A 144,179-nucleotide genomic window follows, 5' to 3' on the forward strand; every position below is an offset into this window, starting at 1 on the left:
CAGAGGCGACTGGGATGTCGCTGTAGAGCCGCTGCAGCATCCAAGAACCTTCACTAAAGGCCTTGAACACCAAATGCAACAACACCATTCACACTGAACCATGTCCCTTACTGCTGTCTGGACTCTGCAGGATGAGTTTTTTATTATTATTATTATAATTATTGTACATATAGTGGTTTACTGTGATGCATTTTAACTTGTGTAGCCAAAGACAAATTCTCCACATCTGTGAACAATGAGGATTATCTGAAGACCGGCCATGAGGATCGGGTGTTTCCATTAGATCAGTGAGGGTGGCGTCAGCTGGCATGGGCGACGCGTCTTTTGGCCAAACTGGTTGTTGAAACCCGTCCAAACCCAGTGGAAGAGGCTGCATCAGGATGTGACCTCACAGCCGGGGAAGATCCTGGGGTTGTCATTACAGAAGAATGGGACGCAACCCTTTTTATCTAAAAGAGGGAAGAAGAGAAGCCTGGGAATAAAGGAGCAACCCTGGGAATAACAACACATGGCAAAAACAAAGATACTGCCTCCTGCTCTTTCCTCATGACCTCTCTGGTGCGATCGAATTTTTCACGAGGCAGGGATCTATGGTGATGCCTGGAAATCCTATAGCACTGAGCTGGCGTAGTGTTTTGTGAATGTACATTGGAGAGTAAAGATGCATCGATCTGGTGTTGAATTTGGATCGTCTACTGATAGAAAATTGCAACGCCTGAAGACGAGCCTGAGACTGAGAAATGCACTTTCTCTAACGGCGTCTGTGATGAGCTGCGTGCCCCTATGTGCTTTCTTAATAAACCTGATGGCATCATCAGCAGAAGCATTAAAACAGGGAAGATGCAGCTTAAAGCAATGAGACCACTGAAGCTATGGGCTTCGTCATTAGGAGGAGCGGATAAATCGAACGTTAGGCGCATTTTGATGAAAACGGGCGATTTAGACGAATGGACCAGTCGTGAATCCCTTTATGGCCTCTTTTTCCGGCGGTGTATCGACGATCTCAGGCTCTTTCAAAGCGCATAGTGTGAATTATTGCAAGAGTTTGACACTTTTGGCAGCCGAGTCAAACCAGTGAAGAACCCTTGAACCAATCCTGTAATCAAATAATTCATAAAACAGCGGTTAGGAGCTTCTGGAGAGCCTTCCTCAGACCGGTGGTGGACGCCTCCACAGCAGCTGCAAGCATGAATATATGCACGACTGTAGAAGCTGCATACACTTTAATTCAGATTATAACAGATAAAAGCGATAAACGGTGTCACCTTAGTCTCTCCAGGTTTGGGGATTGAGATTGAGATGCAGCTTCACTCATCTCAGGGATTTTTCTGGACACAAGTACAAATATGTCAAAACCAGGCAGAATAAGGCGGTGAAATATTCAGAGATGCTGTTGTTTTATGGCTGCAGCATCACATCAAATAAAAAAAGATCCGCATGTCTTGGGCATCTTTTTCGACGCATTTCACGTTAATTCAGCAGGACATGTTTGGGATCTTTGGAAACCTCAGAATCTCCACGAGAATTTAAAGTAAAGCTCTGCTGGTTTGAACAAAGCTCGGCCGTGCAGCGTGCATTTGTAACGACGAGCCCACAGTGCTATTCCTAAACCAGAGATGCAATGACTTGAACCTTAAATGAATCCTCATCCATGTTTTAACCCAAAACCACAGCAGAAATCTCCATCTTAGCAAGTCATTTAGAGTCAGCTGCAGTGTTAATATCTTGTTTTTCATGGTAACCAGGTGAAACATCTGCCAGCGATTTCACGATTTTCCTCTGGGAACAAGTATAAATGTGTTGAAACGAGACAGAATGAGGCAGATCAGCCCGACAGGATCAAGAAAGTGACACTTGATTCAAGAAAGTTCTGGAAACAAGTCGATTAATGTTGGAAACAAGTGGGATTATCTCATCCCACTGGCAGATTTTTTTTTTTTTTTTTACCTTGTTTGAAGAAATAACAGGATTTGAGCACTGAAGATGAGACGGAATGACTTATTTGCATGGAGAGTTTTGCAGTGCTGATGCGTAAGAGGAGATCTGACCCTTCCTGACAGCTAATAATACGGGGCGGACATCAGATGAAACATTTATTAGGTTGTTAGTGTAATCTGATTTCCCTTAGCGGCATGAATAAATGATAAAACGCAGAATCAAGGGAGAAAAACTCAGGTGAGGAAACACTAAGTGATTTTTTTTTTTTTAAAATGTTTCACCGCAGAAGATAAAAAAAAAGGGAAAATGACAGCTGAGCTGAACAACAGAAACATTTAGCGCTCCCCACTGAACACATTTTATTCTCATTTATCATTTATTTATGCTACAAGATGGTGATACTTGAGAGGATGCAATCATCTGTGTTTTTCCAAAATACCGAGCAACAAACATAAGGTAAAATTTTATTTCCCCCGCCAAAGTGGATATGTGGCATTTGGGAATGGAACCCCTTGAATTATTCCTCACTGAACGCGGCATTCAAAGCAGATCTGGTAGAAAGTGTGTTATTGATCGAGCGCCTTCAGAAACTGGGCCGACTCAAATCCCCTGTTTTTTCTCAGGAGCTTAACTTGAAGCTCCATCTCATTTCACAGCAGGAACCCGGCCGGCTCGGGGAGCGCGAGTTCGCCTCCTTCATCCAATATGGATGCGTCTTCCCCCTGTACTGTCAGAATGCATTTACGAGTTACACTCCGAAAAGTCAGGAGATTACAATTTCATAAGGTTTGCTCTGAGGAAACGAAAGCAGATGGGACATTGATCCGTATACCGCTGTTATCTGCAGCGACACAAAAGGCATAACATATATCCTCCTGCTCAGTCTGTTTACCGCTGGGTTTTCGCCGGCCGCATAAGCTCTATTTCCCCGGTAATATCCAGAATATTCTGTCGGCTCGTGTCCACAGGGATTTGCTGCGATATGAAACATGCATATGAGGAGCTTATCCTGAATGTGACCTTCAACCAGGCTGTGAACTTTGAGCCCGAATAATGCTCTGCGCAAGGAAGTCAAATGTCAGGCCGCCTCCACGTGGAAACGGAGAGCGTTCGGTCGTCTTCCTCTCGAGGGCAAACACACACTCACGAGTCAACCTCAACCCTTCAGATCCGTCCACACACGCTGCCGTCGGCGTGATGTTCAGAGCAGAGGCCAGACCTTCTCCTGTCGATACACAAACACGGCACACACACACTGCTGTATTAGGTTAGGCTCCCGCTTTTTGCAGCGTGTTTGTCATTTTGAAAAATGCATGGAGTGTTTTTTTTATTGAACATCGGGAACTGTGTCGACTCCCATTAAAGCCGTGTTTTGTTTTTCTCCTTGGGCACCAGACAACAGCCAGGATCTACTTTTTTTCCCGCTCATCTCGTTGCACTACATGAGGATGAATGTGAGGCACGTCGCGGTGAACGTGGTGATACTTGAGTTTGGATGCACTGGTAACACTTCACAATAAGAGTACAACAATTAACGTTAGTTAATGCCGTAATAAACATTAAGTAACAGGTAATAAACATTAAGTAACAGTTAACTAACCGTTAACTAATGTGTCTAAGAATCATTTACTAATGCTGTTCATGCTAAGGTATTAATTTATATGTTATTTAAGGGTTATTGTAGATATTATTAACATTAGTAAATGCCATAATAATCATTAACTAACACTTAATTAACCATTACGGCACTAACTAACGTTAAGTAACGTTAATTGTTGTACTCTTATTTTGAAGTGTTACTGATGCACTTGTTACCAGTAATGCCAACAAACCAACATAACAAATGCAATACCAATTCAATTTCAACGCTAATGCAGCACCATAAAGCAACACTAAGACAATACAAACGCCAAACCAATGCAGCAGTAATGCAACATCAGTCTAATGCCAACGCAACGTCAACAAAATGCAAATGCACCGTCTATACAGTCATGTATATACTTCAATTCCATCTGTATATTTCATTTCATATTCATTACCATCTGTATATTTCACATCCCACATCTCTTTTTCTTAGGTTAGCCCTTATTGTACAGGGTGACCCAAAAAAACGGGAATTTTTGAAGTGCGTATTGGCAGACACTGCAAAAACGCAAAATCTTACCAAGATTATTTGTCTTATTTCAAGTCAAAAATGTCTTATTTTTAGTCAAAATATCTCATTACACTTAAAATAAGACATGATCACCTCAGAAGTAAATTGTTTTTAGACAATTTTCACTTGTTTCAAGTGAAAATTCACTTCAAACAAGTGAAAATTTGCTTGTTTCATTGGCAAAATTTGCCAATGAAACAGCAAATTTTCACTTGAAACAAGAGACAATTGTGTAAAAACAAGTTACTTCTGAGGTGATCATGTCTTATTTTAAGTGTAATGAGATATTTTGAGTAGAAATAAGACATTTTTGACTTGAAATAAGACAATCTTGGTAAGATTTTGAGTTTTTGCAGTGCATGAGCAGGGACAATTTTTAAAAAATGAAAATTCCATCATTGTTTCTTAAATGGCATGTTTTCAGGTTTCAATTACTATGAATGAAATATTTTTCTTCCATCACTCTTGGTTTTACTGGATTGTTAAAAAGTTCCCGTTTTTTTGGGTCACCCTGTATATTTTTAGTTTTTAGTCTTTATAGTCTTTATTGTAAATATTTAGCCTTTATTCTGTTTTATTTAACTTTATTGTGTGTTTCTACTGTTGCTGCTGGAACACCAATATAAAGTCTATCTATCTATCTATCTATCTATCTATCTATCTCAGCGCAACAGTAACACAAAACTAATGCAGCAACAATGCAAATGAAACACCAACAGTATACTCACACAACACTGCTGCAACGCCCATGCAACGTCAAGAGGGTGTTAATGCAACAATGCGACCATGTCAGCTGCACAGTAACGCATCACTAATGCATGAGCAGCGCTGATGCAACACTAATATGATGCCAGTGCAACACCAGTGCAATGTCAACAGAGTGATGTTACACCAACCCTGTGCTAATGCAACAGCAACACAATGTAGTAACACATTACTGTTACTGCACATTGCACGTTACACTTCACACACACACGCAGTGCACATGCAGTGTAACACACACTTCTATGGGCCACCGGTGCAACGTCAGTGCAGATGGTGGAACAGCTTTTAATTATTTTATTTTAAGGGGAGAATTCCCTCCTCGGCTGCCGGCTGCACCGGAGTTTGGGAGCCAGAGCGAACAGCCGAGCGGCGCCAGCTCCTGTGAAACGGAGCTCGGTGCCTGCGATGCTGCAGGTTTGAATCCCGTCTGAGCGTTCACACACCGGCTGAGCAAAGATTAAAGACTCCAAATGTAAGTGAAGCGCCCACTCTCCTTTTGAAAAGGTTCCATTAGAGGGAAAAACGTCTGAGACAAAATGGAAGGACACGCGCACTGATGCATGCTCTTTGTCTCTCTCTCTCTCTCTCTCTCTCTCTCTCTCTCTCTCTCTCTCTCTCTCACACACACACACACACACACACTCAAATGAAAGCACACATACTCACAGACAAGCTTGCAGAAACACAGAAACAGAAATTCATGCACATGCCAAAACAAATTGACAAAGGCACAAACAGGCACACATGGAGTCTCACACAAATGCAGCAACTCACAAGTGCACACACACACACACACACACACACACATACACACAAAAGGATCAGGCCCGCTAACATGAAAGGTAAATATAGCTGATATCTGCGGCTCCTCATCAGGATGCTCCTCTCGTGGTCGGAGTTGTCCTGGCTCTATTCATGGGGAATAAAAGGCCGTTTTTTTTTTTTACAATGGATGAAATGGAGCGAGATCTTTGGGGAGAAGCATTCGCTCGCCCGCCCTCTCTCTCTCTCTCTCTCTCTCTCTCAGCGTTTCTGCGAGGCGGCGCGGTTCAGCCGGAGCGGTTCCAGCAGATCTTCACACCTCTCTGCTGTGGTAAACAGTCGTGAAGCGGGAAATGAGAAGGTGGGTAAACTGTGATGTGCAGGCAGCGATCATCATAAGGAAACAGCAGCCGCCAACGTAAACAGAGCACCTCCTCTTCTTCTTCTTCTGCCTGAGCCTCTTTCTAGGCACTTGTGCACTTTGGCAGCAGGACGGAGCTGCGAGTTTACGGAAAGTTTCAAAGACGTCATTACCCAGAAATCATGTAACGTGCTGCCTCCCTGCTGCGTCTTTCCCCTCCTCCTTCACCACGGATAAATAAAAACAAAAATATTAGATTTTTTTGGGCAAGGTACATCATAGCAATCGTCAATAAACCGGGAACGGGGCGGAAAATGAAGGCGGAAATCTACGGCATCTAAAGTGGAAACAATTGTCGTCAATGGGGAAATGCATGAAGCACAATCTCCAAAAGCTCCTTTTCAAAATAAAAGACCACTGCAGGCAGATAAGCGTGCATCAGATCGGGACTTGACCGAGCAGAACGAACGCCTCGAGATTCATCGCAGCTTTCCCTACAGCGTTCAGAGACGATTTGAAACACCTTCGAAACTGATCAGACGTGCCTTTTTGGTTGATTGTGTTTGGATTAATAAGGATTCATTTCATCTCAAAATATAAGGAAGCCTCTCGGTTGTTGTTTCTTCTCACCACGACAAACTCTCAAAGACCCAAGCGTCAACCTGGCATGCTCGGATGTGATATTTTGTTGGACGTTCGCATTTCACTATTTCCAACTGAGCCTTAATTTGTCGTTTTCTCGCGCGGAGGAAAATTACCATCCCAGCACCGGGCTCTAATTTGGGCAGAGAGATTAAGTCTGCGGTGCCTCAGCAGGTCGAGCTGGGACTCTCTGCTCTCAAACTTGTGCTTTAAAAAATGAAAAGACAGGAATATTTTTGCATAAAAATCCTTCCCGCCTTGCGCCGCTTTAAGACACCTTGCATCAGTTTCAGGCTCCTTAGCATCATGTTGACTCTGAATTTAGGTCATAAAGATTCATGCCTGTCCTTAAGAGGTGGGTTAACTCTGTTCTGCAAAGAAAACAGTGGGTAAAAGGAGTTTAAGTGGATTTAAGCCTCCAATACTGAAGATACACACACACACATAAGCACACACACACTTATATACACACTGGTTTTTCTTTCATTCTCCAACACGCATTCATATGCATACACACATACATGTTTTGCACACACACAGATGCAGGCACACACTGTTTTTTTTTTTTTTTTTTCACACACTATCTCTTGTGCACCCACACATGGTACACACACACACACTCTCTGGTTTTCTTCTCCTTACACACAAGCACACACACACACTCTCCCTCCCCTTACATGCATGCATGCACGCACACACACATACGCACACACACCTCCATCATTACCAAAGTTGTCATGGCAACAACCTAGTTCCGGCTGGCATGGGGCTTGTGTGCTGGCACTTTGAGAGGGATTGAACCAAACAAAGCGTTGGGGCACTGCCCAGGGACTGAGCCACATCAAATAGCCCAGTGTTACCCCGCGGGTCCAACAACAGCTAATTATACAGCCGCTCTGGCCTCCGAGTGCACCGCAAACGCCGGGCAGATCATAAATTAAATTAGCGGCGTTGCGGTGGAAGAGCCGCAACGCGACGCGGGGGCCGGGAGCGTCGACGTTTGGTTCTCTGTCGACGGGGAAAAGTTGTGCTGAAGCGTGGCGGCGCCCGCGGAGACGAGTCTAAAGATGAGCCTGATGTGATGGACAGGCTCAGCTGCGGCTTTGTGTGTGTGTGTGTGTGTGTGTGTGTGTGTGTGTGTGTGTGTGTGTTCGCTCTGTGCTGACGAGGACCAAATCTCCCCCCAAAGTGAGCATGTTTTAACGGTCCTCTCTTCTTCACAGGGCTGCAAAAAATCAAGAAAAAGCTCCATCTCACCAAGTCAGTCTCATCTTCACTGTTCAAATCTTGTTTTCCTTCAAACAAGGTACCAAAAAAAAAAAATCCACCAGAGGGATGAGATAATCCCACTTGTTTCCCGCTCTAATCAACTTGTTTCCAGGATTTTCCTGAATCAAGTGTCATGTTTTTTATCCTCTGCCTTTCCCTGCCGAGTATCAACAGATTTATACTCGTTCCCACAAAAAAAATCCCTGAAACAAGTGAAACTGCACTGGAAACAAGTGGGATTATCTCATCCCACTGGTGGATTTTTACCTTGTTTGCAGAAAAACACGATATTAATATTGAGGATTAGGCTCAATGACTTGTTAAAGATGGAGCTTTTACAGTGGTTTTCACTTAAAAGAAGAATTAGGATTGGTTTTAGCTCCGATAAGCTGCAAAGGTCACTGGTGATTTATCATTAGCGCTTCCTCAACTCTGCCAGTCCCATCGGTGGCTTCGTCATTACACATGCACGCGGCGCGGCCGAGCTTTCGCTCAAACCCACCGGGCTTTATTTAAAATTCCAGAGGAGATCCGGAGGTTTCCAAAGATCCCAAACGTGAGCCGCTCGGTTTCAGGGAAATGTGTCGAAAATGACGCACAAGACATGCAGATCTTTTCTGTTTGATGTGATTCTGCAGCCATAATATTTCCCTCAATGAACCGCTTCTAACTTGAAGCAACTTAAGAGAAAATTTAAGGGGAAACCGGCGTCTAAGGGATGGTTCAGTGTTGTTTACGGCTTGGAATGCATGCAGTCAATGAAGCTCCTCTGAAGTGCAGTAATGCATCCAAATGTATGAAGCATAACACAGGCAATTTGATGCTTTTATGCTTTTATCCACTGAGTGAATTGTATTGTGTGCGAGTGCATATAGGTGCACACTCTCTCTCTCTCTTTCTCTCTCACACACACACACACACACACACACAGAGCCCATCTAATCCACTTCCCATTCCTTCCTGAGGCAACATGACCGAACAGAATCCCGCAGAGGAACAGGAAGGATTTCGGCAGCGGCAGCCGGCCAGCTCAAACTCGTCTGAGCGCCTTTACCTGCCGCCAGTCACAGGCTCCAAACATATTTTCTGCAAACAGAGCCGCCGCTCGGCAGATCTGCTCCTCAGATAAGCAGCACCTGTGACTGTTCGGGGGGGCGTTCAGGCGAAACGTCGCTGGAGCCCCCAAACAGGTTCTGGGAAGCCGTTGGAGCAGCAGCCGCCGCTCTGACGTCAGCAGCCAACCTCTTTCTAGTTTGATTTTTATTTTTGGGTTGATGGAGTTTTGTTTGTCTGTAAAGCTCCAGTGGCTTTCACTACTCCTGCCAACCACCAAGCTCTTCTTCACTGCAAAAACGCAAAAACGTCTTATTTCTAGTCAAAATATCTCATTACACTTAAAATAAGACATGATCACCTCAGAAGTAACTTGTTTTTAGACAATTTTCTCTTGTTTCAAGTGAAAATTCACTTGAAACAAATAAAAATTTGCTTGTTTCATTGGCAAAATTTGCCAGTGGAAAAAGTGAAAATTCACTTGAAACAAGTGAAAATTAGCTAGAAACAAGCAACAAATTTTGCCAATGAAACAAGCAAATTTTCACTTGTTTCAAGCAAATTTTCACTTGAAACAAGAGACAATTGTCTAAAAACAAGTTACTTCTGAGGTGATCATGTTTTATTTTAAGTGTAATGAGATATTTTGACTAGAAATAAGACATTTTTGACTTGAAATAAGACAAATAATCTTGGTAAGATTTTGAGTTTTTGCAGTGTTCTTCTTCTTTTAATTCTGAACATTAAAACATTAAAAATCATTGCTTCAAAAAAAAAAATGCATCTAATATTCTCAGTGATGCAGCCGGACGAGCCCACTTATTCATCATATCTGCATGTGCTGTGCGTTATTTTCGCTCTGTATTATTCCTGTTAGGCGATGTTTCAGCTCACAAGAATCATCATAATTAGCAGGAGGAAAAGCCGCCGTTTGAATCCCAACTCACAAACGCTGGAGGTGTTTGCTGGCGTGTATTTTTGGCACCCTGGGTGACGAGATCGCATTTTGAGGTGCATTGTGGACACATACAGCGAATAAAACTGACCGTTGAGAATTCAGAAAAAAACTTAGGAGAGTGAAGGATTTGAGTCACAGCAAATGGATCAGTGCTGCGTTTGAGCAATCAGAGAGACATTTATCCACCGAAAATGATGCGATTTACCAGATTTATCAAGTAGAATCACTGCTGTAAATAAAAAATCTGTTGAGTTAGTAAAAGGTGGCACATTTAAAGGTGCATTGCACTAAATCACTGACCCCTTTTTTTAGACTAAACTGACAAATGATGATGTCTGTCTGACTTTTTTTGACATTTAGTTGAGTCTGAAAGGTCCAAACTTCAGTCGACCCACCGCAATTTGGCAAGTGGACCTTGAAAACACTCCCATGGAAAATGTTTCTGAGCTGCTTTTCTTGCAAAACCACGTCTTGTGTGCGATGCATAAAAGCACAAAAGGGTTTCAAGTGTTCAGACTGGACGTTTTATTTAATTAAGAAAGAAACTTGAAATGCATTTTGTAAATTAAACAAAGCCAGATTAACGCTCTTTTCGAGGCATTTTACGGCGATCAGTCAGGGGTTAGGATTTGCCTAAAAGTCCACATTTTCGACTGCAGCGAGGCACGATATCTCAGTCCAGACACATTCAAGCCGAAGCAAACCCACCGCTGACTTCAAAGATGATAAATAGTGAATGTGCACAGCATGACGGCTCCTCAGAACGGCGCGGCGAAGATATCGATCCCCATTGAATCATCTGCAGAAAACAAATTAGGATTCCTGCTGACAAATATCACCACGGCTGTGTCTTTTATTGGCATCGACAAGTTTGAATGTGAAATAAAAACGCTGCAAAAACAAGTACGACTACACGGAAAAGCCTCTGAAAGTTTGGAATGCAGGCACACGACCTTAAAGTTCACCTCAACTTCAACCTTCAAGTTCCTCCAGAAGCTGCTGACGGCTGGAGGAGCGGCTGCACTGGTGTTTTCCCAGTTGCATGTGTGTAAGTGAATGTGGAAAAAGAGATTGCACACTCAGCAAACTCTTCCTGGATGCATGATAGGTGAAAAAAACAAACAACAAAAAAAAAAAAATACAAATGGCAGGCATCAGCAGGGCCGGCTCTTAAAGGTTTTTTGGCAGTAATTCCTGCACTCAGCTGGGTGGGGAGGCAGTGGGGGAGGTGGGGGATAAGGAGCGCTGCCGTAACAGGCTTTTCATAATCACAATGACAAATGTGCAAACACGGTTACAGCGGACCATTGACAGAAATACCCCGCGGGCCTGAGGAGAGCATGCAACAACTGTCATTCAAACCCCCGAAAATCAGGGGCAAAGCGAGGAGATTCCTTCCCCAAAAAAAAAAAAAAAAAAATCCCAAGCCCTTTGAGGAACCTGACAACAGTCCTGACAAAACCATGACTGGCATGAAAGCGGTGAATATTACTGGTGCATATCATGAATATTTCACAGGAATTTCTCCTCCTGGACAAGGCCGGCCCATAAACAAAAGGGAAAACTGCAAAAGTCCTTTTATAAATGCATGATGAATTTGATTCTCCATGCAAAAAAAAAAAAAAAAAAAGTGTTTCCAATACAATTCAGAGCAGGTTTAGAGGTAGCCTATGTTTTAAAATGGACAAAATGTATTTGCAAAAGGTATTCATGTAAAATATGTGATAAAATAGATAAACTCTGGTTATACTTGCAGATAAGCAGCAAGAAGAAAATGGATTTTCAGTGTTTGAATGAAAAGCACTGGCATGTTTTTTCTTCTTACATAAATGCTGTTTCTGAAGTATGTGAAGGCTGATATTTTTTTTTCAATCTATTTATTTACAGTTTGGCACTGGAAGTGTTGAATGTCGGTATAAGGCAGGTAGCCAAGGTTATTTCCCTTTTCGTGCGGTTTCCAGGTTCATTCACGGCGACTCCTGTTCTCTCATGCCTCGTCTGGCAGCTTCACCCAAAAAACTTGTAGCTCTCTTCACTCCTGCGTTTTGTAGCCCAAGGCCAGCCAGAGCTCAATTCACACTTGCACTTATTAACCCGGGCCTCGCGCTCGACCCGGGTCGGCGTCGTCAGAGCGCACGCCGCGCAGTTTTGATTGGACAGCAAACACTCTGAAGCTTTGGCTCTGACCTCGATTTACACCGCAGGCTTCAATCCCGACTTCTTAGGGATATTCCTCCAAAAAAATCCAACAAGCCCTCCAACCCACACAACCACAGAGGTCGTTTGTTCTCCGCCTCTGAAATGACATCAATAGACCCTTTTCACAGCAGCCATTTTGACGTGAAATAGCAGGGTAAACACGGGCGTTACTGATTTTAATTAAGGATCCTCTCCATTTAGGTGTAACCATAAATACTGAAAGAAATCGAATATAACCATTGAATTTCTATGGGTATAAAAGAGCCATTCAAGTGAATCAGCATGCACAACACCATGGCTCTAAACAGAACTGATCCTGATTTAATTTCATCAGTAACACCTGTGTTTACCCTGCTATTTCATGTCAAAATGGCCCACAGGACTGTTTCCTGAGCATTAACCGCACAAAAATACTCGGTTAAGGTTAGGAAAAGGTTGTTGTTACGGTTAGGGAAAGGTTTGTCGGAGCGGTTAATGTTAGGAAAAGGTCATGGTTAAGTTTACGAAATTTTGACGTAGCCTCTAATTGCAGTTTGTCACAGTGTTGTTATTTACAGGACCACTAGAGGGCGCTTAACTTTAAAACATAACTATAATTTGTAAGGAGCTGCTGCACAATCGACCAATGGGGTTTCCAGAGGACAGTCAAAGGCATGTAAACCCAGGACTGGTGTAAAAATGGGTTTTAATAAATCATAAGAAGCTCAGAATATTTTTTTGAAAGATTCTGTCACAAAAACACAGTGAATATTTTAACTCCAGCAGCGATCAATAAAAAAAAAAAAACTTCACCACAGAAAATCTTGTATTGGTTAAAAAACAACATTAAAGTATAATGAGATCAATAGAAGTCACTGCAGAGTTTCACTGCAGCATATTAACACCTCCAGTTCTACCTGAGGACGGAAAAAAAAAAAAAACACATAATATGACAAGGCCACTATATAACTGACTATTGAGTCCTATACAGCCGCTCTAGAAACTATAGGGAGACAACGGAGATAATGCAGGGAGGTTAAAGCGCTGTGACATCCTACAATCTGAATGATGAGAGCCAGGGACACATTTTAAATAACCAAGAGAATATTATAGGAATATTTCACAAGTAAAAAAAAAAGAAGAAGAAGAAGATGGAATGCAATAAAGTGCCATAAGGACGTGATAAACTCAATGTTGAGCAAAAGAAACGCACTGTGTGGATATTATAGAATCTGTGCGGATATTATAGAAATATTATAGGGATCAGAAAGCCTAAAAAGTGACAGCACTGAGGCCCATAGGCGCACTGATTTACTATGGAAGTATCACAGGGGTATTTTAGGACTACTATGCGTGATTTGGGGCTACACCCCGCCCACCACCGCACACACACACACACACACACACACACACACACACACACACACACACACACACAATCACACACACATGCTCAGATAATACAGCGTGCTCCGTGCTGCTGAATGGCAGTATGCTCTCAAGTCCCTCCGGTCACCGATGCGCGTACACGGAGGATGTAACCACAGCGTGCCACTTCACCTCGGCCGGTCCGCCGGGGCGTCATGTAGAGCCGAGCGCGGAGAGCAACACGGGAAATCAGGTAAGGCACACCGGATCACCGGGACACGATCCGTGAATGAACGAGGGGGACGGGGACGGACGCACCACGCTGGCGGCGTGCACGCGGCGTGCGCGTAAAAGCCGCTGATTTCGCACCAAACTGCGCCCCTTTTTTTTTTTTGTTTTTTGTTTTTTGGTCGCTCCCATCCGGCTGCCTCGGCTCTCCGCTCGCATCGGGACTTTGGCAGGAATGTTTTGCGGGCTTCTCGCGGCGAAGGCTCGGGGTTTCCGTGCCCTGCGGGGATTTTGAAGTGGATACCGGTGCAGTGCGAAGACGGATGATGATGAGGATCATGATGATGATGAAGATGATATTGGTGCGCGTGCAGGAGACTCCATAGCCATCATCCCAGCCTTGAATTGTGTGTAAAATTCTCATAAGGAACCAAATGGGAGCCACTAGTGAGTTTCTAGTGCCCTTATTGTACTTTATTATAATTTCTGTCACTATAATGTTAGTAGTAGAGCTCGATACTGAGTTTATCTCCTATTTTATTATTTCTACTGGACATTTAAGTGCTTCTTTGGTGCACAACAGTAAGTTTAAGGTGGCTTTATTGTACTTTATGGTGTCTTTTCTCCACAGTAATCCTCCTATAGGGACTCATGCTTTGTCTGTGGTGACTTTGTTGGTGTGTTTTATCCCATCAGGCATCACTGCGGTGCCTCTACAATAACCCAGTTGGGGCTTTTCTGTTTGCCTGCCCAGTTATCTCCAGCAGGACGCCTGCAGCTGTCTCTTGTAAGGGATTGATTGTTGCATTTCGTCTGGCCGCAGCGCGTTCGCCTCAACCTGCGGCCACACAGCGTGCAGATATGACTCAAGCAGCGGCAAGCACAGAGCGTTGCATGCTGACGGCTGTTTGCCCTCTCATCTGGATATGAAAATGCAGACTGACATATTGATATTCTCCTGGAGGGCAAACTGTGGTGCTTATTGTGCATTATGGTGTTTTTTTTTTTTGCTCATATGGTTTCTATAATGTGCCAAAAGTGACTCATAAACTCATAAATTGCACAAACAGTCGCCGTCCTGTAAAACAAGTAGAATGGCATCCTGATAATAATTTTTATTGGCTTGCAGCAGGTTGTGGCTTGTGTCTCACTGTGTGTTCCTGCTGAACATCTACCTGTCTGTGTGTGTGTGTGTGTGTGTGTGTGGGTCTGTTCATCAGCTGAGCCGTGTGTGTATGGCTGGAAACCAGGTTGAAATGTTTGAATATGCCCGTTAACTTGCAGATAAGAACAAATTATGTGCCAATTTAACCGATTTAACTCCCCTGTATGAATGCCGAGCGCAGGTGCTGCTCATTACGGCTCATAAATCTGACATGCAGCCGCCGAGCTTCATGTGTGAAACATAACACGACCTGTGACATTTCAGTTTTAGCCCCGGGAAGGCCGAGCCGTGATCAATAATCGGCTTTTCTTGACTTTCAGAATCAAAACATCTCCCGTCTCGCAGGCCCGGCTCACTTTCTGCACGGAGCCAAGTTGAAATATTTTCAAAAGCATGCAAGGAAATAGCTCCTCCAAGTATATAAACCTCTTTTAACTTGACAGCTTGTTGACCTTCTGTTAGATTCCCAAACCTTGTGGCATTTCAACAAGGATTGATTTTTTTTTTCTCTCTCTTTTTTTTCTTTTATTTTTCCTCCCCGAGCCAGGCAACCCAAACTTCCCACGTTTTTTTTTTTTTTTTTTTAACTTTCAGAACTGCCTGCCGCTTTCTGTTTATCTGAAAAACAACAAAAAGAAGGAGGGGTAAGGGGGGGGGGGGGGTGCAAAAAAAAAAAAAAAAACCAGAAAGGAAAAAAAAATCTGTGAGGAGATGCCATTTAGGCGAGCCAGGCCCTGAGAATCCAGTGTTTTCCTGCCCACAAAGTTAACCAAGAGAGTCGCGCTCGCTGCCAACTTGGAACCGGAGAAAAGAGTTTGTCCCGTTGCTTGAATGTTGCCTGGATACCTGAGAATGACCAGCAGCAGAGAGGTGAACACACACTGCCTACAAATTAGCCGGCGCTCATTAACATTCACATTTCATGTTTGCAGGCCGAACCAGGTGACATGCAGTGTGTCCGCACGGCCGTCCCGCACTTTGCAGCTCACTCTCTCAGCCGGGGCAAAACAGGAGAGAGAAAAGCTTCGGCTCGATCCCTGCAAAAACAAAAAGTCTCATATTTGGTCCTAAAATCTTGTTTTTCTTCATACAAGTGAGAAAACTGAACATGGGATGAGATAATCCCACTTGTTTCCAGTGCAGTTTCACTTGTTTTTGTGTCTGGGAACAAGGAAGGATGAAAAACATGACACTTAATTCAAGAAAATCCTGGAACAAAGTTGATTAGTGTTGGAAACAAGTGGGATTATCTCATCCCACTGGCAGAGTTGTTGGAAGAAAAAAGACTGAAACACCGAAGTTGAGACTGAAAGACTCAAAAAATTGAGATTTGAATTGAGAACCAGTGAGGAAAAATGGTGGAAAATTAAATAAATAAGAGCTGAGGAAAACAATAAATTATATATTTTGGGTTGGTTTATAATCATTATGCATCAAAGGCGCTGAGGAAGAAGAGTCAAAGCTTCAGAAATCCACCAAAGTTTCACATCAGACGTGCCGTGTTCAGAGAGAAACCGTCATAAAATGATATTTATCACCTCATTTCTGTTATCTGGGAACAATGAAGCCTTTTTTTCTTTAATTAAGGTAGAAAAAAATGTTAAGTTGAAGGTCTATTTGCTGATTTCAGTGTAGCTCAGAGTGAGAGGAGCAACTTTTTCAAACACTGAGAATTTATTGTTGTGATAAATCAAATTTGCTGCTGCTGAGATTAAACAAAGTGGGATGAAGCCGTTGTATGAAGTCGGGCTGGGTTGTGATTTTTTGTGAACTTCTGCTACTGACTCCGGTGTAAAACCCGGGTCCCGCCGGACTCAGGGGTCAAAGGTCGCCACAGTTGTTGTTAATGGACTCCTGACACGTGTAACGGAGCTCTCTGATCTGCGGCCCGTCGTCACTCACGGCTTCGTGTGCGGCGACAGGAGAAAACAACAGTCGTCCTCTGAGAGTTCGCCTCAGTCCCACGGATCAGGTTAGCCTCATTACCTGAAGGCCTCGCCACAGAGCCGCGCGCTGCAAAACAAACCTCCCCACTAGCAACCTCAAACCCTGTTGTTTTTTTTTGTTTTTTTTTCTCCAAACCCATTCAAAAATCCACCACTGGGATGAGATAATCCCACTCGTTTCCAGCACTAATCAACTTTTTTCTTGACTCAAGTGTCATTTCCTTGATCCCACTGGCTGATCTGCCTTGTTTCAACACATTTAGACTTAAAAATCCTCAAACTGCACTGGAAACAAGTGGGATTATCTCATCCCAATAGCAGATTTTTTACCTTGTTGGAAGAAAAACAAGATTTTAACGCTTAATAAGAGCTGAAAGTACTGTTTTTTTGGGGGGGGTTTTTTGTAGCGCAGAGCCAAATTTAAAGGAATACTCCAAAATTTTACCCTGAGACAAGCTCTTTGACACCATTCTCACCTCTGTACGTCCAGTGGTTTGCTTCCTGTGGGTAGCATTTCCTGTTAGCTTAGCACAAAGACTTTAAGTCTATGGGAGTCGTTAGCCTGGCTCCAACTCCAAGACATGTATTTCAAATCCTCATGATCCGCTGTGTAAATAAGACAGCTTCAGAGATGCTGTGAGGTTTATTTATTTTATTTTTTTTCACTTTGACAGAGCCAGGCTGATGGGAGGGCGAGACCGGACAGGAGGCAAAGGGGCTGATGGGAAATGTAGTCTTAATACGGAGAAAGACGAGCACTAACAACAGCATCATTTTCATTTCTTCCCTATTTGTTTTTTTTTTTTTATTGACTCTTAACCACCCTTACCCCTCGGTTTGGCGCAGTGCACCTTTAAATCGACAGTCATATCGACGTTTTAAAATGCTACGCAGCGACTTTAGGACTGTAATCTGTGATTGCTCAAACACTCTGGCATTTAACTGCCTTTCTCTGCCAATTGATTTGTTGGAGCGAGGGCATGTTTATTGATCGAGGGCGTAACAGACCGAGCTGTTGATAGAGAGGCCGCAGAGTCAATAAGCGATTGCTAAACATTAGTTTTACGTGCACTTCATCGCTGCAAGAGGCAAAAACAGAGACACTGAGAGGGTGTTGAAACTCAGAGTGCACCAGGTTTCCAAAATGTGGAGTTTCTAGTCAATAAATACTAATCTATTACAGGTTTAGGAACTATAAAATGATATCAGGAAGGCGTTTGGCTCATGATTTCACAATTTGACACAGGTAGAAGCAAGGAAAGCCTGCAAATATCAACTTTATGCTACAATAATCGAAATTATGGCTGGGCGATATAGACAAAAATCAAATTCTGTGATGTTTTTGACCGAATACCTTGAAATTGATATTGCAGGGATGACTGTTTTGATGCTTTTGTAAGATATTTACATACAGGATTTCTGATAAACCTTTCGGAAAACTGCATCTCTTCACTGTAATGGACCTTTAAAATGAGAAAAAGACGACATTTATGCCATATCACCTTATTTTAATATCTAAAATCCCAGACAATTTCTAATCTTAAATCATGATGTTGATGTAATATCAACATATTACCCAGCGCTGATTGGAACTGCGAAAATGCGGATGGTTTACATGGAAAAAATAGGATTATGCACATGATTTATCAGTGAGTTACATCAAATTTTATGCCTATTCCACATGTTTTTGTCAGTTGAGTCTACACAGTCCACATTGCCCTCAACCCGCAGCAGGTTTGGTTATTGCAGCTGTGATTTTGTCTCTGTTTTTGCACGGGTTCGCATCGATTTAAGTGTAAACAGTACCTGGATTTTGAGTCAAGATGTCTCAAATAAAGTCAACTGTTTCACATGCAAGCCGATCTCTTCCGATGTCTGGATTAATAAACAGAAACATAGATTATTATGGACTTTGTTGGTCCTCAGTTCAAGGGAAATTCAGGTCAATGTAGCAGCAAAGGGAAGGATATGGTTTAAAAATACAAGAAAATTAAAAAAGATTGAATAAGATACGATAGCATGTTGCTGAAAATGTCCATGCAAACATGTCCAAAGTGGATAAAACCAGTTAAATTGTGGATTTGGGCGAGCGACAGCAAAACAAACAGGCCTCTCTGTGCACCGCCTGTGAAGCTGTGGACGGCCGCCGCTTCTGTTTCTGTTTCTGTTTCTGTTTCTGGTTCATATCGCGCGTCTGCAGAGGCTCGGCAGCTTTGTGGTGTTGTTTTGATCGGGGTCGGATGTTCTGCTGAGGCGTCAGGTTTAGCGAAATGAGCTGCAGCACTTAAGATGGAAAGGTGTGACACCGAGGGCTTAACGTGACAGACGGCCCCCGGGGCGGCGCCGAGGCTTTGTCACGTCTAATTTGTTGTTGTGGGGAACTCATCGCGAAGAAATGAGCTGCAGACGGCTCGTTTGACCCGACTCGTTGGGATTGCCGCCGCCGCCGCCGCCCACCCGTGGGCGCCGGATTAAACCATCATGCGCAATGAAACGGGGACCAGAGGACGCTGATTTACACACACACACACACACACACACACACACACACACACCAGTCTGCACAGTGGCACATATCCTCCTTCATATCTGTCGTGCATTAGAGCTGCTTTGTTGAATGTTAAAGAACCAAATGAGTGTAAAAATGACGTTCCCATAAAGTTAAACTGCATTTTAAACCATATTTAGGGGAAAATGTTCATCATAAATATGTTTCTAATCAATATCTATCTATCTATCTATCTATCTATCTATCTATCTATCTATCTATATATATATTATCATGTGAGGCGGCGTTTTAGCCAGTTTGGTTACTTTAGCCACCAAAACTACTTGGTTAAGGTTAGGGAAAGGTTAAGGTAAGACATAAAAAACACTTGGTTAAGGTTAGCAAAAGGTTAAGGTTAGACATAAAAACTACTTGGCTAAGGTTAGGGAAAGGTAAGGTTAGACATAAAAACTACTTGGTTAAGGTTAGGGAAAGGTTAAGGTTAGACATAAAAACTACTTAGTTAAGGTTAGACATAAAAACTACTTGGTTAAGGTTAGGGAAAGGTAAGGTTAGACATAAAAAAACACTTGGATAAGGTTAGGGAAAGGTAAGGTTAAACATAAAAAAACCTACGTATTAAGGTTAGGGAAAGGTTAAGGTTAGACATAAAAAAAGCACTTGGTTAAGGTCAGGGAAAGGTTAAGGTTAGACCTTAAAAACACTTGGTTAAGGTTAGACCTAAAAAACACTTGGTTAAGGTCAGGGAAAGGTTAAGGTTAGACCTAAAAAACACTTGGTTAAGTTTAGGGAAAGGTTAAGGTTAGACCTAAAAAAACACTTGGTTAAGGTTAGGGAAAGGTTAAGATTAGACCTAAAAAACACTTGGTTAAGGTTAGGGAAAGGTTAAGATTAGACCTAAAAAACACTTGGTTAAGGTTAGGGAAAGGTTAAGGTTAGACATAAAAAAACACTTGGTTAAGGTTAGGGAAAGGTTAAGGTTAGACATAAAAAAACACTTGGTTAAGGTTAGGGAAAGGTTAAGATTAGACCTAAAAAACACTTGGTTAAGGTTAGGGAAAGGTAAGGTTAGACCTAAAAAACACTTGGTTAAGGTTAGGGAAAGGTTAAGGTTAGACATAAAAAAACACTTGGTTAAGGTTAGGGAAAGGTTAAGGTTAGACATAAAAAAACACTTGGTTAAGGTTAGGGAAAGGTTAAGATTAGACCTAAAAAACACTTGGTTAAGGTTAGGGAAAGGTAAGGTTAGACATAAAAAACACTTGGTTAAGGTTAGGGAAAGGTTAAGATTAGACCTAAAAAACACTTGGTTAAGGTTAGGGAAAGGTTAAGGTTAGACATAAAAAAACACTTGGTTAAGGTTAGGGAAAGGTTAAGATTAGACCTAAAAAACACTTGGTTAAGGTTAGGGAAAGGTTAAGGTTAGACATAAAAAACACTTGGTTAAGGTAAGGGAAAGGTTAAGGTTAGACATAAAAAAACACTTGGTTAGGGTTAGGGAAAGGTTAAGGTTAGACATAAAAAACACTTAATTAAGGTTAGGGAAAGGTTAAGGTTAGACATAAAAAACACTTGGTTAAGGTTACGGAAAGGTTAAGGTTAGACAGAAAAATGACTTGGTTAAGGTTAGGGAAAGGTTAAGGTTAGACATAAAAAAAAACACTTGGTTAAGGTAAGGGAAAGGTTAAGGTTAGACATAAAAAAACACTTGGTTAAGGTTAGGGAAAGGTTAAGGTTAGACATCAAAAACACTTAATTAAGGTTAGGGAAAGGTTAAGGTTAGACATAAAAACTACTTGGTTAAGGTTAGGGAAAAGTTAAGGTTAGACATAAAAACTACTTGGTTAAGGTTAGGGAAAGGTTAAGGTTAGACATAAAAAACACTTGGTTAAGGTGAGGGAAAGGTTAAGGTTAGACATAAAAACACTTGGTTAAGGTTAGGGAAAAGTTAAGGTTATACATAAAAACTACTTGGTTAAGGTTAGGGAAAAGTTAAGGTTAGACATAAAAACACTTGGTTAAGGTGAGGGAAAGGTTAAGGTTAGACATAAAAACACTTGGTTAAGGTTAGGGAAAGGTTAAGGTTAGACATAAAAAACACTTGGTTAAGGTTAGGGAAAGGTTAAGGTTAGACATAAAAAAACACTTGGTTAAGGTGAGGGAAAGGTTAAGGTTAGACATAAAAACACTTGGTTAAGGTTATGGAAAGGTTAAGGTTAGACATAAAAACACTTGGTTAAGGTTAGGGAAAGGTTAAGGTTAGACATAAAAAACACTTGGTTAAGGTTAGGGAAAGGTTAAGGTTAGACATAAAAAAACACTTGGTTAAGGTGAGGGAAAGGTTAAGGTTAGACATAAAAACACTTGGTTAAGGTTAGGGAAAAGTTAAGGTTAGACATAAAAAACTTGGTTAAGGTTAGGGAAAGTTTAAGGTTAGACATAAAAAACACTTGGTTAAGGTTAGGGAAAGTTTAAGGTAAGACAAAAAACACTTGGTTAAGGTTAGGGAAAGGTTAAGGTTAGACATAAAAACACTTGGTTAAGGTAAGGGAAAAGTTTGGTTTAGACTTATAAAGCACTTGGTTACAGTAACGCAACGCAAAGTTTGCAACAAACAAACTGTCGGAGGAGGTGTTTACTGATGTTCTTATGATATTTTACAAACGCGACAAAATGCATTCCCTTCAAACCGTATTTGAGAATGCAGTTTAGTTTTAAAGGAATATTCCGACGTTTTGGGCAAAATCCCCTTTTTCCAACTCACCCAGAGTGAAAACGTTTGATACCATTTTCACCTTGTTTTGTGTTAGCTTAGCATAAAGACTTGAAGTCTATGGGAGTCGTTAGCCTGGCTCTGTCAAAGTGAAAAAATAAACCTCTGGAAGATAGAAAAGGGCTGTTTTCCCCAAAACGTGCACGTTGACGTTAATTAAAAATAGAATGAAACAAATCAATAAGATTACTTTGGAATATGAATAAATACGGATGCATCTGTTTCTAGAATCACCATCAAAACTTTTCCAAGCGAGGAAAAAGACGCCCCCTGCTGTTTGCGTTCAGATCTGACCATTAAAATGAATGGGACCGACGCTTTGCTCCACTTTTCCCCCCGTAGGGTTTCCACCTTGTTTTCCCTGTGGCTGTTGCCGGGCAGAACTGACATGCCCCTGGGAGACGCTGAAATGTGATTGGCTGGTGAAAAATTCAGTCACTGACGGAGTTTCCCAGTTTGCTCGGCTTCACGGGAAACGAACGGCCTTGTGCTGACTTGTTGGTCGGTGTTGCTCACCGAGGGAAGGAGCCCTTGAGCAAGGCATTGCCTGGAAAGAGTGGATGCAGGTTAACACAAGTACACATTTATACCCGTCAGTGAGTCATTTCTCACGTACAAGAGCCAAACTTTATCTGATTCCAGCTTCATTATAATGCAAAGACTGTCCTTTCTGTCTTTGTGTTGTAATAAAATTCATATTTTTTGAGTTTTTTGGCTGTTGGTCAAACTAAGGAAGACATTTGAGGACATTTGTGCTCTAAAGGTTAACACAAGTACACATGTAAACTGTACATGTATGATCAGGGGTGTGTTTTTATTCTGCCCGTCACGTCAGGAAGAGATTGGAGGGAGAAATGAAGGGCACAAGAAGGGAGAAGGGGGGGGTTGGAGGAGGAGGAGGGGGGGGAGGAAGAGGAGCAGGAGGAGGAGGAGAAGGAGGAGGAGGAGGAGGAGAAGGAGGAGAAGGAGGAAGACGGGTGTTTGTCAGCATTAAGAGCAAATTGGGAATATCAGTCTGGCGCTCTGCAGGGAAACTTCACACTCCTCCACATCAGTGTGTGTGTGTGTGTGTGCGTGTGTGTGTGTGTGTGTGTGTGTGTTGGTGAAACCTTCGCTTGTAGTTTTTATAATCATCAGTGAATTTTTAGTCATTTATCAAGTAAGAAAATCCAAACTTTGTCTGATTCCAGCTTCACTAAGATGCACTAAGACGTCTTTTCTGTGTTCGTATCGTAATAAAATTAATACTTTTATTTTTTTTTTGGCTGTTGGTCAAACTAAAGAAGACTTCTGAAGAATCACTTTGGGCTGTGATCACCTCCAATCAGACTGTGGCTTTATCTTTCACACTTTATACACTAAATGATTAATTACTTACTCGAAAAAAAATAATACACAGGTTATCCTTCTTATACCTAAAATGTCTCATAGTGCATAGAAGTCCATTTAATTCTTAAAAAAAAAAAAATAAAATAAAAAATGCTACTTTGGCTAATGGCTTTTTTGAAGTTTAAATGAAATTAGATTAAATTGAATTTTTATTGTAGATATTAAAAGTAATAGATATATTTTAACAGCAAAAAAGTACATTTTTGGACATTTTGCTGTACAAAAGAAAAAAAATAGTAAAATATACAACTGCATACAAAAAATGAAAGTATTTTACAACTATGAAAGAAAATAAAATATGTTTAAAAATGATGAACATATATGAAATTATTAAAACATATTTGGCATTTGTACTCTAAAAAGCTGTTTGTTTTTGAACTTTTTATCGTTTAAAATATTTTTTATATTTGTTATGAATTACTATTTTTCATATTTATTTTGTCGACAAGTCATTTTAAATTATTCTTTTTAAAGAAGAAATGGATTTCCTTTAGCGAGTTATGCTGTTTATTGATTATTTTAATTTGAAGAAGTTTTATGTTGCAGCTTGAGGAATGTGTTTGTGCATCATTCATTCAAAACGTGGACGTGCTCTTTGATGCTGTTTACTGAGTGTGTGTGTGTGTGTGTGTGTGTGTGTGTGTGTGTGTGTGTGTGCCAAGCTGCCAGGCGCTGAGCCATGCTGCGGCCTGCTGTGTGAGCAGCTGGTGTTTGGAGAGAGTGCCAGTGTCCAAAAAAGGCCAGGGACTGAAGATGTGCACTTCACACACACACACACACACACACACACACACACACACACACGCTTAGAAATAGTTTCTAACAGTTTACTTTTAGAGTCAGCCGTGTGTAGTGTCTGTGCTTGGGTAGCCAGCAAGTTAAAACGATCTGTGTGTGTGTGTGTGTGGTGAAAGAGATAAATGCACACAGATACTGAACACATACACACACACACACACACACACACACACACACACACACACAGCCTCTCTCCTCTCTTTCCCTTTGTCTCTCTCACGGTGGAGAAGTTGGCTGATGCAACGCAGATGTTTGACCTTTGACCTCGCTGTCCTACTTATTGGATGCTGTAATGGAGTGAAATAATAATCACCCCCCACCCACACACACACACACACACACACACACACACACACACACACACCGGCTCTACCTATTGGAGGAGATTTCCCTCCGCTCGCAGGTCGGTTCCCACGCAACGGCTTGTAATTTTCTCCGCCTCTGCAGGAGTTTCCCTCCAGCGTCTCCTCACTGTCGGCTTTTTTTTTCCCTCTTTGTCATTGTTTTTTGTTTTTTTTTTTCCTCCTTTAATTCAAGACTCTGGGTTCGTGCGAGCGGGGGCTTCCACTCTGCATCTGCGTTTCTGTGTCAAACTCCCCGGAGAGGACGAGAAGACTCACCTCTCCTAAACCCGCGGCGGCCTCTCTCGCCCCTCTCGCCCTCTCTCGCCCGGCGCCTTGTGCTGTTTTCCGGGTCGGAGGGAAACCTTGCAGAGTCTTGAGTCATGACGGCAAATGAATGAGAAGCAAACCACCTCGGTGTTTCTGTGTTGAGGTTTAGCGCAGCGGCAGATCTATAAAAGGATTCACAGAGCGGGCGGGAGATGATTCAACAGGAGCAAAGTGCAGCGAAACACACACACACACACACACACACACACACACACACACCTCCAGTGATGTGGCTTCACCTCCACCAATGACAATCTCTGTCAAAATGAGGCGAAACATGCAAGTGAATGATGTGTTTACCTGCTGAAACGGGACCAGACTGAGGAAACTTTGACTTTAGCTTCATTTTTCACATTTTATACACAAAATGATCGAATCAAGATGCTCTTTTGTTGAGTCTTAATTTGCAAATCATTCATTTATGTGCTAAATTAGTCCAGTCATTTTATGAAAAAACTTAGGACAAATTGCAAGAGAAGCAAACTCAACTGATTTTGTATCCTCAGTTTGTCCTGAGTGAGGGGAAAAAGTCCCAAGGAATCCCATTGGTGGAAAGTTTTGAAAATCACCTATTTATGACCACATATTACCAAAAAACACTGTTTTTAACACACAGGGGAAAGGGGTTCAACATTTTACTTTCAGATATCACTATAAAAATTCACAAGCTGATTACACACACAAAGACAAGAAAAAAAGTCAATTACAAGTTCTTTGAATTATTCTGTTTATATGTGACCGCAATTTTGGCCTAAAATTACTGGACTAAATAGGAGGAACCACGAGCGACCCAGGCCCTGTCGAACCCGCTGTACGTGGGAAACGCCCCGTAACTGGTGGAGATAATAATAATAATACGTCATTTTCTGAGATGAATTGTGAACCAAAAACTCACCAATCAGTGATTTTTTTTTTTTTTTTTTTTTTTTTTTTTTTGGCTGGGATGAAAACCTGCAGCCTCTCGGCCCTGCGTGGCACATGTTTGGACGCCCCTGCTTTAAAGAGGAACTCATCCTCCAGCCCAAGTCTCTGTGAATCCTGACCCCTAGTGGTGGAAAGTAGGGTGCAAGCTTTTTGGCGGCAGGTGATGTCACCACTTGCCCTCCATCGCCGCCTTTTTATTATCGCACCATTGTCTTTGAGCCAGTTTGATGCCGTTTCTCTAAACACGATTAACCATGTTTGTTTTTGTTTTTTTTTCTGCTTCGTATGAAATGACTTTTCCTCATTTAATGGGGATGAATGGATAAACATAAAATGAATAGCTTCAGGGCTCTCTCCAAACATAACCACATCTGTAAGTGACATAACACACCTGCAGGAACATAACCACACCTGTACCAATATAATCACACCTGTAGCAGTGCCAGAACCACTGAGAGGTAATTAGAGGGAAAAACCATCCCACAGGAATGCCACCGCAGTGAGATATGTTCAGATTTACCAACATCTTTTATGTTTGGAGCTCCACAAAATTTTTATAATTAAAATTGTTACCAAAGTTTATGTGTCAGGTACTTTATGTTTCTTTGTTGACGACCTAAATAGCCCTTTAAATAAAACATAACCCCCCACCCCCACCCCCACTTATACATCCAGTATTCCTATTACGCCACTATGGAAAAATATGCAAATCACCATAAAATGTCACTGATTGACCTAAAATTGGAAAGAAATATTAATTTTTGGTGTGTTAATGGCTTTATATTATTTCTAAGTACAGATTTTTGTTATTTATAACCGATGCGTACAAAGTGAGTACAGGACATTGAAAACATATCATCATGTGAATTTCATGTTTACCCAGTAGTACCCATTAAATTAGGAAAACTCCTTAAATATGAAGCAAAAATTTAGAGATGTTAAACATTGAATGGGGTCAAATTGAGCCCAAACATAAGAGGAGGGTTAAGTGTTTTGTGAATACGGGCCCTGGTCTTTTTACAGCCGATTATCAGGACCTGAATCAGCAGTACAACAATTATCTTGCAGATAAACGAGGGTTTACAAGAGTTTTTCACAGCATGAAACAATCCCAACAACAGTGAACTCACAAATTAAATCTAATCACTTATCTCCGGTTTATATTCCCAAATGTGACAGCAGCATGTTAGGGCCACTGTAGGGAGATTACACAGCTAGGGGGCGTAATATTCAGAGAAAAAAAACGGTGATTTTTTTTTTTTTTTTTAATTAAAGTGGTTAATTTATGAGGAAAAAACTAGCAAATTCTGAGATTATAAAGTCGAGAAAAAAAAACTTGGAAATCTAGTTTGCTCTCCTCCAGTGGGATTCAGTCTGAAGGAAATCCTGCTGGTTTGAGTCCAGAATCCCAATCTCCTCCTGTTGATCATTATTTAGAGACGTTAGACATTGAATGACAATTGAATTGACCCCAAACATGATAGGAGGGTTAACTGCCTCGTAGTGAAACCTCAGTTTTTCCAGTTTGTTTGTGATATATTTCATTACGTCCTCATTTTGGCAAACGCCGTCGATTTATTGTAGGACGTTATCTTCTGCCCTGAGAGTGAGCAGAGCCTGAATGTGGTGCTCGTGGTGCTCACACTAGCATGCTCATGCTTGGCGTGACACATCGGGGGTGACATCCCCTGGCAGCAAAGACCGGGTGCACCCACTTTTCACCTTCACGCTGACGGGACACGGTGCAGCTCCCGTGTAATTTGTCGGATGTTGTAAATTTCATTTTTTATTGTCGCTGTGCAGCCAAACCCATGAGGACGACGCCAACCTGATTCATGATTTCCACTGAAGGGAACTCCAAAACAATTCTCATTTGCACGCAACCAAATGCCTCATGTAACCTCGACTTGATTTAAAAAAAAAAAAAAAAAAAAAAAAGGGAAGGGTTGGATTACCCGGCCCGAACCCCAATCTGAACGCTCAGGAAAAGTCTCTCTTTTTATCAGTTTGAAACACCCATTTTTCAGATTTTTAACACTGCAAAAAGTCCAAATCTTACCAAGATTATTTGTCTTATTTCAAGTAAAAATGTCTTATGGAACAAGCAAATTTTTACTTGTGACACAAGTGAACAAGTAAAAATTTGCTTGTTCCATTGGCAAAATTTGTTTCTTGTTTCAAGCTAATTTTCACTTTTTTAAAGTAAATTTTCACTTGAAACAAGTGAAAATTGTCTAAAGACAAGTAATTTCTGAGCTGATCATGTCTTATTTTAAGTGTAATGAGATATTTTGACTAGAAATAAGACATTTTTACTTGAAATAAGACAAATAATCTTGGTAAGAGTTTGATTTTTTGCAGTGAAGAGCCTGTCAGAGAGGCCAGGCTTCACACAGATTTGAGTTTGGGGTTTAGTTGCTGTTAAAACTGAGGATGTGGATCCAGACAGATTCTTAAAACTGTGGATCTGGATCTGGTCCATCCCTCGTTGCAGACTGGTTGGTCTTGATTTGTTGCCCACTCTGCTCGGTTGTTAAATTCAGCAGAAACGGGGAGTGGCAGACGACAGAAATCAAGCACGAGCTGTCAGGAGGTTTAGAAATCACTCGATTGGGTTCGATGTGAAGCAGCAGAGTTTTTTTATCAACTGACTTTTCCAATGGAAATACAAAGTCTGTAAGGCTCGTTTCGTTTAAGGTAAGACTTTTCGGAACGAAATTCTCTCTCCCGTGTCGTGGTTTGCCATGCATGTGCTTGGTGTTTTCTTAGTTGTCTGTCGGAGGTAGCGGTTCATGATCCGGCTGATTTCGGCGTTTAAAGAGGAAGCCACAATGCAAATGATGTCAGTCAGTCCTACAGATCAGGTTCAATCAGTTCTGCCTGCAGTCTGAACAAGGTCTATAATCTCACATCTATGGAAATGAATACACACACTCAGCGGCCACTTTATCAGCTCCACCTGCACAGTCTAATCTAATCTAATCTAATCCAGCTGTTGTGCCATAAAGTTTCCTTTCCTGCTGGCTTTAATGCTCAGCTTGTCTTGTTGTCACGGTAACAGAGGTGTTCATTCACTTCTGTGTTTGGCATTGAGCTCATAGTTAGTGCTGCTGTTGGACTGGACTGCACTTTACTGACAGCTGTTTCCACTATTCTGTCCCCATCATTTTATATAAATAGGGAGGACAAAAAATTAGAAACACCTCTCAGTATAATGTAGTCCAGTAGCAGACTTCTGCAAACTACAACCTCAGTAATAAACACAGAATTAAAATGACACATTCTCCACAATGTCAACACAAACTGAACATTATAAACTTTGTTTAAAGGTGGAATTCAAGGCAGAGCTGCTGAGCTGAACTGCAGCAGACGGGACAGGTGGAGCTGATAAAGTGACACTGAGTGTGTATATTTATTGATCAAATTCTGATGTGCACACATCAGAAGAAAAAGAACCTCTTCTCCTCTCAGAATTATGATAGAAAAGTCAAAATTATGACTTTTTTCTGAGATAAATCTCAGAAGTCAGTTTATTTATGTGTTTATTGATGTATTTACTGTTGGGTTGGCCCAAATCCTCTTCCTTATAATTGCACTTCATGTGTGATTCTTGAAATAATGTCCTCCTTCCTTCTCTGAGCAAAATTTAACTGGCAGAACTTATAATAAAATATGAAATAACAGCATCTAGCCAACAAAGTACAGTAAAGAGACTTATTGAGTAAAAAGCAGCGATCAGGGAGCCTCAGCTGAGGGAGAGACAATTGATTTTACTGATGGGGCCAAATTTAGTCGTGTTTTTGGAGTGTGGGAGGAAACCGGAGCGCCCGGAGGAAACCCACGCAGACACGGGGAGAACCACGAAAACTCCACACAGAGAGGGCGGGGCCGCGAGCCCAAGCCCCGCCCCCTCGCTGTGAGGCCGCAGTGTTTCACCAGCAGCCACCGTGCCGCCCGAGGTGCACTCTTAAAAAGGACGTGGAGCTTTTCAGGACGTCCCGGCTCCCAGGCCGGGCCGTGTGGAGCGCTGGAAAATAAACTGCTGACGTCCTTTTTAAGAGCGCACATTCATCTTGAAAAAAAAATCTAATCTGCCAATCATGATGAGACCTTTTGTGTGTGTGTGTGTGTGTGTGTGTGTGTGTGTGTGTGTGTGTGGTGTTAGAGTGTGTAGGATTTAAGGGGTGTGGAGATTGAGAGGAGTGAAGGGTTGTGGTGGTGGTGATGGTGTGTGTGTGTGTGTGTGTGTGTGTGTGTGTGTGTGTGTTAAAATGGGAAAGGATGCTGAAGGTGAAGTTGGTTGGGATCCTTTCCTCAGTTTAGGACAAAAGGTCTCATCATGAAGAGATTTTGTTTTCAAGATGAATGAAAAAAAAAAAATAAAAAAATTATGACGGGCCTGAGAAGTCCTCCTTCTACTCCGCTCTCTTCTTCTTCTTCTCCTCTCTTCTGCGGGCCTTCTCCTGCTGCTCTGCTCGCCACTCTTCCTCTCTCCTCTGTCTCTCCTCTTCCTTCCTCAGCAGCTTCTTCCTCTTCCTCTGCTGCCGCTCAGCCACCTCCGGGCAGCCGTCCACTGCAGGAGAAAAGGGACAGGTGGACGGGTGGACAGGTGGACAGGTGGACAGGTGAGTGTGGAGTGTGAAGGAGCTGCAGCGGCTCTGAAGGAGGCCACGCTGCCGTCACTCCTCCTGCTGAGTGAGCGACCTGACTTACCTTCACAGCTGCAGCAGACGCCGTGCTCCTTCTGCAGAGACCTGGAGATCTTCTTCAGGTTTCCTTCTTTCTCCTGCCTGAAGGTCCAGGCCTGGAGCTTCGCCCTGAAGCCGAGCTTCAGCTCCTCCTCTGCTGCCGTGGACGCTGCCTCTTCCTCCTTTTCTCGGGCCTCTCTCTCTCTTTTCTCTCTCTCTCTTTTCTCTCTCTCTCTGGCCTTCTCCAGCTGCTGAGCTCTCCACTCCTCCTCTCTCTTCTGTCTCTCCTCCTCCTTTCTCAGCAGCTTCTTTCTTTTCCACTGCTGCCGCTCAGCGAACTTCAGCCCTTCTGTAAAAAACACAACATTATTTTAAGTTGACGGTGCAAAAGGTGCTCAAACAATATTGCATGAATGTCCCTGAGCTGTTTAAGTTATATTCAATTATAAATAATTTTAAAAAAGAAATAAAGGTTAAATTTAAATGAATTGGAGACTGACTATATTATTGTTAATGGTTTCACACACCACTTTGAAAAAATACAACAATGTGTGTGTGAAGCTCCACATCCCTGAGGGGGATACAACTCCTAACCTGACTCACCTTCACAGCTGCAGCAGTTGTGCTCCTGCCTCAGAGTCCTGGAGATCCTCTTCAGGTTGCGGTCTTTCTGCTTCCTGAAGTTCCAGGCCTGGAGCTTCTCCCAGAAGCCGAGCTTCAGCTCCACTTCTGCCTCTGGGACTCCTGCTGCCTCTTCCTCCTCCTCCTCCTTTTCTTGGGCCTCTCTCTCTTCGGCCTCTCTCTCTCTTTTCTCCCTCTCACAGGCCTCTCTCTCTCTGGCCGCCTCCTCCTCCCTCCTCTCTCTCTCTTTTCGGAGCTCTTCCTCCCTCCTCTTCCTCTCCTGGGCCTTTTTAAATTCAGGAGGAGGCTCGATCATCCACTCCCTCCTTTTCTTCAGGTTGACCCTGAACAGCTCTCTTTGGCGGCTGAATCTGCCCTTGGAGAGCTGGGGGTCAACAGGGATGAAGGTCTGTTTGGGAGCTTCCTTCTCCTGCTCCTGAGAGGTGAAGGAGCTTTGGAGCTCCTCAGGAGTTCGTTGTTGCTCCTTGGTATTTTGACGCTGCTCCCTCAGCGTTTTCTCAGCTCTGGTGGAGCTGAAGGTTAAAGGTCAAGAGTCATACATCAACAGCTGTCCAAACATCACAAACTACAGCAACAACATAATTAGAGCAAAAGAACAAATATAATGTAGCACCATACATGTCAGACATGACACAGCAGTTTGTTAGTGGCTCAGTCTGATTGGACAAGAGGCGCTCAGTGAGTGCTGATATACAGAATAACAGCACGCTGCTGTTTTACTGTTATTATCACTAAATGAGTAAATCATAATGTGTTGTGTCTTATTTCCATTATTTGATGGAAGCTGTTTGTGGAAGTGTTGTATAAAAGCAGCATCACAGGAGAGCGAGCGCTGTCACTCTGAACATCAAACCTGTCAAACCAAATCTAAGCGTCTGAAACCTGGATCAACGTCACGTTTCCTGTGTTTATTTTAATTAACCCTTTGCAACCTGAGCAAACTGGCTTGATTTCTTCCAAAAAATGGAAACAAAAGCAGAGAGCAGCTGAGCAAGATGTGACCCGAGAGAGAGAGTCAGAAAGTCCCTTAGAAAGTTGTGTAGACAGCAGGGAAAATGTCCATACCTGGTGTGAATGTGGGTGATGGGAGCCTGGTGGAGGCTCTGTGGAGCCGGACGGAGCTGTGAGGAGCCCGTCCTCCTCTGGTTGTTGACCTGCTTCAGTGACATGCTTACTGTAGGCGATCACTTTGGAAATGAAAGTCCGGACACACGCGCAGGTCCAGGTGTCTGCTGTGTGTCGCCGACGTCACAGAGGAGCTTTGTGACGGCGTTCCGATGCTCCTCTGTGACGGGAATTCTGGAATTCTGGACCGAATCAGAATCGAACCTTCTGAGACCTCAAAGGAGGAAACTTTTCAAAAATATTTTAATGGAATAATATATATAACATATATACGTCATATGTATGCAATGGTGCTTTCACAGCTTTAAAATATTTTTTTAAATATCAGTGGGTCTAATTCTCCAAATTTTAATGGCTGCCTTGAATTTTAGATTGAAATATTTCTCGCAAATTTCCAATTTCTTCCAAATTTTCCCCTTGATGCACAGAAACATGTTTCGTTGTTGTTGTTTTTTTTAAATCACAAAAGAACAAATGTACTCTTCCATGTGGCAGTCTGTTTGTGTTCTCTCATCTCTCTGGCCTTAAATAAAGGTTGAAGGAAGCTGAAAAGTCGATTGTCAGTATTTAGGTTTGATCTGCTCAAACTTCACCTTCGATCCTGCTGGACTGACACATTTTAGCAGATAATGTGGAAAATCATAACTTCATAGTTACAGGTTATATAGTTTTTATGGAATTTTGCATATGTTTGGATGCTTATGTTTGCAGTTTACATATGCATATACACTCATTGACCACTGTATTAGGTCGACCTGCACAATCTAATCTAATCTAATCCAGCTGTTGTGCCATAAAGTCTCCTCTCCTGCTGCCTTTAATGCTCAGCTTGTCTTGTTGTCACGGTAACAGAGGTGTTCATTCACTTCTATGTTTGGCATTGAGCTCATAGTGCTGCTGTTGGCCTGTACTGCACTTTACTGACAGCTGTTTCCACTATTCTGTCCCACCTCATGTATATTAAATGGGAAGGACAAAATATTGGAAACACCTGTCAATATAATGTAGTCCGGTAGCAGACCTCTGCAAACTACAACCTCAGTAATAAACACAGAATTAAATTTACACATTCTCCAACAAAAACTGAACATTATAAACTTCATTAAAAGGCAGACTTTAAGGCAGAGCTGCTGGCCTGACTGGACAGGTGGCCACTGAGTGTGTCCATGCTGACTTAGTTATTTTACAAGGGGTATTTTTGCTCACTTATTTGATGCTTCTACTTCTTTAACTGCTCATCTTCCAGGATCTGGATTCAAATGTGGTTCCAGCTAGAACTTCCTACAGATATAGATCCAGTGTGTCATTATTGTAAACACACTGCGGGCTTTGTTTGGGTCATGTTTTGGAGTTGTGCTGCGGATGGTTTGGGGCTTTCACACTTTCTTTGAGTCTATATTTGACCCTTTTTTTTCTCTCCTCTCTTTGCCCTTTGAAGATTAATTTAAGCTATCCCATTTTAGATAAGTGCTGTGTATAAATAAAGTCCACAAATGCCAAGACTGTGAGCGAGTAGGAGAAGGAGGAGAAGAAGAAGAAGGAGTCGGAGAAGAGGGAGCAGCAGGATGTTCAGAGCAGCCAAACAGCACGGCAGCTGATTTCTCTGATAAACACACGCGGCACAAACCAGAGAAGAAGAGACTAATCAGTGCAATCAGCTGCTGCGATGTCTGGCTGGAGCAGAAACGCCGCAGACGGCTGAGTCACCGCGGCACAGGCTTGAAAACAACGGCTGCTTTTTTTTTTTTTCTTTCTCTTCCTTTTCAATCTGGAACAGTTCTTTCCAAACAATAGAAAATAATAGAAGTTTTCTGGTGTTCCCGTCCAAGGCCGGCGTGCGCGGCGGCGCGCGGCGACCCCCGCGGCAGATAGGATGGATTGTTTCCGTTTAACCTTGGTGTGTCGTCCCGTGCAAAAACGCGCCGCCGCACCGGCTCGCTGTCAGAGATGAAAGGAGCTTTTGAAGGCGGCTTCTTTTGTTAGGCTAAAAGCGCTGCGAGCGTGTGTGTGTGTGTGTGTGTGTGTGTGTGTGTGTGTGTGTGTGTAGAGCAGTGAGAGAACACAGTGGCTCGACACACACAGGTTGTGTTTGCGGGCCCTGAAGCCGTCACACATGCCAACACTTGGCCACCGTGATTCAACTAAACCTTTCTCTCTCTGCTTTCTCGGGGTGATTTTTTATTTATTTTTTATTTTTTTAACGTCCACAAACGCCTCATACCTGCTTCCTGTAATCTTCTTTTTGACGCCCGAGGGCCCTTCAGGGTCCCCGTGCATTACTGAACAACATTTAATCTCCTCTTCCTATTTGAAGTCACTTGCAGTCACTGTACATGCAGGATGTCAGGACTGAAGCAAATGCTGGTTTAAAGGGGCAATACGCGAGATTTTGATTTTCAGTTTTTTGTACCTGATTCAGTCTCTGTCTTTGCTGTTAAGCGCTAAATGGTGTGTTTTTTTGCTTTTTAATTTGGCTGCATTTGTGTTTCATCGCTGTGTTGTGTCTGCACTGAGCTTCCCAGAGATCACCTGTCAATCAAACCAAATGGGCGGGGCTTAGCATTTCAGTTTCTCTTTTCTTTCTCTGTTCAGTCTGTTGCTGCTCATGTTAGCTACACAGTTCGTCTTCTGTTTATTCCAAACCAGAAGCGTAAAAAGCATCACTTCCTGTGCACGAGTTCACAAGATCGGATTTTTGTCTGAACCCGACCCGAGACGGGTTGGCACGGTAACCAAACCCGACCAGAACCCGAGTTTTTGCTCGTCCTCCATCGCCCGGTCACATTTACCTCCTGAAACAGCCGACGTGTTGCCTTCAGCGTCGTCACGTAAACTCCATCACTACACAGGAAGTTGCCCGGAACAGACAGCAGGTCCATCGTTTTTCACTGAAATGACACCAACATGACTGAACGCAAGTATGATTTCTAGATTTTTGTCCAAACCCGGCCCGACAGGCTCAGGTTGGGTATATATATTTTTTTCTAAACAAGGCAGAAACACAGACAAAGGAAAAGATTGATGGCAGTAAAGTCAGAACTTTATCATTGCAAACAGTGTTGTGTTATCTTTGCAAATGTATATCCTTGTTGATTTTAGCTGCAGAGCCTCACACACACACACACACACACACACACACAGATTCCAGCACAAACCTGGACGCAGCAAAGGGACCAAATTAACAAACAATCAGACGCTGATCAGACAAAGTTAAACGAAACGCGAGCTGCTAATCACATGTTTCTCAAATCTGAACACATATTTACCGAACTCTGCACACATTTGCAGATACGATTATACCTTTACAGTATCCAGACGCTGCAAATATGGAGTCCCGTTCGCAAATATCATGTCATGCATTTGCAACAATTGGTCACTGGTGTGTTTTAGCAAATCAGCAATAGAGAACAGCAGCAACGGAGCTTGATTTATATGAAACGGCAGCGTTTTTGACTCTCATCCCTGCAGTGGGAACAAATAACAAGCTCTTCCTCTTTTGTGGCTGCAAAAAGCAAATTTTTTTTTTTTTTACTTTTTTTTGTGCTTTTGCAGAACTGTCTGCGCTCGCTGCCTGCTGGTGAAATAGTGAGATGAAAGGCACGACGGCGTCAGATTTTTCAACCTTTTTCCTGAATGAAACTGTCGGAATAGAAAAGCCACACGCCGCCTGCCCTCAAATCGCTCTGTGTATTTTTGTCGAAATCCAAGAGGAGCTGTTTCTTCTTCTTCTTCCTATTCAGGCCCTTTTTCCCTTTCCGTTGAATATATGTGGTGTGTTTACTGTAGCGCGGGCGGTGGAGTCGCCGCTCGCTGGAGCTGAATCAATACCTCTTCTGCAGCTTAGCCGGCTGAGGAGTTGACAAGGCGTCAAGTCGACACGTATTGAGCCGAGGATTTCCAGGTTTGACGCCCGTCAGGAGAGTCTGGCCCGGGTTTTGTCACCTGGGCCCGGCTGCTTGAAACCTCTCTGACGGGATTTCGGCAACAGGATCGTATTAGATCTGGAAATGGGCTGTTTCAAACTGATAAAGAGGAGACTTTTTTTTTTTTTTTAACCTCTTAGGACCTGGCGTACACATACGTGGACATCACATTTTGGGTTATACACACCTGTTTTATATTTTCTTACAAGCATATGATGCCTTACTGTAGCTGTGACTGTCCAAAGGGGGGAAAAATGTTGTTACTTTATTTTATTTTTTTGCACTGTGATATTCAAAACACGTTCAAAAATATGTTTGTATGTTTTATTAATGCAAGACAAAGCAGTCAGGACAAAAACTGCAATGTTCATGGTGGAAATAAAGAATTTTGCACTCTATTACACAACGGCGACTTTATTGTGTTTTAAGGAAATTGAGAACTAGTGTCCGCATATTTGGACATCATTTTTCTCTAAAACTACACCATGTAAAAAGACGATGCGTAGTTTTTATACTTATCAGGGTCCAATAAGCCAAAATAGAATCATATGCATATCAAACAAGAGCTCGGGTCTTAAGAGGTTAAATGTTGGATTTTTTTTTTTTTTTTTTTTTTTCCCAAAAGTCACAGGCAGAGATTAGGGGAGTCGGGATGCCAAATGTCAGGATAACCTTCATCCCACTGGAAGGCAGGATTCAGGAGGATTTGCACACATGAAGGGCTTCACACACAACCAAGAAATCGTGATTTTGGACCGGTGAGGCTGTGGGCGAAACGCAGCCCACATCCACCAGCCCGGGACGCCTCCACCTCTCTATCAAATGCAGACCTTCAAAATAAAGCGTGACCCTCGTTCACCTTTATTTTTTAAAAGGATCAGTGCAGTCACGGATGAAAACGGCTTTATTACCTGGTGAAACTTGAAATTTGGACTCTGAATTCTTATTAATCACATTGACCGATACGGCTTTTTCAATGACGTGTGATGATATTTGAAATATAACTATTTCATAATAATAACACCTGAGGCACTTAAAGCTTAATTGAACATTTATATAACACGAAAGTTCTTGTCTGCATTGTCTCTGTTTGCTTAACTACATCTACACCCATTTACAGCACATATTTTAAATTAGAGGAAATGTGTCATCTTAATAAATATCCACAGGCAATCAAAAAACTAAACTTTGCATTAAAAAAAAAATCATTAAAAAAATGAATGCTATTGTACTGCACGTAACAGTAGCATTGGATTTGTAAGTCGCACATGTTAAGCTGATGTTGCAGGAATCTAATATTTATTTTTAATCGTTTTAATGTGACAGCCGTTTGGTTTCACTTTTGTGATCAGTCATATTTTTCACCGTGTTGTCTGCGTTTATAGAGGTGTGTGGATGCACCACTGTTTGTATTTGTATTTGTTTTTGTTTTGGGGCAAAATTATTGGGATTTTTGCAGGAGAAAAGTGGGCGTGGCTTAATCGTTGACTTTTAACCACACAGAAATATAAACTTGAGTGAAATTCCTGCTTGTTAAACCTCTATAGGTCTAGAAGACCCACTCTAATGACTCTGCGTTTTGCAAATCAAAAGAAATCTCGCTGTAAAAAAAAAAACGTGTTGTACTTCTGTCTCTGTCGCTGACCGACGTCCGAGTGAACGCCAGTCCGTGGAGTTTCCCAGCATGCTTTTGGGCAGCGGACATTTACTGACCCCAGTTTAGTTCTTTACACTGCGTTCCAACTTATTATGCAAATGATATTTTTGTCCAATTTTCCTAAATAGTCAATGAAAATGACAGTCAGTATAATTTTCAAGTCACCAACAGTTAGAATATAATTAGATTTTTATTGAACAAAACTCAAAATGATAACAGTATTTTTTTTTTTTTTTTAAATAAAAAACTCAAAATACACTGTTCCAAGCTGTTATGCACAACAGATTTTCAAAACATTTTGTAGGTTGTAAAGAACTAAAAATGGTCATTTGTTGACTTTGCAGCATTAGGAGGTCATATTTACGGACATCAAAAGCTATTTCAGTCAAAAACATCTTAACAGGCCAAATTACATGTTTAACATAAGAGCCCTGCTTTCATATCACCTGCACAAATCTTTGCATCCATTGAACTTGTCAGTTTATGGACAGTTTCTGATTGAATTTCTTTGCTGGATGTCAGAATAGCCTCCCAGAGCTGCAGTTTTGATGTAAACTGTCTCCCTAGCTGTGTATTTTGAGTTTTTTATTTTTAAAAAAAAATACTATTATCATTTTGAGTTTTGCTCAATAAAAATCAAATTGTACTCTAACTGTTGGTGACTTGAAAATTATACTGACTGTCATTTTCATTGACTATTTAGGAAAATTGGACAAAAATATCATTTGCATAATAAGTTGGAACGCGGTGTAGTTTGTGTGTGTGCTGTTTATCATGAGCTCTTTGTGTTGTGTTTAAGGACGGCTTTACATTATTTGTGCACCGTGACTCACGTCGTCCATCTGCTTTGCATTTTATCGAGTTATCCTGGTTTCTGCTGCTTCAAAATAAAAGACCGGCCGCAGCAGCGCCAGCCCTCGCAGTTAAACCTGCTCTGTGTAAATATTGTCTGATCTGAAGCTGCTCTTTTAGGAAAATGTTTGGTAGGCTCATTTGTTTGAAAGCCATTCGTCGCTGGTTGCTGAATATGGGTTTGGATTCGGCGCAGGGCCAAGTATCCATGACGAGTCCGTTTTCAGGACAAACTGGCCGTCACGTTACGACTCAGCCGAGAAAAAGTGCAGCGGGTTCCCGTAGCACCTTCACATGTGAAATCCTTGACCTCATGATGTTTTCCAGCAAGGTCAAGGTCAAAAGCGGCTCGGAAAAGGGACATGAAATGGAAAAACAGGGAAGTCCAAGCCCTGCCCTTGCCGTTTGAAGAACAAGAAACCCAGTGATCCGGCCGAGTAAATGTTGAATGTAAATGTTTCTGTAAATCTTTTCGGTTTCCCCTCGCTGAGCCTCGGCGGCGAGCGTCAGAGTCAGGATGACACCGAGCGGGAAAAAAAACCCAAAACAGGGCAGCTTTTCCTCTGCAGCCCCAGCAACGGGCACCTCACCATCGGCTTTGGCAGAGAAATCCCACAGTGGATGATTATGGCAGCGTGCGAATAACACAATCTGACTCATCCGGCGCTCAGATGGGGTACACGGCGTTCGGCAGTCGGTAAAGTCTGCCGTAATGTTAGTCCCTCTTCCCCGGGGACTCAATTACCACAGCATATGACATGACGCGCACCCCGAGGGCGAGCTCTGAAGCTGCAGGAGGAGACGAAGCTGTTTTGGATTTACTGCTGTACCCAGAACACACAGTGACAGGCGTGCAGGTGGGCAGGCTGCACGGGCTGGAGTTTTAGATATACAAACATTTCTCGGAGGCAGAAATAATCCCAGCAGCTGAGTTAAAGCTGCAGGGTGGAGAGAGAGAGAGAGAGAGAGAGAGAGAGAGAGAGAGGCAGGTTTTTTTTGTTTTTCTGGCTAAAGAGCATGAGAGGAAAGAGAGGAGGAAGACTCTCATGGTGGAAGCCACACTAACTCCTCTAACATCCCTTCAACACTCAACACACCAACCTTTTTGTTTCAGGCCTGCATGATCCACACCTCAGGGAGACAATCCTAATCCCAGTGAGGCTTGATCCTGTGTAATCTGACTAATTCACATAGTTTCCGTCAGGTTGGAAGATTGTAGCAGTCGGTGAACGTCTGGCTTTTTTTATGACCAATGCTAATTCAGATATTTCTATAACTCTTTGAAACCCACGAGTCCATGGGCGGGCTTTAATTTTGAAAGGTGTTATGTTGCCCCTTTAACAAAAGTCAGTTTATTTTACATTTTTGGGCGGAGTTTTTGGGGCAATATTCTTCTAAATTAATTTTAAATATATATTTATAATAATTTTGAATATTTTCAATTTATTTATTTGTTTGTTTTTTTGTATTTTACTTTTTCTAATTTTCCGGTAATGTTTTTAATTTTTTAATTTGTTTTTCTGGGGATTTTTTTTTTTTTTTTTTTTTTTGTCATTTTGATGTAATTTAATTCTAAATATATATATTCATTATTATAGTTTTCTTGTATTTTTTTTTTACTGCTTTTTTGTTTTGCTAATTTTCCAGTAACATTTTTTTAATTTTCTGTTTTTTTTGTTTGTTTTTTTTTTTTTTTTTTTTTTTTTAGTTTTGTTTTTGTTTTCTCTACTAATTTTCTGGTCTTTTTCACTAGTTTCTGTCTTCCAGGACACGTCTTGCTCATTTGCTCATCATTTACTGACAGAACTCAAGTTATATGCTCGGGTTTCAAAGGGTTAACTGAAGCTGCTGACTGGCAGTATTTTGTGCCAGTATTCAGCATTTTCATGTTTGAAATGCAGAAGAAAATAAGGAACCCATTACTGGAAATCTCTTTTTTATTAAACGTTTCAATAAACAAAATGAACAAAGAGAATATTGCAAAAGCAAAATAAAGGGATGAGAGCGATCGAGTCGTATTAAAAGTCTCCAAAAAGTAACTCGTGCTCGCTTGGTGTAAAAACGGTGTAGCTGAGGTGTTTGTCTGCTAACTGAACGTCATGATCACAAACACAGAAGCGGCTGCCTGTTTAATTCACGCTGATCACAGTCCCGTCTGTGGCTCTTTGGCTCCGCCCACTGAAGTTTAACTCCACCAATGAGATTTGTTTCTGCCTCGGAAGACATGTTTGCACAATCTGCACAAACACGCCGAGCACACACGGTTGCATTTGCATGTAAACGTGGTTTCGGTTTCAATTACTTCTGCAAACATGGATCACCAGATATGAAATATGAGCCGTTTATGAGCAAATACACGACTGAACAGGAGGGAGTCTGTTTGTAGGGTGAGCGGTGATGTCATTAACTGTTTCCTGTTTGTTTTCTCCCAGGTGTCGCCCCGAGCTGCGCTGGGGTGACCTCTGGGTGCGGCTAGCCAGCGGACAGGAGCCCTTTAACCCCGCCCCCCTCTCCCCCCGCCCCGCCCCTTTCTGCTCCAGCTGCCATGAAGCAGTGGAGGAAGCTGCTCCTGGTGGCCATGTTGGCCTGGCTCGTCCTCTTCCTGTCCCTGCTCTCTCACTTCCTGGAGCTGCGGTCCAGCACGATGCCCCGCAGCCGCTCCAAGGCGTCCGGCCCCTCCCTCACCCGCACAGAGATCCGCCGCCTGGCCTCCATCCAGGGGGGCCCTAACCCCGGAGGCAAAGGGACCCCGAACTCTTCCCTCGCCCCGCTGATCCAGGGCGCGAGCTGGCGGGAGCAGCGGCGGGCCGGACCGCCCGGACTCCCCCAGGAGGTCCTCCTCCCGGACACCCAGGAGCGGCACGGAGGCCCACGGGAGGCGGGGGTGTTGTTCAGGCCGGGGCGGGGCAGCAGCGTGACCGCCTGGAGCCTAGAGGAGGACAGGGAGGAGCGCAGGCAGCGGCAGCGGCGAGGGAGGAGGAGGTGGAGCGCGGCGCAGCGCGGCAGCAAACCCACATCGGACGGCTTCCCGGGCGTCAGGGCGGAGGCGGTGCACCAGAGGCTGTGGAGGAGCAACATGTCGGCCGCCATGCTCAGCCCGCGCCTCCAAAAGGCCCTGAGGGTGTACCTGAACTCCAACAAGCACCACGTGGCCTACAGGGGGCAGCGGCGCGGCGGGCGCAGCGGGCACGAGGTGCAGTGCGAGCTGAAGCGGCGGGCCCGGCTCAGGATGCTGGACGGCCGGGAGGAGCCCTTCGCCAGCCTGGGCTGGGCCGCCCTGGTGCCCCCCCGGCCCCTGGAGCAGCTGCAGGCCTCCGAGTACCAGACGTGCGCCGTGGTGACGTCGGCAGGAGCCATCCTCAACTCCTCCCTGGGACAGGAGATAGGTGAGGGCGCGGCCGGCGCGTCGGGACGGGGTGTGACGATCTGATTTGACTAAACGGCATCAGGCTGCAAAACCTGCAGCCAAACCACAGGAGGTGGACGAAAACAGAAACACCACATGAATATAATGACACATTAAATGAAATGAATCACAGTTACCAAGGCACACAGCTGTGCTATCTTTAGCTGAATACCAATCAGCTGCATCTTTAAAAACACTTTTCCCAGAAAGCACAAGCTGAAATATTTCTCATATCCATTTTTTAAAATTTAATTAATTTTTAATTTAATTTAATTTTTTTTTTTTTTTAAACTTTTGTCCCAATATTTATTTATTTATTTATTTATTTTAGTTAGTTAGATTTTATTTTATTTTATTTTATTTTATTTATTTATTTACAAAAACATAAATAAAGAAACCATTAGGACAGGAGAGTTTTCAAGGCAATACTGGGGATATTCCAGGACAATTAATTACAATTATAGACAATTTAACTTTAAATTGTAGAGGTACACAGAGGCCAGATGTGATCTTACCTGAAATGCAGGTGTGTCAGTCACAAGCCCTGCAAAATTATTTAAAAACGATGTGATGTCACTGTCGTACTGGGTTGTGTTGCATTATATTCGAAGGTGTTTCAGTTATTTTGTCCTCCTGCTGTATCTGCGACTCCAAACATGAAATCTGAGTGTTTTCATGTCCCACGTGGGTCTACCTGCTGCTTCAGGTTTAGCTCATTTTTAATGGGAACGTGTATGAGTGATGCTCTCCCCTGCCTCAGTGTCCATCATGAGGTGCCCTTGAGCAAGGCACTGAACCCACCCCCCAGTCGCTCCTATAAGCAGCAAACACTTGATTGTGCAGAAAAAGTGCAAAACTGGGATAAATGAAAGCTCTTTGAATTTTTGAAAGTCTGCAAAGTTCATATAAAGCACATAAAGTCTCCATATAAAGTACATGTGTAAATACATATATTTATATTTTTTAAGATCAGAAACATGTTTGAGCCTTCATTTGGGTGTCATAAGAAAATAAAAATCATCCTTAAACAGGCACAGGTGTCCATCACTGGCGAGGTCACATGTTCAGCTCCCAGTGATTCATACTTCATTCATTTTCAGTGATTTTACAGCAAACATGTGACTGATCAGTTGACCAATAAAGACATTTTTCCCCCGCGTAAGAATATGCTCAACTTTTTAAAGATGCTGTAAGAAACATTTGGGGTCTCCTCAAGTTATTCATAATTTTCTCAAAGGTTAAACTCTGCAAAATCTGGATTAAATTAAGCCTAAAGTGAGAGAATAAAGTGTCTGATCACATTTTTTGAAAGCTGGAAAAAAGAAAGAAAGAAAGAAAAAGAAAGAAACATCAACAGACAGGAGGACAGTAGAAACACCTGAGGGGGTAGATTAGGTTGTACTGCCATCTAGTGGTGTGTAGAGATACTCACATTGAGCTGGATTTATATTTTTTAATTCATATTTTAATGTTCTTGCAAGCTGGGATTGTTAGATTTAGATTTTCTTAATTTACTCAAAGCAAAGCTGACTATATGTATGGAAATGAAAGAAACCCTCGGCTGTCCTCTGCTGTGATTCAATCTGCAAGACAATAAACACAAAAATGATCAATAAATGAACACTGTGACACTAAATTATAGAGTAAAAAGGAAAAATAAAACACCCACAGATTAAAAATTATCCTGTAAAAGAAAGTTAGTGACAGTTTGAATGTTTGCATGTTGTTTGCAGAAATGTTCAACAAGTCAACACAGAGCAAAACAACAACAACAACAAGAAAAATCTGATTAATAAAGGAATATATGGCGATTTCACTTGCAAAATATTGATCATAGTATTAGACTGCACAGGTGATAATGTTTTTTAGGCTAAAGTTTTGTATTCTGGATTCAGAAAATAAGTGATGTTATGCAGTGTCACCACAATATATCAGTTACTTAATTTTGTAATGTAACGGCTCCTCTATAATGAAAGCAGATAGGGAAAAAAAAATTGATAAATTAATAAAAAATAAAATAAATTAATATTTGGTCACCAAAAACAAAAGTTCATTTTTTTCCCAGAATGGCCATTTTTTTCTTATATAATATTTTTCTTATATAAGTCTTTTTTATGTTTGTCTTTGGTTTGCAGGCACAGTGCAAAAAAAAAAGAATGAATATGAAATATGAAGAAAAGTGTTTGCAAAATATTGATCATCATATCAATCATACAAATGGGCTCTTGCACAGGTGATGTTGGCTTTTGTGACAAAGTGTGTGATGCATTATATAGCCTACAACAGTCAGTTTATTTTTCTTTTTTCTTTTTTTATTAGAGGGACAGTTATTTTTTATTTCTTATTTCTTATTTTTTCATTTTTTTCACTCTCTCCCTGAAGCCCTGCATGTTTTCGCCGCGTCTCTCCTGTTACCGTAACCTTTTAAAAGTGACTCACGTGGATTCTGAAGTGACATTTGTGCAAAATCTCTTCCAGACGTGTTTACAGCCCAACGTTCAGCCAAACATGTGCGATCAATGCGCCCGCCAGAGTGTCGTGGACGAGCTTTATCGATCCAGTCGCAGCTCCAGCTGGTCACCGATCGAGGTTATAGATTAGCTCATGTTGCTTAATCCCCCTCCAAAAGGTCAATTTTGAATTATGGTATTGATCGACGAGCCTCTTATGATCCATTATGGTGATCATGGCCAGGTTCAGGGCACTGTGCTGTAGTTCCCTGTGTCTGCCAGCAGAGGGAGCCACTGACCAACAGGCAGCAGAGGAGTGAGGAGCAGCAGAGGTGGCAGCCACAGGAGGTGGAGGGTTTTTTTTTTTTTTTTTAATTCTAAGTTCCTCTGTTTGGTTCCTGTCCTCAGATTCCCATGATGCCGTGCTTCGCTTCAATGCGGCGCCGACGAAAGGCTTCGAGAAGGACGTCGGCAACAAGACGACCATCCGCATCGTCAACTCCCAGGTGACGGCCTCACCTCACCCCTCACCCCTCCTTTCCTTTCCTTTCCTCTCATTCCTCTCCTTTCCTCTACTCACCCCTCTCCTCTCCTCACCTCAGCCCTGTCCTCTCCTCTCCTCATTCCTCTCCTCTCCTCATTCCTCTCCTCTCCTCAGCCCTCTCCTCTCCTCTCCTTTCCTCTCCTCATTCCTCTCCTTTCCTCAGCCCTCTCCTCTCCTCTCCTTTCCTCTCATTCCTCTCCTTTCCTCTACTCACCCCTCTCCTCTCCTTTCCTCAGCCCTGTCCTCTCCTCTCCTCTCCTCTCCTCACCTCAGCCCTGTCCTGTCCTCTCCTTTCCTCTCCTCATTCCTCTCCTTTCCTTTCCTTAGTCCTTTCCTTTCCTGTCCTTTCCTCTCCTCTCTTTTCCCTCTTCCTCTCCTTTCCCTCTCCCTTTCCTTTCCTTTCCTTTCCTTTCCTTTCCTTTCCTGTCCTTTCCTCTCCTCATTCCTTTCCTCTCTTTTTCTGTCCTTTCCTTTCCTAAGTCCTTTCCTGTCATTTCCTTTCCTAAGTCCTTTCCTTTCCTCATTCCTTTAATTCCTTTCTACTCCCTTTCCCTATATTTCCTTTCCTTTCCTTTCCTTTCCTTTCCTTTCCTTTCCTTTCCTTTCCTTTCCCTGTTCCTTTCCTTCTTCCTTTTCTGTCCTTATCCCTTTCTTTTTTCCCTCCCTTTCCCTCTATTCCCTTCCTTTCTTTTCCTTTCCTTCACCTCACTTTACTTTTATCATCTCTTTTTTTGTCTCTTCTCTCCTCCTCTTTTTCCCTTTCCAATACTCCCATAGCCTATTTCATGTCCTCTTTCCTTTCCTCCTCTCTTTCTTTCTCTTTCCTCCTATCTCCCTTCCCCCTCCTAATTTCCTTCTCTCTTCTTTGCTTCTTTACTTCCCTCACTCCTTTTCCTTTGACCTGTGTTGCTCAGGACCTTTCCCCTCTTTTCCTTTTCTTTACCTTTTCACCTTTTCTTTGCTTTCCTCTCTTCTTTTCTTTTCCTTTCCTTCCATTTTCTCTCAGACATGCAGACATCTCAGACAAAAAAAAAAAGAAAAACCCTGATGTGGTTTATTTCCCTGCGTCTCCTGTTGTCTCCTGTGTAGCTCTGCTCAGTCTTGGCCAGCAGAGGGCGCCCTGCCCGTACAGACAGAGAGCAGAGCAGCTCTCGCACTGCGGCTCCGCTCACACGACAAACACTCACGTCTTCGCTCCGTTTCCTGTCGGTTTCCTGCAGATTCTGACGAAGCGTTTGACTCGGGAGCAGAAACATGACACGGCGTTTTTTTTTTTTTTTTTTTTTTTTTTTTTTCACTGGAGTCTCCTTCAGGTCAGGGTTTATTTATAGAGCGATCCATCAGGAGCCTGTCTCAGCGGGCTTCACATGCCACATCGTATACACTCCTGCTAACCCCCGGCTCCTGACAGGACACTCGGCCGGCGTCACACACTCCCCCGGTGCACGCTCTGACCCACCCAAACCATCACTTTCCTCACTCACAGCCTCACTGCAGCCAAACCCCCTCTGAACAAGCTGACTCACAGACATGAAAAAAAAAAAAAAAAAGAATGACGTCCACTTTCACTGTCAACTTTTTAAATTTTTAATCATTTGACAGTGAAAATGCACAAGAGTAATAGTAATAGCAACCTTTATTTTTTATTTATTTATTTTTATTTTTTATTTATTTATGTATTTAGAGAGGACAGTGCACATTAATTAACTTTGCTGTAAATGTGCCAGTGTTAGCCAGAGGCATGATGTTAAAGAACCATTAAAATATACAAAAAGGGACACAAGGGTCATAATACATAAAAAAACAGGGGCACAGGAGACATAGCTGTTTTTAAAAGAAAGTTACAAAGTGCTTTACAAGACAAAAAAATTTGAAAAAGTAGACAAACAATGGGAAAAATGATTTAAAAAAACAGCTGATTATACAACATTAGGGAGGAAATGTAAGAGCAAAAGCTGCTGTTCGTGAGGAAGAGGAAAAAAGTTCAATAAAACAGTTAAAATAATGACTCGCTGAATAGTCGGTGAATCAGTAGTAATAAAATATAAACAAGATAAACAAGTAAAACCAGACCAAAGACCCCGGGAAAGCACATTTCGTCAGCAGAGTTGGTACAAAAGTGTGCGGTGTATCACTTCACAGCAATAATCTGCCAGTGGGATGAGATAATCCCACGTTTCCGGTGCAGTTTCATTCATTTCAGAATTTTTTTTTCTCTGATAAAAAGTATAAATGTGTTGAAATGAGGTAGAATGAGGCAGATCAGCCATTAGGATCAAGAAAATGACACTTGGTTCAAGACAAATTCTGGACACAAGTTGACTAGCGTTGGAAACAAGTGGGATTATCTCATCCCACTGGTGGATTTATGACCTTATTTGCAGAAAAACAAGATGTTACATGGCTGGATGCCTTGTTTAAATTAAGATTTATTTTTTTTACAGTGTGGATATTCCGATTAATCCCGGGCTTTAGTGCCTAGTGACTAGTTAGCTCCCGTGGGGCCGAGCAGCATCTGGAGCGCTTTAATTCCAGTCAGGAGAGACGTATCCCAGGAATGTTCGGGAATGACGAATCTGACGTGAAATTAAATTTATGGAAGGAGCGGTCTCTGGTGGTGCGTGGAGCCCGGCAGGAAGCAGATCGCCGTGGGAGAATTAACTGCTTCCATATCTGAAGGGAATTCCCTGCAGAGCCGAGACGCCGGGGGGAAGGTGGGGGGGTGAGGTCCAACGTGGGGACGGAGGGATTCATTCAGAGTTAATTCAGATTTTTTTTGTCCGAACTCGACCGGAGCCCCAGATTTCGCCCGTCCTCCATTTCCAGGTTACGTTGGACACCTGAAGTAGCCTGCGTGTTGCCTTCAGTGTCGTCACGTGAACTCATCAAGGCGAGGCGAGCATGAAGGGAGCGACTTAAAGAAGCAGGTGGATCGTGGACGGGTCAAACACACGAGCGACACGAGTTCAAATCCAAGTCCAAGCCAAGCCGGAGTTTGTTTTTAACGTGCTGGTAACGTTTGCTCGCCACCTGACGTTTCCCAGCAAACATTTCTTAACCTTAACCCGTCCTTTTTTATTTATTTATTTATTTTTTTACCATTGTTGCACCTGACTCGTGTTCTTCTTTTTAATTTCTTTCTAGCAAATCCAAATGCAAACGAAAGAAGGTGTGAAACGTGATTTTTCGAGCGCGTGCCAGTGTGTGTTTTCTATGAGACGTAGGGAACCTTTGTCCCTTTACTCAACCTTAACCTTTACCTTAACTTTAACCCTAACCAAACCCTCCGCCTAACCTTAACCTTAACCTTAACCTTAACCTTAACCTCACCTCAACACGCTTCCCATTCATTGTCTATGGAAGCAGCCGTGCAATGCATTCTGGTAGGGTTGTGTTGCGTTTCGAGAGACGGGGCGTCACATCGGCATCTCCTCATTTGCATATTGTTTAGGTCTTGGCTACTTTATGCAAATTAGGGGAAACTTTGAAACGAACCGTCGTCGATGTGAAATGAAGAGCCGAGTCAGCAGCTGCAGGGTTTATTTCTTACCTCGCATGTTTTCAGAAACCCTTTTTTTTTTGTCATGTAAAAGAAAGTTTGGAGAAGAGCTGCCTCGTTGGTTTGGTTTGAGATCCAGGAGAAGGCGTGCGCGTACAGACACCCTGACTGAACTCTGAGCCGTGTGCTTTTAATTCTCGGTGGTCGTTAATCACATCTGAGCACATGAACACCGTCTTTATTTTTTGGGCTGACTTTGGCACTTTGACAAAAATTCATAATGACTGTGTGTTTTCACTGTCAGGTAAATGAAAATAAAGACGCTGACGGTGAAAACCATTCATATTAATTTCCTCGGACTCGTCGTCTTTGGTCGGACTCCCACTCGCGTCCCCGTGTCAGCTCGCCGTTACATCACCCAGCAGACACTTCCTCCGGATTGAATCCCCCTCCTGCATGAACCCTGCAAACTGCAAAAATCGACCCCGACAGATCAGGGACTTTATCATTTCATTTTGGTTAATTTTGACTCGTGTTTTCAACGCTGGTGCATCAACGTGTTCGCCGGGACTCGACAATCAGAGGCATTTTGTCTCATTTAAAGAAAAAGTTCCAGATTTTTTTGTTTTAGAAAGCCAGCACATCACTAGTGAAGCCCTCTTTCAAAGGAACAGTTCACTCAAAACACAACTTTCCCCAGTGTAAGCTAATAGATAATATCTTTAGAAATGAAATATCGGTATCGACCCAAAGTGAAGTTTTCCGTAGACATGTGAACCAGGTCCAGTCTGCCCTGCTTGTGTCTGCTGTCAGGATTTTCTCAGGCGGAGCTTCGTCAAACCTGATTCAGTAGGATCAATCAGAAAATGAATAAGAAAATGTTATATAATAATAAATATGGCAGGTTTTACATCACCTAAGTCAAAGTAGTTAGTCTTATTTTGCTCAGTGTATTTTGCATCTGCCAGTCCGCCTTCAGAATAAGAGCAGGCATAATAAAAAGTTAATTCCACTGCAGGAGAGACTTGATGTTCTCTGCAATGAGGTGGGAAAAAATATGTGCATTCATCAGCATGACTCAAAAGATTCGGGAAAAAATCAGCATATTTGATAACGGCAAAATATCAGTATCCTGCCTCCCAGTCCAAAGACATTCTGTGTGATTTTGTGGGGTTTCCACTCTCAGATACAGTGGGGCTGGATGGGTTTGCTTCTTCAGTACTCAAGGCGGATTGATTCAGCCTGCTGGTGTCCTTCAGCAGGAACTAGTTCCTCAGTGGAAGTCGTCCCTCTCCTCTGGGCTGGGATTAACATCAGACGTCTGCGTTTTTTGTTTTTTGTTTTTGGAAAGAGCTTTTACTGCCGAGTTTATCGCACGACAGAGAAACTCCAGAGAGGTGGAACAGTTCACAGTTAGCAACAGAGAAAGCCTCCTTAGTTTTGGCGTGTCTTTTAAAGTGTCTTTTATGTTTTCCCTTCTTTGTGTGTTTTGTGTGTTGAGTTCCACAAAACAAACCCTGTCCAGCCTCATCATTCTGGAAACTTTGCCAAATCACACAGAAACTCCCTGGATTGATAGACTGCATGAGGGAAAAGTGAAAAAAATAAAAAAATAAAATAAATAAATAATAATAATACTAATTAATTAACTAATTAGATTATTTATTTATTTTAAATGCATTATTTATTTTATTTTATTTGCGTATTTTCGATTTATTATTTTTATTCAAAAATTTAAGTTATTCTATTATGTTTTATTTATGTAATTTTTATGAATCTTTTAATTTTATTTGTTTTCTTGGGTTAACTGTTCCTTCGAAACATTAAGTTCTCCGTGTCTCACTGTTTTACCATTTTAACATTCAGTTTTTTTGTTGGTTTATTTTGATTTTTATCATTTTAACCCCCCCACAGATGCACGCCAACATCCTGTAATATCAATTATCCTGATATCTGTGACTGTATTTTGCATGAGCGGTGTTTTCCACAGTATCAACGCACGTTTACATGGTCACTTTGTCACCGCAGTTTTCAAAGCTGCTGCACAAACCCCCGGCCTCACCTTCAACCTGGCATTTCTGACTTATTTTATTCATTTATGTATTTAACGCCGTGTAAACAGCCTCCTCTTATTCCTCTATAAAATTAAACCACCAGCCTCTCCGCTCTGTAAATCGCTCGGCTGTCGTCTGATCGGCCGATGGTGAAACTTCAGATGAAAACTTTGTATTGTTGTATTGAATTAAATGCATTTCATTTTTATATATGTATATGTTTTTTCTGTATCCTTATCTATATCCTGTTCCTCGCTGCTGCCATGATCCAATTTCCCCCACAGGCAATTTTCCTGCAGGAATCAATAAAGTATCACGTTATTATTAAATTTTCACAACGGCAGAGCAAAGCAGGGCAAAAAAAAAAAAAAAAAAAAAGAGCAGGAAATGGTAAAACACACTCTTCCCCTGCTAAAAATTCATGCAACATACATACACTCATACAAGCTCATGCAGAAATTAAATGGCTATCTGTGCCGGCTATGCCATATACACACACACACACACACACACACACACACACACACAGCTCCCCTGACATCTTTACATCTTCATAAAAGCCTGATCCTCGCTGCCTGTTTGGCTGCAGGGCGAGGAGCCATCGCAGATCCCCCCTCCATGTGGCTCATGTTTTTCTCATGCCGTTTGTTTGAGCGTCGGGTTCCACGCCGCCTCGGGCCGCCGAGCCCCGCGCCCGCACCCGAGCCGCAGCCGACGTCACGTCTCATGTATGAAATTGTGTCTGACAGCTTTGCAAAACATGTTTTGACGTCTGCTGGCGCTCGACTCGAATAACACAGCGGCCCCCGAAAGGGAAAGAAAGAAAGAAAGAAAAAAAAAAGCCTCATCATTAGCAAACCTCGTGGCAAAGGAATAAAAACGAGCGAGGTTTCGCAGCGTTAAAATTCAGTTTGGAGCTTCGCTGACTGGAATAATTGCTCGATTATTGTAAGAATTTAATGTTTTCAATATATTTCCCCCCGCTCTGGCTCGTTTCTGTACATATTTCTGGAAACATTACAGCACATATGCATTTTTTATTTTGACAGACGATACTGATGTGATGCTATGAGGCTTTTTTATTCCCTTTATCAGTAAAAAAAAAAAAAAAAAAAAAAAAAAAAAAAGTAAATTCTTAATTTTTTACAGTGTGCTACACAGTGAAACCAGCCCTCCAGGTGAAAAGTAACTTAGATTAACATTTGGTTCTCTGGCTGTTTAGAAATAAAAGCTCTGAAGTGAAACTCCACTGGAAACAAGTGGGATTATCTCATCCAAATCATCTAGTCTCATTTTTCAGTCTATTTACTTAAAAAATCTGCCAGTGGGACGAGATAATCCCACTAGTTTCCAATGCAGCTGCACTTGTTTTTTCAGGGAACAACAGGTGGATTAGCCATGGTAACAAGTGGGATTATCTCGTCCCACTGGCAGATTTTTTTTTTTTTTTTTTTTTTTTTTCAAGATGACACCAAATTACTTGCAGTGTGGGATTCATCCTGCTAATCTGTGAAGGTTCAAAAGTGGAATGGGCTGAGGGGACGTCCCTGCCTCCTCACACAAAATGACTTTTGATTCACTAAAAGTCTGCAAACATGTGGATTAGCGTTGGAAAGCAGTGGGATTATCTCATCCCAGTGGCAGACTGGGACTGAGACCTTTTTTTTTTTTTTTTTTTTTTTGCAGTGTTGAGAAAGTCTTCTTTTTCCTCCTCAGATCCTGGCTCGACCCAAACACCAGTTCAACACCAGCTCGCTGTACCAGGACGTCACGCTGGTGGCCTGGGACCCGGCGCCGTACTCCGTCGACCTGCACAAGGTAAGACTTGCCGTCACACAACAACCGGAAAATCACGCCGGCGTTCGGGTAGCGGGCGTCAGCTCTGTCATCTGTGCCGAACAGAAATGCTACTGATTTTGCGTCACCTCCCTGCAAATTGCTCTAAAAAAAAAAAAAAACCCAAAAAACAGATGAAACTCCAGCAGTCGACTCTAATAGTGATAATAATATCGATGGTGATGCCACCTTCTCCTCCAGTTTATGCCGTTTCCTTTGACACTTGAAATCCTCGCATTTCCTGTCGGTGTGGCCCGGCGCGGCCCCTCCCTCCTCTCTGGCATGTGTCCATTACGCCGTCAGGGGCCCGTTATCACCTCCGCTGTAATTACAGCGCTCCTGATGAGCGGCGCCGCCGAGGGAAAGCATAAATGTTGAGGGAGGAGAATTCAGACGTTTGTCAGGAGACGCTCAGCTCTGCACACGCTGACATCATCAAACTTGTTTCCTAGAAAATAAAAAGAGTGTTAATGGCCACAGCTGTTGTATAATAACTAATGAATGTGATATATGATAAAGCTGTTGTCTAAAAAAACATTTAAAAGAAAGAAAACTGTGAGGAAATGTGAAAAATGTGGGGTAGCTCATTTTCTGTGAATGGAATACGCCCCTTTGTTCATTATTAATGAGCTGGTGGAAGCTGATTGGCTGGGGGTCTTGGTGGCTCCGCCCTCTCTCCAGCTGAAGCACAGCGGTGGTAAAGCGTGGGTTGGATGATGCAGAATTTAAGACCTTAAACGCAGATGACTGGTTGATTTTGGATGAGGCTCAGCTGTGATGAAACGACCGGGGCTGATTCTGATTGGCTTGTTTTTCTGGTGACATCACTTCCCACACAGAACCTCGTTCAACAGCGAGGAGCTTCCCCTTTTAAAAAAAAAAAAAAAAAAAAAAAAAAAAAAAAAACGACATAAATAAGCTCCTCAGGCTAAGAAATGTTTTTTGTAATATCCTCCCTCTGAAATATGAATAAAAATATAAATGGTCAATGGACTGCATGACTTTCTACTTAAAACGCTTTACAGTGTGTTTGCCTCACATTCACCCATTCACACACACTCACTCACTCACACACTGATGGCTGCCATGCACGGTGCCGAGCTGCCCATCGGGAGCAGTTAGGGGTTCAGCGTCTTGCTCAAGGGCACTTCGACATGCTCTCTGGAGGAGCCGGGGATCGAACCGGGAACCGTCCACTTACCAATCGACCGTTCTGCCTCCTGAGCCTCAAACTGCAAACTGTGCTTGTCGTCCTGGTGATGATTTTAACAGGAACGACAGAGAAGATGAGTGGCTTTTGTCTGCAGATTACATTCTCAAACAGCTAAACTGCACTGTCACACACGTTTTGTTGCAGATTATGTTTGTTTGTGACGCATCACAGAAACGTCTGAGTCTGAAGTCACGACAAGGCAGACGGAGCCAAACGTCTGACCTTCACCTGTCCGACCTGAGTTTGAGTCCAGCATGAAGCAACAGTCGTGTTCGATTTTTGCAAACGCTACATTGCATTATCATAAACAAGTGTTTTGTTGTCTAAACCCTAAACCTAACCTTTCCCTAACCTTAACCAAGTAGTTATAAGAGTAATAATAATAATAATACATGACATTTGTATCGCGCTTTTCAAGATACCCAAAGTCACTTACAGAGAAAAAAACAGAGAACAACTTTAAAAGGATAAAACTAGAATTAAGGAGTAGAAAAACCAAAAAGAGACAAAGCAACAAGCAGTAAAATGGAGTTAAAAAGTAAAGAAGTAGGGAAAGCAGGTCTAAAGAGGTGGGTTTTGAGGGCTGTTTTGAACGATGAGCGGTGAGCTGGGAGTGAATTCTGGTTTGTTGTCTAAATCTAACCTTTCCTTAACCTTAACTGAGTAGTTTTCATGTCTTAATCTAACCTTCCCCTAACCTTTACCATGTAATTTTCTTTCCTAAATCTAACCTTTCCTTAACCTCAGCCACGTAGTTTTGTTTTTATGTCTAAACCTAACCTTTCCCTAACCTTAACTGAGTAGTTTTGGTGGCTGTACAAAACAAAACGGACTAAAACGTCATGAAAATACATTTCTGATCAACATGTCTTGTATATCATGTTGATCAGAAACGTATTTTCATGATACATCAGAAACAAACGTAATCCGAGACAAAATATGGCCCCGCCCTCCCTAAATGTAATTAAGAATGCAGTTTAATTGTATGGGATTATAATTCTTAGGAGACAGAGTTACTCAGTTTCCTTGCTGGACGTGGAAATAAGGTGGCGGTGTATGTTTGGCCTGGGATTTGCCCTAAAATAACCACATCCGGTATAATATTCACTTTTGCGATGCACGTTATTTTAAAAGCACAATATCCACTCTTTTCGTGGTATTTATTTCAGTCTCATATTCACTGGATGTGTGTTTGTGGTCCTGTTTGCAGCTTTCCGTTTCTCCACCATGGATTGTGCATTCAGCGTGAAAACGGTAAACAAACTAATTAGTGCGAGGGATTTTGCAGCGTTATTAAAGCAGCATGCAGCTTGTGGTCTGATCCCGCCATTAAAACTCCAGCCTGCAGTCATGTCGAGGGGAAAAAAAACAAAAAAAAAAAAAACGACTTTATTCCCCGTTTCCTTCGATGAGGAGAATCCTAAACCTCCCCGGTATGAGACAAAACGCCGCAGACAGCCGGCCTGTTGGGTGCGTGGCGGTGGCGGTGGCGGCGGCGGCGGCCTCTCATTAATTGCGGTCAGGTTCTCAGTCTTAATGAGCGAGCTGTGTGCAGAGCTGTGATGGGGTGGAAAATAAAATAAAAAATGAGAAACATAATTCCTGGGTGGCCGCTGTAATGCCATGAACAAACACAGAGAGCCTGAGGAAGAATACAGAATTATCCTCCACCACAGGGAAGACTGAGATGTTTTTATTTGTATATATACATGTATACATATATATATTTTCTTTTTTTTTTTTTTTTTTTTACCACCATTTAGAACATGCAGGCTTTGAGCCAGCCCGTGTTTCACATTCACACGGTGCGTCTGTATATGTACATACGAAGCGATCAAAGAGTTTTATTGATTTTGCTTTGGCCATCGGGGGGGATCCAAGCTTCTTTTTTCGTTGTTGCACTCGCCGTCAGTCATTATTGACAAGATGTTTGCGCTCGATTCTTAAATAAATTCCACCAGAGTGTCTTGTCTGTGAAATCTTAGTTTTTTTTCCTCCAACAGTGCACACATTCTAGCACTTTATGTTGTTCATTTCTGCTAATTATATGCAGATTTTATTGCATTTATAGCCAAAGTTGGTGTTTGTGTTGATGAGTAGTGATTTACTGTGAGGTTTTGGATGTTTTGCTGTAGCTTGCTGAGTTTTGTGAGGCAACTTCTGTCATTGGATGAGATAATCCCACTTTTTTTCAAGTGTAAATGTGTTGAAACAAGGCAGAATGAGGCAGATCAGCCACTCGGATCAAGAAAATGACACTGGATTCAAGTTGAATCAACTCTGGAAATTAAGAGACGAGATTTTAACCCTGAAGATGAGACTAAAAGATTTTTTGCAGTGTAAGGAGGTCAGAGGGCAGAACCGGTGAGAAAATTGTGAAAAATAAATGAATAAGAGCGGAGGAAAACAAGAAATTGTAGGTTCTGGGAGGGTTTGTAATCATTATGGATCAAAGGCGCTGAAGAAAATGAGTTGAAACTTCAGAAATTGACAAAAGTTTTACATCAAACGTCTTATATACAGATTTTATTGCATTTATAGGCCTGTTTTGTATTTGTGTTGATGAATATTGATTTACTGTGAGGTTTTAGGTGTTTGACTGTCTTTGGATGAGATAATCCCACTTTTTTCCAATGTAGTTTCCCATGTTTCATGATATTTTCTCTTCTGGGAACAGGTATAAATCTGTTGAAACGAGGCACAATGAGGCAGATCAACCAACTGGGATCAAGAAAATGACACTTGACTCAGGAAAAGTGAAGTTGAATCAGCTCTGGAAATTAAGAGACAAGATTTTAACCCTTAAGATGAGACTCAAAGACTTAAAAATGAAGATTTTTGCAGTGTAAGGAGGTCAGAGGGCAGAACCAGTGAGAAAATGGTGAAAAATAGAGCTGAGGAAAACAAGAAATTATATATTCTGGGAGGGTTTATAACCATTACGGATCAAAGGCGCCGAGGAAAATGAGTTGAAACTTCAGAAATCCACAAAAGTTTTACATCAAACGTCCCGTGTGAGGAGAGAAACCGTCATAAGATGATATTTACCACCTCGTTGGATAATATTTTATGTGTGATCTAACGTCTGGGAACATTCAAACCTTTGATCAGAGTCAACATGCGTCAACAGTCTCCATCTGAGCGAGTGATTTAGCCTCATGTTCAGTGTTAAAATCTCTTTAAAAAGAAAAAAAAAGACAGATTTATTTGCAGTGCACCTACCGGGAAAAATAAACCCACAGATCAGCCACTGGGATCTAGAAAAAGTTGGTTCACGTCGGAAACAAGTGGGATTATCTCATCCCTCTGGCAGATTTGTGTATCTCGTTTGAGGAAAAACAAGATTTGAACACCGAACATCAGATTAAATGACTTTTGGGTTCATGAATTCATGTTTAATGTACATAATGCCACTATTACACCAGTAAAATGCAGTAATTTGTGATCAGTGTGTGTATCTTTGGTGATTTTAATATCACACCGTGCCTCTAATGGCTAAACTGAACATTAGAGGGCAAAAGGTTGGCTGTAATTTGTGTTTATGCTCAAAATTATTATTATTTTTGTGTCAGGAAAATGCCTGGCTGTAAAATCCTGACCTTGTGCGGTTATTTTTGGCGTGTAGGTGATTTCCAGAGTCCCGCATGAATGCCTCACAAAATCCAGAGGTCAGGGTCGGCGTTAATTACATGAGTCGCCCTAATTAGAGCGGTCCCATGCGACCAGGCCACAGGACACACGGAGCGCGTCAGCGGCGAGACATGACATCCAGAGGAGGCCGGCAGCCGCGCATGTGGGTCAGAACGAGCCTCACGTGATCCACTTTCTGTCAGTGTCTCACACACACACACACACACACACACACAGAGAGAGAGAGAGAGACACACACACTGGCTTTTATGTTAACCTGAAAAGGATGTGACACGTGCAGCAGAGCGACGGGAAAAAGAAACACACACACACACACACACACATCTGCAGCTTCCTCCATTCATGCTGTGCGCTGCCAAAACAGTCAGTGTCTCTGTAACCTTGACAACGAGTAACTCTGTCGAGCTGATGGATGCTGAAGCTGTTGGAGCAGATACACACTCCATTAAAAAAATGAAAATAAAAATCTGCATCTTCAAGTTGTAGGTTTCTGGGCAAAAATCCTCCTTTTCCTTTTCTTCCCCAGACTGAGACCAGATGTTGGACACCATTTTCACCTCTGGACGTCCAGTGGTTCAGCTCCTATGGGTAGCATTTTGTGTTAGCTTAGCATAAACACTTGAAGTCAATGGGAGTCGTTAGCCTAGCTCAGTCAAAGTGAAAAAATAAACATTACAGCAACTCTGAAGCTGTCCCAAGACGTGTATTTCAAATCCACATGATCCGCTGTGTAAATCAGACAGCTTCAGAGTTGCTGTGAGGTTTATTTTGACGGAGCCAGGCTAACGACTCCTATTGACTTCAAGTCTTTATGCTAAGCTAACAGGAAATGCTACCCACAGGAACTGAACCACTGGACGTACAGAGGTGAGGATGGTGTCCAACATCTGGTCTCAGTCAGGGGAAGTTGGAAAAAAGGGGGATTTGGCCCAAAATGTTGGACTGTTCCTTTAACAAGTCGTTTAGTCTCATTTTAAAGTCGCCATGAAACGACGTCACGTGACCTCGACTTCCTGTCAGACATCTTAAACAGTGACATCATCATCCTGCACCGGTGGCTGTAAATTAAAATTTCCACTAATAAAAACTTTAAAAAATCTGTAAACATCCTCTCTCATCCACCTCATCCCTTCAAAATAAAAGCATGTTTGGGATCCTGAGTTCCTGTTTCAACAGGAAATCAACAAAGTAAGAGTTCTTTCCATTTAAAATCTTACCTTCCGCACTAACTTAAACTCTGTGTGTGTGTGTGTGTGTGTGAGCTCTGCTGCACTTTATGATGAATTACAAACATGATCCACTGTGTAACCGAGCAACTGTTATTGATTCTGCACAGGAACTGAGAACAGGGGACACATTTTTATGAAAAATGAGTTCTCATTACTTTAGCCGGTGTAAATCACTCCTGACAGCTGCAGTTTTCAGTTTGTTTAGTTTACCGTCCCAGAGCAGAGATAAACATCAGATTCTGACTCCTTCCCCCGTCACCACAAAAACAAATCCAAATCATTTTAGTCTCGTCTTCAGGGTTCAGATCTGTTTTTTCTTCCAATAAAGACAAAAATTCGCCTGTCTCCAACACCAATCAGCTTTTCTTGAATCGAGCGTCATTTTCTTGATCCCAGTGGCTGATCTGCCTCATTCTGCCTTGTTTCAACACATTTATATGTAAAAATCCTGAAACTGCACTGGAAACAAGTGGGATTATCTCATCCCACTGGTGGATTTTATTACCTTGTTTGAAGAAAAAACTGTAGATTTTTTGCAGAGATTTACAGATTTAGCTGAATGTGTCAAGACGAAAAGTTTAGGAGTGCAACTCGGTAAGAAATGACAGACGGCAGCCAGCGTTTGGTCTTTAAACAATTAAAGGTGCTTTAAAGAGAGAGAAGTAAAAGATAAATATCAAAAGTTTTGCAGAAGTTAGTCAAAAGCCTTTAATCAATCCTAAAGGAACCCAAGGCATTTCATTTTCAACAGAACGTTCAATACTCCACCATCATCTGCAGTGTGGAAATCTCAATTTTCTTCAAACAAGGTAAAAAATCCACCAATGGGATGAGATAATCCTGCTAGTTTCTGATGTAGTTTCAGGACGAGGTCAAAAATCTGACAGGAAAAAAAACAAGATTTAAACTCTGAAGACTAAATGAGCAAATGTCTGCAGGACCTTAAAAAGTCTCAAAATGTCCCACATGCCATTTTACCTAAACTGGGCCAACATGAGCATCTAGAAAAAGAAGTTCTCCTGCATCAGAGTCGACATGATTAACACTAAAAGGCCTTTTACTGAACCTTTAGGTCTTTATATTTACTTTTCTCTGTTAGAAAAATGCCTGTTCTTGACTAACCCCCATTATTTCTTACTCAGCTGTGACACTGCAGAGAGAAATCTAAGAAAATCTGTGTGCAACTTCCATGGAAAAGCAGTTCTGATTTGATTTATCACTGAGGAAACTGAGAAAATGACATTTCCTCGAAACATCTGGTTAAAAACCTAAAACTGAGCTTTGCACTGGACCAGATGTACAGCACTCACCTTTGCAGACACCTTCACATCCTCACAGAGAAATCAGGCTTCAATTTGATTAAAAAATCAGTGTTAAACTTCTTAAAAAGGCACTAAATGTGCCTGTGAGAGTCTCAGAGTGTGTTTCCCCCTGTGGGTAAAAGTGACTGTTAATTACTTGCACCTCATGTCAGATTCAGGAGTGATGGAGAGTCGGCGAGGGGCCGGCTCCTCGCGGTCACACCGTTATTTCGCTCTTGAGGTGAACGGGCAGGGAAGCGATCTGGTGACCTGCGAGGAAACAGCTGCAGGTTAATTAAAAGCGAGGCCGTGACGTCAGCGCCGCTTTCACCTTGAAAGGAGCAAGGAGCCTCGGCGTGTTGCTGCTTATTTAACACATCGACGGGGGGGAGACGGGGCTTTATTGATCGACAACAGTGACTCAGCGCTTATTTGGCCGGATTTATGGCCTTTAAAGCGACTCCCCTGTCCCGCCGCGGGAGAGGAGACGCTGCGTGCCGCCGGCGTTTGGCTCGGCTTCAGGCGAACAGGCGTGTCGACCGGCCGCCTCTCATCAATCTGCCTGCAAATAACACGGCTTTGCACTTTGAAACTGAGTCGGGCTTTGTGCAGGTGATGTGCAAATCCTCCCCGTTAACTTCAGTGGCGAGGCAGCCCGGTCTCATGGCCGGTCATGACACCGTCACCAAAATATAATCTAGAGATTCGAGTCCATGAACACAACCTGTGACAGTGGTGAGGTCATATGAAGAGCCACAGAGTCCATGTGAGGAAGGTGGAGGGGCGGTGGACGGTGGGGGTTTAACAATCCATCAATCTGGATTAATATATCAATCTAATGATCAGCAATCCAATATAATCAATATTAAGTCTGTGTCACCATTTTCATCCAAGCAAGCCGCCTTTTTAAGTGGCAGTCACAGCCAGCAGCTGAGAAAAAACAAAAAGGACAGTAATCTACTCCACTCTCAGGAATAAATCAGCAGTGTGGAAACGTGCTGGATTTCAGAGAGAATAGAAATCACCTGCCGGAGCGAGATTAAATCCTCGAGACGAAGCCGGCCGAGCAGCTGAAGCAGAAACACGGCGCTGTGATGTCACCGGTCGTGTTAAATCGACATGATATCGTCTCATATCGATTGTCGGCCGGCACCTGTCGCATCGTCATCCAAACACTCAGTATAATATCCACTGGTGGAAAGAGTCCTGCAAATTGTTACTCAAGTAGAAGCAGAAGTAGTGTTGAAATCTACTTGAAGTAACAGTAAAAAGTACTCAGTTACTTTTTAGAGATGATAACTGTCAGATCAGATCTTTACCTATGAAACTCTAAAAGGACGAGCACAAAAAAAAAAAATTCAAACTAGGTTCTTTTAAATGTGGATATGGAAATTTCCCAAAAAAAAAAAAAAAAAACGTAGTACACAAAAAAAAGTAAAGCCAGATTATTACCCGTCTTATCTTTGCTAACGGGTCATTTACTGTGAAGGTTTATGAAGATCTAGTTCCAGATGCTTTCAAAGAGCATGCAGAATCTGTACTTTAGCACGCTTTTGCTGAAATAATTTTAATCACATCCACTACACTGCAAAAACTCAAAATCTTACCAAGATTATTTGTCTTATTTCAAGTCAAAAATGTCTTATTCCTAGTCAAAATATCTCATTACACTTAAAATAAGACATGATCACCTCAGAAGTAACTTGTTTTTAGACAATTGTCTCTCGTTTCAAGTGAAAATTCACTTGAAACAAGTGAAAATTTGCTTGTTTCATTGGCAAAATTTGTTGCTTGTTTCTAGCTAATTTTCACTTATTTCAAGTGAATTTTCACTTTTTCCACTGGCAAATTTTGCCAATGAAACAAGCAAATTTTCACTTGTTTCAAGTGAAATTTCACTTGAAATGAGTGAAAATTGTCTAAAAACAAGTTACTTCTGAGGTGATCATGTCTTATTTTAAGTGTAATGAGATATTTTGATTTGAAATGAGACATTTTTGACTTGAAATAAGACAAATAATCTTGGTAAGATTTTGTGTTTTTGCAGTGTAAAGTAAAAGTAAAATTACTGACTTCTAAAAGTACTCAAAAGTACAATTACAAAAAAAAAAAAAAAAAAAAAAAAAGCTATTTTATTGCAGTAATTTGAGTAAATGTAGTTACTTTCATCCCTGGTTACATCATATCATGATGGTCAATCACAGCCTTCAGTCAGGCGGCCCGGGGTTTAGGTCTGGGTTTTTATGCCTAAACGTAACTTTTCCTCACCTGGATAAACCTGGATAAATGTGTGTATGGACATCAATCTATTAATTAAATGTTGTGACTAGTGCACAAACTTAGGTTAGGTAACACTTAGGTTAGGGAAAGGTCACGGTTAAGGTCAGGAAATCTTCCTCCGTACACACCGTTTGTCGCTCGCTGTGTGTGATTTCTCTGTTACAGGACTTTGGCGTCAGATTCGAGGAAATGTCACCGGGCTGGGTTGATGTTCATCTGTTTTAGGATTTGCTAAACATTCATATACACGTAAAGTTGGAGGGAGAAAATGCCCTTCGCTGTTACTTTGCTCATATTTGACCTCCTTGACTCCGCCAGTCCCGTCGGTGTGTTTGTCCTCGCTGTGTGGCCGAGCTTTGTTCAAACCTGCAGAGCTTCATTTTAAATTCTAGCTGAGATCCTGAGGTTTCCAAAAATCCCGAACATGAGCTGCTCCGTTTCAGGGAAATGCGTCTAAAATGCTGCACAAGACATGCAGATCTTTTCTATTTTCGATGTGAAGCTGCAGCCACAACATGGAGGAGACTCTGTCCTGCTCTACGGGGGAAATTATTTAATGTTAAATCAGAGTTTAAGGGGTTAATAGTCCCTTCTGCTTATTTCAAAATTCAAATTTGAACTAGAATTAAAAAGTAGTGAAGCAAAACCTTTCATTTCAAACCAAGTGACGAGTAAAAGCTACCGCCGTGTTTTTTTTTAAATGAATGCAAATACCAGACCAGCTGCAGTAATGTGAGCGGATGTAATGAGTTACTTCATTGTTGTGTTTGTGCCCCTCAGTCGATCATGTTCATGTTTAATTTTCCGCTCGGTGGAGCTCAGCAGACACAGCAGGGTGTGTGTGTGTGTGTGTGTGTGACCGCCGTCAGTGAAAACGTGCGCCCCTTAAAATATCAAAGGGCGCTCGCCAAAAAATGTGATGCAAACGTGAACCGTGCAGCAAGCCGGAGTCTGCTGCCGCTCCATGCACCCAGTCTCACCTTCACGGCTCAAATCTCGTTTTTATTCCAACACAAATTTAAAAAAATAATAATCTGCCCACCTGTTTCCAGCTCCAAGCAACTTCTCTTGAATCAGGTGTCATTTTCTTGATCTGACATCTGCCTCATTCTGCCTTGTTTCAGCAGATTTATGCTTTTATTATCATCAGTCAATCAATCAAACTTTATTTAGGCCTATTGAGCACTTTTCATACAAAAGGAGCAGCCCAAAGTGCTTTACATAAAAACAAGACAACAACAATACAACACACACATACACACACACACACACTCATACACACACACCCAAATTTAAAAACACTGAGGAATTAAGAACACAGAGGAAACACCAGAGAGAAGATAATCAATACTATAGAGATATAAGTAAATATCTAAAAAAAAAAAGCAAAAGTAATAAAAATAAGTAAAATTCAGTTAAAGGCCAGACTAAAAAGGTAAAAATAATCAAATAAATAAAATTCAATTAAAAACCACTCTCAAAAGGTAAAAATAAATAAATAAATAAATAAATAAATAATAAAATAAATAAAATTCAGTTAAGAACCAGACTAAAGGGTCAAAAATAATAAATTAATAAAATTTAGTAAAATAAAATTTAGTTAAAAGTCATACTAAAAAGGCAGGTCTTGAGTTTGCTTTTATTACAGAAAAAAATGCAAGTGAAACTGCATCGGAAACTGGGATTATGTCATCCCAATGGTAGATTTTTTTTTACCTTGTTGGAAGAGAAACAAGATTTTAACTTTTAAACGACTTCAGACGGAGATGCGTCTGCCGATGCTCAAACTGAAATCTGTCAAAAGTGAGCGGACGCGGTTGAAAAGAATCGGAAAGACGGAGGCAAAGACGCTTCTGAAGCTTCTGGAAAAGAAAGTTGGAGCTGAATTTAACGACTGTGAGACACTTTTGTGTGGATTTTTTTAAAACATTTCCACCTCCCTGCAGCAGCCGCTTCACGTCGAGTCGAGGAGGACCTCTCTGTTTTGTGGATCTTTGATTGGGATTTCTGTAGACGAGAAGTTTTTTTGTTTTTTTTATCTGTATTTATGACCTTTGTCGAACTGCCTGCTGTCGTGTTTTGATTTGATTTTGTTTTGATTTTCTGGAATCCACCTCATCAGTCTTGTTTGGTGCAGCTGATCTCAGAGCTGCTTCCGATTAAAGCGGCGCCGGCTCTTTGTGGCAGAAAATCTTATTTGGTAAAAGCAAGGCCAGATAAATCACTTCATTTTTTGTATTGTTTTTTTTTTTTTTTTTTTTTTTTTTTTTATGTCAGCCAGCCACGATAAGACCAGATTTGAGGTTTTCCATGTGGCATCAGCAGGCATCCTGGTGCTTGGGTTGTTTTCAGACACAACCAAAAGGAAATTGCAGCCAGCACACACTGAAGATCTGATCGCCCACACACACACACACACACACACACACACACACACACAGATGCATTTTTACCAAAGTGTGAAAACATAAATAATAAATAATGTGTCCAAAAAGTAAATTCATGAGTGCGGATCAAAGACGGACGTGTGTGCAGAGTAAAGACCCGGCAGGCGAGTTAAAGCTGGCCACAAGTGTTTTTGGATCCCGAGGAAAACAAGTGAGAAGAAGAAGAAGAAGAAGAAGGAGGAGGATATTTATTTATGTCGCATTTTGCAAAAACAAGTCACAAAGCGCCTGGCACAAACACACCCAAAATAAACATGAAACCAAGAAGCAGACACACACACCCGAAGGCAAAGAAACAGCGAGCGCAAAGCGAAGGAATACAGAGCAGGAACATGCAAAAACAAGCACAAAATAAATAATAATGATAATAAGTGTTTGTTAAAGGTGGTAGAAACATGACTGTGGGCTAGTTTGCTGTGTGTGTGCTGTTTGCTCTGATCAAAGTATTAATAATAATAATAATAATAATAATCAGTCAGCAGCCGCATAAAAAACTGTCTTCCATCGTTTGGAGTCACAGTCAGGCTTTGAAGAAGAGCAGATGATAACATGACATGACAAACAGTGTTTGAGCTGGAATTTAAATGTTAGAGGGATACTCTGACTTTTTGGGGGGAATTTGGCCCGGTGGCAGCCTCACCCAGACCAGTTTGACCAGTTCATTTCTGATTTCCAAGAGGCTTTACCAGACTAAAGTGCGTCCGTCCAGCTTCCTCAACGCTCCTCAGTCATGTATTGGATCAGACGGCCAATCTGCCAGAGCGAATAGCACGACCTCGAAGATTCATCTGGTTACCCAAAATCTGAGAAACCGAGCTCTTTGGAGTTCAGTGGATGCAAGTTTTTTATTAGCCGGCTTTTCACTCTCGTGTCAAACGCGGGTGTGTCTCCATGGTCTCCTCCGGGCTCTGCTGGCTCCTCGGTGGGACTGTCCCGGGCCAGTTTCCAGCTGCTGATGGACCAGACAGGGCTCACCCAGCTCTGAGACGGAGCTAAGGCTGGTGGGCGGGGCTTACCTGGCTGTGGGCGGAGCTTACTTGGCTGTGGGTGGGGCTTACCTGGCTGTGGGTGGGGCTTACCTGGCTATGGGCGGGGCTTACATGGCTCTGGGTGGGTCAGCAGTGCAGCTGATCAGTCCAGGGGTGTATTCAACGATGTTATGATGCGTAACGTTGTGTGACGTTGTCTCATTGAACGGTGTGTTTGGTTGTAACGTTTTGTAACAGAGAGCAACATGCCTCACAGGTAGTTTTCCTCCATTTTGTGGGCGTGTCAGAGGTGTCCAGTCAGCATCAGCCTGTATTGAAGCCTCCGGGATTTAAAACGATAGTGTGGTAAAAGCACTATGTATGTGGTAAGTATGATGATAAATCAGAGTAGAGGTGTGATTAACGACTGCCACTCAGGCGGCCCGGGTTCAATTCTCAGAAAAGTTATATATTTATTTACTGATTATTAGTGATGGTGGTTAGAAAAACAAACAAAAAAACACTTTTATTCCATTTTAAAAACTGGTTGCGAAGTGATAGTTCAGCTCACAAGAGGTGCAGAAACACAGCAGAGTAGAGCCTAAAATGAGCAACAAAGGTCGTTTGTGTAAAGTGTAGTTAGCAAAATGAACATTGTTTTGCACATTGTAGCTCGCTAAATATCTATAACATCTGACTGTTGTTGTAAAACTTTTATTGGATTTATAGGCCTATTTTTATGGATTTGCATTGGTTTTTACTGCAGGATTTTATGTGCCACTTTCTGTATTTTATTATAGCTGTTTTTATCACACCTGGCTAGACGCTGAATTCCCCGTCACGGAGCAATAAATGACTGAACTGACCTGAAAATCCTTTGAATGTTTGTGAATTTGATGGAAAAGAAATTAAAGCACTGAAAATAAAATAATTAAAACTAATAAAAATAATATATATAATATATAATAATAAAATAATAAAAAAATCCTCTTTGTCCTAGCATCAACACTTTCTTTTACAGATTTTTTTTTTTTTACTTTGTTTGACAAAATGGAGATATTTTTACACTGCAGTGTCTCCTGTTGCTGTTTTAATCTGAAAAGCCACATATTCCAGCTGTGGAAAAGGTAAAAAAAAAAAAAAAAAATGGCGCTCTGGTGTCTCACGGGAGTCGTTTCGCTCCTCTCCTGCAGTGGTTCGAGAATCCCGACTACGACCTGTTCACGCCGTATAGCGAGCGCCGCCGCCGCCGCCCCGACCAGCCCTTCTACATCCTGCACCCGGCCTTCATCTGGCGGCTGTGGGACGTGATCCAGGCCAACACGGAGGACAACATCCAGCCCAACCCGCCCTCCTCGGGGTTCATCGGTGAGTGCCTGCTGACCTGAGCTCTGATTTGAAACTTGTGCCAAATCTTAGTTTCTGGTTTTGTTTTGAGGGACAAACAATCTGTTGTGCGAGCTGCAGGTTCCCCACAGTTAAATCTCTATCACCATAATAAACTCCCACCTCAGTGATAATTAAGGAGCAAAAGGAGCAAATTACCGTCTGTTTGTCATGAAACTCGACAAATAAATACATTAACATTTTTAGAAATATAAATTTAACCCTCTCCGGTGGCAGGCCGTGCATGGAAATTCATAGATGGGGGGTTTTTGCTAATATTTTGACCTCTATCAGACACCATAGGCCTCATTTGTTTAACTGATTTTTGTATTTTGCAGCACAGCCAGCGGACCGATCACAGTTGTCCCTCGCTATAACGCGGTTCACTTTTCACGGCCTCGCAGTTTCGCAGATTTTTTTTTGTGCAATTTTGCATGCTTTTTTTTTTTTTTTACTGGACTTATTTTTCTACGAAGATTTGAACTTTGAGAGAGTTTAAACAAGAGAGAAAAGTGAGAAAATGTTAATGCCTGTCTGAGAAAAGTGTATAAAGTGTGTAGAGAGGGGTTTTACAGCCTTAAAACATCTAGAATAATTGTAAAAAATAAAGCTGACTACTTCGCGGATTTCGCCTATTGCGGGTTATTTTTAGAACGTAACTCCCGCGATAAACGAGGGACCACTGTACACACTCACTGGCCACTTTATTAGGTTCACCTGTTCAACAACTCGTTAACACAAAAATCTAATCAACCAATCACGTGTCACTAACTCGTTTAGGCATTTAGGCCTGGTCGAGACGATCTGCTGGAGTTCAAACTGAGCGTCACAACAGCGAGGAAAGGGGGTTTAAGTGACTTTGAACGTGGCGTGGCTGTTGTTGAGAGTTTCAGGAGCTGCACGAAGGTCTCGAGGGTTTACAGAGAACGCTCCGGAAAACAGAAAACATCCTGTGGAACAGATTGACGGGGGAGCTAAAGCAATGTCCAAGCAGGAGCAAGTTCAAACAGCGGTACAAACACGTGGTATTCACAAAGTATAGGGAAGAGGAAGGGTGTGACAAACACTAGGGTTCTCACATATTGTTTATTTACTTGTTATTTATTTATTTTTATTTTTTTTGGCACCGGTAAATATGTTGAGTTATTTGTGATTGTGAGTATGTGATACACAGGAGGTAAACTGATTAATTACTAAGTGGAGAGGGGGTAGGATTCAATAAGCATTGTGCTTCTTCCTACTGCTTTTCGAACGTTAAGTTAATATTGTTTTCAACTGTTCTTTTGCTGTTTTGCTGGTTTTTTTTTTTCTTTTTGTACTACTTGCACATGTTCGAAATAAAACCTTCATTCATTCATTCATTCATTGAATGAGAAAATGCCTTGTTGGTGCCAGAGGTCACGGGGAGAATGGCCAGACTGGCTCCAGCCGACAGAACGGCAACAGGAACTCGAATAACGTCTTGTTCCAGCCGAGGTCTGCAGGAGAACATCTCTGAAGTCTCAACATGAGGAACCTTGAAGAACACAGCAAGGACAGGAAACTGAGGCTGCAGTTCACACGAATCACCAAAACGTGGACAGCAGGAGATTGGAAAAACATCGCCTGGTCTGATGAGTCTCGATTTCTGCTGCGACATTCGGACGGTCGGGTCAGAAACTGGCGTCAGCAACACGACGGCCTGGATCCATCCTGCTGGTTCAGGAGCTGCTGGGGGTTTGATGGTATGGAGGAAGTTTTCTTGGCACACTTTGGGCCCCTTAGTACCAACTGAGCTTCGTTTAAACGCCACAGCCGGCCTGAGCATCGCTACTGACCAGGTCCGTCCCTTCATGACCGCAGTGGACCGGCTCCTCACGGCTGCTTCCAGCTGGAGAACATCACAAAGCTCTGATCATCTCAGTCTGCAGCAGCTGCATGAAGCTGTCGAGTCAATCAGGACCAAAACCTCTGAGGAACGTCTCCAGCACCTTGTTGAACCTCTACCAGCAAGAATTAAAGCAGCTCTGACGGCAAAAAGGAGGTTCAACCCGGTACCAACAAGGTGGATCTGACCAAATGTATAATGGAGAACATTTTTCGAGATATTAAATCCATCTGAGTCATTGAAAGAAACAACTCCAGTCAGTAAAAGCCAATAATTGCAAAACTGCATCAGAATACTGATATTAATATTCTGCAAAGAAGTTGCGTTCAAGGTTTCTTATTAATGCGTGACTTTGGAAACAGGAGCCGGTGTCTTCCTTCTGCTTTTTTGGCTTTGTGCTTTCTCTTCTTCTCTCTTAGAACAGACGGATAAAGTTTTCAAAGCGAGATGTAAGGCTGCTTTGAAACCCGTAAAGACGCAGGGAAATGATAAGATATCTTAAAATATGATTTTAAAAAAAGAAAAACCATCTCTAGGGAAAGCTGAAAGTTCTGCTTTCAAGTGTTTTTCATCTCTGCAGACGGACTGGACGGATCTTTCTTCTGTCTTTTTGTTAACTTTGACTTTGGAGATGCTGATGATAATGGTGTTCGTTTTGAAGTTGCCAAGCATGACGCATGCACACACACACACACACACACACACACACACACACACACACACACACACACAGGCTGTAACAGCAGCCGGGGGGACAGATTTTAGCAGCTCGGTGTCCTTGGAGCTTTTATAGTCCTTTTACGATGTTTATTTTTTCCTTTTTTTTTTTTTTTTTAACATTCACGTCACCAGTTTTAGCGCCGGCCTCAGAGGGGCCGCCAGCGTCATCGTGCACATAAAAACCCCTCAGCGTCTAATTTGGTCGCGGGACAAAAGACAGGCATCATCCAGGAGTGATCTCATCTGCACAGCACGTCCTGGAGGGAAGGGTGCGTTCAAGGACGCCAACGTAGCCCGGCGATACAGACGACCGCCGCCGACACTGAGCCGAGCGCCGGACGTTAACCCACGACGGCCAGGAGCCCAGCAGCAGGGCATTATTTAGAAAAAAAAAAGAAAAATGATTAGAGAAAAAATACATTTATTTGATTTCACAATTAAAAAATAAAATAAATAATAATAAATAACAAATAATAAATAAATAAAATAATAATAATAAAAAAATAACCCCCTGCAAAATTAAAACAACCACACTGTTATTTTCCTTTTTTGGCTTCATTTTTACATTTGTCCTCTTAAAAAAAAAAAAAAAAAAAAATTGTCTTCCACTTTATTCATTCATTCGTTTGTTTATTGCACCGTCAAGGTCAGGCTTTTTAAAATTATTATTATTTTTAAGACAATACAAAGTTTCTTCATAGGCAAAGCATGTGTGTATGTGTTATCATTATCATTATTTTTATGATTATTAATTATAGATGAATATGTGTTAAAAGAAATGAAGGGATTTTGGTCCAGAGGGTTAAATAGAGCATTTCAAAATAAAAGCCTGCTCCTGGATGAACTGATGTGTGGTTTGACCTCACGTCGCCTTCGGCCGCTGGGAAGTCGCCGCTGCGTTCCTTCTCCAGACGAAGAGACGATCTTAAAGCTTCGTGATTCATCCACTCTCTGACCGACTGTCGTGCTCGGACTCCGGTGGGAGCGCACGGCGGGAAAGTGACTCTCTACTCTTTTTATATTCCCGCTGTTTTTTTTTTTATCGCAGATTGACTGCGATGAAGCTGTCGAGGGTGAAACATCTGCGGGGTGTTTCTCCTCGTTTGCGGCGTCACAAGTGAACGCTTCGACGCTGGTTTCATGTGTGTGTGTGTGTGTGTGTGTGTGATGTAAATGAACTCCAGCGTCTCTCCTTGACCTTCTCTTAGAGCGGAGAGCAGCGGGATAATCAAACGTCTCAGTTGGTTGATCATCAGATAATGCCCCGGCTGGTGGAAACATAAAAAAACAGCAAAAAAAAAAAAAAAAAAAAACACTTATTAAAGCAGCAGGATACCTGTGGTGTGAGGATTAAAGCCTCGTTACTAATGTGGAGGATTTTATTCTGAAAACTGGTGTGAAGAGAGTTTTCCTGTCCTAGTGGAAGGAATGGAAACCAGCGGCTGCAGAAAAAGTAGGAAAAATGACACGACACGTCTAAAATACCACCGCTCGCTTTGGGAGAGGAGATCATTTTCTGGATTATTTTCTGGATTATGTTTTGCAGCGTGGGATTGAAGGCTCGGAGGCGCGGCGAGGTGCAGCTCACAGCACTTTATTCAGAACGTTCTCCATCAAAACAGCGACAACGACGGCACCATGAAGCAGCTTCCTGTCAGCTTTGAATGCACACAGACGTCCAAGCAGGAGACAATATAAAAATATACACATTTCATTTAGGCACATAAACAATGATGAATCATATTGCTGCCAAACTGTGACGCTGTGGTTTTGTTTTTGTTTTTGTTTTTTTTTTCTCTCACCGTTAGAGCAGCACAATGTAGTTTCAAGCCATGACGATGGAAAACCAAACACCTGCGAGTTGCTTTGAGTCGCTCGCCACGCGTTCGTGACTTTCCGAGCCAACCAAGATGTTTTTTATTTATTTTATTATAAATCTGGTGAAGCGACAGGCCCCGTTTACACCTGCTATTAAAATGTAATCTGTGTCGAAAAAAAAAAAAACACGCAGAAACAAAGTGGACGGCAAACTTCACTGATATTTCTAATTATTTCATAATCCAGAACGCACCAGGATGCAGTTTGAAACCTGGATTATGGTCACGTTATTATCTGATTTTCAAAAGCAGATACTAAAAAAAAAAAAAAAAAGAAAGAAAAAATGAGGTTGGATTCCCGTTGGATTCCAGGGGGGCGCTCCGTGTCGTTAATCTGACAGGTTAATCTGCTCATTGAACAACCCGCCATGTTTGTTGTGGTCAGTTCAGATTATGCCCTCGAGAAACGAGACCCGATCACAGGTGTGAACGCAAAAGCTGAGCGGGGTGATTCCTGTCGAGGCAGCACGTAACACACAGATTGAATTTTGACAGCAGGTGTAAACGGAGCCGCAAGTTTGTGTCTTGGTTTTCTCCGGAGTCAGATTACTGCTGGTTTTCCTCATAATCTCCATCTCAGCAAGAGATTTTGTTGAATCTTCAGTGCCCGTGGGATGAGATAATCCCATTTGTTTCCAGAATTTAATTGAATCAAGTGTCATTTTCTTGATCCCAGTGGCTGATCTGCCTTTTTCTACCTTGTTTCAACACATTTATACCTGTTCCCACAAAATATAAAGATCCTGAAACTGTACTGGAAACAAGTGGGATTATTTCATCCCATTCACAAATTTTTGACCTTGTCGGAAACAAATTAAGTTTTGGACACTTAAGATGAGATCAAATGACGTGTTACAGTGGGAAAAAATCTCCATTTTAACAAGTCATTCAGTTTCATTTTCAGTGTTCAAAACTTGTTTTTCTTCCAATAAGATAAAAAAAAATCTGCCAGTGGGATGAGATAATCCCAATTTTTCCAGGGCTAATCATCTTGTTTCCAGAATTTTCTTGAGTCAAGTGTCATTTTCTTGATCGTAGTGGCTGATCTGCCTTATTCTGCCTCGTTTCAACACATTTATACTTAAAAATCCTGAAACTGCACTGGAAACAAGTGGGATTATCTCATCCCTTTGGCAGTTTTTTACCTTGTTGGTAGAAAAAAAAAACTGCACTGGCCACATGTTGGATTATGAAAAAGGTGATCGTCATGCTGTAGCTCCCAGCCAGGTTTAATGAGGCTGTGTTTTCAATCTCACACAGAGACCTTCATGCGGCTCAGGCAAAAGGTTGCCTCATTAAAATTTATCGGGAGCTCACGGGCCGCACTGTGGATCTCCTCTTGGATTTCATTGTTGAACTATTAACTTTTTGTCTTGGACGTGTGCAGATGTAGATGTGGACTTTTTGTGGTATAATGGACGGAGACTTATTTAAGCTTCTGATGGCAGGTGATTTATAATTAAACGTCTTGATTAGACAGAAAACCAGCAGGACAAGATTTAAAAAAAACCACAGCTTCAGTCACTTGGCACTAAAAACTGCAGCGGCAGCCATTGTAGAAGCCACACTTGGTGCATTCGTCTTGCATGTCAGATTGTTTCCTGAAAAGTGGAGCCAAATTAGCATATTGGAAATCAAAACCAGCTAATTAGAGACATTTTCTTGTAGCTTGCACAAGCAAAGTGGGAGCAGAGTTATAATTCCTTTTTGGGGATTGCTGGAAGTTACCACATTATTTCATCAAGCATTAAGAAGTGGGTCTTCTCCAATGGCTGGATCGGTCTCTTGCGGGTATTTGGGCGAGTCACCGGTTCAGATCCTTCACCTCAAACTACACGGTGCAGCTGATGACCTAACAGACCTTAAATGGAGAAATTAAAGATTTTTTTTTGAGCACCTTCGTGAACAGTTTGTTCATGAGATCTTTGCGACACAACAACAGTAAACAGTTCTCCACACCCCCGGGACGGTCACGGCACTGAGATTTCGGCGGGGGGTGGGGAGGAGAGGGGCGACACCTCACACGACCACGGCACCGAGACTTCGGGGCGACACCAAGCAGACATCATCGTTGAGTTTTCCAAGAGGTCGACGTATTGCGACACATTAAAGCCTTCAGTCCAGACGATCGATGGCGGACACCCCCTCCCACCCCGTCCAAAAGAGCACGATCATGAGTTTTTTTTTTTTGGGTCACTGTCACACGGTAAAAGGGCGGGGACGTTGACAAACAGCGCCGCGTTGAGGTCCATACCGGCCCCGGCCTCACGGCATGATGTCGGGCAGAGCGGGCGGGTCGGGCGGCTCTGCCTTCTCTGACGCGGGGCTGATGCAGTCCTTGTTGTACTGGGGCGAGCCCGAGATGTGGCCCGTGGCCGCCGGGGTGCTCTCGTACACCCTGCGGTTGAGCTGGACGGCCGTCGTCTTGGACGGCATGGAGGAGTGGCCGTTCTCCGTCATCTGGTGTTTGCAGTGGAACAGGATGAGGAAACACCGGTAGAACTGGGCGGGACAGAGAAAAAAAATTCAGAGAGGGTGAAAGTCAGAGAGGGTAGGAACCATTGATCAGCTGTTTTTGAGTTTTCTGTAGACATTTTTTTAGAGGCCGACCTGCTCTCGACAAGCTGGTTAGTTAGGCTAATTGACTTTCCATGTTCCAGCATCCTGGCCTTTTGCAAACTAGATCTAGATGGGTTTTTTTTTAAGGGATACTCCAACACTTTGGCGAAAGACCCTTTTCCGACTTACCAAGAAACCATTTCCACCTCCGTATGTCCAGTGATTCAGTTCCTATGGGTAGCATTTATTGTTAGCTTAGCATAAAGACTTGAGGTCTATGGGAGCTGTTAGCCTGGCTCCATCAACGTGAAAAAATAAACCGTGCAGCCGCTCTGAAGCTGTCTGATTTACACGGTGGATCACATGGATTTGAAAGACACATCTTGGAATTAAAAGAAGTTAGATGGCTGAACTGTAACCGCTTAACACATTTATCCCTCCATCTATGTCAGTGATCCTCACACCGCTGAAGGTACAAATGAACTTCTCCGAAGGCTCTCTTAGACTAATGATTCCCAAGGAAGGAACCAAACCACTGGATGTACAGAGGTGAAAATGGTATCAATGGTCTCAGTTGGAAAAAGCATATTTTGCCCAAAATGTTGGAGTATTCCTTTAGTTATCACACCCTGCCACTTGGCACCAAACCAGTGTATTTGAAAAGATTTGAATAAAAACTTTTGGAGTAATCGTGTCTACAAATTGGAGGCTTGGACGGCGGCATGACAGGAACGGATCAAAATCAGTAGACTGACTGTTGTTTTGTCATTTCACACTGCATTTTGTAACCATGTTTTAGGAAAGTACTACACTATTTATTATTATTATTGTATCCCCAACTCTTTGAGCAGACGCCCTTCTTTGCCATGGCTTGTTTATTCTCTGAAATAATGTGACTCCAGAGCAGCTGTTGATACAGATTCAGCTCCGACCTATTGTGCGTCAGTGTTTGCTCAACAGCATGGGTCCTTCGCATGACACACATACCGAGGATGACTGGTACGTTTTGATGCATCAAGACGGAAAAGCAGAGCCTAGCAGCGGCTCCTGCAGTGACCCGTCGCCCAAAATCCCCGAAACGTGCTGTTCGGTTGTCTGAAGTGAATTCAAAGTGTGAAACGGAGGAAACAAGGAGGAAATGCGTCTGTTTGAATCTGTAAACCCAAGATTAGCTGGCAATAGTCATTGTTTTTCCTAATTATTGGTGACAATGCTGCAGGAGGGCTTTTCACATCCTCAAATCTGCAGCCACAGACATCTCAACCCGAAATTTCCCCCAATACTCCGCTGTTATTTACTAATTTCAGTGGTTTTACTGCCTTAAGGGTGAAAAACTGTCACTAATATCCCCAATAAAGAAGCCAAACGTACAGATTTAGTAGAAGCTCACGGCACATGGCTCAAGGTGATCATATCAATTCAGTTACAGTAACATTAGGCTACTTGGCTGGTTTGTGAGCATAAACATACCTCATAGTTAAGGTGTTTCATGTAATAACAAAGCTAAACTCACAGTACATTGGATTTTGGTTTTCACAGCTGCAAACACAAGACAGAGTGACCTAAAGTCAGTGTTTAAAGCACATAATGTTGTCGATTCTGCCTTAATTTGTGCAAAGGTTATTAAAAAGCAAAAGAATAAACTATAATTATTCCTCTTTACTGGCATCCCTTATGCATACATATTATTTTAGTTGTGATCTTAACGAAATTTCCTGCTGTTGTACTTTATTTTTTGTATGTACAGGCAGGCCCAAATCAAATTTTAAGAGGGCGAGATTGCATTTGGTTGCTTATCGCTTCAATCGTCTCTGTCTTCTTCCAGTAATTTTCTGCAGCATCTCTGCATGCCACTAACTGATCCCCTCCCTCATCAAATCACAAACAAAAGAAGTAATAAATAACGAGATCATAACTGCTTTGTAACAGTAAACATGATAAGAATCGGGGAGATTATTCCCTGCGTGTTTAGGTGCCAGAGCAACGTTAGGATTACAGACATAAGCCCAGCCATGCAGAGCTCAGGCATGATATTTTCAGCTATGCATAGACACAGTCACACTTCCAACTGCAGTCTATTAGCCATAATTGCTTTTTGTGAGAAAATCCTGTAATTACTCCGGCAGTGAAAGGGGGAATCAATTTTCCAGCTCCGTTGCAAGTAAATCCTATGTGCGTGCAGCAGAGACGCAGGAAACAGTCCTCGCTATCTCTTATTTATCTCTTGTTTGTCTCTGAGTTTGGTAGTACAGTAGTTGTTGGGATGAATGGCAATTTGAATCTTTTCTTTTTCCTAAGAGGGGGAGTCTGGAACAGGAAGGGCAGCATCTGGAGATCAGGTTGCATTTGGTCACATAATACGTTATTTTGATTTGACCCCTAAAGGAAGGCCAAAGGAACACATTACTGTTGCTTGTTTAACCCCTTGAACTCTGATTTTCCCTTGAAATCCCCCTAAAGTAGCTTCAAAGTTAGAAAAATAAAGACATAAAGAAAGAAAGAAATCCATATTGAGGGAAATATTCAAAGCCAAGACGCTGTTGTTTTATGGCTGCAGCATCACATCAAATAGAAAAGATCTCCATGTCTTGTGCATCATTTTAGACGCATTTCCCTGGAATTCAGCAGCACGTGTTTGGGATCTTTGGAAACCTCGGGATCTCCACTAGAATTTAAAGTAAAGCTCTGTGAGTTTGATCAAAGCTCGGCTGCACAGCATGCAGTTGCAATCACCAACCCGCTGTTGGGACCTGCATGTCATCAAGTTCCTAGCCGAGTCCGACCCAAACCTGACCTGAGCCCCTGATCATGCTTACAGATACACAAAAGGACAAGCAGCTCAGATAAGAACAACTTGCAATAACAAAGGACAAAGAGCCTAAAGCTCAGCCTAAGAGTAAAATGACCCGACCCTGACCCAAGCCCAGTGTCTTCTGGAAAATGAGCTTCCAAGAGGATCAGGTCCTGTCAAGCTCAGATCAAGTTGAGGACATCTGCAACAACTTACTCCTTACTCTGAGTGTTTGCTTTATATAAATAATAATAATAATAATAATAATACTAATAAAACAACAACTGGTCATTAGTGTCTTCTCAACCTCAGAGCTTTGCTATTTTCCTGAGGCATTAAAGGCATCAATTTTATACCCTCTTATGCAACTAGATGCACTAAATTCAAGATGTTTTTCTTAGCTGTTGAGACGCGTATTTTCCACAAAACAAACACCGGATCAGGTTCGGCTTTTCTGCTCAGCCTGGAGCTGGTCAGGTCTGGTTACATAACCCTGTTTTTTTGCATGTCTTGATCCTCAGTTGTGATGGGAATTACAGCTCTTTGATGGGAACCAGCTCTTATGGGGGTTGGGCTTGAAATTCAATTTTTGATTTGCAAATATTTCACTCCCCTTGATTGCTTTTATTGCTGTAGTGCCTCAAAATGCTGCTGACTTTTTGAGTTTGGCTTTTCTTTCTTTCTTTTTTCTCTAAACACCTCTGAGTCTGACTGCGTTATCCCACCTGTATTCCAGGAATACCTGCCTCTACTCTGCCTCGATGGGCTGCTTTAGGTTTGTTAAGGTTAGGATTAGCCAATCAAAGTGTGTGTGGGCAGGTCTTCCCAGAATCCAGGTGAGTGTTCTCAGTCACCTCATGTAAAGGGGAATAGATCAGGGCAGGCATTGAAATTTAGTTACAGCTCTATAAAGAACAACTCTCACCTACGACTTGATTCATACCAAAGAGCCACTCAGATCGTTTGCGAACGTAACATCACTAACCCTTCAGCTAGAAACCAAGCCCAGGGTCAAATCCACCAGTAACCCCATGAAATGTTTGTTTCCGCTGCAGGCATCCTGCTGATGATGGCGCTTTGCCGGGAGGTGCACGTCTACGAGTACATCCCCTCCGTGAGGCAGACGGACCTGTGCCACTACCACGAGCGATACTACGACGCCGCCTGCACGCTGGGCGCCTACCACCCGCTGCTCTACGAGAAGCTGCTGGTCCAGAGAATGAACATCGCCTCCGAGCACGACCTGAGGACCAAAGGCAAAGTCACCCTGCGTGGATTCAGTGCTGTCGACTGTGAGCCCGCCGGGGTTTGACCTTTTCGATATTTGTAGCAGACCGCCATGGCAGGTATATCAGACAGCGGATTAGTTTTTGTCGCCCAGTGCCGATGTGATGGAGGTGAGGATTGTACTCAACACATTTCTACGGCGACAGTCTGTAAAGCCTGTGGTGAAACCTGCCTCACCTTGCCTTAAGGAGCTGCTGGCCCAACTAAGAGTTTTGTTACCATGGACGTTAGTGTCCCGTCATCTGAATGCTGCTTCAGAGGCTTTTCCATCGTGGCAAGGATAAAATCCCAGAGGAAAAAAAACGAAGATTTTTTTTTTTTATTCTTGCCACGACAACATTCAAATTGATATGTACATTACAAAATATCAGCTTTTGGCAGCTTCACAATCTAAGAATATCAGTTTTGTTATCGGCCTTCAGAGATTCACATCGGTCAAACCTTTGCCACAGAAGAAGGATCGCAGTAAGCGTCCGAGTCCTCATTCCTTCAAGCGTACTCTTCTCTCTGATGGATTTGGGAGCTGGATAACGTCGTCAAATGCCCTCACTAACTCTTTAATCGGGGGCAAACGTACAGCTCAAAGGAGAGGATGGGAGCGAGGTCACACTTTCAGCAGCTGTCTTTCTTTGCCTTAACTCTCTCGGTCTTAAATTAAAGCATCGGCAGTGGCCGCTGCAGCAGAGACAGCCAGTCGCTGTCTTCACGCTTTCCCAATGTGGCTTTTACAAGTGCACATTTTTGAGGCGGAACTGACAAGAAGGGTGTACAGATAGTTATTAGAAAAGATAATTCAAAGTTATGTCTGAGAAGCGTCAGCTGATTTTCTCGGTTGTTGCGGCAGCTGGGAAAAAAAAAAATCCCTCTAGCAATAGCTCACATTTAAGAGGTTAAAGGCATGCAGGCGTCATGTTGTTCTATCGTCTGTTCAAGTCGTTTCTGTGGAATGGCTCCTTTGATTTAAGAAAAAAAAAAAAAAAGAAGTAGAAGAAGAAGCCCCAATCCAGATATATATTTTTTTCAGTTCATCCAAACACAAAGCCGATGCAGAGATAGGCCTTGTTAAAGAAGAGCGGAGACTTCCAGAACGTGCTGTGATTCAAGATTCAGGTCAGTTTTGGCAACAAACAGCCGACGCAAACGAAACGGCTCCAGCTCCAAAACACGATTAACTCATGCACAGACCGCCAACAGACGTGCTGCTATGCTCTCACTCTGGATTGGGGCTTTTGTGTCAATAATTATAAAGGGATACCTCACCCAAAACCTACACACTGTGCACCGTTCACTCAGCCCAAGGTGTCCTGAATAGCTGACAAAGAAAGTGTTTTTATTCAAACAGCTGAGCAGCGACTTTGATAAACAGTAACAAAAGGGATACGAAAACACTGTTGTGAAATCTCTGTTTGTACGTTCAATACATCCCAAACCAACATTTCTCTAAAAACAATGTTAACTTCTCTTGAAAAATCCGGTGGAGAAAGTTGAATTTGTTGAACATGTAAGCCAGTCGAACCCAGGAGAAGTGGTTTATCTTGCATTTCTTTGGTGAAGGAACATTGGTTGGAGACGTTCTTAAGAGCCAAATGGAGAGTTAAAACATGAATTGTGAAACGAAAGATTGAAAAAGAGAACTTGAGAAATAGAAATTGAAACGGAAGATTTCTTATCCTTTTTGCCGCTGATTATTGAAGTCATCATCAACTTAGGCTTTTTTCACTGAATGTACAAGATCTTGAGGAGAGTAAATAATACAAAATGGACTGTTTTTGGGTGAAGTATTCCTTTAAAGCTGCACTAGGCAAGTGTGCACTTTGGCGACCCCAAGTGGCAGCAGGTGATAACTGCATGTTTTGTTTTGTTTTTTTAACAGAAGTACTTCATTACCTTCATTTCCTCTTGGCGTTTGTTGGGAAAAGATGATAAAGAGGTTCATCCAATCGTTTAGGAGCTTTTTAGGAGACAGTTTTGGATTTGACTCCTGCGTCTCACAACTTAACCAAGAATTTAATCTGATTCAATTAGCGGTGATGGGACGCTCCTCTCTGTTGGGATTTAAATCTTTTGCATCGAAACCTTGCCTAGTGCTGCTTTAAGGGCTTTAACTCTGTCATTGGTGGCTAAACATAGTCTCTTGTTAGGAAAACGGATTATGATAGAAGTGAATGACTTTTGTTTTGATTGTAATGTATTACTGAGGTAAGTTCTGTAATGCGTAGTCCCATAATCTGGGAGATTCTCGAGAATGTGATTGTGTTTAATTTGTTGGGTGTTGATGGTCAGGGGCCAGATTTCGGTCAGCATCTGACTTCTCTTAATTAATTTTATTATGTAATTCAGGGATATTAGCTTACCATAGATCAGGGAGCATGCCTTCAGACCTGTTTTTGGACATTTTTACACATTTCGGGCTTTGAATCAGCTTTTGTCCAGACAGTTTTATTCAAAATTCATCATTTTCGGTTGGAAGCACGCTTGATATATTCACTTTTATGGCCAGTTTCAAGGACTTCTACAGTGCTAAATTATTTACGGAAAACTTATCTGATGTAACGCTTCCGCAGACACCGGGCGGATCCTCACGGGGGGGAATTCTGCCAAAATTTGACTCGCTTAATGAGTAAAATTACAAGTGGTGAAACTCGTTCTGAAACTCTGAAATATGTCGTGGTTTGTGTCCTGGGTTTTTGGGCGGCGTGGCTGCAGGCGAGGCGCACACCTCGACACACGGAGTGCCTCTCGGCGGCGAGTTACAACGGCCTCGGCACAAAAGGCCGCTTGTTCCCCAACACCGAGTGAGATCACCCGTTGACTGATAAGGCTTTGTGTTTACTGGCCTCTGGAAGCAATCTGTCTCATGCATGTTGTATATAATTTTTTAATCACTGACAGGCTCTTACACATACATCGACTCCGAGAAGAAAAAGAAAAAAGAAAAAAGGATTTGTTATCCAGCACTTAACAGCCAGTTTCTGACAAGAGTCTTGTTAGCGCGTCTGCATTCCATAAAGTATTGTTTACCCATAATAACCCGATTGTCAAACTGATTTCTCCCGGCCTTGGTGTCCGTATATGGCGCACTGTGTAAACAAGGGTTGAATTTGTTTTATTTCTCTTTGGGAAATCGAGCCAGCTGTAATGAAACGCAGCTATGAATAGTTTTAGAGGCCCCTCGTACAGCTGAGATGCCTCTGGCGGTGAAAACAGACTTGATATTGTGCCAAAACGATTGCCGGGTGAAAGCCTTTGCTGCTACGATAAGCTTGACAGGTCCTAACCACTGTATCGCTGTCGCTGGACGAAAACCACATATCTGCACTTTCCAGGAACGGGGGAAAAGATTGAAGTTCCTCCCTGATTCCTGTGCGTTTTTTTTTGTTTGTTTTTTTGTTTTTTAAACAGTACACACCCAATAAGGTTTTCATTAGGAGATCAAGGAAATAAAGCAACCGCTCAATGCAAAAATGACAATATCAGCTGGTCAGCAAAGTGAAATTGAAACGCTAACATTGCAGCCTCTTGTTTCTTCCACAACAGCAGCCGTGTATTTTCAAGGCGCAGACTTCGGCGTGTTGTAAATATGACCAGATCCAATCTACGCCCTTACCATGTGTCGGTGTTTGTCATTGGGTTTAATGGATTGCACAGAGAGACAGCAATAGAATTGTCCTCATTTTTTTTCTAGTGTAAGAGGCCTGTGTTAAGGATAGGCTTTCTGTAGGCACTTGAGAGAAAAAGTGCAGTATTTCACATATTGTTTTCTACTTGGACTAAATAAAGCTGTACTAGCTAGTAGCTCTTGTGCATGACTCTGCTTTCTGTACACTCCCGGGGAAAGATATTTATTATCCGTGTTTCCAGCTTGGGACAGAACCTGTTTGTGTTACTTTTCAATCCAACTAACCTTGTACCCATTTTTTTTTTTTTTTTTTTCACAAAACCAAAAGAAGGTCCAAGGTGCTCTTCTGGATTGCAAAAGCTGCTAACACACACTGTCACACACTAAAGAGCTGCCAATTATGACTTTTCTTTCTTTAAATACTAATATCAGAGTATTAGTCACAACTATTTGTGTCGATTTGAGGACACAGTTACTTTACTGCACTTTTGTACCGTAAAACACAATTTAAGTTTTTTGCTTCTTACAGTGCAATGTTCCTCTAATTAGCAGCAGCTGCAAATTCTAAGTTTTTTTTTTTATTATTATTATTATTACTTCTTCTTACTCTTACTGCATCCTTATTTGCAAAGTTTACATAATTAATTATTGCTGTTTAATTACTTTGAGGCACAGCTACAACCCCACTGAAAAGTTTGCAGTTATCTGTTTTGAAACCTAAGTGACAAGTGATCCATTTTTAGAGACTTAAAGCATGTTCTAAAGTTTTTCCTCTCCCACATTAGGTCAGCTTTTTATTTTCCACTTTGTTCCCTGCTTTGTTTTTTCCACACGTAACAGTTTAAAACTTTAATTTTGGCCACAGGGTGCACGTTTCTCATTCGAAGGCTGCAATTTGTCGGGTGTAAAGAAAGTGCCTGATACTACCACACTGTCAACATCATCACCAAGTACATGATAAACTGTGGAATCATAAAATTATGATACTCAGTTACAATTAATTTTGCAGCCGTGCTGAAACATGGTTTAACTTTTCATGTCGCCACAGACTTTCAAATTTCATCATCTCAGACCTTTTAAGTCTCAGACCTGATTATTTTTTTAATGCATTCTTATAAAATCCACCTCAGGCATGCTGGAAGAATGCATGCAGGTTTTGAGTGTGTGTTGTGTTGAAAACTAACAAGCTGGCGTTTGTGCGGACTCACCTGTTTGTTCATGAGGATGTAGATGATGGGGTTGAAGACGGTGCTGCTCTTGGCGAGGATGGACGGCACCACGCTGGCCACGGGGGTGATGAGGCCCGGCCGCCCGAAGGTCGCCATCATGGCCACGACGCCGTAGGGCATCCAGCAGAGCAGGTAGCACACCACCGTGGTGATGACCATGAAGAGGATGTGGAACTCCCTGCGCCGCGCCGCCGTCCGCCTGATCCTCCCCACCTGCACGGAAAATACACGCGAGAAACTCTAATGAGCGGGTGAAACAGTTTAATTGACTGTTTTAGTCATTTATCAAGTGAAAATATCAAACATTATCTGATTCCAGCATCACTAAGATGCTAAGAAAGCCTCATTTTCTCCATTAAAATCATTATAAAGTGAATATTTGGGGGGTTTTTTTGGCTGCTGGTCAGACTAAGAAGACATTTCAAGACAAAACTTTAGGCTCTGATCACTTCCCATCAGGCTTGGTCATTACTTTTTGATTTTATTCCCTAGAAAATTAGCCGATTAATCAAAAAAACAAGCAAAGTATGCATAATCAGCGATGAAAATCATGAGTTGCAGCCCTGGTGGAGAATTTACTCTCCAAAACAAGGAACGGACTGGATAGTTATCATCTTGAAAGCCAGAAATCACTTTGCAGAGTTATTTATGGGTCACGTCAACCCCCCCCACTGATAGATAATAGCAATTTTATGTTGTGAGTCAATAAAAAATCCTATTAATTTCCTTTTAACAGATCACAAATGTTTAACAAGTCACGAAATGCAATAAAGGAAAGAGAGAAGCATCCGTGCCTCGTAAAAACCCCATAAATCCGACCTCATACATCAGGTTGAGCGCAGGCTGGAAACCAACATCTCATCCTGGTGTATTATTGCAGTTTTTGACGATTTTTATTGCTTCGTAATCGCTTTGAACCGGTGGAATGCATGTGGAGCCGCACAGAAGCCGGCCTACGGTGAAACGAACTGCGGAGACCATGTGACCCGTCTCATCCGAGTAATCCCTTGAGACGCACATGAAGCACAAGGAAATGGGAGTAGCGTTGTGTAGGTTCATTTTTTTTTTTATTTTCCCAGCCTTCCCTCGCCACTGGCCCCCTCCCCCCCTCCTTCCCTCCTAGAGGATTTAGCAGACATGATTGAGCAGGTTGAAGGTATGGTTACGGAACACTGCCTCCTCCTATCCCGTTACGTAACGCCGGCAGTGACAGGCTGGAGGCGAGGACCGAATGCAGGGGAAAGGGGAATTCTCGAGGTATACAGGGGTCAAGAGGCATCTCGTAACACGGTACCTAGGGTCTGGATTTAGGCTCTCAAGGCTCCCACATTTTGGACGGCGGCCAAGGAAAATACTCACATCCTCCTTTATCTTTGCACAGTGTTGTTCTCAGGACACACGAGCCCCGAAACAGAGTCCAGACAGAAAAACTTATCTCTGAGGTCATACGCATGCACAGCCTGGGAACGACTGGCTCCGATTGGTCGGACCGAGGCGGCGTTTTGGAAGCAGCAAACTGGTCATCTTCAGCAATTATGGAGGATTATCTCAGTAATCCATGTGGCTTGGCAACAGGCGTCTGTCCTGTCCAGTGTCCATCAAGGCACCTTTGACCCTTTAAAGTCCAACAATTTTGAATGAGGGAACTCAAGGCAATTAATTTTTCTCCCTCTTTTAAGTTATTTTATGACAAGATTAACAGTGGAGGTGGTCTCTTGCTAGGATCTACATCTTGCCCTATGTAAGACTGATTACTGATTTTTCTTATTTCATCTCATTGGAGAATTTTAAAGTTGGGCCTCCATTGTAAAACTCCAACGAAACGCCTGCATCGGACTATTTAGGGTTTTCCCGATGTTCATCTGATTTACAGTCTCAGATCAACAGCTTACACTGGGATGATGTGTTTGCTATCTGGGAATATGCACTGTTTATTTAGTCTGGGATTATCCGAGAACGCTACCATTTTTTGCTAATATGGAAAACAGCCGGAAATACAAACACAAAAGCAAAAATGTGCACAGGATATGTTGATGATAATTTGAAGATAACTGGCTTAAATCCATTATTTCTGTTCTGTCAGTGAATTAGTCTTCATAATATTAGTTTCCTCCTCTTATAACTCTTTAACTTTTATAACTTTTTTTTCACTTGGCTCAGGTCTAACCTCACCGAATCTTAAAACTGTACCATCTGCAAACATAAACTGATTTTGTGGACTTTAAAAAACTGTCTCATCATGTTTTTCATCCTCCTGCTTTCACATCTAAACTCATGTATGTATGAATACATTTTTTCCACATCATGTCCTGTTGGGTTTTACATCGCTGTGGCATTACAGACTGTGGGGTAAACTGATCTTATTAGATTAAATGTTTCGAGCAGGTAAGTTGACCCTCATGGGAATGTGATTTAACAGGATGGGACAGCTGCAATGTGCATCACGGTCCTCTGGATGTTGATGCCTTGCTTAAGGGCACCTCAGCAGCATTTACACAGGCTGTAATTAAACTCCCTGCCCCCACCAAATGTCAGCGCGCTGTGGCCGTCACTTTTAATTATGAAGCACCTGACCGCCTGAACCTGAACCTCCTGTTAAAGATTCAACAGAGGCAGAACCTGACGAGAGGTTTCCTGAGAGGATTTGGGTTTTAATTGCTGCCAGTTGTGAGGCACAAGCAATCCATCACGGTCTGTTTACTGCTTTTCCTTTGAAAGATCAAACCTTATAGTCGATAAAATGTTCAAGATGGATTTCAATGAATGCAGCAACTCTCTTTTTATGCGCTCATCAGCTTCATCCATGTGATGTCTGCCAGTTCACATCACTAAAATGAAAAAATGAAGATTCAGTTTCCATAGTCGCACTTCAGAAATGATACTTTCACTGTTCATACTGTTCGATTACATTTCAAAACAAATTCAAGTGAGTTTATTAACCTTGCGAGTAGTTCTGTGAAATGTGGATGCCTCATGATTTTACAAGCTAAAAGATCCGGTTTAAGTTTTTGTATATAATTCTCCATTTTTGGTGCTAAACATGGGAAACTATTTTTATATATGTATAAAAATATTCTCAGCATATTTCATTTTCTAGATATTGTACCAAAGAAAGGGGTTTGCTGCACAGTGCAATACGCCCAGAAAGTCAATAGAGGCTTTGTAGAAGTTAGTCTAGAGCCCCCTAGTGGTCAAATTGGGATCTGCCTTGTAATCAAATGCAGCTGCCTGGTCTGAGTGACCACTGCAGTCAGATTTAGCTCATGTTGCGTGGCTCGCTCTTCCAAAATGACGTGGAGGAAGGTGAAGAGGAAAGCCGCTGATTTACTGCAGAGAAATCAGGGAAGGAGAAACCGCAGAGATGTCAAGGAAGACGGCGACAGGTACAGGTGTGCCCAGGTAGGCTAACTTTAGCTTTCCACACAGCAGTCCGGTAGCTTCCTCAGCACCAGGCATCGCCGAATCATGGTCAGAGCCAGAAAAACCGACTTCTGTCACTGTTTTTTCTCAGCACTACAGATACAGAACTGCTTTTTTCGGCCTGACTCAGCGTCAAGACTCGACAACAGGTGGGTTTTCACTTCACTTCCTCCGACATGGCTCTGAGTGAGGATGATCATGTCATTTCAATCACTTATAAATTTAGGAACAGCTTCCTAATCTGAGTAGACTAAACTGTGAGGATCAGACTGCTGCGTTCACTGCCTGGACATCTTGTCTTTTCCACGCTGCAGCTGATATTTCTTTGTTTTTATCTTCGATTGTCGTATTTTACAAGCGAACCTCTCGTGGCCTGTTTCCTGAATCCAAACAAATTAACAATGTGGCATCCAAAGATTTAAGACTATTTCAACCTAAAGTTTTTATTTTGGAGGGACTGTTTTACCGAAGAACGTGTTTTGGTTGGCTTTGATCACAGACGTTTGTTTGCCATCATTAGGGACAGTTCAAATCATTAAAATCGGCCTGCAGGATCCTCTAATGAGGCGAGGCCAGAGGAAACAAGATTCACCCTCAATGCAGAAATAATGGGTGAAGATAAAGGATGTGTGTTCACCCGCCTCCACGCAGCTTGAAGTATCCCAAATTATTATTTTTCCAAAGAGTAACTGCTGTTCTGTGAAGTTTCCATGTCCTGAACGCTCTTTAGCCTGCAGGATATAAAACTTTTTCCCTCAGAGCAGAAGGAACCGAGCTAATTAATCCGTGTGACTGATCTTTGGGTGATAATTTATAAAACTGTGGCCCACGGACCCAGAAAACATATGAGGGATCGTTTTAACATTCTTTTTTTTTTTTCCTCTGGTTTAATCTCAACCCGATTTTTCAGCATTCAAATCTGAATTCCACGCAGTTCAACCCTGTGAAACCTGTGCAATTTCATGTAATTTCTTTCAGAAACATGGGGGAAAATGCCAATTAGCAAATTTGCAAAATTGCTGGAACATTAGGTTGTTTTTCTTTAAATCTGAAAATTAAAAAAATTAAAAAATAAATACCAGAAAATTTGCAAAAAATCGATAAATAGATATCTTTTTGTAATTAATAGATGCAGCTACATTTATAATGATTGAAATGTCACGAGTGATGCTGGATCAACAGTTCTTATGTCCCTATGTTCTTATTTCTTATTTTATGATTTCTTATGTTTTAAATGTGTAACACAAACCAAAACATCTCGTGATAGAAGCGTCTCCGTGGGTCCAAATAATTTCAAACTGGGCTCTGTGGGCGACTGGAAACCAACCTGAGGGTCCAGATCATGAGAGCCTTTGTGGGTTAAAGGACATTTTCCGTCTCTACGCGGTTATCATATCACACCTGTGTGCTCTGTGCTCACACTGGTGACTCAGGACGTGACACCATGACAAAGCACATTTTATTTTCTCTGCCGGACTTTTGTTCCCCGCGTGTGAAAACCACAACCCGCCTCTCGCCCTGCCTCCGTCTCTCTTGCGAGTCGTGCCCTGGAATTTGCCTTTGGGGAACGCCGATTTCCACTGAGCCTCATTAAAAGCCCTCATTGTCTGCGTTTCATGTCCTCGCAGCTCCGTCTATAAAGATTTAATGACACACACAAAAAAAAGGAATTAAAGTTTGGTTTGTTGCCAGTGGAATGCCAGAGAGGCGACGTGATCGCTGCACAAGGCGAGTCGGGCTGAAAATGAGGCAGCGACACACACACACACACACACACACACACACACACACACACACACACACCCGTCACGGGACAGATCAGCCTCATTAGGGCCAGACAAAGTTTTGATGAATAACTTTGTGAAGTGATTCTACGTCTATAGACAATGGTGTAATTTATAATTTCTGAAACAAAAGCACGACTGCACACAAATTGTTGTCTTTTTGTTTAAAGGATGGAAAGGCGATGGACGGTTTTTCGTTTTGGGTGGTCATTTCAATCTGTCACATCCTAGGAAAAGAAAACTTGCCGCCGCTGCTTCGCTTAGCCAGGGAGGAGGGGCCAGCTTTGAATCGACAACCAACAAATCCTATTCGCTCTGCCGTTAATGATGTCATTTTGTAAAGTTCAGTTGCTCCGTCTCGTTTTCTTTGTGAATTTCTACCGATGAGACAATGAAAAATGCCAAAAGTCAATTTAATAATCCTGCACCTCATTATTATTTTCCTTGTCGATTACTTTTAAAATTTTTTTTTGTTTTGGCAAATTAATGAATAATTTATTGTATAAAGTGTGAAAAATAAAGCCACAAGCTGGTGGGAAGCAATCAAAGCCCAAAGCGGCATCTTCAAATGTCACTATTCATATCTTTTTGATGATATGAATAGTGAAAGACAACCTTTGCGTCTTTCTTAAGCTGTAATCAGACAGTAGTTTGGATTTTTACCTGATTAAATCACCACAGTAATCTATTAATTTCTCCCAGTGCACAAATTGATTAATCGACTAATAATTTCTGCATTAGTTCATGTCATCGCTGTCCAGTGAAGAGTAGGCTATGTATCTCCAGTTTGGGTGACACTTAATGTGAGATTTAAGAGCTCCGACCCGCGGGTTTCTAAAGGTTTTTTCTTAGTTTCTGGAACATCTCGGAGATACGAGGTTTCGTGCGGGGCGCGGGACCGACCTGCTTGACGGCGTACAGCAGCCGCCCGTAGCAGTAGACCATCACCAGCACCGGGATGCCCAGGCAGAAGATGAACAGGCAGATGATGTAGGAGTGCGACCGCGACGTGCGCTCCGTCCACGTCACCGAGCAGCTGGTCCCGGCGCCCTCCAGCCCGTAGCTGCTCCAGCCCAGCAGGGGGGGCACCGTCCAGAAGAGCGAGTAGAGCCAGGACCCGCCCACCGCCAGCAGGGGCTTGCGGTAGTCGGGCGCCCGCTTGTTGTACACCATCAGGGTGCTGTAGCGGTCGTAGGACAGGACGGCCAGGGAGATGAGCGACACGATGCCTGACGGGAGACACAACATACGTGAACGTGAAACAACAGATAAAACATCCACAGAATTACAAAAAGACAAAAACTAAAGCACGAGCAGTGGAGCAAATAAATTAGACAGTCAAATCGGCTTGTATAATGTAAACTAACATGGCATTAACACCCTTTAAATAACGCTTACATTATTCTTACGTTCTGACTTTTGTTTTTGCCATTACATAATAAAATGGAAAGTTACTGTCTTCTTCAGATTCTTTTCTTTTCATGCAGATTTGACTTTGACTTTTGCCTCTTTTCCAGCAAAAAAGTTCCTAAAAGTCTTATGGTGCCTACAGACTGTGAGATTTCAGCACTTTTGTACGTTAATGCGCAACGTGGATCTAACAAAAACAGGTACGACACCATGTTTGACTGATCATGTATGTCGACTGTAGGATGATCACATGACTTAATCTTATTGGATCCAGGGCCGAAGCTCTTGTGTGTTTGTGTTTCCACAGAGAAACGAGTCTAGTTGCTCCACGACGATGGCGAGGCTTTAATAACGAAGCCCCCGATCGGTTTTCACCAACATCAACAAGCAATTAGTCGATCATGATCCGAAACAGCTGAATGTAGCTCATGATGCAGAAAATACAGGCGTTTTTCAGAGCTTTATTAAAAATGCATCCATTCTTCCCTCAGTGACATCATCCCGCTGCAATAAACACACAAAACTTTACAAAACATCACAAAAATGTAAAAATGCTCACACCGGAAATCTTAATCAGGCTGTCGACAACAGATGCAAAAGATGATTGAATTCTTCATTTTTGCATTAAATAATTTTTAAACTCATCATGCAGTTTAAAACAATATTAATGCAACATCGATTCCCTCTTTAAATGGGAAAAATATTTCAACAACTGGCGCCCCCTTGTGGCGTATTTATACAATAACTGCTTTTCACGAGGTTATTGTAGTTTTGCATTTTGCATTATTTTTTATTTTAATTTTATTTTGACTTTTTGTGTACAATTTAAACTTAATTTTGATTGTTTTTTTAAAGCGGATTTTCTCGTCTTTTTTGAAGGTGCTTAGATTTAGTTTGGTTTTTATTCGTAGTGTTAGTTTTTCTTTTTGTAATACGGCGTGGTTGTCAAGGACGAAAAGGTCAGAAAAAGACTTATAACAGACGATCAACCAATAAACTAAAACATTTTCTCTACGGTTTTAGTTTATTTTAACAGGTTTTGTAAACTTGCAACATCGTTTCAGTTACTTTTTTTTGTAAAGCCTCACTTTTATTTTTATTTCAGTCATTCAAAATGTATTTTTCATGCCTAGTTTTTGTGATTTCATTAGTTTTCATTAACAAACTCCGGCCCAACTTGCAGAGGCTGTTCTGGGGCCCAGAAACTGAAAAAAAAAAAAAAAAAAAAAAAAAAAGAGGAACCAGGCCTGGAAACAGGGCTAAAAGCTCCTGTCTCTGCTGTGGAAAAGGGTTTATCTGTCGTAGATAACGACAGATACGGCCTGTTTTTCCTGCTGTCACAACACCAAAATGAAAAAGTCCGACTGTGGTGGATTTGCTGTTTTCCTCTCTCCTGGGATTTTTCTCCCCCATCCGAGCTTTCCCTCTTCTTTCCCCCTAATGAGATTATCGTCAGGAGTTGTTTCTTGTCCTCAGCTCGGGGTCTAAAGGTCGGCGAGGGGGTTTGTTTTCTAGCCCCTTTGCCTCCCGAGCTGTGATTAAGACCCGGACTCGACTCGGCCGGGATCTGCCGGCTTTGACTCCCAGCGGAGTGAACGGGGTCATCCGTCCGAGCGCTCCGGATGAAAGCCTCCGTCAGATGGCAGATCACGGCGACCGCATGGCATAAAACAGCGGAAAAACATGCAATATGACGGAGTGGAAAAGCTCCAGAGCAGAGGAGGAAGAACAGTTTGTGTCCTTTTGTGCAAGAAAAGTGAAAAGCTCGCAGGTCAAAGCGTCTCCAGAGAGAACGAGGTGAGGTGGGGGGGGGGCAACAGCAACAAGAAAATCAATGGCCACGATGCGAGATGTTAAATATAGATACAAGAACATGACATTTTCTCTGAGCCGTCTGGACCGCAGCCAATCGATGGAGTCACGGGAGCGCGTCCTCCTTCATCTGCAGGGCGCAAAATCACAAACGCAGCCATGAATCCTGCGAGTGAAATCGCCGGAGGAGAGGGTCAGAGAAAGACGCGATAATCGGTGAATTCGATGATTTCCGCGGTCGGGTCGGAGTTACGTGCGTCCAGGGAGGACGTGCAGCTGCGTTGCATCGGCTCTACTTTTCCTGAAAAAGCCGACGTCACGCCTGCTGTACTTTGCAGCAACACATGTCTGCACCTCTTCCCAGTGCAGTGATGTCGTCAGGATTGTGTGACGCCGTGTTCTGCGGCACAAATCTAATTTACGGCGGTGAAATATCATCTTCACAGTTCTTTTAAATGCAATTTCTGTCTCCGACGTATCCGTTATTTTTCAGTAAAATTACCCAAGGCACCGGGCTGATCCCTCGCCGGGATATTAAATGCTGTTTTATCGGCGAGGAGCTTTGATCAAATTGGACATATCCTGTCAGTGTGAGGCAGGGCACACTGCGCAGAAAGGCCTCCTGGGAAACGCTGCGAGCACCTCGGCTGAAAGTAATTGGTAATCACTCGCCGATGATTACTACAGATCTGATTGTGCACGCTTTATTACGCCGCATCAAAGACTTATAACACATTCTTGGCCCGCGAGCGATTACCACTCAACTCGGTGAACCCTGCGCTGAGCCGCCGTGTTCCTGTCAGCCCGGCAGAGGAGGAGCGACGCGCAGCAGATTGGAGTTTGAGAGCCGCTCAGATAATCTCAGCGGGCCGAGCCGCAGAGCCACCGGTACATCACCGTATCACCCGGGGGCCACGGGTGGGCTTTTATTCTGAAAAGGTGTCATTTCACCCTGTGAGCAAAAAGCGATTAATTTCTTTTTATTTTTTATTTGGGTCTTATTATATTACACCTATAATTTTCTCAATTTTTTTTTTTTTACTTTTATTTAAAATATTCATTTATTTTTTAATTTATTTTTGATGCTATTTTTTCCATTTTTTGTTCATTAATTTATTTTTACACAGATTTTTTTTAGGTTATATTTTATTGTTTTATTAATTTATTTATGTATTATTTATTTATTCATTTATCTATTTATTTATTTATTTATTTATTTAGCCAGTTTTAGGCAACAAAACAGCTTGGTTGAGGTGAGGAAGAGGTTCGGTTTGGGCATCGACATGGAAACTGGACGCGGTCTCGGTCGCACATGAAAGCTCTTTCTAGAATCAAACTCAGGTGTCGCGCGTAAAGGTCCTGCGGTTTGTTATTTGCTCGCCCTCCGCCCCGTCCACCTTCCTCTGCAGACTCTCTCAGCCTTTATGCGACGTCGCCATCGTCCATGTCTCAAGCTGACGCCAAAAAAAAAGAGCCTTTAGCGCAGAAAGCCGTGGGAATGAGGGAGTGAAAAAAGGGCTGCAGTGTCACCATGCACAGCGACCTGTATCTGCGAATCATTTCGGTCCCAGCTGAACCAAAAAGTGATATTCTCCTCTGAAGTCTCTGTGAACCGCTCTGTTTCTGCGGTGAGGCTCATTTGCATAGAAAGGGGCCAATTTTTGCACCAAATGTGTGTGTTAAACACTTTAAATCGGTGCAAACAGCGAGGGCAGGCTGGGATGCTGTCAGCTCGGCAGCGGCTGCTTTGCTGCTTTGTGAATTAAACGGTTTCTTTTTGTCGCACAGTGACAAGAGTGAGATTGAAGAGTGTTTACAGGCACTTTCTCCTCAGCGTCCCTGCCGTCTTAAACTGTATCTGCCGTCCTCTTGTTCCCCAGTACAGTCTGTGCCGTGAGACCCTGCGAGCCGTCGGTACACAATGTTTCAGCCCGCGCCGATGTCACTGACACATCTGTCTTTATTTGCAAGTCTGTGAAAAAAACTCCCCACAAAAACATGTGATCCATCTCTGCCTTTAATCTCGGTGGGAACGCGGCTGCCAGGGGAAGTCAGGGGGCGTGAAAATGAAGAAAATGTACAGAGCCGCGGGGGGAATCAGCGCCTGGTGCTCAACCCAAATGTTTCAGATTTGTCTCAACACACCGAGTTGTGTTTGACAGCGGCCGTGTCATGGCTTTGGCTTCGGTTTCACGTCAGGAAGAATCTGCATCTTAGCAAGTCATTTAGTCTCATCTTACAGAGCTTGGATCCCGTTTTTCTTCCAACAAGGTCACAGAAACCCCCAGTGGGAGCCAGCGGGATGAGATAATCCCACTGGTTTCCAAGTTGTTTCTTGAATCAAGTGTCATTTTCTTGAGCCCGGTGGCCGATCTGCCTCGTTTCCACACACTCATGCTTCTTCCCAGAAACCCCAGCGTTGCAAATGTCTCATAAATTAACTGATTAGAGGCCTGAGAGTCATGTCAAAGTTTAGTAAAACAGTCTATTTAGTGTGCAAGTTTGTGTCTCTGACGTCCACAAAGCCCTCAGAAACACAGCTCGAACTAAAAATATGACCTTACAAACGCGACTCGGAGCAGTTAAAATGAAGAACTGAAGTAAAATTGGAAAGTAGATCCAGTGAACAAAAAAGATCAGTGTTGTTTTACTGCAAAGACACTGTCAAAAAAAAACAAAAAACTGATAAATGAGGATTATCCTGCACGATGAAACTGCAGTGAAGATCAGAAACTGTTTGTGTGTTTTGATCTACTGATGAAAGTGATATTTTCTCATTTCCTCACCATTAATTGGACCCAATAAGAAAACTTCATAAGGGAAATAGAGGTGAATATTGGGGGAATGTTTGCAAAATGTGCTCATATTGTTTTTAGCCTCCTCATTTTCAACCTGGATGCTGTTTCCCTCCTTATTTTCCACCAAATCGATCACGTTTTCACTCGCCAGGGTCAAACTCCTCGCCACCGTCCCGGCAGGCCTCTGAAAACTCCCAAAAAATTGCCCTCAAACGCGCTCAAAGACTTACATTTTCATTTTCCGCCCGGGAGCTTTGACTGTTTGTTTTGCATTTTGCATGCGGACGGAGACAGAGAGCTGACCTCAGATCATTATCGCACGCCTGACACGCTCCCGCTGCTGATTTTTTATTTTTTGGAGTTTCCACCGTCATCAGTGTCTGTTGTGAAGACACCGATGACATCTCATTCAAATCGATCAGCGAGGTGGAAAAACAACGAGAGGAAAAGCCTGGAAATGGAGAGCAATTTATTGACTGCAGAGAAAGAAAAAAAAAAAGGCAATTTTGTGAGTTTCCTGGTGAGCGCAGGGTGTCATCACACACACGTTCAGGCTGCTGCTGCTGATGGAGGATTGACTGGTTGGCTGGTGGTGTTTTATTGTTAAAGGCCACAACACAAACATGTAAATGAGTGGTTTCCAGTTTGTTTGGTGGTGCCGTGTTTCATCTGAGGCCAACGGGGGATCCGAACGCCGCCGTCTGAAATGTCATGCTGAGTGTGTGTTGGGAGTAAACAGTGTGTTCCCCTGCAGCGCAAATGACTACACACAGTCTACACACAACCTACACACAACCTACACACAACCTACACACAAGCTGCTTAAACTACAGTCTGCAAAAGGCTCCAAAACACACGTGTGGATTACTGGCTGCATGTCAAGAAGCTTTGAATTTATTTATTTATTTTTTTTTTTTTTTTGACTGTCAGGTTAAAACGTTGCATAAAAAAAAAAAAAAAAAAAAATAGTATTTTAAGATTGGCAACTTGCATTTTTGAAATGGTGGTGAAGTTCAGTAAAATTTCCATTCCACAAAACATCCGTTTCCACAAATCATTTAGTCTAAAATTTAGTATTAAAATCTCCTCCATGTTTTGGGGTTATTTTATTTTATTTTATTTTATTTTATTTCAATTTTATTTTTATGGTGAATTTTTTCTTTTTTTACCCCAATAAATCTCATTTAACTTATTTTATTTTATTTTGTTTCTGTGATTTTGCTGCTTTTTTGTGTAAATTTGGTAAATGGTAAAGTTCTTCCTTTTTACCCCATTAAATCTCATCTAACTTTAAAAAAAAAATTATTTAATTTTTTTGTGTGTGTGTGTGTGTGTGGTTTTCGCTGCTTTTTTGGCAATTTTATGGTAAATTTCTTCTTTTTTTTACCCCATTAATCCTCATTAAATTATTTTATTTTGTTTCTGTGATTTTGCTGCTTTTTGTAAATTTTCTGGTAAATTTCTTCCTTTTTTTTGCTACAATTTAATTTTAAAATATAATGTAGTGTTTTTGAAAGAAATCAAGTGAATTTGCCACAGGTTTCAAAGGGTTAAGTGGATAAAAAAAAATCTGCCAGTGTAAATATGTTGAAACAAGGCAGAATGAGGCAGATCAGCAACCAGGATTAAAAAAAAAAAACAATGACACTTGATTGGAGGAAATAATGCATTTTTTTTTACCTTGTTTGAGGTAAATCCAGATTTGCAGAGCGACTCTCCGTCAAAATGTCCTGACTGCCTGTTTCAGCAGTGTGTGTGTGTGTGTGTGAGGCATGTGGGATCACTCAGCATGACCACACACACACACACACACACTGCGAGACACACAGTGGACACTGGAACAAACAGTACGCTACACTTCCCCCGTACATTTAACACTTCACAGGCGTGTGCAGCCGAGCAGCGTGACATGCAACATGGCTGCAGCTACACGGGGAAGCGTGCGTCGCACCGCTCCGCGTACGTGACCGCCAAAGCAGAGCCGGCTGTGCAGAAACGTGTGCACGCCACGCTCCTCTCCTGTCAGGGTTTGTTTCATTTACACAAAAACCCGTAGCTGTCGTCTGCAGAAGCTAACAGGTGATCAAACTAACCCTAACTCTAACCCTAACATGTGGTTTCACCCCGAAATACGAGCCGACGTCGCACCAGATTTTTAATCTCAGCTGCTGATCGATGGGAAAGCGGTGAAACAATAACATTTTGTCAGGTTTTAAAAAATAAAACCTGGAAATCTGCAGTGCGACACGATAACGGCGCTTGAGCGAGACGCCAGAGGAAAACAGCCGCCGTGTCAATCTGGAGATTATAGACAGTTTCAAATGGTGTGATTATGAATCCCACTGGAGTTATGGGCAGGATACGCCCACAAGTGCTGTGACCGGCACTGCTGCAACCCCTCACCCAACCCTAACCTTAACCCTAACCCCAACCCCAACCTTAACCTTAACCACACTGTTGGAAACACTCACAGTGAAAAACCTGTTCTCTCTGTTTGACTCTCAGTGTGTTTTCGGGCTGAAACCGACATCATCAGCGTTGGAAACATGGAAATGAAGGAGTGACTGATGTGGATGAGTGACTTTTTATGCTTTTGTATCACAGAAAAAGCCCCGGTGCTGCTTGGATTTTTGGATTTCTCTCTCAATTTTTGATGCAACTCTTCTTGTAGACGTTTGAGATGGGACGCTCTTTCCTGCAGCTCCACTTTTTCCATTCTAAACTCGGTAAAGACGCACTCAGCTGTTTAGTTTCCATTTCTCTCTCTCTTTTTTTTTTGTGTGTGTGTCTTGGAAAATAACGGCTCCTGAGTCCAAACCAGAAATGAAAGATTAGCACTTTGTCGTTGGCGCAGCCAGAAGAGGCTTAAGGGGCCATACTGGTTGGAAATGAGTTTTGCGGTGTGGATCATCTCAAAGCTCCTCATGACGACACTTTCACAATAAAAGCTGCTCACTGAAATCTCAATCAGCCAGGATACGATGGTAGTTTTTATTCACGCTCGGCCTCACGCATAACACATGCACCGCAAAAATCTCCATCTTAAGAAACAGTTTAGTCTCTTCTTCGGCGTTTAAATGTTGTTTTTCTTCACACGAGGTCAAAAATCTTCACCACATCTCTACTTTCTCCAAGAGAGAATCCAGAAACGAGTGAACCTGTTGGAAACAAGTGGGATTATCTCAGATTTTAAGGCTGAATATGAGACGAAATGACTTGTTAAGATGGAGATTTTTCGCTTCTGTGCGTTTAAAACGTTAGGAAATGAAATCATCTCGGACAGTGCACGTGTGTGTTCAGCGCCCTGCATCCTGCTGCTGTCGCGGCGCGAATGTTATCTTTCTCCTTTCAAATAAGCCCGGAGAAAGAAATGCAAGAAGTATTTTTTTTTTTAATATATATATATATATATATATACATAAGAGAAAATACAATCTTTCACATTCTGTAATTCAAATGGAGGACGATAAGAGTCGGAGGCGGCGGCTGAGGCTTTTTGAATTTGCACCCGAAAGAGAAAATAAATCACATTCTGTAGGCGGGCCGGAGGAAATGGAAATGAGACGTGAGATTGTGAGAGTTTGTCGGCTGAATGTGGCCGCGGCGGATGAGGATGAAGATGAGGAGGAGGAGGAAAAGTGGAACAAGGCCACACTTCAGACACAGAGACTTTTTTTTGTCTCTGTTCAAGAAACTTTGCGGCGGCCTCGTTCGTCTCGAGGACCGCCGAACCTGCGTGTTTGAAATGTCCTCGGAGCGGCTCGGAGGACACGAGCGCCTCGTTTAGTCCAGTAATTTTAAGCCAAATAAGGGGTCAACGTCAAACAAATGGCAACAGAAGCAAACTCAACTGATTTTGTATCCTCAGTATGTCTTGAGTGAAGGAAAAAAAGCCCCGAGGAATCCCACTGGGGGAAAGTTTCGAAAAAGACCAAAATATAGCCCATTCAAACGCCTATTAACTTTTTTTTAATCATGTGAATAGGGTAAAAATTTTAACCTTTAGGTATCACCATGAAAATTGCTGAGTTGATTACTTACCTTAAGACAAATAAAAAATGTATTGCAAGTTTTTTGAAATAGTTTAGTAACATGAGCTAATTTGCATAAACTCCACAGTTTTACTACAGAGGGCATATAAAGTGGTCTTCTTATGATACTAGCATGAAAATTGGGATGAGCTGTCTCCATGGGTCACTTGACAAGTAACCACTTAGAAATTTCAAAATGGCTGCCATTTTTCAAGATTGCTACCACCTTAGTGGAGCAGTTATGACATGCTCCTTTCTTCATGAGGTGACTGCTGCTGAGATCTGGGAGCGCCACAATACAGCTTTTTTGATCAAACAGTCATTTTGCTGTGGGTAGCACTTTACTGGGTCCCCCTTGGTCAAACAGTGCTAATGCTGTACTGTGGCTGCACCACTAGAGTCTAGAGACACTAGAGACTTCTCTCCCAGAAACAGCCTCACGGACCCAACTCCAAACCTCATCTCTACAATGATAATTGCTAAAGACTGGTTTGAAGTTCCTTCTTCCTTAAAGTTCATTGGTGGCCTAAACGGGTTCCATTCAGACCTTAATGTTCAGTATTTGACTGTTACATGTCAACAGGATTGATTACAAGATTTTCACCTGGCTATACCCAAGGATTATATCTGTTGTAGCATTTATGCAAATTAGTGTGTACATGATTCAAATATGCATCATTTGCTCATGTCAATAAACAATTTCAAAAAACTTGCAATACATTTTTTATTTGTCTTAAGGTAAGTCATCAACTCAGCAATTTTCATGGTGATACCTAAAGGTTAAAATTTTTACCCTATTCACATGAGAAAAAAGTTAATAGGCATTTGAATGGTATATATTTGGGGCTTTTTCGAAACTTCCCCCCAGTGGGATTCTTCGGGGCTTTTTTTCCCTCACTCAGGACATACTGAGGATACAAAATCAATTGAGTTTGTTTCTGTTGCAATTTGTTTGACCTTGAGTCATAAAATGACTGGACTAGTTTGCCGTCGCTCTGATTCCCGGGGAGGAAGGCGGCTTTGTGCTGGACTCTCCGAGCGGCCAGACGGGAGGGAAATCAGCGGCTACTGGAGCGTGCCGTTCCACACGGGACGGATCGAACGAGCTCATTTGCATGTCTCTGACGGACGGGACGGCAGATGTCCATCGGGAGCGCGTCATCGGCTCGGGGTCCGACCCGAGGGAGTCAACCTGTCGCAGCAGATGAGCGGCCGCTTGATCCATCAGCTGCATTTTTTATCTTTATTTTGAGTGTGTGTGTGTGTGTGTGTGTTCAAGAAACTGAGAGAGCTTGAGGAGGACGGGGAGCATCCATCACACGTCAAGCCGTCCGTCGCAGTAACCGTCCGCCGGCGTTGATTTAGCGCCGCGCCTCGTGGAGATCTGATTCAGGACGACGTGAATGTCCCGAGCGGAGACCGGATTTATGGGCTGCGGTTTGGACGCAGCTCAGCGGAGCCGGTGTGTGTGATTGAGAGGCTGCCGGTTTGAATCCCCGCAGCAGCTGCAGGAGTCAGATCAGCGTCTTCCAGCAGGCCGGGCGGCTCCCGGTTGGGGACGCGAGAATCTGCACCGTAAAAAAAAAAAAAATGTCCTCAACAGTCTTTCAGTCTCATCGTCTGTGCTAAAATCATGTTTGTCCTTCAAACCAGGAACAAAATCCACCAGTGGGACGAGATAATCCCACTTTTCCTGTCCAAAGTCACCAAATTGAGATCCATATCAGCATCTTAGAGATGTGCCTTTATTTTGAAATTCCCATGGCAGCTCTGGGTCATCATCTCAATCCAAGCACCAGGCAGATTATGGCAAAATCAGGATGTCTCCTCCGCTCTCGGGAATAAATCAGCAGAGTGGAAATATTTTGGATTTCAGAGAAAATCCAGATCACAAGCCAGAACAGGATGAAATACAAATCACTGACTGTGTTTCACCGCCTGTTACCTTCAAATTCACCAAAACTTTTCATCCGCAGGGGTCAGTTTGACCTCAGTTAACCTCCAGAAAATGATCCTCATAAAAATCGTGAAATAAAACACAATAAAATGTGTCCAGGACATTGAAAGGTTGTTAAATATGAAGCAAAAAAGCAGATATTAATCATGTAGTTGGAAATGTTAAACACTGAATGGGGTCAAATTGATCCCAGAGGTAACAGGAGGTTAAACAGGCATAATCATATTGTCTCATATTGATTTTAGGTCCCAGAATTGAATCGAATTGAAATTGTATTATATATTATATCACTGTCTGAAGAATCAGTCAAATAATATATCGTGATGAAAGCTGTGATTTAGCTGAAACAAGGCAGAATGAGGCAGATTTACCGCACGGATCAGGAAAATGACACTTGATTCAAGAAAATTCTGGAAACAAGTCGATTAGTTTCAGAAACAAGTGGGATTATCTAATCCCACTGGCAGATTATTGACCTTATTGAAGAAAAACAAGATTTGAACCCTGAAGATGAGACTGGAGGACATGTTGAGGTGGATTTTTGTTTCTTTGCAAGTGTGTGTGTGTGTGTGTGTGTGTGTAGTCTTATGAGTAAGTCTTTGCAGGAGTTCATTATTTCCAAAACGTCGCTGCATGGGAACAAACTGAAACTACACATGAACTGAATGACACACGCCATCTTGCATTCATGCACGCACGCGTACACACACACACACACACGCACACACACACACACACACACACACACACACACACACACACACACACACTTAGAGGATGCACTCTGTCAACATGTGAACCTCACGCTGGGTTAGGATTCAGGAAAGTCCTGGAAAGCAGCTGCTTATGACTGGAAACCAGTGGAGTATGCAATAAAGTGAGACGACATGACTCGCTCTGATGGAGATGGAGATGTTTTGTTATTGTTTTGTTTTTTTGTTTTTTTCACCGAGCACTTTGTGTCTGTGCACCTCCGACTGGCCTCTGTTTACACTGTAAAGCCGACTCACGGTGGCATTTTCACGGCTGCAGTTTGACGTATTTCCAGTTCAAACAGAGTCCCGGGCCGCGGGAAAAACACAGGAAGCGACTCGGAGCAACTATGTGTAATAGGCAAAATGCAAAGTTTTTGTGATTAACTGATAAATTATTATTAATTACAATAAATTATGATAGAATTGGCTGGAGGAAGGTTAAAACCAGCAGGCCGGTTGCTGTGTTTTGTTGGTTTAGTAAACACACTATCAATATAATTTTTTTTTTTTTTTAAATGAAAGCTCGACATGGAATGAGAATTTTTCAAAAGAAAGAAGGAAAGAGCTTTATTTTACTTTTTTACTTCACTTTTTATTTATTTTCTCATTTTATTTTTATTATTTACTTTCACCTTGTATAATTTTTTATTCTTACTTTTTATTATTTATTTATTTTATTTATTTATTTATTTATTTTGCTGCCTTTGTGAAGCACCTTATAACATGGATTTTGAAATGTGCTCTATAAATAAAGATGATTATTTTTTTTCCCTCTGAAAGGTAAATGTCAAACCTGTCTGCTGTGTATTCTGTTTTATGTAATTCTACATGATGGGTTGTCATGAGCCAACATGATGTTTCTCATTGATTTCTGGGCTACAAATTGATAGATTATAAAATATTAAATCAGAAGGTAGCCTAAAATATCCACGCGTCGACTCGGGTCGTCCTGACGTCAGCAGAAAAATAATCCTCTCATTTGAACGACCACCTGATTGCTCCCCGATTCTGTTTAACTCGAACCAATCACAGGCCTGCGGGCCAAACAAGGGCCATGGAAACCGACAGCGCCATTTGAACCCTGAAGTACAAATTCACCTTTTTATCGTGACCCGGTGCATCTCTGATGGCCGGCCGCAGGAAATGCATTTGACTAAAAAGCAGCACAGACGCATGCAGTGTGACTCTGAGAAAATAAAGGTCATATTTGCACCTTTAGGGGTCTCTGAGGTGCTTTTTATCCCCTTGTGGTTTGTAGCTAATAGAGAGCAGCCTGGTTCCTATATTATAACTACAATCCTGACTGGAGAATTGTTTTAACCACAGCCTACAAGTCAAATTTACATCAACGTTTAGAGAAAACGGTGCATATATGTACCTTTTTACTGCTTGGAAACATATATGTGCCTTTTTGGCTCTGAAAAAAAAATTGCATAATTACCTTCAGGTACAATAATTAGCCTTATAGGGGAGGACATTTGTGTAGATTTTACTTTGGGGGACAGAAATGGACTCCTACTGTTTCTTAAAACTGAAATTTTCCGTGATAACTCGAATTTTGCTGTTTTAGGTCTCTGAGATGAACTCATGCAAACTGCACACGACACCACGGCGGCTCCACAGGACGACAGATTCAGTGTGGGAAAGAAAAAAATAAGGTTTGTGCATGCTGATAAAGCTGTGCAAAGGCTAACCTGACGTCTCCTGCTGTGGTAAGTGGCTTTTTTTTTTGCAGCTGAAATTCATATTGACATTTTTAGTTGTGTCATGTGACTGGGGAAATAACTGCAGCTGGAGCCAGAGACACTTTAGCATATTTTGCACCAATAATCTTTCTAATCTCAGTCTGTAGTTTCTTTATTGTATTCCACATTTACTTCTTATGCTCTTATTTTGACGCTGTGCATCATTTTTACTCCTTATGTAAAGCACTTTGTACCTGTGTTTTCACATTATTATTACGGTATCTTATCCTGTCTTATGGTTCATATCTGTGCTCAGTCAAGGGTTGCTGCTTTCTTGTTAAAACATCATGGCTTTGATTTTTCTCCTCCTTGCTGTATCGATCGGTGGTAATGGTCGGCGATTGCGGCCCATTTTACCGCCGCGCTCCTCTTAAAGCCGCTCTGGACTCGAGCTGCCGGCTGGATCGCTGAAATGCAAATGCGACACGGGGGAACGCGGACATTAACAGACAATTACTGGCCTTTACAGGGTAGTTAGGCGGAGAAAAATCAATGGACGGTGCAATTACAGGGTCATTACTCGGGCCACCTGAACACACCACGTCGCGGCTAAATACCTATTGTTCTCTTTGACCCTCCTGATCCCACCGCGGGGGGGGGTTGGGTTGTCATTACAAACACACACACAAGCCACTGAATTTATTGTAAATTCAAGTGGAGATCTCAAGGTTTCCAAAGATCCCAAACATGCCCTGCTGAATTCCAGGGAAACGCGTCTAAAAGATGATTTTGATGCGATAAAACCGTAAAACAACAGCATCTTGGCTTTGAATACGCGTCCCTGACCTCAGATTTGCCGTTAAATTCCCCCCTTAGGTTTCTTCAAAGTTAGAAAAACACTCCATTGAAGCTCCATCACACTGACACTGAGTGAAATATTCAAAGCCAGGGTTGGTCGTTTCAATGGATACATGCGAGACGGTTGGAGACAGGAAGTGTTCTTTGAACTTTGAAGCCACCTCGGGGGGGAAATTTGAGGGCAAATCCAAGTTCAAGGACGCGTGAGATGCCGAGATGCCGTTGTTTTTTATGGCTGCAGCATCGCATCAAAACATCTTTTTACAGACGTTTCCCTGTAATTCAGCAGGACGTTTTTGGGATCTTTGGAAACCGCGAGATCTGCACTTGGATTTGAGACAAAGATCCGTGAGTTTGAACAAAGCAGGCGATTATAATGACGAATGCACCGACGGGAATGGATTAGAAGCCTTTTTAGCAGCACTTTTGCGACACTGCAAGGTAATTAATTGCAAATAAAATACTTGATACCAGGCGGACGCGTGACTCGCCAACAGGTTTGGGTTTTGCCTGCTCGGCTGTGATCAGCGGAGCCGAACTTAAAGCTGACAAATTACATTCGGATCGATCCCTGCGAAGGAAATCCTACACTCTCAAAGGGAAACACCTGCATAATTCACCACGAGCGTGATTCATGCAGAGGTTTTTTTTTTTTTCCTTCCTCCGCTTTGATCGACGCAGCGTTCCTCATCCGTTTTGATTGCCGAGCCGAGCCGTGATTGCTCGGTGGAAATTGGGGTCCCGGGGAGAGAGAGAGCGGTGTGGATGTGGCTTTGTATCGGCTCGGGGGTTCGGAGTGAGAGGGGAGAGCGGCGGCGAAGCATCGAGAGCTCGGCGGATCGGCAGGATGGCCACGTGATCACAGACGCCGTGGCCTCGAGGAAGACACCGAATCAATCAGCTCCATGTTTGAAATCCACCGCCATGCAAAGGGAACCATCTCTGCTGCTGCTCTCCTTTAAAAAGCCCCGATGTTTCTCTTCGAGGAGGCTCAAACCTCCATTTCTCTGCTTTTTTGTTTACTTGTACTTAAAAAAAAAAAAAAAGAGTCAGTAATATGACTTTTCCTTCAGTCAATTTTTGCCTCAGTTTTGTCCTTTTAAATCAGTTACAGAGAACAAATCATCAATGACAGACTGTTGGACATTTCACAATAAAAGCTCAGTCAGCAGAGAAGAGAAGAAGAACCTGATTCTACTCTCGAAATTTCACAATAAAAGAGAGAAAGTGTGCAATTTTGATTTTGTCTTGTTTTTTTTTATGTATCTCCCAATTATTTTTCCCCCCTTCTTGTGTATTAATTTTGTTTATTTGCTTTAATTATTTTTAAATATATGCATTATCAAATCAGAAAAAAACGTCAAAGGAAATATGTTTTATTGAATTTTGGTTGGAAGAATCCTTTGGAAATAACGCCTAACAACTAACTAAATAAATAAATAAATAAATAGTAAATAAATGAATGAATGACAGTTGAAGGCACCAGGCCGCCCCGGCGTGGGACGTCCTGTGTGGTAACGAGGAGCAGTCGCAGACGCCAGCAGCTCCTCTCAGGTTCGTTTATTTGGACTAAATGAATGAAATGAGCTCTGATCGGGACGGGACGCCCCGCTGGCTCTGACCTCTCCCGTTCGGGACGGCCTGTTCTCGGCGCCCGGCGTCGTTTCATTTCTGCGCCGCCACGCCCATCTGACCCGCCAGCCTCGGCTCACATTCCTGATTAACGAGACCGGAGGCTGGGAAACCAAAACGTCGCCTCGGAAAGTGGCGCAAAAAAAAAAAAAACAGCTGGAGGACAGGAAAATCATGAGAGTCCCAGCGTGTGCACAGCTGGGACTTCTAAATGAATAATTAAATAAGGAATTTGTATTTTTTTCAGTAATCTGCAAATTAATATCTTGATTAATGTTTGTATTTTGCATTACTGGCTGTGCAATCGCTGTTTTTCTTTTTTTGTCACCGCTTTCATTGTATTTTACGCAAGATAAATAATTATTGCACTTTCCTGTTTTAGTATGATTTTTTTTTAAAAATTAAAAGTATTTCTTATCTTAAAGCAGTGACATATAAATACCCTGTTTTGCTCATGATGCTGTTTTACTGTTTTTTTGATGAGCTAAAATAAAACATGCCTCGATGTCTCCGCTCATCATGGGACTGCAGTGGTTAACTTCCTGATGCATCATGGGACAGCTAACAGTCACACTCAAAGCCGCCCTCCAGTCATTTGTCAAGACCCTAAAAATTATCTCTGCTCATCAAAACTGCATCTTTACCACTTTTTCCATCATAAAAAAAAAAAAACCTTGGTGCCTGAAATATACCTTTCAATCTTGCCCTCAATAAAAATGAATATACAAATAGGCTCCGCCCCCTCCCTGGCACTCCGGATCATAACCAGAGCTCTGTTCATGCAACCGGGACGTCCCGTCTACGTCAGTCGTGACAATCATGCCTTATTTGATAATCTAAGCATGAAAAAATTAGTTTTCTCAGTAAATCCAGTTGGTGTTGTTGATCTTTTGAAAATAAAAACGCTCAAGTCCTGTCCGGCGACGCGCTGTCGTCCATAATCTAACATTAAAAAAGAAAATCTCATAGTTACAAACAAACAAACAAAAAAAAAAACGTCCTTTAGTTCCTTAAAACAGCTTAAATGTGACTCTTAACATGCAGATCTATGAATATGGCGGCACCAGAGCTCTGTTCACACAACCAGGAAGTATCATCCAGCAACACTCGTGAAAATTGTGCCATATTTGAGAATCTAACCAAGAAATAGATTTTTTTTTTTTTTCAGCGAATCTGGTAGTTGCACTAATATTGCTCATTTGAAGCAGCCGTTTCCATTTGGTCTTGTTTTTCTAAAAATAAAACTCCTGAAGTAACCGGCGGAGCTGCTGCTAATGTCGGCTGTCGTCTGATCTAGTTGACCTCACACACACACACACACACACACACACACGTCCGCCTTCAGAGTGTGAAAACACCTCTTTAGCGACAAACCGCACAGATACATGTCAGTAGAGTCCAGATCAGACCTTTAGGAGACAGAAACAGAAGAAAACACACACTTCAACGCTTTAAACGCCTATTTTCTGCTCGACGTGTGTGTTTTCAAGGCTGCACACACTCCTCAACAACACGACCACAAACGCTTCATTCAAGTCACAGAGCACCAAAACGCTTCTTCTGCACGATCAGCAGCACTTTGTGGAGTATCATCAGTTTGTAATGTAGTATTATAGCATAGTATTTGTAGTATAATGTGTAGTACTGTAGTAAGAGCAGTTGCAGAACAAGTAAAAATCCATGGAGCAGTATTAGTACAACAAGATTATTCACACAAATGACACAGGGATCAACTGCATATCCAATTTTCCACAGGCTGTCTGCGGTGTAGCTTTGGTGTGTGTGTGTGTGTATGTGTGTGTGTGTGTGTGTGTGTGTGTGAGACAGAATGATCTACACTAGAATCCACAAGCAGACGAGTGGAGTTTATTTCCAGATTTGTCACAAGCCCTTCACCGCACTCGATTTATTTTTGCAAAAACACACAAATGAGAACTTGTGACCGTCAGAAAACAAAGAAAAGCATCATGATGAGAGGAAAAAAAAAAAAAAAAACCTCAGGACGCTGCGCTCACATTAAATCCTGCTGCCCTGAAGAGACGGCGTCAGACGGCAGCAGCGGTGGTGACCGGGCCGAGGTTTCATCAGAGGAAGGACACCCGCTGCAGGGTCGCGGCACCGTGACCCGCCTGCCTGTGTTGCTTGGTGGCCTCTGGCTCGCTAATTTGAGAGGACGTGTCGCGGCTGCTGATTCCCTCCGCGAGTCCGGGGACGAGTCAGGCTGCACACGCCGTGCCGCCGGCGCCGACCGGGCCGCGGCTCCCAGAGGCCTTCATGCCTCGCTGCACGGCGCTGCACGGCCGACTCACCTCGTCCACAACGCCGGCGTCGTGCACGCTTCATTTTGGCTTCAGAGTGTGATCGGCCGCTTGTGCACGGAGAGGGCAATGACTACTACAAAATAAGAGCGCCCAGTCGACTGCAAAAAATGTTGGCATCTTCTGCAAAAACAAGGATACACTGCAAAAACTGAAAATCCTACCAAGAATATTTGTCTTATTTCTAGTCAAACTATCTCATTACACTTAAAATAAGACATGATCACCTACAAAATAACTTGTTTTTAGCCAATTTTCACTTGTTTCAAGTGAATTTTCACTTTTTCCACTGGCAAATTTTGCCAATGAAACAAGCAAATTTTCAAGTGAAAATCCAGTTGAAACAAGTGAAAATTGGCTAAAAACAAGTTACTTATGAGGTGATCATGTCTTATTTTAAGTGTAATGAGATATTTTGACTAGAAATAAGACAAATATTCTTGGTAAGATTTTGAGTTTTTGCAGTGTAAGTTGTAACGTCACTTTTTCAAGTTTCTTGATGGGGCGAAAACGCTGCATTAGAGTCCTGTTCATTTTTAGTTTTAGACTTTATTCTCACTGCACCACTACCGCAAAATGAGACGTGCTACTCCTGATCAGTGCAATCAATAAGACAACAAGCACACGTCCTAAAAAATATGCAACTGTAATAAATACTATAAGAGGAATGGATATTGCACTTATAAATGTGTGTACTGCTCTTCAGAAATAATTGTGGGAGTTTGGTCGTAGTGCTGCACGATGTGGACAAAATTTGATACCTCAATATTTATGCCAAATATCTCAATCTCAATCTCAGCAATATGATATAGGATGTGACTGTGGGTTCACACTTACTTGAAATTAAGTTTTTTCCTCAAAAGCAGTATATTCATACCAACTGGATGTAGAAAACGCTGATCAGAACAGACCAATCAGTGTCTTGGGCGAACCCTAACCCTGAATTTGATATCGTCCAATCAAACTGTTGCCTTTTGAGATTTTAATATCGCGTACGTTCACCTCTAGATGATCGTTCTTCCCTGTTAGGCAGCCGATGTTTCGTAGCTTTAACCGCGTCCTTTTTCTAACCTTAACCGTGACGGCAAACCTTTTCCCGAGCGTCGAAGGCAGAATGCCTGGGCGAAACCTCGACATGTCGGCGTGTTTGTTGGATTTTGCAGAAACGAAGAGACGAAGGCCTCGCTCTCTGATTGTGAGGAATCCGTGTATCATTCGTTCTTTCTATTTTCAATTGCCAATCAAAAATTAAAAAATGAAAAAGTGACTGGTTATTTTGTTATTTGTTTTTTTAATCTAACACCAAAATCCAAAATATGCCTGGTTTTTCATAGTTCAATTTTAGGCTCGGATCAAAAATACGAAATGGAAAAACGGGAATCAGGACTGAATTTGATTTTATTATTTAATTGGTCCGGGTGACCCAGAAGTTTGGTAATGAGCGGTAGCTCACAGCAGATCACAGCAGCCAGGAGCATTCAGTCCCGCCACCCTGATCACCGCCACCATGGATAGTTATTACGTGTTGTTTCGAGGACCAAAGCGTGTGACTCTAAAAGAAGAGGACGTGACAACCGAAAAAATCAGCTGAGCTGAGCGGCACCGGACGCTCACCTGTCAGATCCGGCAGACCTGACCGGGTGGGCGCGGTACCGTCCGGTGCCGCGGCCGGCCCGCCTGATGCCGTCCGGTGCCGCGACCGGCCCGCCTGATGCCGCGGCCGACTGGCGCCACGGTATGAGTAGTGACATAGAAGGGCGCAAGCCACTAATTTCGCCTAGGGTGGCAACATAGGCAGAACCGCCACTTTGCAATTTCACAGAAAAGGGCCGGGTTTCCCAGATCGGTTAAGGTCTCCGGAGCTACTACCCATCATTGTTAAGAAGCTCAGCTGATTTTTTCGGTTGTCACGTCCTCTTCTTTTAGAGTTTTAGAGCCTAAAATTGAACTATGAAAAACCAGGCATATTTTGGATTTTGGTGTTAGATTAAAAAAACATATAACAAAATAACCAGTCACTTTTTCATTTTTTAATTTTTGATTGGCAATTGAAAATAGAAAGAACGAATGATACACGGATTGTGAGGGTTTGACGCCAAAGCCTGGCGTTTACCGCCAATGTTTTTGATCGCCAAAAACATTTTCCACGATCAAACTCCTGGAAATATCTGGACGTGATGTCACCTCGTCCACGATTGGCCAGTTATTCACAGGACGGAGAAAAAATGTAGAAGGCAAATCGCTCTTTATTTGGATTGTTAGACGCCACGGTTTAAAAAGAATAATCCAGCTGCAGCAAGTTACAGATCTGGAGGGAGGGAATAATCCCGAGTTACAAACCCTCGTGTAGTTGTTGTGTACTGAGAGTTCAAAAAGGCAGACAAAAATAAGCTGTGGTTCATGGCGACGCCTCTGTTTGTCTGTTTTGTTCTTTTTGGTTTCCTCCATCGGCGTCGGAGCGTCTTGCCTGAGGAGCTCCGGCGGGCGGAGGCGGCACCGGCCTCTAAATCCCATCTTAAAACTTCATTTTTACAATAAACCCTTTCATAACCCAGAACGTTTTCATCCCTGTGGCCTAATCTGTCATTTACATGATCGTGTTTGTCATGTTGTTATGGCTGGACTTATTTGTTCTCTAGTGACCTCTAGGAGAATCACAGCCTCATCAAACTTTACAGACACAAACTAGAGAGCGAGGCCGTTCAGAGGAGGCCTGGGTTTCCAGTTGGACTGACAGTAAAGGCCAGTTTCTGACACATTAACACAACAGAACGCTCAACAAAAAATGCAGTTCTTACAGAAAATCTCCAAATGTCACAAGTTCCTCAAGGTCTTGGTGTCCTAATGTGGTGTTTTGGAGATATTTTGGAGATATTGGACCATTTTTATTCATTCTCAAGTGGTAAAAAAAAATGGTTAAATTTTGCACCAAATCAGTGTAACAAATAGAATCAAGCCCAAAATTGCTGCAACAACTTATGACACATTATAGATCATGGGAATGGCTGTCATGTTTATTACAGATTTATGAAACACACAGAGCTGAGCTGCATCTCAAATTAATCTTCAGGTTCCCAGCTCTCAGATGATGTTCACCGCTTCTATTTGGCTTCTACTGTTGATCCTTTATTTCCCCCTGAAGCTCCAACACACCTCCTCCCCCGCCACTATTTGGAATAAGCATTTAGTGGAATAAATTGTGAATGAGCTGTGTAATTTGGAGATGAGTCAGCATCAATAGACATGTTGTCACTTCCAGCTGCTTGAAGAGAGATCATGTTGCCTTCGCTGTCATTGAAAATTGATCGGGAAAAAAAAAGAAGAAGCAGAAGAAGTGCAAAGTGGCCGCGCGTCGGCCACAATGGAAGAGTTACAGCTACATTTTGATGTTTTAAAAATATCTGTTGACCTTAAAGACAGATCATGTGCACCATGGATGAATTGAAACACATAAAGAAAAGTGTGTTTTATAATGTAGGTCAATATCTGTCTGGTCAAAGCTCAAATGGCAGAACTGTGGTGGTTTCTAGTGGGGTTTTCTATGTCAGTCCCATTGACTTCAATATCAGTGGCACCAGTGTCCCTTCCGTCTTCTACAAGAATAGAAAAGAATTAAAAAAAAGAATAAAAACGTGACCTGGTAACTGATTTAGTCGTGTCACCCTCGCAGTAAAGGAATGCGTCCGGCGTTTTGCCTGTCGGCCCTGTGACTGCCATCCACTTCGTGTTATTCAGCGTGAGGATTCGCCGACACATTGTGAGGCCGTTCGCCGAGAATGAGGCCGGCGCGTTCCAGATCTCTATCTGCCATAGATCACTATCAAGCCGAAGGACCATCTGCATATCACATGCAGAATATGAATTATCCTTTGATTGCTCACATGGATCCTTCAAGAGAACAAAGTGAGGCAGCATCACTTCACTCAGTGTCTCTGAGCACAGACCGTGCTGCTCTGGGAAATGCTCTCTGCTGTGTGAGCGAGCAGCTGTGTGTGACAAATCAGAAATAATTATATATTTATTATCCAGGGAAATTTTATTCCAACTGTCTTTTTTTAAATTCACAAATAAGAATTGTCATTTTAACTATTTTTTTGGCCATTTTGCTGATGATTTTTTTTTTTTTTTTTGTGTATTTTTTTTTGGTTAAGTTTTGGAAATGTTCCTGTATTTTTAACTTTTTTTTTTTTTTTTTTTTTTTTTTTGCAATTTTTCTGGTAAATGTCTTATCTTGTTTTTTAAATAATTTTTTTGGTTAAGTTGGAAATGTTCCTGTATTTTAAACTTTTTTTTTTTTTTGCAATTTTTCTAATAAATGTCTTATCTTTTTTTGTAACTAATATTATCCTTCTTATATTCTTACATACATATTCTACATTACATACATACATTACATATTCTTGTATTCTTTTTTAACTACATTTTTTGCTACAATATTTATTTATTTATTTATTTCACAAAAAATTTTCTGGTGATTTTCTTGCTGTTTCTTGACTAATTTCTTGGGTCATTTCTTGCTTTCTTGTTTCCCACAGAAATCAAATCCGTCCTTGGTTCCGAGAATCGAGGTCCAAGCCCACGCGTCAGTGAGTGTCCAACCTGCCGAGGCGCCGTCGAGCAAGGCTGCGAGGATTCCTTCAACACTGAGGAGCATGTCCTTCATGAGTTCAGGTGAGTTCGCTGCACCTGATCACCTGAACCTGGCTCGTCAGGGTGGCTCGTTGGTTTGCGAGGATGTAATCCAGCCAAACAGGAAACAGCCGCAGAGCGAGACGGTGAAATTATAAAAGGAGACGGATGCAGATCTCCTGCTCCAAAAGCCAAACACAACAAAATGAAGGAGACGTTGCTTGACTTTCCTGCTCTGAAACCTGATGTGCTGCACCTTCAGAGCAGAGCCCGACTCCTCCTCATCCAAGCTGCCTCCTCCGGTTTCTGGAGAAGGCAGGGCCGCTCTGCATTGCCCCAAAAATCCCCCTCAGGGTCTTAAAGGTAAGGGTTAGGTAAGCGAAAATCGGCTCCGAGGTGGTCGTCAGTGCTTGTTTGTGCCTCTGGTTTGGCTTCCCGTTTTGTGGGGTTTTAACTCGCCAAATGGTGGCAGAGAACCACAAGATGCAAAGCGGAGCGGAGCATCACACCTTGGAGGAAGTTATCCAACTCATCCCTGAATTTGGAATAACAGCCGTCAGTAACTTTTGCTCTCCATCTTGGTCACAAACTCAGTGAGCCGGTGGATGAGTCAGTGTTGCGAAGCGTGAAATGACACACTGTGCCGTGACATTTGCTCTTGTTGATTTGATCTGTTGCTGTTTTTATTCAAATTGTCACAGTTTTGCCGTGCTGTTTTTTAAAGGTCGCCTCAAACTGACGACCGCCATGTCTTTTCCACGTCTGAACGCCAGAGCCGGTTCTGGACGTTTGGTTTGGCTTTGGGTCGTGTCGGTGCTGAGATTGACCCTTTTCTGTAACTTCACATGGTCGGCGGCTGCTTATGGAAATGCACGGCTGGAGTTATTCACCGGCGAAAGACGAATCATCCGTCGCTCAAAGTGGAGTCTTTGGAGCCTGGCAGCTTTTTCCTACCTGAGCTAATAAGTCAACAATTTATGTGCCCAGATATCAACATACCTTCATGAAACTTTGTATTTATCTTCTTAAAATAGGTGTCGCTGACAGAACTGTCAGCGTCCGTCATTGGCTCCCGTCCCGCTGGTTGCTAAACTCAGTGTTCACTATTTCTGTTTCAGTTTGTTGCTATGGTTACAGCGGTTGGGTTGTAACTTGACGGCAAGTGTATGAATTTAAAACGGCAGTTAGACTTCAATCGGACAGCGTGCGAAAAGTTGCAGTTTTAACAGAATCGAGCGTTCATCTAGAAACTGGTACACTTTTAGAACCAAAGGCAGAATTGACCAGTCCACTTTGCACTGTTTGTTTTTGTGTGTTTTTGTAAATTATATATAAAAAGGGTCTTAAGCAGTTTGAGCACTTTGAGTACTTTGCAAGGCTGTGCAATATTTCCACCCATTTTTCGACATTATGATGCTTTTTTTTTTTACCGGAGTGTTCATTTTTATAGGGTCATATTTGTGAGTGTGTGTGTGTGTGAATATTTATCTTTACATGCTGCTCCACCTTTGCACTTGCACTGCCTTTGCATTTTCAACACTTTCAAAACCAGCACCGGCTGTAATCTCTACAGGCAGAGCATCAGCTTCAACCTGCAACATGTCGCTGTGTAAATCTGCATCGTAACTATTTGAATAAACTAATAAACAGTTATAATGAATAGAAGAACACCTGGGAGTGGATTATCCCGCTTACTCCACAGTTTTGTTTAGCAAAAGATGTCGACTGTAGATGCAAATTGACAGGATGAGAAGTTAATGGTCGGAACATCTCCAAGTCCTTTCGTCTCTACTTTAGAGAGAAAAAATCCACCAGTGGGATGAGATAATCCCATTTGTCTCTAACGCAGTTTCAGGATTTTTTTTATAAGTTTAAATGTGTCGAAACGAGGCAGAATAAGGCAGATCAGACACTAGGATCAAGAAAATGACACTTGATTCAAGAAAACTCCGGGAAAAGTTGATTACCATCAGAAACGAGTGGGATTATCTCATCCCACTGGCAAATTTTTGACCTCATTTGAAGAAAAACCAGTTTGAAGACGAGGCTGAACGACGTGTTAAGGCGGAGATTTTCTACGGTTCAAGCGGCAAAGTGAGTTTAAGTGAGTGGTTAAAAACTGCACGCACTGCCCCTTTAAACAGTCCGGCTGTCAGTTTTAGGGTTATATTACTTTCTGAAGTGTCTCGGGGCACATTCAGCCGCCCTACACCAGTGGATTGTGGGAATTTCTGCCACTGGATTCCCCCATTATGGACCAATTTCCTCTGACTGCGTCTGAGCTCGAGGCTCTTCACTTTTCATTCCCACCACTCGCTGCAAATAAATAAATAAATAAATAAAATAAAATAAAAAATAAAAAATAGGCTGAAGCTCCTCATCACGGTGCCTTTGTCTCACTCAGTCAGCGGGCATATCACTGTTAATTAGCATATTCACTCATTATGATAGGTTAATTACTTACTTATGAGCCTAATTACCATTGATTTATGCAGTCTATAGCTATTTCCTCAATGCGCCTGTGGGATTTCGACGGCCTCATTTCCCATTAGATAAGAGATTTACTGTTTGCATAGGTCATGGGCGTGAATGACTACACATGCACACGCGCACACACACATGTACAGATTAGGAGTTTCTGGCACGTCAGTTCTCATTAAAAGTGGTAATAAATCAGTTTGGGCAACGGTTTCCCCCACTTTAATTTCACTATTGTTCCATTCATTTTAATAGCACACGGATAAATGAATGTCTGTTTGATGACTTTTCTGATCAGAGGCTTCACTTTTTTCACCACACTGCCAAAAATATCTATAATATAGCTATTTCATCAAGAAGTGGGTCTTGAAATGGTGTTTTTTTTTTAATGCAAGTGAGGAAAATCTGCAGGATGTGTAATATAAAGTCCTGAAAAAAGTGAAACTGCGTCTATGACTGGTGGGGTTTTTCACTTATTTCAGGAAAAATATGATTTTTACATCATTTTTTCAAAGAAGCTGGTGATTAACCAGTTCCTCCTGAATAAGAAAGCACCTTCCTCCATCACAGAGCAGGTGAAAAATCAAGCCACTGCAAAAAAAAAAAAAAACAAAACAAAACAAAAAAACGACAAAAACAGTAAATCTCCAAGTCATTTAGTCTCAGCATTCATGTTTCAATCTTGTTTTTCTTCAAACAAGGTAAAAATCTTGACAGTGGGATGAGATAATCCCAATTCTATGTTTCCAAGACATTTCCAACTGGGATTATCTCATCCCACTTGGCAGAATTTGCACCTTGTTTGAGGAAAAACGAGATTTTAACACTGAACGTGACGCTAAACGACTTGATTTGGAGTTTAAATGAGCAGTAAAATTCGTCCTTATTGCCCCTTTAATATCCTCCGAGCGGCCGGGGACACCTGTGCAGACTCACCGAAGCAGGAGTTGACGAAGCCGTACCACATGCAGCCGTGGCGGCCGTACAGCCAGCGGGCGCGCAGGCTGGACGCGAAGCTGAGCGTGGTGCCGCAGACGCACACCAGCATGTCGCTGACGCTGATGTTGAGCAGCAGCATGTTGACGGGGGTCCGCAGCGTCTTGAACTTGCAGAAGAGGATCAGCACCACCAGGTTGTTGACGAAGCCGAAGAACATGATGGAGCCCAGGAAGACCGACACGACCTTGTGGCCGGTGCGGGAGAGCCTCTCCTGCGGCGTGTCGCTCCACTCCTGGCCGAGGGAAGTCAGCGAGTCGTCGTCGCTGAAGTTGGAGGTCAAATTGATGTTGGTCACTTCAGAAAACATCATTTCACTTTGGCTTACACGCCTGGCATCGCTTTGGCTGTGGGATGCGCAGCGGGAACGACTTGGCTACCCGGTTTACGCACCGGGCGACGCGCCTCTCTCTCTCTCTCTCTTCCCCTCGCAGAAAAAATAAAATAAAAATAAAAAAGCCCCACTGGTTGGGAATTCACATGTTGACCCGGTGCGGATGAGTGTCAAAGTTAAACGAAGGGTACTGGAGAGAAACTGTCCTTTGGCAACGTGCAACCGAGCTGCAGAGCATCGCTGTCCACAAGACAGAGGAGTCCAGATTCATCGTCCCATCAGCACGGCGTCAGCTCCGGGGAGGACCAGCGAGCAGCCGTGAAGGAGTGAAGCCTTTAACACGGGATTAATCTCTTAATTGAAGCAGAATCCGGTGAGAACTGGAGCTGCTGAGACTTCACACCACTTGTGACTCCTCGGTTGGATGCGCGCAAAAATGCCGAGCCGTGCGTCGGTGTATCCGGACGGCTCGCTCCGCTGGAGGCGCTCGGCTCCTCGGTGACGCGTCTCCTCCGCTCAGGTGGACTGACGGCGCGGCTCCGGCGCTCGGCCGTTAAATAGGCCGCTGCGCACACTGCAAGAAGTGTCGGGCTGCGCCGCGGAGCTCAGCCAGGAGGACTCGCTGCACAGCGGAGTTTCACACAGATTATATTTAAAGGATTTTTTTTTTTTTTTTTTTGGTATGCCAGAAATCTCACACTTCTCCGCGTCACTTCACTCCAGGGTCGGGAGGTTCAAGAACCAAGCACAAGTCAGATTACCTAATCATTTGAGATCAAGTTTGAAATAATATACTACTACTACTACTACTACTACTACTACTACTGCTGCTGCTACTGCTATTACTGCCACGACTAGTACTACTGCTGTTGCTGTGACTACTACTACTGCTACTACTACTGCTGCTGCCAGTACTACTATTACAAATACTACTACTGCAACTGCTATTACTACTACTACTACTACTACTGCTGCTACTACTACGACTAGTAGGCCTACTACTGTTGCTGCTGCTACTACTGCCACTAATACTACTACTACTAGCCTACTACTACTACTGCTACTACTGCTACTAGTGCTACTGCTGCTGCCACCACTACTACTACTACTAGTACTACTACTACTGCTAGTGCCACTGCTTCTACTACTACTTATACTAATGATGATGATGATGATGATGATAATAATAATAATAAAGATAAAATAGTAATTCATAATGAAATAAAAAAAAAATCAAATATTTTCAATGTGTAAAAATCATCACTGTACAAAATACAGCGAAAATAATCAACTTAGAATGAATATTATGAAATTGGGTGTTAATGTGTGAAGTGAGGTATAATGATGCATAAAGAATGAAATATTCCCCTTCCCATCCTGTAATTTTTTTTTTTTTTTTTTTTTTTTTTTTTGCAGTGGCAGCGGTGAGGCGTGATGCAACATAATTTACTCCTCTTGCTCTATGTCTCTCCATGTCTGTTTCTCTCTCTCTCTCTGTCGGTCTCTCTCTCTCTGTCGGTCTCTCTCTCTCTGTCTCTCTCTCTCTGTCTGTCTCTCTGTCTCTCTGAGGACTTATGAAGAATTATGACAGTCGTCAGGCTGTGACAGGCGCCTTATTTCTCCAGAGAACAGGAGTCCCGCAGGATAAAAGAGCCATAATCACCCTGTAATAAAATGTAAAAGGACGGCAGTGCAGATATCACAGCACAAGCTCATTTCACCACGAAAATATTAGAGGACTAATAGGAATAATATTGAATATTTACTACAGGATGTTTAAAAAAAAAAAAAAAAGGCCGTTGTAGAATCCAGTGCTCATGCATGCTGTGGGTTTTGCCTCTTACTGGAAAGCAGATGCATTCATGTGCTGATGAGTAAATTGGACAAATGAGTTTCCTTCTTGGAAATTTCACAAGTCAGCTGATAAAGTTAGAAAGTCTGATAAAACGTTGATATTTGCGTCTCTGATATTTGATGTGATGATGACCTCTACCCTTATCAGTGTGTATCCAGTGTAAGAAATGCTTGCACACACACACACACGCACACACACACACCTTTCTTATATGTGTGCAGCTAGCCGGATCATAACTTTATGGACACAATAAGCAGCCAAATACCCATCATAACTTTCATGACATGTGATTTGGTTTGACTCACTGAAAAAGTAGCGGCTGCAGGGACAGCTGCCAATTTGGAAGTCCTGGATGTCAGATTTTTCCCAGCTGCACCTGAAGGCACCAAATGGCAGTGATATGTGACCTCATGCTGATTTGGGTACCATCCCAGATGCATTAAAAGCACTTAAAAGAATACATCAAAACGACTGAAGATGATCAGATTTGCTTGTTTCCTTGTAGGTGGGACATCGGCCCAGCTCACGCTCCCTCCGCCAAGGAAAATAGTCCCTGGGGAAATGTTTGCTTTGCACAGACACTTATCAGACCTGCGGTTTATGAATGCTGAATAGTCTTTTAGCTCCAAGTTCAGTTGCCAAACAAACAAAAATACGTTACAATGTCGTATTTTCAAGATTCCCGAGAGTGAAAAATGCAGTTTGAAAAATGCCCGGGGTTTGAGTCCCACTTTTGAAAATTTATTTTAATCATATACCATCATTTTTCTGTTATTTTTATGCTTAGTTTCATTCTTAACTGCAGTGCTACACTGTGCTTTCTTATTTTTGACATCGTGCTGCTCTATTTTAAGCTTTGAGTCTATTTTAAGTCACACTTTACCCATGTTGCTTTATAGATAGATAGATTTTATTGTCCTTTTTCAGGATAATTGCTTTCACTTCCCTACAGCCACGAGGATTACACAAACAACATTACAGAGGGAAACACCAACCAATACAATACCATACCAATACAATACCATAGCGCATGCCCGCCACCATACATATACATTTCGCCACAGTTACAGTCTTTTCATTTTCCTGTTCAGTAAAGTTATGGCATATGGGATAAAACTTTTGTTGAATTTTATTTTCTTCCAGGCCAGCAACCTGTATCGTTGGCCAGATGGAAGGAGTGTGAAATATGAGTTAAGTGGGTGACTGGGATCAAGTGCTATGGAGTGTGCTCTGCGTGCAGTGGCTGTGCTGCTGAGATCTGAGAGGTTGGGGGTGGGGAGTCCGATGATCTTGGCAGCTTTGTGTGTGATCTGTGTGAGTTTGTTTCTGTTGGGTGCTGACAGCATGTTGAAGAAGCAGGGGGAACAGTAGAGGAGTATGGGCTGAATGATGCTTCTATAAAGTAGCAACAGAAGGTGGGGGGCAACTGAGAGTGCTCGGAGTGGCAGAGAGTCTTTGTTGGCAGCGTTTATGGATGTCAGTGGTGTGCTGGTCAAAGCTGAGTTTACTGTCCAGGGTGAGTCCAAGATATTTGTGGCTCTCCACCATCTCAACTGCTTCGCCATTTATGTTGACAGGGTTGCGGGTGGAGTTAGGGGCTGACCTGCTGGAGGGGCTGAAAACCAGTTCTTTTGTTTTGGAGACATTTAGTTGGAGGTGATTGTCTGTGCACCATTGTGTGAGATGAGAGATGGAGTTGTAATAGTCCGTTATTGTCTTTAAGTAGAGCAAGTACTGCAGTGTCATCTGAGTGTTTCAAGTAGGTGGTGATGGGTGAGGGGCTGGTGCAGTCATTGGTGTACAGGGTGAACAGGAAGGGGCCCAGGACACATCCTTGTGGGGCTCCCGTGTTGGTGATGGCTGCTGGGGAGGTGGTGCTGCCACTGCATCATCCATCATCTACATTATATTACACTCTATGCCTTCCTTTTTTTTAATTAATTTACAATGTATTTTATTGTGTTTTCTTTTTTTTGCGTCTGTTGTAAAGCACTTTGTAATGTTAGTTCTGATAAGTGCTATACAAATAAACTTTATTATTAGTTATTCATTTTCAGCTAACTTGAGCAAGCTACCATAAGGGGAAGGAAATTGTGGGCCAAACATTCAAAATCACTGGGTTGGTGCTTTTTAAAGGTAACAAGATCTTTAAAAAAAAAAAAAAGAAATGGAGCTAAAAATCGTTTTGCTCAGGCAGCTCCCGTGTCTCTGAGGCATTTCCAAGCTCGAGGAAAAGCACACGTTCGAGCATTTCAGTGAAAAAGCAAATTGTTTTGTTGTTTTTGTGCACGCTGCAGTTTCCTGCCTGCTTGATTTCATGCGCTCATGGGTTGCAAACGAGCTCCCTCGTCGCACCGCGTCGGCGGACTCGCATCAAATCTGCATGAGCCCCCGGGTCCCGGGCTGCAGGACTCGTTGAGATGGATATATTCGTCTAACCCTGCATGTGGAGGCGCTGCCCAAGGACGGGTGATGCGGCCCGTGGTGGGACGCCCTTGTCTGCGCATCCGGAGACGCCGTTAGCTATGGATTTATGCTCACCCTGCAGCCCATATTTTATGTCCAGTCATGCTCCTGCAGGCAGCCCTCTCCGTATGGATAAATTCTGCTTTTGAAGGCCTGCAGCCCAAGTCATAATGCATTGATTAACCTTGTTAGGCTCCCTGCCGTGTGTGTTTATGGACTGCATGTGTGTGCGGCTGACACTAATCTAAGCACCAGACTAAAATATGAGGCACCTCTACCTACCTCTACCTCTGGCCGTGTTGCACGCACGACCTTAGCGAGCCTTGGGGGAAGTTATATTCCGTGAAACTTGTAATCTGGAATAATTTATGTCTGTTTAGAGGCGGAGCGGTGTGGCAGGACCACTTGACAAAACAAAGGGTAAACAAAAAGAAAAATGGGGTCTGTGAAGATGAGGCCAACTGATTGACAAACGGGATGCGAGGCGGAGAGAGTGGTTCATGGCGTCGGCGAGGCAGATCTGCAGCCACTTGATCGCCACATCCATCTCTGCCTGATTTATAGGACAAGAAAGGAAAAAAAAAAAAACAGTCAGGGAATGCAGGAAACACAGAAGCAGAAAGCCCAGTTAGTGTGGAACTGCAGCATAAATCCTGCTGTGTAACCGGATAGTTTCAAACCAAAGTCTTCATTCGTTCATTTGCACCGTCAGCACTCACACTGCACCCAACCCCCCCCCACAGGCTTCAGCTGGAAATGTGTGTGTGTGTGTGTGTTGCATGAAAACCAAAAGCACACACAGGTTGTAACTTTACACTGAACAACAACAGAATCCACAAAGTCACTGCAAAATATAAAGGAAACCAGAGGATCTGCAACCTTCATAATAATCATTTGAATGCAAGAATACAAGCAAAATGAATTACAGGCAAAAAAAAAAAAAAAAAAAAAATAGGCTGATAGGGCCAGTAGTATCCAAGATTAGCTTTTCTCACTTATTGGAGAAGGGAAAATACAGAGGCACTGCCTGCGTATCTCCCCCTTCTCCAGTGCTCGGATTTAAGCCGAAAAAAATAATTAAATAAATAAAAAAGAGATTTAGCACTCAGCTGCAGTATAAAACAAGTTTTCAAAGTTTTTGAATCAGGCTCTTGATGATCATGCACTCATAACTGTGCGCAAAATAATATTTGGATGGTAGTATCCGAGATTAGCTGCAGACAGATGCACACGACCAAACACACGATCCCCTCCAGGCTTAAACTGGACAGGTGGGTGTTGCATGAAAACTAAAAGCACACACAGGCTGTTGTCGTCAATGGAAATGATCAAGAACTGGATAAAAACCAGTGGATCTGCAACAACTGTCCGACAGACGAGTGTCATATTTTATTGAACTGTGAGAATGTTAGAAAAACAAATAATAGACGGAGGAATTTGCCTATTAAGTATTATTTAAACCGCCCATCTATGCTTAAATTAATTTTGTTATTACAATAACATGAGCTAAAAGTTATTTGTAAACAGAATGTTGTTGTCTTTTTGTGATCACGGTCCTGAGTAAATAAAAACAAAAAAGAAGAAGGAAACTCTTTGCTTATGGGAAAGTAGTGATACCGTTAAATTTCACTTAGGCAAACTATAGAATTGGAAGTAAAATGTAGTTTGGTGCTAATTTTGAAGATCGGTCTCTCAGGGAATTTAGTTATTGATGCATTAACCTGTGAAAAAAAAAAAAAAGCGTTTTAATGTTGTTAGATGGGCATCATATTTTACATCTCGCATGTGAAAAGTTTAATCTGAAAAGAAACAAAAAAAACTCAGGAAAAAAGCCAAAGATTTGCCTCTGAAATGCTGGAGAGTTTGTTGTTGTTGTTTGTTGTTGTTGTTGTTGTTTCCCAGTACTTCTGCCCCACAAATCACCGCCGCTTTAATTTTGCAGAGCTGCACTTCCTCCGTTTAGAGAAAGTAGATTTGAGCGGCGGAGGCATGTAGAGCGAGTCCCGGCCTTCAGCAGCTGAGAGAGAGAGATGTGTATGTGTTTGTTTGTTTGTTTGTTTGTTTGTTTTTTGACATCTGCTCGGGACGGTGTTGGCTGTGTCTGCGGTGGGACAGGTGGAGCTGACAGACGGCGGTTGACAGGCTCATTTCTGACTGTTTTTACGCCTCCTGTTTTACGCGTACGTTTTTCACCCCGTTCACTGCTCAACACCTCCGAACACAAGATCAACATCGTGTCTGTGTTTGCTTTTTGCTTCATATTTAATGACCTTTCCTAATTTGGCATCCATCAGCTGCTTTCGCTGCACAAAACACTGCAAGAGACGACATTTTACACAGACTTCCTTTAGTTGTTTTGGACTTAAACCTGACATTTATAGTCTCCAAAAAAACCCTGAAAAAACAGAAGCGCCAGACACCACTGACAGCTCATCTGACATTTGGGAGTGAATTTTAATGTGTAATAGATGTTGTATTTTATTTAAAGGCCTATTCAGACAGACAGCAGGACGCATAAACCTGGGAAACAGTTTTTTATTATCAGCGTTTTGTTACTGTTGATAAAAAATGTTATTACATTTGAAGGTAGCAGGGGGGTAAAAGGGTAAAAGGATGTCTGTGGTGTCGTAATTCTGCTTTCAACATCCAGACTGCGACTGTCGACACACACCTGAGAGACGATGTCAGTGTGACCGAGACCGACACACACACACACACACACCTGACCGGTGGTGCGAGCTGCCAGGTGAAAGGTGTAGAGGACTGTGCACTTTGAAACGGGAGGCCACGCCACTTCATTTCCTGATGTGACGGGTGACATTTGGGAGGCATTCATGTCGAGACGAATAACCCGGAAAATTAGTTAAACTTCCACCTTCAATCTAAAGTTCTGATGTCAAATCTTCACCAAAAATGTGAACAACAGAGTGAAATGCTCTTATGTTCTGGGTTGTGATGCGGTGACAGAGCTGCCCCCGAGGCTTTTCTAACTCAGATTATTTTGAGAACTGAGTGGCGTTCATCTTTTCTGTACCACGTCATAACCAGCTGGGGTCTGCCTTTATGTTTAAAGTCAGGCTGAACCTCTGAAAGGAGTCAGGACGAGCTCCTCAGAGGATGACAGGCGCAAAGAAAAAGAGAAAAGAGTGGAGGAACTTTAATTCAAACACAAAAATGCAGTGTATTGTGAGCTGCTTCGATTCAATTTAGTGTTCATTCTGTTATTTGAGAGGGCATAGCATATAAAAAACACTACAACATCTGATTTAATGCCCAGTTTCACTTATAATGTTTTTTTTTTGTTTTCACAAATCAATTCCCTTTAAACTCTGTGCAAAAAAAATGTGCTCTTAAAAAAAAATACACGCAATTTCATTTCTTGCATGCACCACCAATCAGCGTTGGTGAGTCATTTGTGTATTTTTCTATGTTGCATTCCCTCCTCCTGGATGTTGGCGGTCTTGAACGCTGAAACATGCGTCCACTTTCAGGAACAAACTCGACTTGAGTACTTTTAGTCAAAATTCAATTATTTGACTACGAAAATATCTGCTGAGTATTTTACTGAGCTCATCTTTTAGATAGATAGATAGACTTTATTGAACCCTAACTGGAAAATTCTCGTTATTGCACGGGAATAATAACAAAATATACCTCTTAAAATTAGGAGAAAAAATATATGAATCTTAAGAAATATAAAACAAAACTAATAACAAAATAAATCAAGTTGATCGATACAACAAATGTAAGAAAAAAAATATATATATATCATCACCTTTGAAGCTTTGCACAGACTCTGTGTATAATGAAATATATCTGCAGCATATCCACTGTGTAGAATATGTTTGTATAGAATATTTGTATAATCGTAATGTTATAATTTTTTAGTATAATTTCCATGTGGCAGTCTGTGATGTTGTCTTTTCTAAAAACAAACTCAGCGTTTGATTGTTGGGATGTTAAACCTCACACTACACTCCTGATCAACATTTTAAGACCAGTTGAAAAATTGCAAGAATTTACATTTTGCACTGTTGGATCTTAAGAAGGTTCTAAGTAGAGCTTCAAAATGCAAAAAGAAGAAATGGGAGTGAGACAAAAAAAAAAAATTGAGTAAACAATTTATTGCAAACAACCATTAAACTGAAATAGGCTGTTCATCAGCTGATCAAAAGTTTAAGACCACTGCCTTTAAAAACCCCAAATCTTGGCAAAAATGTGGATTCAGTGTCATTTTCTGTCAGGTATCCACACTGTCATGACTTCCTGATGGCAAAGGCAAAAAAAACTTTCTTGGTAATCACCTCAAAAATTCGTCTCGGCATGCTTGATGCTAGTGTTTCCAGAAGGCTAGTGGGAATGTTGCTCCAAGTGGTGAAGATGGCTTCACGGAGGGCATCCACTGTCTGGAACAGGTGTCCATTTCTGTAAACTTTCCTTGCCATCCAATCCCAAATGTTCTCAATTGGATTTAGATCAGGGGAACACGCAGGAAAAGAGTGATGTTCTTTCTCTGGAAGAAGTCCTTTGTCAGGCGGGCATTGTGAACTGCAGCGTTGTCCTGTTGAAAAACCCAGTCATGACCACACAGACGATGGCCTTCAGTCATGAGGGATGCCCCCTGCAACATCTCCACATAGCTCCTGCTGTTTGACGCCTCTGCACAACCTGAAGCTCCATTGTTCCATTGAAGGAAAAAGCCCCCCAGATCATGATGGCGCCCCCTCCACTGTGCCGTGTAGAAAACATCTCAGGTGGGATCTCCTTGTCATGCCAGTAACGTTGGAAGCCATCAGGACCGTCAAGGTTACATTTTTTCTCATCAGAGAATAAAACTTTCTTCCACCTTTCAATGTCCCATGTTTGGTGCTCTCGTGCAAACTCCAAACGGGCAATTTTGTGCCGTTGAAGGAGACAAGGCCTTTGAAGACGTTTTTTGTTCTTAAAACCCTTCTCTTGCAGATGCCGTCTGATGGTTATGGGACTGCAGCTGGCACCAGTGACAAGCTTAATTTGGGCCGAGGATCGTCCCAATCTAATCTGTCTTGACGTACAGCCAATTGGATCCTTGGAAATTGGAATTTTTTTTGGGTCTACCACTTGACTTTTTTGTTCCATAGCCCTCAGGATCTTTTAAGAAGTTAAAAATGACTGTCTTACTGCGTCCAACCTCAGCAGCAATGGCACACTGTGAGGGCCTTGAGAGAAAGCTTTTTTGCCTTTGCCATCAGGAGGTCATGACAGTGTGGACACCTGACAGAAAATGACACTGAATCCACATTTATGCCAAGATTTGGGCTTTTAAAGGCAGTGGTCTTAAACTTTTGATCAGCTGATGAACAGCCTATTTCAGTTTAATGGTTGTTTGTAATAAATTGCTTACTCATTTTTTTTTTTTGTCTCACTCCCATTTCTTCTTTTTGCATTTTGAAGCTCTACTTAGAACCTTCTTAAGATCCAACAGTGCAAAATGTAAATTCTTGCAATTTCTCAACTGGTCTTAAAATTTTGAGTGTATCTGAGGCAGATCTTTGGGAAATAAGAGCGCCCCCTCTCTCTGGGCGCAGGATTTCTACAAAATTCAACCTCAGAGTCTTCGAACCCAAACAGCTGTAAGTGCTGACACGGCCTCTCGGGCCTGGCAGAGAGCATTTCCTCGATTTTTTTGTTGTTTTTTTCATCGCTTGGAGCCGCAGACGAGCAGATGTGGAAGAGAAGGAGGAAGTGAAGTGAAGGCAGGATTGGGTTTTGGATTAAGAAAAGCGAGAGAGCAGAGGAGGAGGAGGAGGAGGACGGGCAGAAGGGAAGCTGAATTGTCACGTCCTGATTTAAAAAAAAAAAAAAAACAGAGAAAGCCGTCTGCAGCAGCTTCACCTCCAGGACTCATGTTCTATTCTGTTTCAGGGCGATGATGAAGAGCCGGCGAGACATTAGTAATCTGTTTGAGCACGGCGACGAGAGCGAGGAAGAGGAGGAGGAAGAGGAGGAGGCGGAGGAGGAGGCGGAGGAGGAGGAAGAGGAATCCACTCTGAGATCAGGAGAAGCTAAAGTCTCGCCCGGCGTCTCGGTGAAACCGAGCCAAACGAGACGCCGCGGCGTTCCTGTCATGAATGATTCAGCCCCGCCCATGCACTCAGATTATTTCCCCTCCTCTCTCTTCTTCTTTCTTCTGTCTTTTTCTTTTTTCTTTTTTTTCTGCAGCCGGGGGAGGGATGAGAGCAGGACGTTACCCGGGGCTTTCGTCCCGCGGTAATGAACGCCCGAGCGGCCGCGGCGCTCGCCTGGCAGGTGTCGTATTTATCCAGATGTGGAATTAAGACGTGACGGGCCGTTTCATTTAGCCTGTCACTCCAGATTATCTCGCCGCCGACCGCTGGGCGAGGGCCAGGGCGCCGGCGGAGGCAATTTCTCGAGGAAGACTTGAGGAGAGAGGGCTTATCGCCGCCGTTATTGGTTTCCGCCGTCTTCCGGAGATGGATTCTCCCGTTTTTTTCCCGCGCGGTGGAAATGTTATTCAAGCGGCGTTTCTTCACTCCCGGGAAGGAAATGAGTGTAATAGCAGACGGGAGCGAGCTCACACTCCTCCGTGAGGTCTTTTTTCATCACAAACGTTTTTCTGTGGCGTCACTTTGCCTCTCGAGACCTTTTCTGACAGGAGGGGGCTTTTATTCTGAAATGAAAATAGCATCCCTGCACCTAAACCGGCCTGCGTTTACGGTTCAAAACCATCTCAGTAGCTTTTTTTTCCTCACAAATTTCTGTGTTTTTTTTTCTCATTTATTTACAACTTTAATCTCAGAATTTATTGTTTTTTTCTCACAGATTTGGGACTACAATCTCAAACTTTTCAAGCTTTTATCTCATAAATTTGTGCGTTTCTTCTTGTAAATTGACCTTTTTCATCTCAAATAATATCCAAGTTTTTTTTCCTCATACATTTCTGACTTTAATCTTGAAAATTCAGAGTTTTTTTCACTAAATTTAACCTCCCCCCTTCCTGGTTCTGTGGTTTTCCCACGTACAGTGGCCCTAATACGCCATCGTAGGAAGGGAAAGGGAGGAGGAAGCAGCAGGAAGGAGGAAGGGAGGAGATAAACCAGGGAGGAAAGAAAGAGAAAAGAGGTAAAGATGAACAGAGAGACAGGAGGAGAGAGAGACAGTCAGCTGGATTTACGTGAAAAATATTTCTTCCACCTGATTCCAGCGTCACTGTTTCCATGGCGACTAAACAAAGTGATTTACCTGCCCCAAAGCGTTTAAGTGGTTCTGCCTGCTGGGAAGCGTCTAATCTGCCGGGAATATCGATATAATCCAGGCTAAATCATGTTGTCCAGTGGTGGCGCCCCCATCAGGTCGTCCATCAGACTGTAGAAATGAAACTTGGCTGGCTGGTTTGGGCTTTTATTCTTGTAACAGGCAGCCTTCAAACTTTTCCAGCAGGTTCTGTTTTTTTTTTAAATTTTATTGCTGTTTTTGAGCTTCACTTTTCATTTTGAATGGGGATTTTTTTCCCCATTTATTCTGATGGAAGGGATTTTTGAGTCTCCTGCAGACTCAGTGGACATTTAAAGGCTCATTTCAAGTTGAGTAAAGGTTTTTATGACACTGACAGTGAGAAATAACAGCGTCCTGAACTGTGGTGGTGACCCGGCTTTGGGAAAAGGGCTGATTGTTTCACAACCACCAGACAAACCATCAGATTAAGAGCTTACATGGTTGTTAGGAGCCAATATTTTCCTCATTGAACAGATTATCAGAGGTTTACAGCAGGTCTCTCAATCCAGCCTCTTCTGACTGAGGCATTTTCATTCTGATTGGGCCTTTATTCTGATTATTAGTGGGATATTAGGGTCCATGTAAACCCAGTAAAATGTAAAAGGTTCATCTGCAAAATCCTTTATTTAGGTGAATTCTGCAATAGTTAAAAGCCGTAAAGGCGTCGTGTTTTTACAAGCATCTATTTTGGTGCAAAACTCCTCAAATGGAAACAGGCAGAGAAAAAAAGAGAAGAGAAAATGTCTAAAGGAAGTAAAAACAGCGTCTGTGAGGAGAATCAAATCAGGCGACTTCAACCCAAACCTGCATAATTTAGCGTTTTTAAATCATTAAAGGGGAAACGCAGCGGCTCTTCAACACGTCGGGCACCAAATCTGACCCCACGCCGTCGCTCCGTTATCTTTAATTATCCTGAAGAGGAGGAGAGCGACCGGCTCTGTCAGGTCTCAGGCCGGGAGAGGCCAAACACCTGGAAAAAAAAAAAAAAGAGAGAGAGAGAAAAAGCCATATTCCTGTTGGAGTGAAGAAATCTGAGAACACGACGGTGATTTTAGAAGAAGAGTCGGCGCCTCGGGTCCTGCAAGCCGCTAAACGATGAACTCCAGCTCCCGCTTTTTGTTTTTTGAGAGGTTTTTAATGAAGTCGTGTGTGTGTGTATGTGTGTGTGTGTGTTTTCATGCATTGCCCCGCGGCCTTGAGCGGCACACTGGGAGAGACGCTCGGACGTCGGTTTCCTGCAGCTCAGCGCGAAACATCGATCAGTCCTGACTTTATTATTTATTTTATTTTATTTAAATTATTATTTTTTTGTACATTTCATCCACAGCTGCCATGACCCCTGAGGAATACGGCGTCTGAAAAAATAATAAGGAGGACGTTCGTTATCTCCGGCTTCGGCTCGCAGCGACGGCGCAGCCTTGACCTCCGAACACCATCGATGTTTCCTCGTCGTCGTTTGAGGACGGAAGAATGAATTCCTCTCTTCCCCGCGGCTCGACGTTAAAGGCAGAGGCTTTCATTCGATAAAAAGTGAGTCTCACAATATAAAAAAAAAAAAAAAAAACAGGTGAAAGCGCGTTGCTTACGTGGGATTTTATGAGAGCGGCAAAAGTTGAAGCTTTCATGAGCATCAAAACGGACATTTGTTCATGTGAAAAGGCCTGTGGATTCTTGTTTTTTATTATTGATTTCAGAATCCGATGATAAAACCTGGTCTGGGAGATGTGGAGCTGCTTTTAATCTGAAGCTCAATCTGCATCCTTGGAGGCTTAATCTGAACATTTAAATGTGTTTATTTAAGGACTAACACTCATTTTTGACCGTATTAGATTAACCCAGGATGATTTTAATCTGTGATCCAATAAAAAGGTGAGAGTTATTCTGGATTAAAAGGCTGCGCTGGAAGGGGTTTTGTGTTTTAACCCCGTTCTGTTTGTTTTTTTGTGAGTCGGTTTGTTCACAGGAGATTTTTAAAACAAATTTTACTGAAAAATAAATCAATGCCTCTACAATCTGGTCAAAGTGGGCGTGGCAGGGGGCGTGGCCTCTCATAAACAGGTGTGTAAGTTGTGGAAAGGTGGGCGAGACTCACTTTTGGTAAATATCCAACACGTGGAGCTGACATCGCGTTAATAATAATAATAAAAATAATAATAACACTAATCCTGATGATAACAGTTTTCAGACACGGGGGCGAGGCTCAAAGTGCTTGATCATAAAGTGAAAAAAACAAGAGAATAAAAGAAAATCGATCTGAAACGAGAGCAAACACTTTGCCATAAAAACAAGCGATCGATTGAATAACAAACAGAGGCAACAAAAGCAAGAACAAATATCAATGCGATCGATCAAAGACGGAGATGAAACAAAAGACACAAACAGTAAAACACGTCGCTCCGTCTCCTGATATTTAATTTTCTGACTTTTTAATGCTCTACATGCCTTTTATTGAGCTGTATTTTATGCATGAAAAGCGCAACATAAATAAAATGTTATTATATTAGGATATAAGAACAAAGTGTGGAGCACAGGAGAGCAGTTTTGAAGTGATGATGTCTTTGCTTCTGCATCGCTGATTAAAAATAAAATTAAAAAATCAAATAAAAAGCTCTTTATACCTGGCGGCGCCCTGGGAGCTTGTTAGCGACTGTTCTTGCTGCCTTTTTCTTTCTTTACTTTTTTGTTTTGGTCTCATTTTTTTTAATATGAGTGCTACTTTGCAGAGCACTTCAGACACAGCCTGCCAAAAAAAAACAAAAAAAATCAAATCCAATAATCCAGAGACGAGCTTGGTCTGGGCGGCGCCGATAAACCGGGCGGCGGCTCCAAATCAGCGAGTGACGCCACGAGAGACGGGCCGATCCCGCGTCCTGTGGCGGCGCTCGACACAAACTGACTTGGGCCGATTCAGAAGAAAAGAAAAGAAAAGAAAAGAAAAGAAAAGAAAAAACAAAATGAAAACAGCGAAATCAGAGAGAAATGTGCAGCCGTCTGCCAGCTAAACAGAGAGACAGTTACACGTTTCCCACTTATTTTCCTGAATGAACATTATTTTTTAACATTCATTGTAACAACAACAAACATTTGAAATAAAAAAAAGGTCATCAATTGCTACTAAAAGTATAAAAAAGTAAAATATTTCAACAGATGTTTTCCTTAAAAAAACTTTAACCTGAAATAAAAAAAAACTAGCAGCCTGACCCCTGTGTCTTTCAGTAAAAATAACTTTAACCAGAAATGAATAAATAAATGTACAATAGGTCGCAGAATAGATTATCTATGAAACTATTTCGACAGAAGGTGTGTTCCCGTAAAAGTAGCTACAGCCTGAAATGAGGAAATAAATCTGACATAAATAAATTGGAGTGATAAAACAGGTCATCAGTCTGTTCACCTGCGCTGCTGCCCGCCTCTGAGCTGTGATTGGTCAGATGGTGACTGTCAATCATCCCCGCGCCACGTGTGTCCACAAAGAACCTTTTAGCAAAAGGTTCCTTACAACAGGTTCTTCAAGGAGACATTTCTTTTAAAAAAAAAAAAAAAAAAAAAGGTCTTTGTGGAGCCAAATGGTTCCCTTTTTAAATGGTTCTTTAGTGATTTTTCAGAATAAAAGCTTCTCTGATGATTGTGTGCAGGTTGAAAACCAACATGAACACGTTGTTGGCCGGTTCTCCACGTTCCTTCTTCCTTCACTCGGTTCCAGACGAGCTATTAAAAATCTTTTCTGATGGTTTATAGAGCGAGACATTAATCCACTCACTGAGAAAATAAAATAATCTGCACTTTAATGAAAAGAACTGTTAGCTGCAGCCCTAAATACATAACTCCAATAAACATGAAGAACCACATGAAGTGAGTGAAGAACCCCAACCCCGAAATAAAGAGGTTCTCCAGCTGCTGAGAGCATTTTGCAGAACCTTTTGAGAACCGGTATGTTTCTGAGAGAGGGAGGGGAAACCATGTCTCTGTTTCTTTCTCTTTATCAGATTTTATTCTTTATATATCTGACTAATCCCAGTGTTTGACTCGTGCTGTTTCTGTTTAAATATTCCTCTAATTTCCTTTCAGAGCCACTGAAACCGAGCGTTTAACCATAAAACCATAAAAACAGTTTAAATGAGGAAATACTTCTGATTTTCTCTCGTCATACAGTTTCTGTGTTTGTGTAAAGGCGGCAGACGAAGCTGCCAACGGTTTTACTAGCGACTGAAGTTGATGCGGAAACCGTCTCCGTCGGCGCTGCGTTACCGTGACAACGTGACGGAGGGCGCAGAGGAAAAGACGGAGAGAGAGAAGGAACGAGTGACCCGGCGAGACGAGCTGTGAAAAGTTCAGCAGACAGAAGATGACACGCCGTCACCGTGTGTGTGTGTGTGTGTGTGTGTGTGTGATGTCAAATGGCAGACGTCGCCCTGCTGCACTGCCAAAAACGTCTCATCACTTTCAGTCTTTTGTTCTTTTTGTTGTTGTTGTTGTTTTTTTAAAAGCGTGAATGGAGCGATCTGCCAAATTCACCGCCTCTTTCTTCTTTTCTTTTTTTCCAGAAACGAGTGACAGGACGTCTGTTATTCTGTCTCTGAGGGAATCAGCATCTTAAACGTTTCTATACGAGAGGAAAAATCACCAAAAGGGGGGAGATAATTCAGCCTGGCTCATGGAAACAAGGCAATGTGGGGGAAATGACACTTGACGTAAGAAAACTAGTGATACAAATTGATTTTTCATGGAGACAAAAAGCATTAATTTGTGTCTTTTAAGGAAATATAACAGTCAATATCAGATTAAATCATTTAATGAGATGTTTTGGGGTTTTTTGGCAGTACACTCGGGGTGTAACAGTTCAACAAACCCATGATTTGGTTTCCGTTTGTTTTGTTTTGTACATTAGGGAGAAAAACATTGCTATTTTTAATGTATTTTGTCTTATTTGCAAAAGTAATTTCTTCCATTCAGTGATTTGCTAACAATATATGAAGTCAACAAACACAAAAGAGGCAGAAGTCGACTAAAAGACGGTTTCAAACAAACGTAAAAACACTTCATCAGTGTGTGGCTGCCTGGCTCATTTCAAATCTGTTGCTAAAACAGTGAAGCCTGTTGGCAGATGTAGAAAACACATCCAGCACCGTCGAGTTTCAGCGTCAAAGGGGTTCGTGTTTTTTCCCATGAATCCTGACAGAAGCAGTCACGAAGTCGAGCATCTCGCTTTGGCTGCAGACTCACCAACAGGAAAGGCTGACGCGCTCGAGGCTCATTTATGCTCAGCGTTAAAATACGAATACAGACGGAGCCTTTCGTTCGTACGCTGCGTTCATTTCGTCTGTATTTCTGCACATCTTCAGGAAGTGGAAATGGATGAAACGGAGCAACTGTGAAATTGAGAAATTGCGGGGGCAGTGCAGCCAATAATTCAAGCGAGTCCAGTCTCTAAGTGAGACACGAAGAGGAAATTTTAAAAATATTAGAGAAAAACAGCCGCCGTCCTGCTGCGGTGATGTGTTTAATGGCCTCCCAGACCGCTGTCCTCCTGTCATGATGTGTTCAAGGACCTCACAGACCACTGTCCTCCTGTGGCAATGCATTTAATGACCTCACAGACCACTGTCCTCCTGTGGCGATGTGTTTAATTACCTCACAGACCATCACAGATCTCCGTCCTCCAGTCATGATGCGTTTAATGACCTCCAAGACCACCGTCCTCCTGTGGCGATGGGTTTAATGACCTCACACACCACTGTCCTCCAGTCGTGATGCGTTTAATGACTTCACAGACCGCCGTCCTCCTGTGGCGATGCGTTTAATGACCTCAGAGACCGCCATCCTCCTATGGTGATGCGTTTAATGACCTCACAGACCGCTGTCCTCAATTCGCGATGCGTTTAATGACCTCACACATCGCCGTCCTCCTGTGGTGATGCGTTTAATGACCTCACAGACCGCCGTCCTCCTGTGGTGATGCGTTTAATGACCTCCCAGACCGCCGTCCTCCTGTGGTGATGCGTTTAATGACCTCACACATTGCCGTCCTCCTGTGGTGATGCATTTAATGACCTCACAGACTGACATCCTCACGTGGTGATGCGTTTAATGACCTCACACACCACCGTCCTCCTGTGGCAATGTGTTTAATGACCTCATAGACCGACATCCTCACGTGGTGATGTGTTTAATGACAGACCGACATCCTCACGTGGTGATGTGTTTAATGACCTCACACACCGCCGTCCTCCTGTGACGATGCATTTAATGACCTCACAGACCGACATCCTCACGTGGTGATGTGTTTAATGACAGACCGACATCCTCACGTGGTGATGTGTTTAATGACCTCACAGATCGCCGTTCTCCAGTCATGATGTGTTAAATGACCTCACACATCGCCGTCCTCCTGTGGCGATGCATTTAATGACCTCACAGACCGACATCCTCACATGGTGATGTGTTTAATGACCTCACAGACCGCTGTCCTCCAGTCGTGATGTGTTTAATGACCTCGCCGCTGAGTCGCCGCCGATCACGAGTGACGGAGACGCTCAGTGAGAAACTGTCAGGTTTAAAATGACGGTGAGCCCGAGGGAGGGAGGGGGGGATTAGCAAGCCTGTGGTTCCACTCAAGTGTGTGTGTGTGTGTGTGTGAGAGAGAGTGTGTGTGCATCCAACTCCAGGAAAGGCTCCCTCTGCTCTCCAGTTGATCCTCCCTGCGATATCAAGTCCTTATCAAACACACTTGATCGACACTTAAACCCGCTCGCCGCCGCGGAGCACGCTCGCTAAAATCAGACGAGGAGCACTTCCAGCGTGTGATTCACCGTCTTCAGTCATTTTCATTTCAAAAGTCGCCTCTCGCCGTTTTCCCGCCGCGCTGATTGTTATCCGGCGGGCTTTACGCCGGGATTTACAAACAAGAATCCTTCAAATCCCGGCAGGCCGTCGTCATGTGCAGATGAGCGCGCTAATCTCCCGCCGTGACCGAAAACAGGCTTCTCCCAGGCAGCCGTGTGTTTACTTTAAGTGACAGCAGATGAGGACGGCGTTTGAGATTTCCTCCAAGGCCCTGAAAGCATCGGAAAAGTCAAACCGCATCGGAAAACGAGCGGCATCCTCTCAGGTTTTTTTTGCAGGGAAAACGAGATTTGAACGCTGAAACGGGACAAAATGAGACTTGAGTGTCCGTTTGACGTGATTTTGTCCTGATTGGAGAGGAAGAGCGGAGCCTCACAGTAAGATTCAAGATTCCTTTAGTGTCACTTCACTAAAGGAAGTACAGCCAAACTCACACTTGCCATTAAAAAACAGAAAAGAGTTCAAACGGACTAAAACAGAAAAACAGTACAAACTAAAATCAGAATCAGAAACACTTTTTACCGATCCCCGAGGAGAAACAGGGTCAGTGGCAGTTGCTCAGATTCTCAAGAGAGGAATTAAATGATAAGAAAATAGAAATAAATGCAAAACATATGCCTTGCAAAATTTAAAAAAAAAAAAAAAAAAAAAAGTATGTGCAAAACTATATGCATGAAGTCTCAATGTGTGCATTAATCCTGCAAATATTACAACAGTAAAGACAGAAATAAAAACTAACAGTTAAACTAAACAGAGCTATTTAAGGTGCCAAATGAATAAGTGAAATATATATATATACAAAAAAAACAAAACAAAAAAAAAACTACGGTATAAAGACAAGATATGAACAATATAATCAAAGTCACAGTTATCTGCAGCGATTGCGGAGCTGCAGTGGCCTTGTGATACTGATAAAAACACAGTATGGATATAAAACTGAATATAATATAAGACTGAATTGCAAGTTTAATTCACATTTTGTTTGGCAATGATGGTAATTCTCCAAAGTTTTCCCGAGGAATGTATGGAAGAGTTAAATAACACACGAGGGAAATTACTGGTCAGCAGGAAACACACACACACACACACACACATGCACACACACATAAACATACGTGCAAACTGAATCCATAATGCAATTGACCGCTGTGGAGATCCCGAGTGTGTGTGTGTGTGTGTGTGTGTGTGTGTGTGTGTTCGGTGCATTTAAAGAACCAGAGGGAGAAAAAACCTGTGTTCTCTCGTCCTCAGAGCCTCAGCAGGACGGAGAGAATCCAAACACAGGATCTGCATTTCAGGCAGGAAATCCCTCCGACGGTCCAGGGAACACGTTCCCGCGTTCTCCCCGGAAGATTAAGGGAAATGAATAAAACAGAACCTGTGATCTGACGGGTTTTCGCAGATCCATGTTTTCTTTGCGAGCAGCAAAACGAGCTGTAGGCCTCGTCGCAAGTATTTTAAAAAGTAACTAAACCAAGTTTTTCAGGTGAGTGGCACGAGCTCCTCCTGCAATATTAAAGGTGCAACACGTAGAATCAGCTGATTGTCACTACATTCACTTTAAAACATGGATAAAGAGATGAAATCATCACTTAATTAGTCCCATATTTGACTAGAAATGGATTTGAGTAGATCTGGCATTGAGTTGGGGAGTCTACATTCACTCACGTCCCAGTTGCAGCCATTTTTATTGGTGGGGAACAGGCTGAGTAATCTCACTGACACTTTAATCGTGAAAAAAACCAAGCAAATAATCAGGAATCGTAGATATCTAGACCGGCAATCTGAATATAAATGACGAAACATTTGCAAAACATAATGTGTGTGTGTGTCTCCAATGACCACGTGTTTTTATCTAATAAGAGGAAGTTTTCAATGTGTTCATGTCACTTAAGTCATTTTCATTGCAGCAAAACGGGACAAACTGAGCAACTGTGTCAGAAAAAAACAGAAATCATAAATGCAACATCGATTCTTGGCAATAAAATTGACGTCTGATACTGTATTACTACGCAAAATACTGCAATACTGTGCGATATCAGTTTCTTTCCACCGGTAAAGCAGAGTGACACATGATGGTAAAACACCAGAGTGCTGTTATAACTGAATATCAACACTCATGGACTCGAATCAGACCAGTTTACCTCTTTATTTATGAACAACATTTACGGAAACGTCTCCAAATGTCTCCGGTGACATCTGTAGCTGGGTTTCCATCCAAATACATCGGAATTTTTGAGCGAATTTTGTCAAAATGCGCAAAAGAAAATGCGAATTTATGCCTGTTTCCATTAGTTTTGTTTTGCGATTATTGAGAGGAGAGTGCGCCGTGAGATGATGTCATAAGATAGCGTCTGTGTGTCGACTGAACAACAACAAACACTCAGCTGACACTCAGCAGCTGATCAGGGACAGATTCCTGCTGAACTCGTCGGCTCTTGGGAGAAGTCTGCTTACTATTTTGGCAGCGCTAACTTCGTACCCAACCATCCTAAATAAGAGACTAATAATAATAATAATAATAATGATAATAATAATAATAAGACTGTAGTGTAGAAGTGTGACGTGGTATCCGGTCCAGTCATCGTTTATTCGCAAAACCTGTTTCCACAGCAAAAAGTCGCATTTTCTTTTATCGATACGCTGAGAAATCCACCCCCTCCAAGCGTAGAAACTTTTTTGCAAATTTTTGGCCGTTTTTCGAATTTCTGGCATTTCCATCCAAGTTTTTTTTTCGCCATTTCTGAAAATGTGAATAGAAATAGGCGGATTGAAACCCAGCAAGTGAGCGTGTCCGGCTGTTGCTTTCAACTGAATTTGTAGAGAATGGAATCGAAAACCTGCAAAAACACGGAGCGGGAGGCGGAGGCGTTTGCGGACCGCGTAAGCCCGGCGGCTGTCGTCTCCGCCGCGCTCTCATTGGTCCACGGCCCTCACAGCGGAGTGTTACAATTAGTCTGACAGGGAAAATATTGACGTGTGAAAACGCTGCACGCCGCGTCTTTACGTGCAGCTGGCTGGGGACTAATTAAACAGGAACCGCCGGCAGAGAGCGAGGCGTGTTTGGGGAGCAGACGCTGCTGCGTGTGCAGGGAGCGGCGGCAGCGAGGTGGGTCAGCGCCCGCAAGGCATTCTGGGTTGGACGCCGCTCCCCCAAGGTTGCCGGGAGGGAGGGGAGGCCGGGGCGTCTGAGCCCATCGCAGGTCGTGTGCCGTGAGCCGCGCCTGTTTAATGCATGCGCTCTCCGGCGTGAAGCGTCTTTCGTCAGGGACCGCCGGGCGGGAGGATTTACATTCCGCTTGTTAAGCCGGCGCTCGTCTCCGCGGCGACGGGAAACGAGGCGCGGCGGCTCGCCCGAGGTCGCGGCGGCTGATTGGCATGTTGACTCGCCCGGTGACCTCCCGGTTCAAGGATGATCTCTCGTCGCCTGATGAGCCGTCCAGCACCGGAGGAGGAGGAGGAGCAGAGGAGGAGCACGTCAAACCAACAGCGATGCAGCGATAATGAAGCAACAAAAACAGCAAACACATGGAAATAAAGTCGAATCGATAAAGAAAAACTCCCATGGTTCCCCTCCTGATTCTGATTCTGACTCTGAAAAGATGATTATTTCATGACAGCTGGTGAGAGGAGGAGACGGGAAAAGCGCCAGACGTGAGGACGTGGCGTTCACTTTCCCTGATTTACGCGTCAAATAAGTGACAGTTCAGTTCAGTTCAGTTCAGTTCATTTCTCCTGAGGCCAAAGAAACGTAAATCTGGAGGCAGTTATCTCTTTAAAACCTGAGCGAATGAAGTCGATGGCTTTCAAAATAATGGATGGAAAAAGACAATTAGCATTAGCAAAAAAAAAAAAAAAAAAAATTACAAGATTGCCAGAAAATTTCTAATAATAATAATAACAATAATAATAATAATAATAATAATAATAATAATAATAATAAATACCAGAAAAATTACCCAGGAAAATGAATATATCAAATAAAAAAAATAATTAATTAATAAAAAAAAATATATATATATATATAGACATATTGCCTACATGGTCATATAAAAAAAGGTTTTGTTTTTTATTTATTCATTTATTTTTTGAAATTCAACAGTGCAGTGTCTGTCTGTGTGACTTTTTCTATTTCTGTATTCATAGCTCTGATATTTTTGTAGGATTACTGCACATACGTATACATAGTGCACAAACGATTTTTCTTTTACCAATTTCTAACGCACATATTTCTATGTTTCTTATTTCTTTTTCTATTTCCTTAATGCTTGTAAAATATTTTTCTCTTGAGAATTTGCACAGCTGACCCAGTTTCTCCTCGGCGATCAATAAAGTTTTTGTCATTCTGGTTCTGATTTTTTTTTTTTTTTTTTTTTTTTTTTTTTTTTTGTATTTTATTTCAAGAAACCAATTCAACCAATTAAAATTATAAATTGAGCTATGCAGTTTAATTTGGTGTCAGATTTCTTGTGTTTCACTGCCTGTGTGAGGAAGAGGAGCTCGGCCTGGCGCTCTGGAGCTGCTCATCTTCCTCAGCCTGACAAAGGAGGAAAAACGAGTGAAAAACGACTCGCATGTGGAGGGAAAGAATCCAAACTGTCTGGCTGATGCTCGTAAATCTGTGCGGCCTCTGAGCTCTCTGCTATCACAGGTCCTGCTCGCACCATAAATTATCATCTGTAATCCCCCAATTATCATAAGAAAAGACAAATCCAACTCTGTTTTCATACCAACAGCACACCATAAAAAAAATTTCCATCTGAACAAGTCGCTCAGGCTCATCTTCACCGTTCAAATCTGTTTTTCTTCAAAAAAGGTCAGAAATCTGCCAGAGGGATTAGATAATCCCACTTGTTTCCAGTGCAGTTTTCAGATTTTTCTTTCAGTATGAATGTGTTGTTCTTGATTTAACCACAGGAGTCATTGACAGATGCTGTGATCTGTCGAATGGATTTTGGCCACTGGAGCTCTAAAGCCACAATTGAGGATTGAATGTTTTCGGTAATTTTGTCATTGTCATTGTAATTTTTCAAAATTTTCATTCATTTTCTTGCTGGGTTTCTTTTCAGCTTTTTTTCCACAATTTTCTCGTCATTTTTTTCCCAACTTTTTTTTTTTTTTTTTTTGGTTATTTTAATTTTTTAAGCTGTTTTTCAGTTTTTGTCAGTAGTTTCTTTTTCATTTATTTTCCTTTTTTTGTTGTTGCAGCGTTTTCAGTGATTTTCTTGTCATTTTCTTGTAATTTTCCCAAACTTTTTTGGTAATTTTTTGTCTTTTTTTTTTTTTTTTTTTTGTCTTTTTTTCAACCTTTTTGGTAATTTTCTTGGCATTTTCTTGTATGTTTTCCCCAATTTTTCCAGTAATTTTATTGTCAGTATTTTAACCCAATGTTTTCAGTAATTTCAATGTCAATTTCATTTTTATTTTATTTTCTAGCTTTGTTTTTGGCATTTTTTGTTGTTATTTCATCCTTATATTTTTGTGGTAATTTTCTTGTCATTTTACTGTCAGTCATTTTCCCAATGTTTTTGGTAATTTTGTCATTTTTTGTAATTTTCTTCCCCAAACTTTTTTTTTTGTAATTCCATAATTTCCTTATATTTTTCCCGATCTTTTTCAGTAATTTTCTTGTCATTTTCTGGATTTTTTTTTTTTTTTTAGGTAATTTTGTTTTAATACAATACATTTGTTTGCAAGGAAATTCTTTTAGTGAGTTTTATCACCTTACAGCAAAGTGAGGGAATCTGCAGCGTTGAGAGTTCTGCTTTCACCATAACTGTAAAATCAACACGTTTGTTCATTTATGGAAAAATTAAGACTTCACACTGTAAAAAAAATGTCTGTTTAAGATAATTTAGCTTCATATTCAGTATGAAAGTCTGAGTGGAAAACAGCCACATAGCGTGAGAGATAATTCCACTTGTTCACAGTGCATTTCCAAACTTGCTCAGCTGTTTTATCAAGAAAATAACAAAAATCTCGAGAAAGTCTTCGGGGGGAAAAGAGAAACAGTGGAATCATCTCACACTGGCTTTGTTTTTCATCTGAGTGACGAGGGGACGTGACGCTTTGAGCAGAGGACTGGATTAAAGGGCTTGTTAACTTTATGGGCCATGAGCTTCACACTGCCACTCTGTGCCGTGACGTGACGTGTGTGTGTGTGTGTGTGTGTGTGTGTGTGTCTTCTGACGTGAATCCGAGCCAGATGGTGCTCACATGTGCCGCATCTTCCAGCTCCAGGCGTGTTGATTGTACTCGTCACCGGCCCCTAAATTTAAACCCTTGTTTATCGCTTCATCTCTGCTCAAACATTTGGAGAGACGCCAAACGGCGAAAAGCCCTGCGTCACGTCAGCGGCGGCCTCCGGCTGCCAAACTCAGACAGCCCACGCCAATGTTGGTTACGGTTATAATGTCAAACTGCATGTTTTTAGACGAGTTATTAAGCAACAGAAAAATCACATCTGAACTTAATAACTCTGTGTGTCTGTGAGTGTGTGTGTGTGTGTGTGTGTCTGTGAGTGTGTGTGTGTGTGTGTGTGTGTGTGTGTGTGTGTGTGTGTGTAACTGAGCTGAGAGGGAAGCGCTGTGCCTTGTAATTAAAACCAGAAAAATCTTGCGCACTTTTTTTTTTTGTACGAGTTCACTGAGAAAAGGTGAGTTACCTGACTGACAGCGCAGATCAGAGGCGTGACGGGAACATTAGTCAAAAATTTAAAACTAATTATTTGTGTGTATAATAAAATAAAATAAAATAATAACTGGACAATTTGTGAAATAAAAAAAAAAAAAACATACTGCAATGGATTACCGTTACGCAAAAAATAAACTAACTGACTATCTAACTAAAATAAAATTAATAATAATAATGATAAGAAGAAAATAAAATTACTGAAACACTATTAAAAAAAATGAGGAAAAAATTACTAGAAAAGTAATAGTAAAAATATAAAAAATAAAAAAACACAAAACGGGAAAAAAAAAATAGTTAAAAAGTAAGGTAAGGTGATATTGTTAAATATCAGATCAGTGAAAACCCTGTACATGGGAGTGTCAGGTTGAAAGCAGCAGGATCGGGACGTCCCAGAGAGTCAGGGGTAACTGAGATTTAAATCTGAAACCTGCTAAGAGCTTCTCAGGACAAATCTGAACCAAATTTAAGACTCGTTTCTGGAAAAATCACCTTTTTGGTACCCAAATAAACATTGCAGACCAGCTCTGTGAGATGTGGTCTGGTGCTGAGGTCAGTGTTCGGTAGCTCGAAAACTCCCAGATTATAAACTCATAGAAAAAACTCAGAAATACACTTTTTCTCCAGTCAGAGATCCAGTCAGAAGGAAATCCTGCTGGTTTTCACCCACAATCTCAATCTTCTCCTCAGGATCTGGACTTTGAAGAGACGTTGCCGTGACTTGGGCCGATTCAGAAGAAGACAATCTGGTGATTCTGGGCTAAAATCAGCAGGATTTCCTTGTTCCTGAATCCCATTGGAAAGCAGAATTTGATGAGGTGATCAGCTGCAGGCCTGAGACACGGCCAGCAGCCGCAGAGGCAGCACATGTGGAGACTTGGGCAAAATGTAAAACAATATCTCTGAGTTTTTCTTCTCTTTAACTGTGACTTTATAATCGCAGAGCTTTCCTCTTGGAATATTATCCCCTCCCCTTCCTCCACGGCTCCATTATTTTTTTGTTTCCCCCTACAATGGCCCTCATAAACCGCCGTACTGATCAGTCAGTGTGTGTACACGCTGCAGAAATTATGCAGCTATGCAATAGGATCTACCTAACCCCTCCTAAAAAATATCCCTCCTATACACCAATCAGCCATAACATTATGACCACCTGTCCAGACTAATGCAGGTCAGGTCAGCAGCTCTGCCATAAATTCTTCCTTTTAATAAAGTTTATAATGTTCAGTTTGTGTTGGAGAATGTGTAAATTTAATTCTGTGTTTATTGTTGAGGTTGTAGTTTGCAGAGCTCTTGTACTGGACTACATTATACTGAGAGGTGTTTCAAATTTTTTGTCCTCCCTATTTAATATACAATGAGGTTGGACAGAATAGTGGAAACAGCTGTCAGTAAAGTGCAGTCCAGTCCAACAGCAGCACTAACTACGAGCTCAATGCCAAACATAGAAGTGAATGAACACCTCTGTTACCGTGACAAGAAGACAAGCTGAGCATTTACAGCTGAGAAAGCAGCACTGCATACATATGACATATATATTATATGTTATATATATTATTCCATTAAAATATTTTTGAAAACAAACAGAGTTTCCTCATTTGAGGTCTCAGAAGGTTCGATTCTGACTCGGTCGGTTCCAGAATTCCCGTCACAGAGGAGCATCGGAACGCCGTCACAAAGCTCCTCTGTGACGTCGGCGACACACAGCAGACACCTGGACCTGCGAGTGTGTCCGGACTTTCATTTCCAAAGTGATCGCCTACAGTAAGCATGTCACTGAAGCAGGCTCAAACTAAGGAGCTCCATCATAGAACTCCCAAACAGACCTTCATCCCTGTTGACCCCCAGCTCTCCACGGGCAGATTCAGCCGCCAAAGGGAGCTGTTCAGGGTCAACCTGAAGAAAAGGAGGGAGTGGATGCTGGAGCCTTCTCCTGAATTTAAAAAGGCCCAGGAGAGGAAGAGGAGGGAGGAAGAGCTCCGAAAAGAGAGAGAGAGGAGGGAGGAGGAGGCGGCCAGAGAGAGAGAGGCCTATGAGAGAGAGAAAAGAGAGAGAGAGGCCTGTGAGAGAGAGAAAAGAGAGAGAGAGGCCTGTGAGAGAGAGAAAAGAGAGAGAGAGGCCCAAGAGAGAGAGAAAAGAGAGAGAGAGGCCCATGAGAGAGAGGCCCAAAAAAAGGAGGAGGAGGAGGAAGAGGCAGCAGGAGTCCCAGAGGCAGAAGTGGAGCTGAAGCTCGGCTTCTGGGAGAAGCTCCAGGCCTGGACCTTCAGGCAGCAGAAAGACCGCAACCTGAAGAGGATCTCCAGGACTCTGAGGCAGGAGCACAACTGCTGCAGCTGTGAAGGTGAGTCAGGTTAGGAGTTGTATCCCCCTCAGGGATGTGGAGCTTCACACACACATTGTTGTATTTTTTCAAAGTGGTGTGTGAAACCATTAACAATAATATAGTCAGTCTCCAATTCATTTAAATTTAACCTTTATTTCTTTTTTTTAATTATTTATAATTTAATATAACTTAAACAGCTCAGGGACATTCATGCAATATTGTTTGAGCACCTTTTGCACCGTCAACTTAAAATAATGTTCTGTTTTTTACAGAAGGGCTGAAGTTCGCTGAGCGGCAGCAGTGGAAAAGAAAGAAGCTGCTGAGAAAGGAGGAGGAGAGACAGAAGAGAGAGGAGGAGTGGAGAGCTCAGCAGCTGGAGAAGGCCAGAGAGAGAGAGAAAAGAGAGAGAGAGAAAAGAGAGAGAGAGGCCCGAGAAAAGGAGGAAGAGGCAGCGTCCACGGCAGCAGAGGAGGAGCTGAAGCTCGGCTTCAGGGCGAAGCTCCAGGCCTGGACCTTCAGGCAGCAGAAAGAAGGAAACCTGAAGAAGATCTCCAGGTCTCTGCAGAAGGAGCACGGCGTCTGCTGCAGCTGTGAAGGTAAGTCAGGTCGCTCACTCAGCAGGAGGAGTGACGGCAGCGTGGCCTCCTTCAGAGCCGCTGCAGCTCCGTCACCTCCACACTCACCTGTCCACCTGTCCACCTGTCCACCTGTCCACCTGTCCCTTTTCTCCTGCAGTGGACGGCTGCCCGGAGGTGGCTGAGCGGCAGCAGAGGAAGAGGAAGAAGCTGCTGAGGAAGGAAGAGGAGAGACAGAGGAGAGAGGAAGAATGGCGAGCAGAGCAGCAGGAGAAGGCCCGCAGGAAAGAGGAGAAGAAGAAG

The 144,179-nt window shown here is 42.4% G+C and overlaps 1 protein-coding gene and 1 long non-coding RNA gene across 4 annotated transcripts; both read left to right on the plus strand.

Moving 5' to 3' along the window:
* Positions 1–13,527: 13,527 nt before the first annotated feature.
* Positions 13,528–81,899, plus strand: LOC115374399 (beta-galactoside alpha-2,6-sialyltransferase 2-like). Of its 3 annotated transcripts, none has more exons than XM_030073275.1 (6): positions 13,528–13,702; positions 41,172–42,125; positions 45,004–45,101; positions 52,409–52,510; positions 66,811–66,985; positions 77,873–81,899. In XM_030073275.1, exons 2-6 carry the CDS (start codon positions 41,285–41,287, stop codon positions 78,127–78,129), a joined length of 1,473 nt encoding a protein of 490 aa, XP_029929135.1. In that variant the 5' UTR covers positions 13,528–13,702; positions 41,172–41,284; the 3' UTR covers positions 78,130–81,899. The 3 variants fall into 3 exon arrangements, with proteins under 3 accessions (XP_029929135.1, XP_029929143.1, XP_029929151.1); XM_030073283.1 differs by lacking the exon at positions 13,528–13,702 and adding an exon at positions 13,869–14,124; XM_030073291.1 differs by lacking the exon at positions 13,528–13,702 and adding an exon at positions 13,869–14,084.
* Positions 81,900–86,212: 4,313 nt separating this feature from the next.
* LOC115374415 (uncharacterized) lies at positions 86,213–104,300 on the plus strand. Its single transcript, XR_003929616.1, has 4 exons — positions 86,213–86,351; positions 86,464–86,521; positions 102,490–102,631; positions 104,144–104,300. It is a non-coding gene; the product is annotated as an uncharacterized LOC115374415 (long non-coding RNA).
* The last annotated feature ends 39,879 nt before the right edge of the window (positions 104,301–144,179 follow it).

This window comes from Myripristis murdjan, chromosome 2, assembly GCF_902150065.1.
Source record: "Myripristis murdjan chromosome 2, fMyrMur1.1, whole genome shotgun sequence".
Taxonomy (NCBI): domain Eukaryota; kingdom Metazoa; phylum Chordata; class Actinopteri; order Holocentriformes; family Holocentridae; genus Myripristis; species Myripristis murdjan.

Excerpts from the sequence above, each read along its gene's own strand:
- LOC115374399 (XM_030073275.1), top strand. The coding sequence starts at position 41,285 with ATGAAGCAGTGGAGGAAGCTGCTCCTGGTGGCCATGTTGGCCTGGCTC. Across the intron at positions 52,511-66,810 it reads ACTCCGTCGACCTGCACAAG|TGGTTCGAGAATCCCGACTA; the intron begins GTAAGACTTGCC and ends CCTCTCCTGCAG. Across the intron at positions 66,986-77,872 it reads GCCCTCCTCGGGGTTCATCG|GCATCCTGCTGATGATGGCG; the intron begins GTGAGTGCCTGC and ends TTTCCGCTGCAG.